The sequence below is a fragment of the Homarus americanus genome, unplaced genomic scaffold (genome assembly GCF_018991925.1).
Source record: "Homarus americanus isolate GMGI-L3 unplaced genomic scaffold, GMGI_Hamer_2.0 scaffold19117, whole genome shotgun sequence".
Taxonomy (NCBI): Eukaryota; Metazoa; Arthropoda; class Malacostraca; order Decapoda; family Nephropidae; genus Homarus; species Homarus americanus.
In genome coordinates this window covers 679,684-821,009 of record NW_024754704.1, presented here as the reverse complement: position 1 = coordinate 821,009, position 141,326 = coordinate 679,684, and the positions used below count along the sequence as shown (strand labels likewise).

Below are 141,326 nucleotides of genomic sequence, written 5' to 3'. Positions count from 1 at the left end.
CCATCCCACTTGGTCCTTCATCTATCAGTATTAAACAATTATATTTACTAAGAATAACAACTATTTTTTCTAAAACTAAATGAAATGATAAAATTTTTTCACAATCAGTATTCTTGGCGTGGGGCCTGGTGAAGGGGAGGGCAGTGTGGTGCCCTGGAGGCTCTGACACGAGGAGATCGTCTTACTGCACAAGTGGACATCCCAGATCTTGTGGTCCTCTAAGAGCAGCCCCGCTGGGCCGGAGCAGCGACCCACCGTCGTCAAGGTGCCCAACACAGTCAAGCATCCCGTCCGTGTGCTGGAGGAGATGGAGGTGGGAGGCGACGCACCCCTTGTACACGAGGAAGGTGACGCACCGCCCGTACACGAGGAAGGTGACGCACCCTCCGTACACGAGGAAGGTGACGCACCCTCCGTACACGAGGAAGGTGACGCACCCTCCGTACACGAGGAAGGTGACACCCCGTACACGAGGAAGGTGACGCACCCCCGTACACGAGGAAGGTGACGCACCCCCGTACACGAGGAAGGTGACGCACCTCGTACACGAGGAAGGTGACGCACCCTCCGACACGAGAAGGTGACGCACCCCCGTACACGAGGAAGGTGACGCACCCCTGTACACGAGGAAGGTGACGCACCCCTGTACACGAGGAAGGTGACGCACCCTCCGTCACACGAGGAAGGTGACGCACCTCTGTACACGAGGAAGGTGACGCACCTCCGTACACGAGAAGGTGACGCACCCCCGTACACGAGGGGTGACGCACCCCCGTACACGAGGAAGGTGACGCACCCCCGTACACGAGGAAGGTGACGCACCCCCGTACACGAGGAAGGTGACGCACCCCCGTACACGAGGAAGGTGACGCACCCCTGTACACGAGGAAGGTGACGCACCCCCGTACACGAGGAAGGTGACGCACCTCTGCACACGAGGAAGGTGACGCACCTCTACACGAGGAAGGTGACGCACCCCCTGTACAGAGGAAGGTGACGCACCCCCTGTACACGAGGAAGGTGACGCACCCCCACACGAGGAAGGTGACGCACCCCCGTACACGAGGAAGGTGACGCACCCCCGTACACGAGGAAGGTGACGCACCCCCGTACACGAGGAAGGTGACGCACCCCCGTACACGAGAAGTGACGCACCCCCGTACACGAGGAAGGTGACGCACCCCCTGCACGAGGAAGGTGACGCACCCCGTACACGAGGAAGGTGACCCCCCCCAACGAGGAAGGTGACGCACCCCCGTACAGCGAAGGTACGCACCCCGTACACGAGGAAGGTGACGCACCCCGTACACGAGGAAGGTGACGCACCCCCGTACACGAGGAAGGTGACGCACCCTGTACACGAGGAAGGTGACGCACCTCCGTACACGAGGAAGGTGACGCACCCCCGTACACGAGGAAGGTGACGCACTTCGTACACGAGGAAGGTGACGCACCCCGTACACGAGAAGGTGACGCACCTCCGTACACGAGGAAGGTGACGCACCCCCGTACACGAGGAAGGTGACGCACCCCCTGCACACGAGGAAGGTGACGCACCCCCGTACACGAGGAAGGTGACGCACCCCTGTCACACGAGGAAGGTGACGCACTCGTAACGAGGAAGGTGACCCGTACACAAGGACCACTCACGAGGAAGGTGACGCACCACACGAGGAAGGTGACGCACCCCCGTACACGAGGAAGGTGACGCACTCCGTACACGAGGAAGGTGACGCACTTCTGTACACGAGGAAGGTGACGCACCCCCTGTACACGAGGAAGGTGCCGGACGCACCCCCGACGAGGAAGGTGACGCACCCCCCGTACACGAGGAAGGTGACGCACCCCTCTGCACACGAGGAAGGTGACGCACCCCCGTACACGAGGAAGGTGACGCACCCCCGTACACGAGGAAGGTGACGCACCTCCCTGAACACGAGGAAGGTGACGCACCCCCCGTACACGAGGAAGGTGACGCACCCCTGCACACGAGAAGGTGACGCACCCCTGTACACGAGGAAGGTGACGCACCCCCTACACGAGGAAGGTGACGCACCCCTGTACACGAGGAAGGTGACGCACTCCCCGTACACGAGGAAGGTCGACGCACCCCCCTGTACACGAGGAAGGTGACGCACCCCCGTACACGGAGGAAGGTGACGCACCCCCGTACACGAGGAAGGTGACGCACCCCCGTACACGAGGAAGGTGACGCACCCCCGTACACGAGGAAGGTGACGCACCTCCGCACACGAGGAAGGTGACGCACCCCCGTACACGAGGAAGGTGACGCACTCCGTACACGAGGAAGGTGACGCACCCCCGTACACGAGGAAGGTGACGCACCCCCTGTACACGAGGAAGGTGACGCACCCCGTACACGAGGAAGGTGACGCACCCCCGTACACGAGGAAGGTGACGCACTTCTGTACACGAGGAAGGCGACGCACCTACCTCTTCACCTGCCTTGGAGGAAGGCGACCGCCCGCCTTATAGTAGGAAGGCGACTCGCCGCCTTATAGGAGGAAGGCGACTCGCCCGCCCTATAGGAGGAAGGCGGTCGCCGTAGAGGCAGGAGGACGCACCTACCTCTAGCACCCGCCTTCGAGGGTGGACGGCGGCGGTTCCGCCGTAGAGGCAGGAGGGATGCCCTCGCCGTAGAGGCGGCGGAGGCGAAGAACCAGTGGGGAAACCGCGCACCCGACCGTGGAGGCGGGGCCGGGCGCACCCACGCCGTGGAGGCGGAGCAACCCGCCGTGGAGAGGGAGCGACGCACCGCCGTGAGCCGGGAGCCGCACCTACCTCTGCACCCGCCTTCGAGGTGGACGGCGGCGGTTCCGCCGTAGAGGCAGGAGGGATGCCCTCGCCGTAGAGGCGGGAGCGAAGAACCAACAGAGGCAGAGCCCCGTGGAGCGGGGAGGCGACGCACCCGCCGTGGAGGCGGAACCGACGCACCCACCGTGGAGGCGAAGCGACGCACCTGGGCGCGCACTGGGCGGGAGCCGCACCGCCGTGGAGCTGGAGCCGACGCCTACCTCAGCACCCGCCCGAGGGTGGACGGCGGCGGTTCCGCCGTAGAGGCAGGGGGGATGCCCTCGCCGTAGAGGCGGGAGCAGGCTAACAAAGTGGAGGCGGGAGCCGACGCACCACTCGTGGAGGCGGGAGGCGACGCACCGCCGGGAGCGCGACGCACCGAGGGGAGCCGACCACCCGCCGTGGAGCGAGGTACGCACCCGTGGAGGCGGGAGCGACGCACCACCGTGGGGACGACGCCCGCCGTGGAGGCGGAGCCGACGCACCTACCTCGCACCCGCTCGGGTGGACGGCGGCGGTTCCGCCGTAGAAGGCAGGAGGATGCCCTCGCCGTGCCGCGTGGGCGGAGGCGAAGAACCAACAGTGGAGGCGGGAGCCGACGCACCCCACCGTGGAGGCGGAGCGACGCACCCGCCGTGGAGGCTGGAGCCGACGCACCCGCCGTGGAGGAGCGACCACACCCGCCGTGGGCGGAGCCAACGCCTACCTCTAGCACCCGCCTTCGAGGTGGACGGCGGCGGTTCGCCGTAGAGGCAGGAGGATGCCCTCGCCATGAAGGCAGGAGGCGAAGAACCAACAGTGGAGGAGCGGAGCCGACGCACCTGCCGTGGAGGCGGGAGGCGACGCACCCGCCGTGGAGGCGGGAGGACCGACGCACCCGCCGTGGAGGCGGGAGCCGCACCCGCCGTGGAGGGACGACGCACCGGAGGCGGGAGCCGACACCCGCCGTGGAGGCGGAGCCGACGCACTCTAGCACCCGCCTCCGAGGTGGACGGCGGCGGTTCCGCCGTAGAGGCAGGAGGGATGCGCTCGCCGGGCGGGAGGCGAAGAACCAACAGTGGAGGCGGGAGCCGACGCACCCGCCGTGGAGGCGGGAGCCGACGCACCTGCCACGGGAGCCACGCACCGCACCCGCTCAGGGGGACGGCAGTTCCGGCAGGAGGAGCGAGCCCCGTGGAGGCGGCCGACGCACCCGCCGTGGAGGCGGGAGGCGACGCACCCGCCGTGGAGGCGGGAGCCGACGCACCCGCGTGGAGGCGGAGCGACGCACCTGCCGTGGAGGCGGGACGACGCACCCCGCCGGGGCGGGCCCCACACAGCACCGCCTCGAGGGGACGGCGGCGGTTCCGCCGAGAGGCAGGAGGATGCCTCGCCGTGAGGCAGGCAGAACCAACAGTGGGCGGGAGCGACGCACCCCACCTGCCGAGGCGGGAGCCGACGCAGCCGTGGAGGCGGGCCACCGCCGTGGAGGCGGAGCGACGCACCCGCCGTGGAGGCGGGCCGACGCACCCGCCGTGGGCGGAGCCGACACCCAGCACCCGCCTTCGAGGTGGACGGCGGCGGTTCCGCCGTAGAGGCAGGAGGATGCTGCCGGGGCGGGCGAACCAACAGTGGGCGGAGCCGACGCACCTACGTGGAGGGGGCACGCCACACCTCGCTCCCGCCTTCGAGGTGGACGGCGGCGGTTCCGCCGTAGAGGCAGGAGGTGCCCTCGCCGTAGAGGCGGGGCGAAGAACCAACAGTGGAGGCGGGCCGACGCACCCACCGTGGAGGCGCGGAAGCCGACGCGCAGCGTGGAGGCGAGGCCGACGCGCACCGTGGAGGCGGAAGGCGCTAGCACCCGCCCGAGGTGGACGGCGGTTCCGCCGTAAGGCAGGAGGGATGCCCTCGCTGAGAGGCGGGAGGCGAAACCAACAGTGGGCGGGGCGCCGTGGAGGCGGGAGGCGACGCACCCGCCGTGGAGGGACGCGCCCGCAGTGCCGACGGGCCGTGGAAGCCGACGCTACCTCTAGCACCCGCCTTCGAGGGTGGACGGCGGCGGTTCCGCCGAGGCAGGAGGATGCCCTCGCCGTAGAGGCGGGAGGCGAAGACCAACAGTGGAGGCGGGAGCCGACGCACCCCTGCGTGGAGGCGGGGCCGACGCACCCGCGACAGGCGGCGAGCCCCTTCCGAGGTGGACGGCGGCAGTTTCGCCGTAGAGGCAGGAGGATGCCCTCGCCGTAGAGGCGGGGCGAAGAACCAACGGGCGGGAGCCGCGCACCGTGGGCGGAAGCGACGCACCCGCCGTGGAGGCGACCACCCGCCGTGGAGGAGCCACCTACCTAGCACCCGCCTTCGAGAGGTGGACGGCGGCGTCCGCCGTAGAGGCAGGAGGATGCCCTCGCCGTAGAGGCGGAGGGCGAAGAACCAACAGTGGGCGGGGCCGACGCAACCGCCGTGGAGGCGGGGCGACCACCCGCCTGGAGGCCGACGCACCGCCGTGGAGGCGGGAAGCCGACGCACCCCCGAGCCACGCACCGCCTGAGCTATCGACGACCGACGCGCCGCCAGCCCAGGGAGGACGGCGGCCTCGCCGTAGAGGCAGGAGGGGGCGAAGAACCAACAGTGGGCGGGCGACGCACCCGGGGGGGGCGGGCACCCAGCCGTGGAGCGGAGCCGACGCACCCGCCGTACCCCGCCGTGGAGGCGGGAGCCACGCACCCGCCGGAGGCGGGGAGCCGACGCACCACCTCAGCACCCGCCTCGAGGTGACGCGGTTCCGCCGTAGAGGCAGGAGGGATGCCTCGCCGTAGAGGCGGGAGGGCAAGAACCAACAGTGGAGGCGGAGCCGACGCACCCGCCGTGGAGGCGGGAGGCGACGCACCCGCCGTGGAGGCGGGAGCCGACGCACCAGCGTGAGGTGGGAGCGACGCACCCGCCGGGAGGCGGAGCCCCCGCCGAGGCCGACGCACTACCAGCACCGGCTGAGGTGTGGACGGCGGCGGTTCGCCGTAGAGGCAGGAGGGATTTCGTAGAGGCGGGAGGCGAAGAACCAACAGTGGAGGCGGGAGCCACGCACCTACCGTGGAGGCGGAGCGACGCACTTGCCGGGAGGCGGGAGGATGCTGGAGGCGGGAGGCGACGCACTGCCGTGGGAGGCGGGAGCCGACGCACCACTTCCCAGCAACCTGCCTCGAGGTGGACGGCAGGCGGTTCCCTCAGAGGCAGAGGAGGGATGCCTCGCCGTAGAGGCAGGGGAACGAGATCTCTAGCAGGTGAAAAGGTCATTGAAGATATAAACGACCTACTATTCTTGTTAATTTTGGCTGGCCAATGGATTTTGTCATGTGTTCACAAAAACTGACTTCAACAATTTTTAGTTTTTCTTATAAATTTACTACTGTATAATATTCATTTGAGAAACAGTGAATAATAATGCATTTGTTAATATAGTCTTCAACCATTAACTAGTGACTACAGCCACAACGTTATCCAAAAAGCCAAAAAACAGGGGTCAAATGATCATGGTACAAAATTAACCCACCATTTTGGATCAATAAACACAAGTTATATTTGCGGCAGGCCGACCCAACCCGACTCCCACAAGCGAATGGCACCAAATTCCCCACACACTCCCGCACCACACTCTTCCTTCACCTCCCCACCTCCCATCCCTTCCCTCCTCATATCTTCCTTCCCGACACCCCCCTCCCTCTCATATTCCTCCCCTTCCCACCCCCTCCTCTCATTCCTTCCCTCCCATTACCTCCCTCCTTCATATTCCTCCTCACTCCCTCCCTTTGCCCTCTCCCATCTCCCCACACCCCACTGCTGTCCAACAATGCCAGGATCTGCCTGGATACCCACAATGACAGTATCAAACACTTTATCGCTATCAAATTAGCAACGACGACGCTAAGATTATATCGTTACCCAACATAATATCGCTATCAAACCCGTCGTTAATCCTTGTTCGCCATTGTTTGATTGCTACTGACACCCATAACATCGCCACACAACCATTTACTACACCCAAATGTCATACCACACAAACTATCGCTACTTATACCCAAAAATGTCGCTACTTACACACAAATATCGCTACTTACACAAAATATCGCTACTTACACCCACAAAATATCGCTACTTACACCCACAAATATCGCTACTTACACCCACAAATATCGCTACTTACACCCACAAATATCGCTACTTACACACACAATATCGCAATTTACGATAAAACATAAAGCAAGAGATCGTTCCAGGGTTGAGTGACAGCGGCCCTCCATCCCACTGAAAACAACACCCGCTTGTTCATCTCACACCCACCTGGTCCCTGCACCGACCTATCAGTTAATTTTCTTCTCACAGGATAAACAAGGGTATCGTCGATCTCAATTTGTCGTGTGTACTGGAATTAAATTAAACTTCTGGTGTTGTGGCTGATATGGTGGTAGGTTGTCGGTGTGTGCCTTATTATTATTATTATTATTATGATGATGATAATCATCATTATCATTATTATTATGATGATGATGATGATGATGATAATCATCATTATCATTATTATTATTATTATTATGATGATGATGATGATCATCATTATCATTATTATTATTATTATCTTTATTATTATTATTATTATTATTATTATTATTATACTTATTATTATTATTATGATGATGATGATGATGATAATCATCACTATCATAATTATTATTATTATCATCATAATTATTATTATTATCATCATAATTATTATTATTATCATCACAATTATTATTATTATCATCACAATTATTATTATCATCATCATCATCATTATCATCATCATCATTATTATAATTATCATCATTATTATTATCATCATTATTATTATTATCCTCATTATTATTATCATCATCATTATTATCATCATCCTCATTATCATCATCCTCATTATTATTATCATCATCATCATTATTATCATCATCATCATCATCATCATTATTATCATCATCATTATTATTATTATCATTATTATCATCATCATCATTATCATCATTATTATTATCATCATTATTATTATCATTATTATTATCATCATCATCATTATCATCATCATTATTATTATTATTATTATCATCATTATTATAATTATTATTAATACTATTATTAACACTATTATTACTATTATTATTAATACTATTATTACTAATATTATTATTACTATATATTAATACTTATATTACTATTAATACTCATATTACTATTATTATTAATACTAATATTACTATTATTATTAATACTTATATTACTATTATTATTAATACTAATATTACTATTATTATTAATATTATTATTATTATTATTATTATTTATTATTATTATTACAGTGTTGTTATTATTACATTTTCGCCCCCCAGGCCCTGATGTGGGTCAGTAACCTGTTCCCGGGTGGAGTGATCCCTGTAAAAAATAAAAATAAGTAAATAAACAACAACAACAACAACAGGGAGGCAATAGTGACCAGAAGTAAACAAAACAAAAGAACATCAACACTGACGGACCACCCGAGTCGTGTTGGATCCTTCACGCTGTAAGAGACAGACAGACAGATATAAGTTAGCAACACGCACTAGGACTACACCCACACACAACACACTAGGTCACGGTTCACCTGTCACACCGTAAGAGACAGACAGACAGATATAAGTTAGCAACACGCACTAGGACTACACCCACACACAACACACTAGGTCACGGTTCACCTGTCACACCGTAAGAGACAGACAGACAGATACAAGTTAGCAACACGCACTAGGACTACACCCACACACAACACACTAGGTCACGGTTCACCTGTCACACCGTAAGAGACAGACAGACAGATATAAGTTAGCAACACGCACTAGGACTACACCCACACACAACACACTAGGTCACGGTTCACCTGTCACACCGTAAGAGACAGACAGACAGATATAAGTTAGCAACACGCACTAGGACTACACCCACACACAACACACTAGGTCACGGTTCACCTGTCACACCGTAAGAGACAGACAGACAGATATAAGTTAGCAACACGCACTAGGACTACACCCACACACAACACACTAGGTCACGGTTCACCTGTCACACCGTAAGAGACAGACAGACAGATATAAGTTAGCAACACGCACTAGGACTACACCCACACACAACACACTAGGTCACGGTTCACCTGTCACACCGTAAGAGACAGACAGACAGATATAAGTTAGCAACACGCACTAGGACTACACCCACACACAACACACTAGGTCACGGTTCACCTGTCACACCGTAGAGACAGACAGACTCATGCGCCATACAGGAGGAAGGACTCACCCGCCATACAGGAGGAAGGCGACTCATCCGCCATACAGGAAGGAAGGCGACTCATCCGCCAATACAGGAGAAGGCAGGTCATCCGCCATACAGGAGGAAGGCGACTCATCCGCCATACAGGGGAAGGCGACTCATCCGCCATACAGAGGAAGGCGACTCATCCGCCATACAGGAGGAAGGCGAGTCATCCATACAGGAGAAGGCGAGTCATCCGCCCCAATACAAGAGAAGGCGACTCATCCGCCATACAGGAGGAAGGCTCATCCGCCATGGAGGTGCGGGCGACTCATCCGCCATACAGGAGGGAAGGCGAGTCATCCGCCACCATACAGGAGAGGCGAGTCATCCGCCATACAGGAGGAAGGCGACTCATCGCTATACAGGAGGAAGGCGGCTCATCCGCCGTGGAGGTGCGAGGCGACTCATCCGCCATACAGGGAGGAAGGCGACTCATCCGCCATACAGGAGGAAGGCGACTCATCCGCCATATAGGAGGAAGGCGACTCATCCGCCATACGGGAAGGAGACTCACCCGCCCGCCACAGGAGGAGGCGACTCACCGCCATACAGGAGGAAGGCGACTCATCCGCCATACAGGAGGAAGGCGACTCATCCGCCATACAGAAGGCGACTCATCCCACATACAGAGGAAGGCGACTCATCCGCCATACAGGAAAGGCGACTCACCCACCCAGGAGGAAGGCGACTCACCCGCCATACAGGAGAAGGCGACTCACCCATACAGGAGGAGGCGACTCACCCGCCCTGGGAAGGCGACTCATCCGCCATACAGGAAGGCGACTCATCCGCCATACAGGAGAAGGCGCGACTCATCCGCCATACAGGAGGCGACTCATCCGCCATACAGGAGGAAGGCGACTCATCCGCCATACAGGAGGAAGGCGACTCACCCGCCATACAGGAGAAGGCGACTCACCCGCCATACAGGAGGAAGGCGACTCACCCGCCATACAGGAGGAAGGCGACTCACCCGCCATGCAGGAGGCGACTCACCCGACATACAAAGAAGGCAACCCACCCGCCATACAGGAGGAAGGCGACTCACCCGCCATACAGGAGGAAGGCGACTCATCCGCCATACAGGAGGAAGGCGACTCACCCGCCGTACATAAGAAAATAAGGAGTCTGCAATAGGCCGGTTGGCCTGTGCATGGCAGCTCCTGTATAGAGTTACTACCACTCTCTATCATCCATGAATCTATCTAGCCTCCTTTTGAAACTTTCCAGAGTTCCCGCACTTACTACAAAGTTGCTAAGCTTGTTTTACTCGTCCACCACCCTATTTGTGAACCAGTTTCTTCCTATCTCCTCCTAAACCTAAACTTATCCAACGAATCCGTTGCTCCGGGTCCTATCCTGCTCCGGATATTATAGAACTTTATCTATATCCTTTATTGATTCCTTTCACCCACTTAAATACTTCTATCATATCTCCCCGCACTCTTCGTCTTTCTAGGAATGCAAGTTAAGTTTCTTTAACCTATCCTGATATGGAAGGTTCTAAGTCCCGAATCATTTTTGTCATTCTTCGCTGCACCGACTCTGGTGAATTTATATCCATTCTATAATAGGGGCACCGAACTGAACCGCATAATCGAGGTGCGGCCTAACTAGCGCAAGATATAGTTGCAATAAGACCTCTGCACTCTTGTTACTTACACTTCTAGATATAAACCCAATACTCTGTTTGCCTTATTTCGAACATTAACGCACTGTTTTTCTGGGCCGTAGGTCGGGCTTACAAGTACCCCTAGGTCTCTTTCACAAGTCGACTTCTCTAGGTTGATGTTGTTCAAGCGTATACATTATAAGTATTTGTTCTTCCAATAATAAGTACGCTGCACTTGCTGGTGTTGAATTTCATTTGCCATTTTCAGACCACCTGCAGTTTATTTAGATCCTCCTGTAATGCATTTGCATCCTGCCTGAATTAATTTGCCGCCCTATTTTGGTGTCCCCCAAACTGTATGTCACTGCTGATCCCAGTATCTAATCATTTCTTGAATTATGAACAAAGTGGGCCTAGTACTGATCCTGGGAACCCCACTGGTTACCGGCCCACTCAGATTTAACACCATCTACGCTGACCCTCTGCGTTCTATCAGTGAAACCATGATTTTTATCCAATTTAAAACTTTTCCCTCGATACAACGGAACGTAATTTTTTTCTCAGAAACCTCTGATGCGGTACTCTGTCAAATGCTTTTTGCTAAAAGTCTGATAAATAACATCGTAATTTTCGTCATTATCTACTACCTCGAAGACTTTCCTAAAAACGTTAGCAGATTTGTTAGACAAGATTTTCCCTTTGTAAACCCATGTTGAGAGTCGTAGATTAATTTGCTTTTCTCTAGATGCGATCGGATTCTATCTGCTATAATTGATTCAAGAAATTTCCCCACTACTGACGTCAAACTGATCGGCCGGTAATTTGACGCTGATGCTCTGTCTCCCTTTTTGAATATGGGTACTACATTCGCCTGTTTCCACAACTCTGGCACAACTCCAGTGTCTAATGATTTTGTAAATAAGTTTACGAGGCGTCCGCTAATCTGTTCCCTACACTCTTTTAAGACTCGAGGAAAATTTTCATCCGGCCCTGAGGATTTTGTTTTCTTTAGTTTATTTATCTTCTTAAGAACATCCTCTTTTCTGATAGTGATATTCTTCAATTTCTCTTCTTCCTTTCCCTTAAATATCAGTTCCACCTCCGGAATTTCATCGCAAATTTCTTCTGTGAAAACTGATAAGAAGTAGCTGTTTAATGCTTTGCTCATGTCTTCACTGCCATTTATCAATTCTCCCCTCCCTGACTTTAAAGGCCCAACTTTGTCCTTGACCTTTGTCCCATATACCTGGAAAAATCCCTTGGGATTCGCCTTGGATTCTCTTGCTATTTTGATTTCATAGTCTCTCTTTGCTTTCCTTACATTTTTCTTAACATTCCTAGATAGTTCATTATACCTGTTTCTAAGCTGCTCCTCCCCTCCCTTTAATTTCTTATATATTCCTTTCTTTATTCTTATGTCATGTTTAAGTTTTCTGGTCATCCACCTTGGCTCATTCTTATTTAGAACATAAGAACATAAGAAAGTGGGATACTGCAGGAGGCCGACTGGCCCATACAGGGCAGATCCCTTTCACACCCATCCCAGCACTTCCATGTGCCTATCCAACTTCGTCTTGAAGCTCCCTAGCGTCCCCGATCCTACCATAGCACTCGGTAGCCTATTCCACATATCCACAATTCTATTACCAAACCAGTGCTTGCCTATATCCTTTCTGAATCGAAATTTATCTAATTTAAAGCCATTTGTTCTAGTTATTTCGTTATTACTGAGCTTCAGAACATCTTCCATTTTACCCTTGTTAATCCCACTTACCCACTTGTACACCTCTATCATATCTCCCCTAACTCTACGCCTCTCTAATGAATGTAAGCCTAAGCTTTTCAGTCTTTCTTCATATGGAAGGTTTCTAATATTATGGATCATTTTTGTCATTCTTCTTTGTACTCTCTCCAAAGAATCTATGTCCATTCTATAATAAGGACACCAGAACTGAACCACATAATCCATGTGTGGCCTCACTAATGCTAGGTAAAGTTTCAAGATAACGTCACACACACACACACACACACACACACACACACACACACACACACACACACACACACACACACACACACAACACACACACACACACACACACACACACACAATAGATAAACTAAATTGGAAAACACACATCAGTACAGTTGTCAAATCTTCCAGTTTCCGTCTCCACCTCCCCGCCGACTCAAGTCCCTCGGAGTTCCTGCGCCCGAGCTCCTCAGTATTTACTCAACATTCATACTTCCCAAGCTCACCTATGCCTCCCCTGCCTGGTCTTCCTCCCTAAATGCCACACAATATAAACACCTAGAAAAAGTGCAAAAGAGGGCAAGGAAGATTATTCTCTCCTCTTCCTACTCCACATATCAAGAAGCGCTCAACACACTGACCCTCTCGGCTCTCTCTGATCATCACCACGACCTCAACTGCAAATTTGGTAAGAAGCTTCTGCACCATCCTAGCACCGGCTCCTACTACCACCCGAGATCCCTCGTCCGCGAATTGCTGTTCGACACCACAACCGCATCCATCCCATACGAGCACGTACTGATCGCTATAAGAACAGCCCAGTCCCAACCATTGTAAAAAATATCAACAACTTATAATCAACCAGTGTATTCACTCCCAGTCAATCTTAACCTTTTGCACTGTCACCATGTTGAAATGCCCTGTAGTATGACCTTCTCCCCACCTAGTTATTATATATCATATTTGTATCACTTACATTACTTGTATGTCATTTGTCAATCAAGTGACCCATTTCCCAATTATTAACTGTATATTTTCAGCCTTCCGGCTACCATGCTCTTTCAATAAACCGTTAATTATTATTATCACACACACACACACACACACACACAACTCAAACTGTAAACAACCTTGTAAAAACAAATCAATTATACAGTGACAGAAAGCTATTATGGATGGAGAAAATGGTATGGCGCGGAAGGAGCATCACCACCACCATAACCACCATCACCGTCACCACCACTACCACCACCACCACCACCCTCGCTTTCTCACGTTGTCTCCCAGACCTCAGGAACCTCTAGTGCTATATTATGTTGTGAATGATCCTGACCTTAAAGTAATCGTTCACACACACACACACACACACACACACAGAAAATTATAGACGCCAAAATTCCGTAAAAAATGTCAAAATGTTTCACTTATTTTTTCCAGGTCCAAATGACTCGCTTGGGGGCATCATTCGTCACAAACACCACATTGTATATTTTTAGGTCGATCTCTGACCCCTGTACAATGGTGTGTGTGTGTGTGTTGGGAGGATATAAATAAATAATACTTGTATCCAAACTTTCAACATGACCTAATCGTGACCTAAACAAGACCTAAACAAGACCTAAACAACAACGACAAACATAACTCATAGGGTGGTTTGACCTTGACCCTATAAAATATTTAAATAAAAACATAAATAAAAGAAACTAAAACAAAAAAAGTAATTAAAGAAAACAAAAGTGAAACAAAAAATAAAAAATAAATAAGTCAAAAACATGAATAAAAGAAGCAAAAGAAGTCAAAAAATATCAGGAAACAAAAGTAAAAAAAATAGAAAACAAAAGTAAAAAACCAAAAATAAGTAAAAAATATAAATAAAAGAAACGTAAAAAAAGAAAAAAAAAGTAAAAAAAAAAAGAAAAAGTAAAAAAAACAATAAAACAAAAGTAAAAAACACAAAAGAAACAAGAGACGTCAGATGGTGCGTCAGTAAGTTACAAGGGAGTTAATATAGAAAAACCTTGACCCGGAATTAAAGTGATCGTTATATTATTGATTTGTTATGAGTAAATGTTATAGCTGAATTTAAATGCCTATATAGAGTGTAAAGTTGAGAGACATAGAGTGATTTAGCGAGGACTATATAATTTATACGAGAAAGTTATCTATTTATAATTTAACTTAACCTAACCTAACCTAACTTAACCTAACATAACCTAACCTAACCTAACATAACCTAACACAACCTAACCTAACCTAACCTAACCTAACCTAACCTAACCTAACCACACTTCGAGCATAGTATAGACTCCCCCAATGCCTTACTAACTCGGAAGTTTAGGTCTCACATCAGCTAATTAAGCCTTATGAATGTCAGACAGGTGTGGATATCAGGTGTTCAGGGTGAAGGGCTCAGGTGATAAAAAAAATTAATTAATTTCTATTTTAATTCCACTTGCATGGATTTTTTATAAGGACGTAGATTTGTTAATGATGAGTGTATATACAAACCCTGCCGGAACTGCCCTAGCTTAATTGCCTCTGCCGGAACTACCTCTGCCTGGTAATGATGGAGGTCAGGGTCATTATGTGGGAGTAAGTTTAGTTTTATGAGGTTTATTGATGTGGTCTTCAACTAGAACAAACAAGCGTGGTTATTATGTTTATCCCGGGTCCATATAATCTACTCATTAAATACTAAAATAACGTTGTCGTGGGGTTTTTTTCTTTATTTTAATTCGTGTTGGTAAAATTGTGTTTAAATTATAGGAAAAAAATGTGGGAGAGAAAAAAAAGTTTATCTCATTAGGAGGAACTAGCCTAGTTTACCTGACCTAATGCCATCCGTACCTAACCTAACCTATCCTTAAACATCCTAGCCTTACAAATGATGAAATAACAACCAAAATGTATTAAAAAAAATCCCGTAATATTATAAGAAAAAAAACATGGGGATACTAAGCTTGGTCTGGTAATAAGAATGACGAAAATGATTCCGGGACTTAGAAACCTTCCATATCAGGATAGGTTAAAGAAACTTAACTTGCATTCCCTAGAAAGACGAAGAGTGCGGGGAGATATGATAGAAGTATTTAAGTGGGTGAAAGGAATCAATAAAGGGGATATAGATAAAGTTCTTATAATATCGAGCAGGATAGGACTCGGAGCAACGGATTCAAGTTGGATAAGTTTAGGTTTAGGAGGGAGATAGGAAGGAACTGGTTCACAAATAGGGTGGTGGACGAGTGGAACAAGCTTAGCAACTTTGTAGTAAGTGCTGGAACGCTGGAAAGTCTTAAAAGGAGGCTAGATAGATTCATGGATGATAGAGAGTGGTAGTAACTCTCGACAGGAGCTGCCATGCACAGGCCAACCGGCCTATTGCAGACTCCTTATTTTCTGATGTTCTTATGTTCATACTCTCCCTCACGCATACTTTCTCTCTCTCTTGACGTCATTACCGGCCTAATAAACACAGGTTTTAGATATATTGGCAAACACTGCTCTACACACCTGGCCCCGTCAGACCAGGTGTGTCCCACAATTTTCATGCCGGTGTCAAGGTCACTATTGGGGTGGTGTGTGTGTGTGTGTGTGTGATGTTGTTAACAGATAATAATGATAATATTGATAATAATAATAAATATTACTGTACACTACATACACACGTGTACATGGAACCAAAATCTCACCAAACCTAACCCCACCCCCTCCCCCTTCTCTCTCCTTCCTTCCCCCTCTCTCTCTCCCTCCTTCACACTTTCTCTCTCTCTCTCTCTCTCTCTCTCCCTCCCTCCCTCCTCCTCCTCCTTTTTCTATCATTCCCTCTCTCCCCTAACCTCCTAATGCATCACCCCTCACCACCAACCCCTCCCTCCCCACAACCCACCACCAACCCTCCCCCCACACAACCCACCACCAACCCCTCCCCCCCTCCCCCACAACCCACCACCAACCCCCTCCCCCACAACCCCTCCCCCACAACCCACCACCCCCTCCCCCACCCCTCCCCACAACCCACCACCAGCCCCTCCCCACAGCCCACCACCAGCCCCTCCCCCCACCACCACCCCTCCCCACAACCCCCACCAACCCCCCACAAGCCCCACCAACCCTCCCCCACAACCCACCACCAACCCCTCCCCCACAACCCACCACCAACCCAGGAATGACCGGCCACACCAGAGTGACCCGGGTGTGTGTGTGTGTGTGTGTGTCATCTTGAATCCATCCCTCAAGCGTCATCCTCCAACCTGTCCCTCAAGCGTCACCCTCCAACCCATCCCACAAACGTTACTCTTTAGGCTGTCCCTCAAGCGTCACCTTCCAAGTTGTTCCTCAAGCGTTACCCTCCAAGCTGTCCCTCAAACATCACCTTCTAAGCTGTCCCTCAAGCGTCACCCTCCAAGCTGTCCCTCAAGCGTCACCCTCCAAGCTGTCCCTCAAGCGTCACCCTCCAAGCTGTCCGTCAAGCGATACCCTCACACTTATTCCCCAGCAGGTGGCCTCGACAAGGTCTTCGTGCGCTTCGTCATCACAGGCGGAAGAATGTTTGTATTTCCGAGTATTTTGGGTGAGCCTTGTGGGGTGACCTGTGAGGGGAGGGAGGGGGGAGGGAGGGGCGTGGAGGGAGGGAGGGAGTGGAGGGGAGGGAGGGAAGGAGGTGGGAGGGGGGGGGGGGGAGAGTGGAGAGGAGTAGAGGTGGGAGTGGGAGGAGTGGAAGGGAGGGCAGGTGGAGAGGATGTGGGGTGGGAGGGGAGAGGGTTGGGGAGGCAGGTTAAGAGGTAGGGAGGGGAGGTGAAGAGTGGAGATGGGAACGGAATAGTGGAGGAGAAGGAAGGAGGAGAGAAGTGGAGAAGGGGAGGAAAGGGAAAGTGGAGGGAAGGGGGGGGGGGCGAGGGTGTGAAGGTGAGGAAGGATGAGTAGGAGGAGGAAGGAAGGAACGAAGGAAGGAAAGGGAATTATAATTAAGGCAACAGACAAAAAAAATACTATTCATTAAATCACTTACGATTCTCAACAACAACAACAACAACGACAACAACAACAACAAAAGCTATAGCTCCTATTGGTCTATTATGTCCACTTTACCTACTCCCCATTTTCTCCCCCTTTCTTTATCTCTCATCCCACTATCTCCCCTCCCCCCTGAGTAGAGTAGTGGTTAGGTGAGGGGAGAAGAGGAAGGGGGGGAGGGTAGTGAAGGAGAAGTATTGAGCTAAATACCTTAACATTACAGGTGTCTTGTGTATGAGAGAGAGAGAGAGAGAGAGAGAGAGAGAGAGAGAGACCCCCCAAACATTCCTTGTCCGTAGTTGGTGTGGATGAAAAAGAGTCGATTGCCACATGGTTGAGAACTCAGCCCACCACACTGATGAGTAATGAATGATGCCAAATTGGGTAATGAGACCCACACACTCAACCACCCACACACTCACTCAATCACTCACTCAACCACCCGCACACTCACTCAATCAACCACCCACACACTCACTCAATCAGCCACCCACCCACACACTCACTCACTCACTCAGCCACCCACACACTCACTCACTCAGCCACCCACACACTCACTCACTTAAGCACTCACTCACTCAGTCAACCCCCCAGTCAACCACTCACTCACTAAACACCCACCTAGTCAGTCAACCAAACACTCACTCAGTCAACCCCCCAGTCAACCACTCACTCACTAAACCACCCACCTAGTCAGTCAACCAAACACTCACTCACTCACCAATACACTTACAGTATATTCTTCACTAACTAACTAACGTACAATAAACATCACATAGAATGAATATCTCTCAAGAAAATAAATGTAAAATAAACAAATGATATTCCCAGACGATAAATATTCAGTCACGGATGTTGTTACAGCTCTGAGGACCGGAAATTCGTGGGTAAATAGTCTCTGGCACGCTACTCAGGGGCTCCAGGTGATGTGTAAACAGTGTGTTGTATATATGACAGGAGAAACAAAAGCCTACGCGGTGCTCTGAAAACAAATGACAGTTGATATGTAATCACTAGACCCATTTTTTTAAGGTTTGTTTATTTCATATTAAATGTAGTTAAAATTATTTCCCCATCCTAGTTCAATGATACGTAGAGTAACACACACAGACACACACACCTCTCACCTGCCTGTATCAACCTGTATGGTGGGACTGACAATGCATGGGGCCTTGCTGTCAGCGGCTCATTTATAACAGGAGAGTGAGTTTATATTATTATTATTATTATTATTATTATTATTAGTAGTAGTAGTAGTAGTAGTAGTAGTAGTAGTGCGGCTCAACTAATTTAACACAGATAGGATAGCTACTTATGTATTAGGATATTTAATATTATGGTAATTAAATGGTGGCGAAGGTGTGGCTATTGGGGGAGGCTGGAGGCCATGTTTAAAAAAAAGTAGTAGTAGTAATAGTAGTAGTAGTAGTACAATAATAATAATAATAATAATAACAACAAAGTATTGCGGTAGTAGTAGCAGATTCAATTATGTGTATTTGAAAAGATTCGTTCATTTAATATAAACAGCAGGAGTAGTTAGGTGATGGGAGAAGAGAAAGGGAGGGCTGGGAGAGGGTTGAGAAGGAAAGGGGGGATGGTAGTAGAAGAGAGGTGTTGAATACCTCAATCATACAGGTGTCGTGTGTGTGTGTGTGTGTGTGTGTACACGCGTGTGCGTGTGAGCCTCTGCTTACCAGCCGTCTCCACTCTCTCCTGGAGAATATATGTGAAAAGGAGGAAATCCCCCAAGCTCTTAAAGACGCTTCCATTGTCAATATTCATAAGAACAAGGGAGACCAGTCAGACTGTGGCAACTACCGTGGGATCTCGCTGCTCTCCGTAGCTGGCAAGATTATCGCCCAAGTCTTCCTAAACAGACGGTTTTAGACCGTCACGGGGCACCACTGACATGATCTTTGCTGTCCGCCAAATACAGGAAAAGTGCAGAGAACAACGTCGTGACCTGATCATGGCTTTCATCGACCTAACCAAGGCCTTCGACTCGGTCAACAGGAAAGGCCGATGGTGGACCCTCAGCCGATTTGGCTGCCTACCAAAATTCATCGCTATTGTGAGGCAACTCCACGATGGTATGAACGGCAGTGTCCTGCACAACGACACCCAGTCTGAGTTCTTCCCCATCCAAACAGGGGTTAAACAAGGGTGTGTACTGGCATCAAGTCTCTTTTCCATTTTCTTGGCTGCCTTCCATACTCGTGCCAGTGCCAATTTATCCGGCGGAGTGGACATCGAGTACCAGGTGAAGGATCTTTTCAACACAAGACGACTCCAGACAAGAACTAAGGTGTCGGCAGCTTCCATTACTGAACTTCAGTATGTAGATGACCTAACCCTTGTTGCTCACACTGAACACGACCTACAGGAGATCCTGAACACCTACGCAGATCCACCCAGCTGAACGGTACTACCCTATCTAACGTTACCCACTTTCAGTATCTCGGCTCCCACCTGCCCACCACTGCAGACATTGATGAAGAGATTCAGCATCTGGTAAAATGTGCATCTCAAGCCTTTGCAGACTCCGAAACCGTGTCTTCAGCTGTAGGGAGTTGAAATTATCTACAAAGCTGCACGTATAGCGAGCAATGGTCCTCTCCTCCCTGCTATATGGCAGCGAGACATGGGTCACATACAGGAAGCACCTCAAGGCACTTGAAAACTTTCACCAACGTAGTCTACGTTCCATCCTCCGAGTTTGCTGGGAAGACAAGAGAACAAATGCCAGTATTCTTGCTGACACCAACTGTAGGAGCATCGAGGCTACCATTATCCATGAACAACTACGCTGGACTGGCCATGTTACCCGCATGGACGACAGTAGACTGCCAAAGCAGCTACTTTACAGTCACCTAACGAATAGTAAACGTAACGCCGGCGGGAATTGAAAAGGTAAAAGGATAGTTTTAAGCCAAACCTGAAAAAGTGCCAAATCGACCCCCTCACTTGGGAATCGATTACTCCACATCGTAACGCTTGGAGGAGCACCACACGGAAAGGTGTCAATACATGTTCAACGAATGTGGACGACCCTGCGGGTCCCGTATCGGCCTCTTTAGTCACCTCAAAACTCACCAACCTAGGTGATAAACCTAATAACTCATATCATTGTATCATAGCTGGATGATCGTCATACTCGATTCCGAGTGACAGCAAAGTAGTGGGTGTGTGTGTGTGTGTGTGTGTGTGTGTGTGTGTGTGTGTGTGTGCGAACTAAAGATAAATCGTGACAATAATTAAAGGAATATGCAGCGTCCGGTGCAAATAAACCGAGGAACGAGCAATTTAGGAAATGGCAAGCAGATACCATTGGTCGCCATTGTCAACAGGAGCGAGGGGGTGGCGGCCTGCTCTCATCAACAAGGGACCACGGGAACTAGATCACATTAACATCTCTTGGTCACACACACGTTCCCCTCACAAGTCCCTGATACGAGAACTTTATGGTTCTATACATTATACATGTGTACACTTATATAAAATTAAGATATTGTCACAGAGTTTGAAATATATGAAGAAAATTATATAAGAAGAGATGGGGTTGGGTTGGGGGGTTGGGTGGGGTTGGGTGGGGTTGGGTGGGTGGGTGGGGTTGGGTGGGGGCTGGGTTGGGTTGGGTGCGGTTGGGTTGGGTGGGGTGGGGTGGGGTGGGTGGGGTGGGGTGGGGTGGGGTTGGGTTGTACTGGAGTGCGTTGAATCAATCGAGGTAGCATTAGATCATCACAACAATACGTCTGGTTGTCTGTACAGCATATAGTACTACCTATAACTCGTTACTTACCAGCCAATCAGCCAACCAATCAACCAGCCAATCAACCAGCCAATCAACCAACCAATCAACCAGCCAGCCAGCCAATCAACCAACCAGCCAGTGTAGTCAAAAGATCACACCACACAAAGCCACCTGGCAACGGTAATCCACAACGACGGAACAGATTATATTGATTCTCTGTAATGTGTTTATGGTTGGACGGCTTTTTTTTCTCCCGTAGCTGATACATAACCGTTAAGTGACAGCTGCGGTCTATAGTTACACCCACATGAGGTTCTGCTCCTTCACTGATCACTGTTACAATCTGCTTCTTGTCCCAGTTCATGGTGATGGTAGATTTAATTAAGACTATTGTTAAGTTGTGGTGGTGATGAATGGTGATGGTGGTGTTAACAGGTAGTAGTAGTGGGGGGGGGGGGTTGTTGTGGTGATGGTGGTAGGTGGTGGAAATATTAGTAGTAGTGGTAGTAGTGGTAAAGATAGAAATAGTGGTGATGGTGGTGGTGGGACAATATTCTCAGAAGTTGAACATGAGAAATACTATGAAATGCTCCTCCTCCACCACCCCTCCGGTCCCTCTCCTCCCCTACCAGCAGTACCCACACACCTCCTCCTCCTCCTCCTTCCCAGAACTACGCACCAACATGGAAGGTTCTGAAAAAGCCCACATGATGAACAGAACAACAGATGTAATTATACCTTAACTACCACATGCGATGAACAGAACACGTTAGGTTAGGTTAAGTGAGTCACCAATGATATCCAACACAGCAGGTCAACACAGCAACATGTACAGTACCACAGCAGGTCAACACAGCAACGTGTACAGTACCACAGCAGGTACAGCACCACAGCAGGTCAACACAGCATCCAACAATTACAATTCATTACACAATACAACATTCCAGCCTCCACTAAGCCTTGCCACACCTCCACTAACCCTCAGGCTGACCCTCCTCCACCCCTCAACCTAGCGCCATACCTCTCTCTTGCAGGAGGAGGAGGAGGAGGAGGAGGAGGCAGCCTGGTCGTGTGTCGCAACAACCTCGCCAACAGGTGAATGCCGACCCCCTCAAGTATTTCCTCACTACTGATGCTCTCGACCTCTCTAGGGACACACCTCGCCCTGCCTGACCCTTGTAGCCTTCAACTGTTGAGATAGATAGATAGATAGATAGATAGATAGATAGATAGATAGACAGGGGAAGACAGACAGACAGACAGGGATAGATACTCTGTAAAACCGTCATCCAGTACATGTTTACAGTTGGATCAACGAGACAGCTACAGTACGGTACACATGTGGGTGGTACTCCCGTGAGGTCCACCCCCCCCCCACACCACCCAGCCATATACCTTCTTCTTCAGCACATTCCTGGTACCATATTACCTGGTAACATCGGCAGGTATATACTCCATTATTACACTAGTTTTTGTACACTAGTAGTCGGTAAGCCGCCATTCATTCAACACCGGGAGAGCGTATAGGTACTACTAGTCACCTGAAGATTAGACACCCCCAGCTTATTTCACCTGCTGAGTAACCACCTTTACCCTACCTGGTGATTGATGGTTTAGGTTAGGCTAGCTTTAGGGTGGTTAATCTTCAGGTCGGGTCAGGTTAGGTTAGGTTAGCATTATAGCGATTACTCTTCAGGTAAAACAAACAAAGAAAAATATATGAATAATCCTCAAATAATCCATCTCTACCTGTGTTAATTAGGCCAGGTATGATGACCGCTTGGAGGTCACACTAACCTCGCGCACACATCACCATTATCCTAAATAAGGAGCTCCACACCTAACCTAACCTCACCTAACCTAACCTAACCTAACCTCACCTCACCATTAACCTAAACAAGTATTCACAAGAGCTCTTCACCGTGACCCTCCCTCCCCCCTCCTCTACTGGGTGACGCTCTCAGAATACTGACACCAACAGATTGCATGGTAGTACTGTATATATTGGTGTGTTTATTCATGAAGCTACTTGCGACTTCTAGCACTGACGGTACACAAACATGTTGACGGTACACTGACACACTACAGTTTATTCATGAAGCTACTTGCGACTTCTAGCACTGACGGTACACAAACATGTTGACGGTACACTGACACACTACAGTAACACACTAATGGTACACTAACACTAATATAAAAATAAGTACTGTACAAGAGAGAGAGCTGTGTTAAGAACATAAGAACATCAGAAAATATGGAGTCTGCAATAGGCCGGTTGACCTGTGCATGGCAGCTCCTGTCGAGAGTTACTACCACTCTCTATCGTCCATGAATCTATTCAGCATTCTTTTAAGACTTTCCAGCGTTCCAGGACTTACTACAAAGTTGCTAAGCTTGTTCCACTCGTCCACCACCCTATTTGTGAACCAGTTCCTTCCTATCTCCCTCCTAAACCTAAACTTATCCAACTTGAATCCGTTGCTCCGAGTCCTATCCTGCTCGGATATTATAAGAACTTTATCTATATCTCCTTTATTGATTCCTTTCACCCACTTAAATACTTCTATCATATCTCCCCGCACTCTTTGTCTTTCTAGGGAATGCAAGTTAAGTTTCTTTAACCTATCTTGATATGGAAGGTTTCTAAGTCCCGGAATCATTTTCGTCATTCTTCGCTGCACCGACTCTAGTGAATTTATATCAATTCTATAATAGGGGCACCAGAACTGAACCGCATAATCGAGGTGTGGCCTGACTAGCGCAAGATATAGTTGCAATAAGACCTCTGCACTCTTGTTACTTACACTTCTAGATATAAAACCCAATACTCTGTTTGCCTTATTTCGAACATTAACGCACTGTTAAGGCTGTATCAGTGCTGTGTGAAAGCTGTGTTAAGGGTGTGTCAGTGCTGTGTTAAAGCTGTATTAAGGCTGTATCAGTGCTGTGTTAAAGCTGTGTTAAGGTTGTGTCAGTGCTGTGTTAAAGCTATGTTAAGGGTGTGTCAGTGCTGTGTTAAAGCTGTGTTAAGGCTGTGTTAAGGTTGCATCAGGGCTGTATCAGAATTCCAAGAATGGGTGACCTTCAGCTCTCAAGGCTGGGAAGAGAAGCGAGAAGCCTCAGAGCCTCACATTAGTGCATAATTTTACCTCACTGTACCATGGTGGCAGAGGAGGAGGGACGAAGGGAGGGAGGAGGAGAGGTGAGGGAGGGAGGGAGAATGAGGGAAGAAGAAGAAGAGGGAGGAAAAGAAAAAGGGAGGCTGGGAGGGAAGAAGGGCAGGAGGGAAGAAGAGGGGGAGAAGGAGGGGGTGAAGTATGCTGGGAGGAGAGAGAGAGAGAGAGAGAGAGAGGCGAATCGGCGAATCTTCAAGTGTGATCTAAAACTTGACGCACGTAAGAAGCCAATCAGTCAAGCAGCAAGAAACTCAACACCAGGATGAACACAGAGTAAACACACACACACACACACACACACACACACACACACACACACGGCTGACCTGACCATGTGACAAGGAGCAATAATGGTGACGTAGGGATAACCTCACACGGGTATGCCAGTGTACACGAGTATGCCAGTGTACACGAGTATGTCAGTGTACAAGTATGCCAGTGTACACGAGTATGCCAGTGTACACGAGTATGCCAGTGTACACGAGTATGCCAGTGTACACGAGTATGCCAGTGTACACGAGTATGTATCTCAACTGATTATTTCCATGGGGCGGGGTAGCATGGTAGTTATGGGATATACATGGGTGTAATACAGTGGTTAGACTTGCCAGGTATTACAGGTAGGGACAGGTAACATAATTAACCAGGTTGTGTACAGAAGCAGGTAATATTTAATCAGGTATAATACGTAGGAACAGGTAACATAATTAACCAGGTATATTACAGTTCAGGTAAGAATTGGCCAGGTATAATACGAAAGAGGTAGGCATCAGACCCAAAGACCAAATTATTATTACATGGACCAAAGAACTGAAGTCAGAGGTGCGGACCATCAACAGCAGACCACACACACACACACACACACACACTTTAATGGTTGGGAGAAACAGCACAAAAGCCCAGACTATCGTGGGAGACTCCGAGACAGAATTCAACAGAACGTAAAATTAACTAAAACATTTTTCTCCTTCAATATTAACTTCAAATACACCCGTGTTGTGTACCTGTGTGTGTCGTTGTGTACCTGTGTTGCTGTGTACTCGTGATGTGGTTGAGTACATCAAGAACACATCTTCACTGAGTACTAACAGAGAACGAACCAAATATATACTAGCAAGGTAATGAATCCGCGGATGGATGTTATCGTTCGCGTAAGATGTAAACATAAAGCTGTGTGTGTGTGTGGGGTTCGTGGTGGTGGTCCTCCTCAGTCTGGGTAATGACACGGCCAGGATCCCGCCGCTGGTTTGTCCGTAGATGAAAAGATGATTCATTCCACTGACAATAGGGCCACTTTTTTTAAAGACTATGAACCGTTCTAGCTATTGTCAGGAGAGCTTTTTCCCTGCTGGTGGTTACTCTTCATGGAATTCTACCTCCTGTGAGTGTATTCGGATTCCGTGTGAGAGAGAAGTTTTACATCACCAGGTTTCACGCTCCGGGCAACACGAAATGAAATGGCGGCATAAGGACCATTATTATCTGTAAAGTTAGCTGCTTATTCATCAACCCCGCCTTCTTTTCTTATATTGTAACCCTTTTAAGCTCAAATGTCTCGGTTGGAAGATTCGCTGCTCGCAATTTTGTATTATTCTACGTGGGAAAAAGTACTGTTAAAAACTACTGCCATAGTTTGTCTTTTACATTAATATCAACCTCTCTAGATTAATATTTTCAAATGAGGAAGTCACGAGCCAATCAGTGGCGAAGAGGATAAAATTAAAGCTTATATCAACAATAAAATATTGTGCGTCAGTTAACGCCGCCGCGTCTCAACCAGTCTGTCATGGTGCCAAGCTTCTCACACCTCCCCGGGTCCTCTACTCACATATATACATTACATAAAATTACACTAAATACATTACATTTAGATTATCTGGTTCAGGTAGGCATCAACTCCAATACATCTTATATAAACTTCTTTGCATATATTCATAGTTCAGCATACATCCACACTCAGCATTAACAAATGAACTGTATATCAAACAGATCAGATGAGGCTAGACGAGTGCCCCCCCGTGTGACAGTTGAGTTGGCGGGAGTTTATTCACCTCTATCATCACGTGAGGTGGAGGACTTAATCAAGTGGAAAATTATAATGGAATATATTTTGTTCAAGAGAATAAATAAATAATAATGGATGCCTCTCGTGTAACGAGAATGGCCGGCACTAGGGCCACCTAGGCGTGAATTTGTTTAGAGTGTAGAAGCTGTCGCCAACACAACAACCACACCCTAAGTTAACGAGCTGTATGACCCAGTGTCAAGGAATAGTCCGAGAAGACCGGACAACTCGCCAACTGCACTGGCTAACCATTACCCCGGAACACGATCCGCAAATCGATTAACATCCAGGCGATTAAGATCCAGGTTCCCAATTACTGCTGGGTAGACAGAGGCAAATGGCGTAAAGAAACTTGCCCATAGTTTCACCCTGCCCGGGGATCGAACCCGGGTGCATCCGCTTGCGAGGCGAGCATGCTGACCATTACAAGAATATCGTATAATGGGATGTGTCTTTACCCTGCCACCCCCACCTCACCTTCTAGACGCCGCACCACCCCACAAACCCCCGCTAACCCAACATCTAACCTAACTCAATATACGTAAACATTATCTTCAACATTGCTCAAGTTTAATGATTTTCTACAGCTAATTTAATCTCATAATTGGTCTTTAAAAACCAGCAACGCCAACAAGATAATGGCTACTTGTATATGAATTAGTTAATCTTCACTTGGGGAGGCAAATATTCAACCAGCACGCCCCTGTTAAGTGTGTCTGTGTGCCGGGGGAGACCACGACAAGCAGGTGGTTACTAATCTTCTGATCAAGACAGTAAGTCGAGCCTCAGAACGCGGGCAGATTCATTCGATTGCCAAACCGGAACGGACAAGAAACCATTCTCAAGTAAACTAAATTCTGCAGCACCGTCAGATTACTGCAGGCAATACTGATAACGTCAGGAACACAGAGGAGGAGGTGGTTAGGTTAAGTTAGGTTAGACTGAAGGATGACCTCGAAGGGACAAGAAAACTAATAATTATAATAAAACTACAAGAAATTACGACGAAAAACCTATTCTTCCAACATAAATTGTCACAAAGGATGAAGCCGACACACAACTGTCAACAGACCTCAAAGTTAACAGAGAAACGACTGCGAGAATAAAAACGACTCTGTAAATATTGATGGTGACGACAATAACAGTGAACTAGACGATGACGCGGTGACAAAACTCTCCGAAAGGAAATGACGAGGCGGATTTAAGAGGACAAGAAATAAAAGAAAACTCACTAAGAAAACAAAAGAATGTAAAAAAAAATAGTAAATACGAACTATCAAAAGAAAAAACCCGGAGAAGACAGACTAGTATGGATGAAAACCTGGACACGAGACAGGCTAGTATGGATGAAAACCTGGACACGAGACAGACTAGTATGGATGAAAACCTGGACAAGAGACAGACTAGTATGGATGAAAACCTGGAGACGAGACAGACTAGTATGGATGAAAACCTGGACACGAGACAGACTAGTATGGATGAAAACCTGGACACGAGACAGACTAGTATGGATGAAAACCTGGACACGAGACACGAGACAGACTATGGATGAAAACCTGGACCTGAGACAGACTAGTATGGATGAAAACCTGGACGAGACAGACTAGTATGGATGAAAACCTGGACAAGAGACAGACTAGTATGGATGAAAACCTGGACACAGAGGTTGAGCCCCAGAGTATGGATGAAACCACAGAGACAGGGCAACCCAACATGGATGAACCTGGACAAGAGACAGACTAGTATGGATGAGAAACCTGGACAAGAGACAGACTGGTATGGATGAAAACCTGGACAAAGAAGACAGACTAGTATGGATGAAAACCTGGACAAGAGACAGACTAGTATGGATGAAAACCTGGACAAGAGACAGACTAGTATGATGAAAACCTGGACGAGACAGACTAGTATGGATGAAGAAACCTGGACCATGAGACAGACTAGTATGGATGAAAACCTGGACAAGAGACAGACTAGTATGGATGAAAACCTGGACACGAGACAGACTAGTATGGATGAAAAACCTGGACAAGAGACAGACTAGTATGGATGAAAACCTGACAGAGACAGACTAGTATGGATGAAAACCTGGACAGAGACAGACTAGTATGGATTGGACTAAGAGACAGACTAGTATGGATGAAAACCTGGAGACGAGACAGACTAGTATGGATGAAAACCTGGACACGAGACAGACTAGTATGGATGAAAACCTGGACAAGAGACAGACTAGTATGGATGAAAACCTGGAGACGAGACAGACTAGTATGGATGAAAACCTGGACAAGAGACAGACTAGTATGGATGAAAACCTGGACATAAGACAGACTAGTATGGATGAAAACCTGGACACGAGACAGACTAGTATGGATGAAAACCTGGACACGAGACAGACTAGTATGGATGAAAACCTGGACACGAGACAGACTAGTATGGATGAAAACCTGGACACGAGACAGACTAGTATGGATGAAAACCTGGAGAAGATAAAATATTATGGAAAAGCGACGGAGTATTGGAATACTTAAGGGAGAGGTCAATAGCTGTAATATGCAGTCTTAAAACATACCTCTGGCTAGTTATTACGTTAACACCCTTGGCTAGCTAGTATTACGTCAACACAACTAGCTAATTATTACGTTAACCTCGGCAAGTCATTATGGCAATACCCTTAGCTAGTTATTATGGCAATACCCTTAGCTAGTTATTATGGCAATACCCTTAGCTAGTTATTATAGCAACACCCGTAGCTATTTATTATGTTAACCCCGGCTAGTTATTATGACGTCAATACCCCTAGCTAGTTATTATGTTAACCCCGGCTAGTTATTATGACGTCAATACCCCTAGCTAGTTATTACGTCAACACCCATGACTAGTTATAATTACGTCAACACCCTGGCTAGTTTTTATGACGTCAATACCCATGGCTAGTTATTATTACGTCAACACCCCTGGCTAGTTATGTCAATACCACCAGCTAGTTATTACGTCAACCTCTGGCTAGTTACTTTACGTCAACACCCCTGGCTAACTATAATTACGTCAACACCCCTCGGCCAGGTATTTTGACGTCAACACCTGTGACCTGGGTATCAATTTGCGGGTTTGGCGCCTCTCAGGTGAGCACATGTCCTGCTACACCTGATGACGCCCTTGGTATTTCCTGAGCTAGAGGCGACGGTGCTGGACTGTGTGACCTGCTGTTACTACTGCTTCTGTATAGTGGTGGTAGTAGGTGGCGGTGGTAGGTGGTGGTGGTGGTAGTGGTAGGTGGTGGTGGTAATAACGACGAGTGAGGACTTGTTTCTCTTGTTGTTGTTGTTGTTGTTGTAGAGAAGTTAATGCTATGTTAGATTAATCCAGGTTAGAATCAGGGTACAGTTTATGTCAGGTCAGGTTCGGTTAAGTTAGATTAAAATTTAGATAAGTTAGGTTGAATTAGATCAGAGCTAGGTTAGATTAGGATAGATTTTGTTGGATTAGGTTAGGTCGGATTACGATTAGGAAACGCCCAGGTTAGATAAAGTTAAGAAAGGCTACGTTCCGTTACATTAGGTTAAGATTAGGACACGCTACCGCTGCACTGAGAACTTTCGACAGACAGACAGGAGAAAATGAACCACCACAACGTCTATCAACCCCCAGGAGGACAATGGACGGGTAAGCTAGGGAAATCTGGCCCTGGGGTGAAGAGAGGTGGACTTGTGACGAGAGGATGGCCCTTGGGGATACACCACCACGCAAGCAAGGGAGGGAAATCTGGCCCTGGGCTGAACAAATGTGGTCCTAGGCTCAAGCCCCGAGGGACGCCGCGACTTTTGCTAAACTGTCCATGTCTCTTGTGGCCTTTCATTACGTTATCATGGAGTGCTGGAGGGCGGAGGTGTGAGGCAGTGTGTGTGGTCAGGTGGGGGAGGGAACGGTGGCCATATTGTGCCGGCTGTGGTGGCCAGGTTGTGGTTATTATTGTGGCCATATTAAGATGGCTATTATGATCATGTTGAGTTGGTTATTATAGCTAACGTGAGGTGATAAATGTAGCCATGTTTAAGTGATTAATGTGGCCATATTGTGGTGATTAGTGTGGATATCATGGCCATGTTAAGGTAGGGTGCGGTTCTGTTAAGGTAGTCAGTGTGGCCAAGTTCAGTTGGAATGTTTAGCCATATTAAAGTGAACGCTGTGGACATCTCATTACGGTGACTGTTGCGACACCAGTCTGATGTTTAAGCTACCATTACGACTGATTACAAGTGACCGAGGAATTAAGTAAAAGCCCGCTAGTGTTCCTAAGTTCCTCTAATTCGTGAGAAAATGGAGAAAACTGGGGGACATTACATCACAATACCAGAATAAACACTACTTAAGCTCCAGCCAGTCATTAAAGCTTCGAAAATCCATCAACCGCTTTGTAAACAACTAAATACAGAATATCAACAAATTTACTACTTTAGTCAATGGAGTCAACATACACGCACATAGATAAGAGCAATATTATAACAATAAATTCACGTGTAACTGAATAAGGTACCGATAGCGAGGCCATTAATAAAAATCGGTATCATAATTTTGTGTACACGTTTTCGACTTATTATTTATTGCAATGATATATTTATTTGTGTTTGTTCATGTTTTATAATATTTGTCTGCAGGAAACATCACAAAAAGTAAGTTTATCTATTAAAAAAAATAGCTAATTTGAAAGGAATGTGGTTGTTCATTATGTATATGCTCATATTATTACATTATAAATATACCATAGTATATCAACTTTTTCTGATATTCAAACATTTTAAAATCGATATTGAATCCGAGTTATTTTTTGCTAATATCATACAGAACCATATTCGATATTATTAGTTTTAAGAGGTATTTTCTGTAATATGCAAGTAAAGGTGATTTAGATGGTACAAAATAATGCAAGATTTGATTAAGAGCATGACGTGGGTTATGAGGGCAAGTAGTGAAGGCAAGATTATGACACTGACTTTGGCTACCCAACCTGTGGTTCACCAGTAAAACACTCACTCACTCGCCACTCATTCACCACTTACTCGCCACTCACTCATTCACCACTCACTCGCCACTCACTCATTCACCACTCACTCATTCACCACTCACTCATTCACCACTCACTCGCCACTCACTCATTCACCACTCACTCATTCACCACTCACTCGCCACTCTCTCATTCACCACTCACTCATTCACCACCCACTCACTCGCCACTCACTCACTCGCCACTCATTCACCAGTTATCAAGTGCGTTATGCGTTATGAACAATACACTTGGAAACAAAAACAACATGGCGTCTGACCTCTACCGTGACTGTAAACCTCTAGACTACATAATCAGAAACAGGTCAGCTTAGGTTAAGTTAGATTAGGCTTAGGTAAGATTAGGTTAAGTTAGGTTAAACTATACTACGTTAAGTTAGGTTAGGTTAGGTTAAGTTAGGTTAGGTTAAGTTAGGTAAGGGTGGGTAATCTTCAGGTGAAATAAGTTGGCGTGTCTATTATTCGTCGATTCGTAAATAGTATTATAATTTAAATGTACCCAAAATTCTTAATCATGTTTTCTTTCATCTGTGGTTCGTGTTTTATTAGGCAGATTTATTACCTTGGCTGCTCATTGCCAGGACGTATTAACCTAAGCTAACCTAATTTCTCGCTAACCTAACATCCCCTAACGCTAAGCTAAGCTAACTTAACCTAACTCAATATCCATATCCCAGAGGAAGGAGGAACTGGACCACACAGCCTGCATCTCTCCGTCACACACACACACACACACACACAGAACCTTCAAATTTATATATATAACATGAAATTTACACTCAGTAGCGATGAGAATCTCGGCAGAGTGAAATGTATAAGTGACGGAGTGAAATTGTAATCATTATCGGGCGGTTCCTCTTACTCACTCGGGTATAGATTTTTTTCAGTAATTTTATTTTTTTATTATTTTTTTTTTTTGTAAACCTTCAGAGATGTTCATTTGATACCTGGCTCCTGTACCTACCTGGGTCTTGTACCTACTTGGCCCCTTGTACCTACCTAGCCCATGTACTTACCTGACCCCTTGTATCTACCTGGGCCTCGCCTGGTACCTACCTGGCCTACCTGGCCCCTATACCTACCTGGCCTTGTACCTACCTGGGTCTTGTACCTACTTGGCCCCTTGTACCTACCTAGCCCATGTACTTACCTGACCCCTTGTATCTACCTGGGCCTCGTACCTACCTGGTTCATATACCTACCTGGCCCATATACCTACCTGGCCCCATATACCTACCTGGCCCCTTGTACCTACCTGGCCCTTCATCATTTTCTTCAACTGCTCCTTCACAGCGTACGACATCATGCAAGATTCCCGACAAAAAGAATAATGCGTATTCATTTAAACTCTGGGTATACATTTTTGGTGGCTATGTATATGTATATATTTATCATAATATTGTACACTTAAAGGAATGTTCTATGTATTGATAATTACTATTACTGTTTGGGATTACAGTTATATTACGTGTTTTAATTACATCACTATCACCACCACTATCACCACCACGACTATCACCACCACTACCACCATCACCACCACGACTATCACCACCACTGCCACCATCACCACTACCACCACCAGCAGAAAGAATTCGGTTTATTACCAAACACTGTTGCGTTGTTGTTGCTGGCCGCTCTACTAACTGCTGTGATGTAATTGCCTTATTAGGTGACACAATAGTCCTGTGGTCCGTCGAGGTGGACAGTGAGTGACATAACTAGTTATTGTGTGATATTGATGTTGACTTACACACGTTGACAACCATGACGTGTGTGTAATGGTCAGCATGCTCGCGTCCCAAGCGGATGCACCCGGGTTCGATCCCCGGGCAGGGTGAAACTATGGGCAAGTTTCTTTACGCCATTTGCCTCTGTCTACCCAGCAGTAATTGGGAACCTGGATGCTAATCGCCTGGATGTTAATCGATTTGCGGATCGTGTTCCGGGGTAATGGTTAGCCAGTGCAGTTGGCGAGTTGTCCGGTCTTCTCGGACTATTCCTTGACACTGGGTCATACAGCTCGTTAACTTAGGGTGTGGTTGTTGTGTTGGCGACAGCTTCTACACTTTAAACAAATTCACGCCTAGGTGGCCCTAGTGCCGGCCATTCTCGTTACACGAGGGGCATCCATTATTCTAAACACCACCCAGCGTGCCAGCAGGGCGATTGTTATATATAATTTCCACAATTACTACCACGTCATCACCACTCCACGACAATCACCTCATCACAGAAACCAGGAAGGACAGAGGTCATTATACCCCCCCACCCCCCTTCACCAGTAAAGGTTCCTGTGGTTAAGTTTTTATTGAAAGCTCCTGGCTGTTAAAGGTGACCGCAGCTCTCTGACAACGACCGCCATCTGTACTGCCTCTCTTCTCAATCCGGGTTTATTCCCCACAACGAATATTCCCGGGTCAGAGTGAGTGAGTGAGCGAGTGAGTGAGTGAACCATAAAGAGGTAGAAAGGTCGCTTACTTACTGTGAAGATTAAACCCCTTCTGTATACTGGGCCAGGAAAACACTCACTCACTGTCTAACTCACGCACTCACGCACACAAGAACGACGACGAATATTAACAATGAACTTCTTCGACCTTCTTAATGGCCTCATGATAGATATATTAGATACTTATTCGGTAAAATAGTTATACAAGTTTACATTCATTCACACGCATATACTGTAGAGAATGCAGGTATACAGTTCAGCATGTATATTGTTACGAGTTGGGGATTTAGAATATAGTTAAAAGTCTACCCAGATCCCAACAGGCAACAACAATAAAAAAACAAAGACAATCGGACTATAAAAGGGTAGACAAAGGATGAGAGTTTTTGTTGTGTAGAATAAAGTACCATAAATTCCTTAACAAAATATTCAGCTTTCTATAATTTACCCTTAACCATACTTAACCTAAACATTAACAGTATATACATATTTATACAACATACAATAATTTGAAGCAAGGTGGAGGTGGGGAGGCAATATAAGATTACAAATACTTAAGTGCGGAGCTGAGATGGCTGACGAGTAAGGCTGAGTATTGTAGAAGACGGTAGGTGGTCACTGTGCCGTAGGTTTCCAGGATAGGTGATCCTGTGATCACTTCCCAGAGTGAACTGAACTCTCATCGAACTGGAGCTGACGAAGAAGACTTGTAGGAGGTGACGCAACAACCAGGATATGGATAAGGGAAACCCCGGAGTGGTAACTAAGACAAGTCATACTCGGGTTTCGTCCCTAGATGGCGTTGCTCGTGGTGCTGGGTAGGTAGATCAGGACAATAGATGGCGTGGTTCGTAACACTATACACAATGCAGGTATACAGTTCATGTATATACACAATGCAGGTATACAGTTCAGCATGCATATACACAATGCAGGTACACAGTTCAGTATGTATATAGACACTGCAGGTATACAATGTACACTCACTGCAAAAAGAATCTAAAATTTTTGGCTAGACAATATGACACAACGAACGAAGAATTTTGACAGCCAATACAACAGTAGTCGTAGTGTTCATTTTGACATCTATTAGACGCAAATCACCGTCAAGGGGTAGAGGGGTATATGAGGGGGAGAGAGGGAGGTGTGAGGAGAGGGGTGTGAGGAGAGGGGTGTGAGGAGGGGTGTGAGGAGAGAGGTGTGAGGAGAGGGGTGTAATCAGGGAGATGTAGTGGGGTGAGAAGGGCGTGGGGGGTGAAAGGGGTGTTCACGGGAGAGGTAATGGGAGGAAAGGGGCATGGGGGGGAGAGGGGGAATAGGGGTGAAAGGGGGAAAAGAAGCAAAAGGGAAACCAGCTCTCACCTACAATACCTACCCCCCTCCCCCCGCCACCCTACCTTAAACAAGACCAAGTGAGGTGAAAAGGTTAATGATGTACTGACTCACCTGTTTACACAACTATTATACAGGTAAGATGGGGAAAATACATTGATTTACTAACCTAACCTAACCAAACCCCAGATAACGTTTTATACAATCATGGGGGGAATAACCCTGTGAGGGGGGGTGGGAGGTGGTAATCTTCAGGTGATCCATAATTACAGTTACCTGCCGTGTTTAAGCGTTCAGTAAGAGTCAAACACATGATTTATGTTGGAAAGCCTTTAATCCCTTGGTTGGTTAAAATAATAATATCAAACCCGTTATCAAACTAGTTCTAGCTCTCTGGGATTGATAGGAAGGGGAGGAACAGAGAGGATTAGTTATACCAAGTTCCAAGGAAATTTGTCAACACCTTCAAGAATTATTTACTTTCATAGGCTGGAAGGGCGACTGACAGACAAACACGGCGAGTTGTAATAAGACCATACTATCTCAGGAACACGTTCGCCTATATAATCATCTCCCAGGGCCAGTAAAGAGACGTGTTGTAATGGCCCGTAAATTCGTAAGTTCTTGTTTTTTTATTTAAAGACCAAGAAAACCACAGTGGCGATACTTGGCGAGTCTAATATAACAGTAGAAGTTAGTCTTTTGTTTGATGATACAATATTAAATTAAAGTTGATGCTTTTTTTATTTACTATGACATACAGTTAACTTAAATTGTCACTTGTTGATGAAGAAATTTATATCGAAATGTAAATATTGTGACACATTTACGAATATGCTGACTTAAGTGACATCTTGCGGTGGTGGCGGGAACTGAACACCAAAAACAACCACAATACGTCTTAATTTCTACAATAAAATACACTTTAAGGAACACAACCTCACTCATTATGTATACATACTAAAACAAAGATAAAATATACGCAATAATACACCCAGGAACGTCGCTCTCAACACCATAAATACAACACAATCACGCAGCTAGTCTGGTCAGGTCCCACAATCCACTACGACTTCACATAATGGCGGCAAGTGAGACATTATTAAAGGGAGGGTTAGGGGGGTTTGTAACTACCAGTGAATTGAGGTAAACGAGGTAGGAGACTCGGCAGATGGCAATAACCTAACCTAACCTAACCACATTTACCATTATTGTCCAGGGAAGCTCGTGCAGAGACCCGGTGCTGTTGGTCACTGTCAGGTCCCGCTGCTCACACACACACATTCTCATTCTCTCTCTCTCTCTCTCTCTCTCTCTCCTGTGTTATCCTAGACCGGCTTCTGACAATTATTTCAATACCAGGTAAAATGCCAGATATGCACACACACTAATTTGTCGGGACATATCTGGCTGGGAGTACCACATATCTGGTCTATGTCACATCTGGCTGGTGATCCACATATCTGGCCGCTGGCACGTAATTATAGACTCGGGGCCACTGCTTGGGGCTACTTATTTAAGGGCCTGGTTGGTTGTCGCAGTGATCAATTATTATCGTTTTATTTAATGTTATAAATCGCCGATACTTAACCAGGCGTAATTAAGGTCAAATTAAGTGTGGGGGGCTGGGGTGTGGGGGGTCTGTGGGGGGAGGCTGGGGTGTGGGGCTGTGGGGCTGGGGTGTGTGGCTGGGGGTTGGGGTGTGTGGGGGCTGGGGTGTGGGGTGTGGGGCTGGGGTGTGTGGGGGCTGGGGTGTGGGGCTGGGTGTGGGGGCTGGGGTGTGTGGGGTGTGGGGCTGGGGGGGTGTGTGGGGGCTGGGGTGTGGGGGGGGGGGTGTGGGGATGGGGGTGTGGGGGGCTGGGGTGTGGGGCTGGGGGACGGATAGGACTGAAGGCATCCGAGTCCTGGAGGTGATTGGAATGGTATTTTTAAAGGAAATTTGCAAGGATGATTGGAATTGAGATGATCTTGCAGCTAACCTAACCTGACCTAGCTTAACATAGCATAACATAGGACAAGGCATAGGGGTATAGTTCATATACCTGTACAGTATGGCGGAGTCTTCACCACCCCCAACTGACACTAAAGGAAGGGTGGGTAGCCGGAGGTCCTGAAGGGGTGCTGACGTCCTTACCACCACCAGCTGACAGTCGATATCCCTACAGGCCTAAGGGAAAGGGGTGATGGCAGCTGCTAGACGCACTGTTGTTACCACCTTAGTCTCTATTACACTCTTGTCCAAACTGTCACAGGTAAACAAACCGTCAGCTGATCTATGACGTCATGCCAGGTGATCTGTGACGTCACGCGCGCAACCTCTTCCTAATGTTATGTGTGGAGAATATACCAGGGGATTGTTACACACACACACACACACACATACACATACACACACACACACACACGGAAGTAACAAGGTTCGCCAGGCTGATATAGTGCTAATTTTCCTCTTGATGTTAATCGGTGACTCGAGTGTTTAATATGCTAAGTCAAAATTTGTCAATGTAAGTTTATTTCTATATTTATCGTAACACTCCTTCAGTAGAAAGCTTTTAAGCCAAATGAATATAAAAATATCTTTATTTCTCTTGACACTAAAATGTTGTTTAGCTTCTGTGGAATAATAAAAAGAGGAAGTTCTCTGACACGCCTTGAACTCAGTTACCGGGAACAGAGCCTTACAACTACTGGAACACCATCATCACGCGTCACTGTCCTCACCAGCGGCTGACCAACACACACATTACGTTGAACTGTTGTTGATAGAAGAAAAAATCAAATACCTCCTCTTCTTGTTCCTCTTCCTCTCCTCCTCCGCTCCTCTTCTTCCTTCTCACTGATAGAAAAATCGAGAATAAGACGGCTCAGATATTAATATGAACAAAATAAAAACAATATTCCCCCCAAAATACATTAAAATAACTAAAAAAATAATAGTAATATATGTATAAATTTTATTAGTCCATTGTATTATTATTATTATTATTAGCAAGATATCTTCGTTAACACACTATGTTTTCCATGAGGTGTGGTCAGGAAGAACTACACCCAGGTTAGTGTACAGTATATATAGCCCAGCAGGTGTAGTGAGTGTACTGTAGGTAGTTGCTCGTTCGGTGTCCTTATCGAAAACACTCCGCAGACTTTATATAAATAGCAAAACCAGCTTGGTGATAAATAATGTTTTAATGTGGTGATAAATAATGTTTTAATGTGGTGTTTGTGTGTACTGATGTAAAAGTTCCCATCGAGGGACTTGGTCACTACCCAGCCAAAGGATTCCAAGTGTTTAGTGCCAACCTGTGATGCGATGGTTCCTTTGGTTGTCCTTTAGAGTGGTAGGAGGAGGAGGAGGAGGAGTGGTAGTAGTAGTAGTAGCGGCAGTAGGAGTATTAATAGTAATAGAAGTAGCAGTGGTAGTGGTAGTAGTAGTAGTAGTAGAACTCATAGCTGTAAGGTACGGTTGACCAGTGGAAGGTATGCCCGCTCATTGCGTGTGTGGGACGTCCTCCGATGTCAACCAAGCCAAGGTGTGTAAGAAGGAAGGCTTCGTTTGCATGAGTCACGATAAAGTAAGGGACCTCACAGCAAATATGTTGAAGGAGATCTGCATCGACGCCACTGCGTAACCGACCCTCCTCCCAGTGGATGGAGAGCATTTCCTTTATTAGACTGCCAACTCAACTGATGAAGCCAGTATGGACGTCAGTGCTCAAGGATTCTGGACGAGGGGACAGCGAGCCGTCTTTGATATCAGGATATTCGATCCCATGGCCGCACGTCACCGTGACCTGACTCTCGAGGCTGCACACAGGAGAAACGAAAACGGAAAAAGACGAGAGTAAGAAAAGAGAATCCAGAGCGTGGACCAAGGCAGCTTAACTCCTCTGGTGTTCATGCCATCGGGCGGGATGGGACCTAGTGCAAAGTGCTTCTGTGCTATACTGGCTGAGGTGTTATCAGAACAGAAGCAGCAGCCCAGAAATTAAATCATCGTGGTCTGGTTGAGGTGTTACTCATCATTCTCTCTGTTGAGGTCTCAGGGGAATAAGATCTTCGGCCCTTAAGTCAACAACAGGCACAGACATGGACTATGAGGCAACAGTCACCGCACACACACACACACACACACACACACACACACACATCACATCTCCGCAAGAGGATGTGAACGGTTTGTGGTAGTGTCGTGGCCTGAGGGGCTGCCCAGGGCCGGATTCTGATAACTGAGGCAATAAGGCACAATACTCAGTACAGTAAGGGTGAAGCTTCCAGGAGAGAGAGAGAGAGAGAGAGAGAGAGCCTCTTTCTCACGACTGACACACGACTCCAGGTACTCTTGTGGATCACCTAAACACTCGTCCTCATGTTTATTTTATCAACCTAACCTAACCCAGCCTAACCTGACCTAATTTAACCAAACACTAATCAAACCTAATCCCCAGGTAGCGTTTAGTGGAGGGAGGAGGGGGTGGGGGGGAGGGTGAATGCAGGTGATTCAATTTCAATATGGAAATCTTGATACACATTCACCAGATATATAATGAAAAAAAAATGTTAATGGGAGCTATATCTTTATATCCCTTAATAAACTAATAAAACCTCCTGTTAATTAAGATTCACACACACACACACACACACACCTGGAGAAGCTGTGAACGTGAGTACAGAACACACAGCTTCAACACGTAATGATATGGTTCCTGCTGGCTGGTCCGTGAGAGGGTTGTGTTAGGGGGGGTAGTCGGGGCCTGAGGGTTGACAGTGATCATTACTCCAGGACACTTATCAAACCTTCAAGACACTACCAGTTGTTTTTCTTGGTCCTGTTGTGTGTGTTCTTCGGTTTGTGAATTCAATGATGTTTCCTTTCGTCGGTGTAGCAGTGAGACAGGTTATCGGGAAAAAAGTCGCAGTGAGACACGTTATCGGGAAAAAAGTAAAGATTTTGATTAGGTTTGATTAGGTTAGCTGAATTTTGTACGTGACTTTTTTTCCCAAGATTCGTGAGACAATATCGTATTTCTAAAAAAATTTCAAGGGATCACCTGAAGAATCTCCACCCTAGCTTATTTCACTTAAAGATTAACTACCCAAATGCTAACCTAACTTAACTTAACCTAACCTCCTCCCACAAGTAGTGTTAGGGTGGTTAATCTTCAGGTGAATTAATCTGGGGTGGAAAATTTCAGGTGATCCGATTCAAGCATTGACGTCCGTGAATTACCTAACAAAGTGAACTATACACGTGGCTGATCACTAACTCCCATAAGCGATAAAACAACACTACCCTGAGATAAACCACAGTAACCTACACTATGGTATTAGAGTTGAACATGTTCCTCCTGGTGACCCCTGAAGTTCCTGGTGCACAACTTCACCTCACCAGTCAACTCCAGGAGGGAAGTTATCCTCCCTGACGGAGCTGAGAACCTGACGGGGAGGCCACTGGGGTAAAGACCTCGATCGCACGCACCGTCAGAAGCGAGAACCCTTGGTGCCACAACCATCTGCCTACTACGAGATAAACTTCAACATTACCCACAACAGTGAACACAACACCAACACTGCCCAGAGAGTAACACGGGTATAGGGAAAAGGAGGGAGGAGGCGGCGGCGGCGGGCACCAGATGACGCCTCACACCGCACCTCACAACAACAAAGGAGCGACGCACACGAGGGAGGGAGCTGCCGTCTCGCCTCCAGCTACAGATCCAATTATATTCCAGCAGGCGATACTTTAATTGCCTCGTCTCATTTTTTTTCCCGCGGCCGAGGTGTCCAGCCTTTGTGTTGTGTGCCATACTATAGGTTCAGAAGGGTTAATTAACGGTATAAATGAAGGGAGTGTAGACCTTTCTCCCCCTTAAGAGCACCAGCTAATGCTCTGTGGGTAGGACAGTCTTTCCACTAATGGACATAATGACTTAGCATTTATATTCGTGTTTTTAATTATTGATAGCGAGTGAAGGTAAACTGTCCCTGCTGGCTCAGGTGTGTGTTGTGGTGGCCGCCAGGTGTTCTGCTCACTGATTATCAATAATTACCTGAGTACCAACACTGATCATAGGTACACAATTAAACATTAGATAAATCAAACAATCCATCATCATTTTGAACAATCTAATTACATTATTAGTGATTATAAATGAGGTATATTACTGGTTCTGAACACTATCACATTTTCAAAGATTCCTAAATCATTTTTTTAGTCATGGAAGCAAATTTGTAGCCAATTTGACCGTCTTATCGTCGTATAATAAGTAAGTGAATTTGATGCATTCTCACGCAACCTCCAGCAAAGGAAAGGAGGGGGGATATTAACGTTAGATGGCGTTTGTCAGCAGCTCACGACACACACACATCTGCTGACTATGTAGACAACGTTGCAGGAAAGAGCTGCTATATCAACACAGTGTGACAGGGGCGGGGTCTCGTCCCTCGGCTGCCAGTCCTAGGGGCTACCCAGGTTACAGGTCGTAGTGGGACAATAACTCACGCCCATCCGCCCCCCTTTGGATGATCTATCACGCCTACAGGTGAACCAGAGAGTGTTATTAACTAACATTATAGGACGCCCTTTTATCCTGCCTATCTCGTAGTGCCCAATAATCAGCCATATCTCTACCTGTCCTCGCAGCGGACGTCCCTACGACACAACTCCACCAGAGGCACCTGAGGGCTAGAGACTCACAGGTGTACCCCAATACTTACATTACTGCTGAGATACGTACTACGATATGGTAGATTCTCGACCTAATGGCTGGTGTGGGTTGTGATTGTGTTAGTGGGAGCGTGGCAGGAGACATAGGCCTAGGAGAGGAGGGTGTGTGTGGCAGGAGGCGACATCTATTGTTGGGGGTGAACGTCACGCTGATTACGGGGAGGGGACACTTCTTTATATTTTTCTTCTTTATCTTTTTCTTGTAAACATGACAACAAAAAGTTCCTGAGTTATGGCCACAATTTGTCTGGATCACTGTTGTCTCACCCGGATATAGAGAGACGTCGTTTAAATTGCCTAAATAAAGTTGGGTTAGGTTAGGTTAGGTTTGATTGGTGATAGGATAAGGTTGGTAAAGGCTAGGTTAAAATTAGGTAAGATGAAGGTTAGTTTAAGGGTCAGGTCAGGTTAGGTTAGGTTGGGCGCCGTCATTGAGGACGATCAAATTAAAATCAAATTAAAAAGAAAATGAAAAGCGGAAATCTTAATCGTTATAAATTCAATTAAACTTTAAACTCATGACGCTCTTCAGAAAGACCCGAATGGTGTGTGACAGGTAAGTGTACGTGACAGGTGAGTGTGTGACAGGTGAGTGTACGTGACAGCACCAGTTAATGTTGGCTTCAAATCAACGAATATGCTTTTATTATTATTATTATTATTATTATTATTATTATTATTATCATTATTATTATTATTATTATTATTATTATTATTATTATTATTATCATTATTATTATTATTATTATTATTATTATTATACCATTGACTTCCCTAAATTAAAATAATGACCGAAAGAAAATTGAAATAATATCTGGGAGTATTTGACCAAGAGAAGAACTTTATTATATCCAGGACGACCAAGAACCAGAAAAAAAGAAACAATTTAGTGGAGAAAAATAATCCATTATATAAAACTGAACCATTGTATGAGTAATTATTTTGGACCGCAAGTGAGTGTCTGTCATACCTCATAATGCGAGTAATAAATGCTCATAGGACCTTCACTCTCCTCCTCTTTGACGTTCTTCTCTCGCTAACACGGTTTTTTACGGTTCAATAAGCGCACAATTACCTTCCTTCACGACGATATACAGTATATATATATTAGTCGGGAGACCACAATTACGCCTGGAATGACTGCAAGAGGTAGTAAACGACTCCTTCAGGCTGGTCATTACTGCGTTAGGGCCATCACTGAGTTTTACCTCCTCCTACTCCCTCCCGCGGCTGGTATGACCGTAGGTGAGGTTGACTCGTGCATAATACTTCTTCACCCCGTCCCCCATCCCACCCTCACCTCCTCCCCCACCCCGCTACCCCTCCCCAGGCCTTTTGTTGCTATTGTTTGGTACGTTGGGGTATTTACAGTGCCTCTGGGTATGATCTGACTATTGTTTGGGAGTACTTAATTTATCTTTGTTATTATTGGTGTTACTTTTTTAATGCAGCTGTAGTGTTTGAGTCACTTGGTGTTGTTGTTACTTTAATGCAGCTGTAGTGTTTGAGTCACTTGGTGTTGTTGTTACTTTAATGCAGCTGTAGTGTTGGAGTCACTTGTCACTGATCGTACTGTAGTGTAGCTGTAGTACCTAGGTCACTTATTACAAGGACTCCTGTAGAGTGTTGTGTACAGGACAACACAACTACAGGCTATTGGTGTGAGGAAGAAAACATAGTGGTATTACATGTTAATTACTTTATATAGAGGGAAATGTGTGTGTGTGTGTGTGTGTGTGTGTGTGTGTGTGTGTGCGCGTGTGTGTGTGTGTGTGTGTGTGTGTGTCAGACCTCATCTCCGTTAAGTGCGTGATTCACTTTATCTTCACGACCGAGGGAGCAGAGAGTGACTCCTTTAACCACCGTGACATTAGTGGCGAGGCAGGTGTTGAAGGTGGGCTTTCTTCAGGTAGGAGACGGTGGGACTTATCACCTCTACTGATGTCAAAAAAGGATCATTGTCTCCGCGTCAAGAATCCTCAAGCACTGACGACCACACGGCTTTCGTTGGTCGATGTCGTAGGATGAGCCACACACGCATTGGGTGGGCAACTGGGCATGCCTTCTACTGGCCAAACATACCTTAGGCTAAGAGCAATGGCATCTGTACTTTCGTATTTGTTAAGGCTTTATCGGTAATGTTGTTAGCCAGTTTGAGGCGCCCACCGCCTGCTCTACAGCTACTTTTTTTTCCTGAAGGTCACTGACAGTTGTTGCATCAGTGGTTGAAGTTTATCACTTTGGGTGTGCTGCCGTTCTGTCGTAATGCACCGTCGAATCTTGTGAAAGTCGTTGGTATCTATCTCTCTTGCTGCATTCTGTGCTCAGTGAGGGCTGCCGTGAGCGTGACAGAGTTCTGATGTTCGGTGGCAGCAAGCTCCTCTGGGTTAGTCAATCCCCTTCCTCCCAGTCTCGGCGGTAGTTCAAGGAGTGACCTTTCTGATGGGGTTAGGTAGTGGCTTTCCATTAGTGTTGGAATAAAAGCGACACTGATGGCTTTCTTCCAGAGGGTGAAGGAGAGGTCCAATATCAGGGATAGTGCACATCAGGTAGTTCCAGCGATGCTTGTGTTTAGTTTTAGCGATATCAAATAAAGTTTGGATTTCATTGACCCATTTATTTACCTTTCATGTTACTACCACTACTACTACTACTGCTACTACTACTACTACTACTATCCACGTATTTAAAAACAAAAGAACCTCGTCAGCTGTGGTTCGTTCGCCAGAGTTTCTGATATATTAAATGGTGATAAAATGGCCGAACATTTAATTTCCGGCCTTGAAAGAGGACAAGTAATACACCCGAGCCAAGACCTATTTATATATTACATCCCAGCTTAAATCACTTCATATGTAACTTATAATTTATCTTGTAATATTTTGTAATTCATGTAGCCAAAAACTTAACCCTTTTTTCTGTAATTATTATTTAGCGGAGAGTTTAACCTTGACTTGTGGTGGTTTTATGTAACCTTTTATCAACATTAACGTAAATATTTACTTTATGGGCCTTACGCAGCCAAGTAATGTTTATCAATACACCGTGAGAGGGAGGGGGGCAACAAGTCATGTACTGCTGTGCCGGTAATGTGTGGTGTAACTCTGTACTGATAACTGTTTATAATGGAGAGAGAGGGAGAGAGAGAGAGAAATGACCCTGTTAAGACTTAGTGGTTCATGTTAAGACATACTTGGTGGTGCTGTACTAACACACTGGTGGTTGCCTCCGTGACGCCTCTGTACCGCTAGGCCAAACCTTCAACACTCACGTTGTATAACCAGGAATAAGGCAATAAACTTCCCTAAAACTCTCTCAACGTGACTTTCTCCACCACATTACTTTATGATGGTATAAAGACACATATAGAAAAGAATATAATCATTATATCCATCCTTAATTATCAGAGGGTTGTACTAGCTAGACTAACTAACCACCCAGTGAGCTAGTGAAGGAGTCAACGGGTGGCAGTAGACGAGGGTTGGGAACAGAGAGTGTCGAGAGATGCTGCACTAACTGAGACAGAGACCACTGCATACACCAACAGCTTCACCCAGGGAGGGCCGAGTAACCTTGCCGGAGACTGAACTGTGGGATCCCTGCGATGGGCGTAAGGAGACGTAGACTGAAGAGGAGGAGGAGGAACCCTTGATGGATGGAGGGAGAGGAAGGACCAACTAGAGACTCTTGAATAGGTAGGCGTAGGACGTGAGAGGGAGGGAGGGGGAGACGAGGGGGAAATTGAATTGAATTGAATTTGGATGGATTTGGAGTGTGGTGGAATAACTGCTTCCACGGTGTTCTTGTGGAATGAGGAGGAGGCGACCCATCTAATCCTGATATAGGGAACAAGGAGGATGGGATGTGAGTATCTGGGGAAGTAGAAGGATGAAGATGTCCCTAGTAGGTGGGGGGGGGGATGGGAGGGGGAGGGGGGAAGAGGTTCAAGGTGCCGCCGTGGGTTGTGATGGGAGGTGCATGGGTAGTGATGTGTGGGGGGGGTGGGTATAGTGGCATGGTAGTAGGGATGGTGGGTGGACCTATTAGCATGGTAGTTAGTGTGGGCAGGACCGGGGCGGGGTGAGTGTTGTGCTAATCAGGTCATTGGTAAGTACTGCTCGTGTTCATTAGACGATCACAAGGTAGAGGTAGAGGGCGGGTTGATTGTTGTCACCGCGAGTATCTGTCCTTGTTAGCGGCGGCGGTACACAAGTTATTGGCTGTCGGTGTAACTACTACTGCTGTTGTTGTTGTTGTTAACGATGCCGCTCCAGACACACCTGAGCGAGAAACTAAAAAAAAGTCAACAAACCCCACCGCAATATATCGTCTTCTCTTACCCTACAAAGTTCACACAGTCAACATCCTCTCCTGTAGCTTCCCTGTACCTTATTGAGAAAGTTTCAGAAGACATAAAGATTACCACCCCAGCTAATTTCACCCTAACGCTAACCTAACCTAACGCTAACCTAACCTAACGCTAACCTAACCTAATGCTAACCTAACGCTAACCTAACCTAACGCTAACCTAACCGAATGCTAACTTAACCTAACGCTAACCTAACCTAACGCTAACCTAACCTAACGCTAACCTAACCTAACCTAACCCCCCCAGGTAACGTCAAGGTATTTAATTATCAGGTGAAATAAAACTAATGTGTTAATCTTCAGGTGACCTCAATGTACCTTTAATAAAACATGTCTCAGTACCTTCTATCTCAACTCCGCTAATGAGTGATCAGAAGGTGTTAAAGAGTACACGATGTCAGTGTTGATTAGACTACACTCAGGTATACGATGTCAGTGTTGATCAGACTACACTCAGGTATACGATGTCAGTGTTGATCAGACTACACTCAGGTATACGATGTCAGTGTTGATCAGACTACACTCAGGTACACGATGTCAGTGTTGATCAGACTACACTCAGGTATACGATGTCAGTGTTGATTAGGCTACACTCAGGTACACGATGTGAGTGTTGATTAGACTACACTCAGGTACACGATGTCAGTGTTGATTAGACTACGTTCTAAGTCAGTTGCCATTTTCTCAACGTTTATAAACATTTAACATGAAGAAGAAAATGGTTTTGATACGCATAAAAACGCTTCAATTTTACGAACAAGAACCAATTAATTAAAGGTGGACGCGACTCTTCCACACCTGGCACCTGTATGAGGGAGGAAGAGGACAGGTGGGTCAGTCACACTAGGATATTCATTACCTGTTAATTAACCTGGGACCTCTCGCACTGCCTTCCCACGCTGGTGTGAGAGGAGTAGTTTCACGTCTTTCGCACATGGGCGTGGGCAGGCGTGGGTAGGTGTGGGTATTTATGCATAGGTAGACGTGAAAGGTTTGTACAGTACGTGGGTAGACGCGAGTGTTTGTACGTGGGCAGGCGTAGGTGTTTGTACGTGGGCAGAAGTGAGTGTTTGTACGTGGGCAGGAGTGAGTGTTTGTACGTGGGCAGGCGTAGGTGTTTGTACGTGGGCAGAAGTGAGTGTTTGTACGTGGGCAGAAGTGAGTGTTTGTACGTGGGCAGGAGTGAGTGTTTGTACGTGGGCAGGAGTGAGTGTTTGTACGTGACCAGGAGTGAGTGTTTGTACGTGGGCAGACAGCATCGTCAACACCCTCCGTGGGATAAATCTCACCGTCAGCGTCGCCGGCGGGAAGTGGAGGACGCCCCACTACACTATAATCACCTGATGACATTTTTAACGCCAATTTTTCTACCTTTTAACCTTACAACAATAATTATCTTGAGGCAATTTGTGAAGTATTTTTTCTATCTTTCTGTGTATGTATGTATGTATCTGTCTATCTCTGTGTGTATATGATGGTGAGAGTGAAGGTGATGGTGTGAAGGAGTGACAGAAGGTGATGATAATGGTAAGTTCCCCCTCCCCCCCCCTTCCTGCACGGCTCCCTGGAGTGACCTGGGAAAGTACAAGACACAGCGTGTGATTATGTCATGTTAAAGACAAATTGTTCAGGTGTGTGTGTGTGTGTGTATTATTGTGTGTAATTAGGCATTTCGTGAAATGCCTGATTACACGATTTGACTGTAACATATACAATACAATACAAGGCGGTGATTGGCTCTACCAGTGATGATGGACCAGTCACGTTACGTGCTCTATATCCTGATAAGGGCTGGTTCACGTTCCTGGCCCGCCTCACCTCACTTTCACAAAGGAAATGAGACTTTATGGTATGTCTTAAGAATATAAAATTTCGAATGTTTATGCGTGAGATTGAAACGTGGGCGTGAAGGCGTGACTTATGGGCGTGAAGGCGTGACTTAAAGACAAAAGGGGCGTCAGTGTCAGTGTGTTAGTGGATTACCTGCAGATTGGACACCCTAATTTATTTCACCTGAAGGTTTGGCATCCCAGTCTAATCTAGCCTAACCTAACCTACCCTAACCTAAGCTGGCCTAAGATAACCCCTCTAGGTGTCTAATCTTCAGGTAAATTCTGTTCACCATATTCAATTTACGTTTAGAATCAATTTATTTATTTATTTATTTATATTATTATTATTTTTTTTTTGGGGGGGGGGGGGTAGACTCGTCGTCATTATGAATTAGACGTGTCAAAGCGGCGGCAGTGAGTGTGAACTGTCGTGTGAGCTCTGGAGTAAATAACGGGGTAAGAGAGGATCGCCCGGGTCACCACTGCCTGTTATTTCACCAACTGGGTTACTCGGCCATCACACACCTTCAACCTCTGCTCGTGCTGCTGTGGAAATTTGATTACCGACGGTGTTGATGATGTGAGAATTACCTGTCTTCAAGCACCGTGAGTTAGAATGTACAGGTGTCTTAATCACACAGGTAATTAAAATAGGTGGACCATATAATTAAAGGTAGAATGATAAAAGAAACAAGTAATTAAGCTACAGGTAAGTAGGAAGAATGTGAAATGAAGTGTCTCCTAAATAATAATAACAACAACAATAACACAATGACAACACAAACAACAAAAATAATGAAAAGAACAAAAACAACAGCAACAATAAGAAAACAAAAGACAACAAAGTAACTATATCTTGCGCTAGTCAGGCCGCACCTCCATTATGTGGTTCAGTTCTGGTGCCCCTATTATAGAATGGATATAAATTCACTAGAGTCGGTGCAGCGAAGAATGACAAAAATGATTCCGGGACTTAGAAACCTTCCATATCAGGATAGGTTAAAGAAACTTAACTTGCATTCCCTAGAAAGACGAAGAGTGCGGGGAGATATGATAGAAGTATTTAAGTGGGTGAAAGGAATCAATAAAGGGGATATAGATAAAGTTCTTATAATATCCGAGCAGGATAGGACTCGTAGCAACGGATTTAAGTTGGATAAGTTTAGGTTTAGGAGGGAGATAGGAAGAAACTGGTTCACAAATAGGGTGGTGGACGAGTGGAACAAGCTTAGCAACTTTGTAGTAAGTGCTGGAACTCTGGAAAGTTTTAAAAGGAGGCTAGATAGATTCATGGACGATAGAGAGTGGTAGTAACTCTCGACAGGAGCTGCCATGCACAGGCCAACCGGCCTATTGCAGACTCCTTATTTTCTTATGTTCTAACAACAACAAAATCAACAATAAACAGCAACAAAATTAATAACAAAAACAACAACAAATGACACGACTTGTGACACCAGGATGAGAAGAACATTTATGACACTCGACCAACCTCAAGCTTAACTACTCCAGTGTTATCTGAAAGGGGGTTAGGTTAGGTTAGCGTTAGCGTTAAGCCAGCATAGGTTAGGTTAGGCTAATATACAGGTAAAATAATATGTGAATAAACTGTGAAGAAAGTGGTAATTGTGAAAAGTACCACGACCAAAAACAGACCAGACAGGGTTCAAAAGGTTAACATTGTGTAGGTGAAGGGAAGAACTGCTTTATAACCAAGACAAATGAATACTCTGCCACCACCCCATGAGAATTACTGTCAGTTAATATAATATAGTCGTGGGTAAATCACCATGTAGTAGGAAATTGTCGACTAACACAATAGAACAGTGAGGGGATACATACATACATACATACATACATACATACATACACAGCTACACAGACTTACATAGGAGTAGGTATGGCCCAGGGGTAGGTGTGGCCCAGGGGTAGGAGTAGCCCCAGGGGTAGGAGTAGCCCCAGGGGTAGGAGTAGCCCCAGGGGTAGGTGTGGCCCAGAGGTAGGAGTGGCCTAAGGGCAGACGTGGCCCCAGTGGTAAGTGTATATAAGTAGGTGTATAATAATAATGTACAGTATATATTAATAAATTTATATTATAACAACAACAACAATAACAACAAAAACAACAACTAAAACAACAACAACTAAAACAAAACAATATCAACAAAACAACAACAATAACAAAAACAACAACTAAACAAAAACAATAACAAAAACAACAACAACTTCTATCATGTCATTATAATAGATAACTACATCAGTAACAATTTTCAAGATAACAAGACGGAACAACACATAATACTTGAGTTTAGTTCTGTTCCTTCCTCGAGGGAGAGTTTTCACCCCCTTAGATCATCAAGTAACACCTCCATTATGTAATTTCGTTGTGAACTGTTGGTGTGTTCCTGCCAGCGACGACCACCAAGTAACACGGTGATGGGGGGGTTAGTATAATGACTCACGTGAAGAATAAACCACCTTAGTTTATACGAATTTCACCTTAAGATTAAATCATCCTAACGGTATCCTAACCATATCTAACATGACCTAACTTAACCTAACCTAACCATATCTAACATGACCTAACGTAACCTAACCTAACCAAACCATATCTGACCTAACTTAACCTAACCGAAACTGACCTGCTAAACCTAACGTGTGTGTGTGTGTGTGTGTGTGTGTGTGTATGTGTGTGTGTGTGTGTGTGTGTATTACAAGAGGTATGAAGAGGCATCACGTGTGGTCACATATTTCAACCCGGCCACTCAGGTGTTGCCACAGTAGGTAACCTGATTAACCTTCTCTCACTCCTCTACCATGGCTGACTGCTAATGGCTGTGTCTGTATTTGTAGAAGTGTCTAATGTCTTATTATGTCTATGACTGTGCTTACGTGTCTGTCGAAAAGAAGAAAAAGACGCAATTTGGTACCCTGAGTAGGTAGATGTTGAGGTTAGGTTAGGTTAAGAAGATGAAGGTTGGTTTAGTTTTGGTTTAGATTACATTACGTTAAGTTAGGTTAGGTTGTGCTAGGTTAGGTAACGTTAGGTTAGGTGAAAACACAAATAAAGTAATTACTGAGAAGGTGTAGGGTGGCAGCAGCATGAAGGTGGGTGTTAGAAGTCAAGACAACAGACTCAAAATACTAAATGAGGGAGAAACATTGCGAGGTCACGTGAAGAATGTTATACTAGAGGCTGCCATGGTGTGTGTGTGTGTGTATAAGCTCTAAAAACAGGATGTAAGGAGAGAATGAAGACATGAGAACACACGTAAGAAGAAAAATAAAGAGGACAATCTAGGAAGGAAGAAATATTAGTAAAGAGAAAATTAAAATCGTAAAAAAATATATAAAAAAAATGACTGAAGATGTAAATAAACGGGTTAACATTAACATCAGGTTGGTGTAGGTAAAACACAATCACTCCTCGGTGACAGATGAGGACCTAGAGCGTATGTGAACCACTGTCAGGGTCAACAATAAAACAAGTAATAGGAAGATGATGTGAAGTTAAAATCCCTAGAGAGTTATGATAGGTTGAGAGTTCTATTGGATGATGTGAATAGGTGAGGCGTGAGGTGAGGCGAGGTGTGAGTCTAGTTAAAGAAGATTTATGAAGGCTCTGGTTACAGGTTATGAGAATGAGATGGACGTATTATATATAGGTGAATTAGTAAGGGTTTAAAGATACCGTGTTTGATAACCTCTGAGGAACTAGTTTTTTCTGTCCACCTGAAGGATAACTACTACCTACCCCTTCCCCCCTCAGCTTATATCACCTGATGATTGAACACCCTAAAGCTACCTGGAAGAGTTACTTTAAATCAGGTGAAATAAGATAGGGTGTCTAATCTTCAGGTGAGTCGTATTTTGATCTGTGACAATAATTACGTCAACAAACCAGTATAGTGAAGTGCCATGAAAGGTTGTAAATCAATGCGGAATTAAATCGTGCACTAAATCCACTTTGTATAATGGAAGTGACTTGTGTGGATATTTCTACTTGCTGTCACTCTCTACGTCGATCTGACAGTATAGGGAAGACAGTTTACGGAAGACAGATAGTGTAGGGCAGTCGGCGTGGACGGTAAAAAGCTGTCAGGTGGGAGACAAATAGAGTGCCGGGAGGTTAAATTCTTGTCATACCCGAGTTGAGCGACACGAGGAAGAACAACAGGTCGACCGCTTCCTGTGTGATGATGGTGAGGGTGGTAGTGGTGGTGGTGGTGGTGATTGTTATGGTGGTGACGGTGGTGGTGAGGAGGGTGGTGGTACTGGTGGGGTTGGTGGTCATATTGTTGGTGATGATGGTGGTGGTGGTAATGATGGTGGGTGTTGGTCACGGTGGTGATGGTGGTCGCGGTGGTAGTGGTAATGATGGTGGTCGCGGTGGTAGTGGTAATGATGATGATGGTGGTGGTAGTGGTAATGGTGATGATGGTGATGGTGTACTACAGTATACTTGCTATCTTCCTCTGTTGTAAATACTTCCCTGTGTAAATTTTCGCTCCTCAAGTAACTACAAGTAACTCACATTTAGTCTCAGTTATTGGTTGTAAAGTCACTATTGTCTATTAATACAATATTTTTCCTATTCTAAATGTTTTTAAAATTTATCATCGTTTACGAGTGATTTTCTTGAAGTGAATAATCAAAACTATTGATTTTTTTTATATATAAAGAGTCACTTAACCTCGTAGGATAAGTGATAATCAGTACATCACACACAAGACGATGCCAACGTCCTCAAGAATCATCACATAATATTCCACCAGAAGGACACATCAAAAGGTATATACGTGCGTTAGGTTCCCACGTAATCTCTGGGTTTGTGTCACTGACCAGGAAGTGAGGCAGCTAGGAGCATAACATCCCTGGTGTAATGATCGGAGTTATGTGAGAACACCAAGTACTGACACATCCGGTTATGTGGGGAGAACACGGCCTCCACCACCACACTACCCTACTGTAGGAGGAGGAGTTGACCCCAGGATATTTTTAAACCTAACCTAACCTTACAGAACACAACATAACCTAACTTAGCCTTATTTATTCTCAACCTTACACAATATAACTAAACATAACATATTTTCAACCTAACCTAACGAGTCTTGCTCAGAGCTTGTTTTCCTCCGGGCGTGACGTCAGCTGTAATAATAATAATCGAGCAAGAGAAAGAAGAACCTCCTCCGAACCCCTCCCCCCCCCCTCTCAAGAAGCTGGAGAAGAGTTAGTTAGAGGTGACTGTGGGAAGATGTGAGGAAGTGAACTCAGGTGTACTTATTTCCTCGTGACGGAACAAACTTTCATTTTCTACGTTGAGAAAATTGTGAATGTGATGACCATTCTTCTCGGTGGAAATGTTGGTTGAAAGTCTACAGATACCAGAAAGACAATAGACCAATACTCCAGTTGTTAAGGGGAGAGAACGTGTGTGGGTAATAACAATTGCCCCAGAAGAATAAATCCCAACAGTGTAATAAACAAGTAAATTTGATAAATAATAAAAGCATTACATATCCGTGTTCCTCACAATGTTGCAAATGTTTCAATGCAAATAACACCTAAGGTTGGTTGGCTGCATTATGTATTATTCACATATTATTGATAATTTCACAACATTCTCGGGTGAATGAACGAATAGATTATATTATTTAACGTGTGGTGTAGTGTGTTATTCACGAGTGGCGGGTAATGAGGGGTCCTTGTGTGTGTACCTGCGGGCTGTGATCCACGGGACATTACCTTCATCAGTGTCGTCCACGAGTTGCAGAAAATGTTAGTAAATTGTTCTGTTATGTTCGCTGACGCTTGAGGGAAGAGGAAGAAGGAGTAAGAGGGAATATTTCTCTATAATCCAGCCTGTCAGGAGACGCCCACAGGAGCCTCAAGCACTAGCACTTCCTGGCTACACACCGCCAACTTTATTCTCCTGAAGACAAAACTACACCAGTAAACCTGTGAGGTGGAACTGTTGTATCTTCTGCTACCACGAAAAACTGACCTACTGTCTGCCTTCTACACCAGACCAAGAGAGTCAAACTTAAAGAGGATCTGTAGTGGTATAACGACCATACTGTAGGAGCTGACGGCGCAGTGAAGATATGCTTCATTATCTTTGAAGTTATTTTGACATGAGAAATGTAATAAAGGGTGAGAGGGTGCGGCTACCACCTAACACCGCCCATTACCACACTGGGAGGTACCAAGTAACTGTCCGGCTGTGTGATGAGAGACTTGAGCAAAAGGTCAGTAACTACAGACCGGTTCCCATCTGTCGATCACTGATAGTTTATGGAGACAACAGTGTACTACCGGATGATAAATGTTACTGATGACCTCAACGACCCACCAACGACCTCAACAATGACCATTTAAGAACTATTGCCATAAATAACAGAACTCGGCTCAAATGACACTGAAGTAGAAACGAATTGCCAACAGTCACACACAGAGCGAGGGTAACATTTTGGTGCTGCGGGGTAACACACACACAGCAGGAGAGGCAACACCGAGGAACAGGTACAGTAGTGTGAAGGACAGTTATACGGAGGAAGAAAAAGAGTGTGTTTTACTCTTAACTAATTAACAAGATTCTGCGTATAAAGAACTTGTTTAAAGAATCTAGGGAAGCTGAGGTGGAGTGGTCGCTACACCATTTATATAAAGTCCACCTCACACTACACCACATAGTGTGATGGTAACTTTATACAGTACCACCTACGGGAGGGAAGAGGGAGAGGCAGTGTAAGTAAGCGGGTGTTGTATACATTTGCGGATGTGTATGTGTTTTGTGTCGCCTTTTAGTGATATGGTGTGTGTGTGTGTGTGTGTGTGTTACGTTCATGTATGTTTGTATGAGTTTACCCATGTGTGTACGGGAATACACGTTAGTTATCAGACATAAGTTACCCCGTGAAGGTTATCTGTCTGGAGTAATTTACATAATGTTAAAATAAGTCAACCAGAATATTTACCGAGATATGTAGAATAAATCAGTAGTCTCTGACGTCATGATAAGCGATGCAGACCTTTCTTGTCCTGACGACGCCTCACTACCCACGACTACTGGAATTAATTTGTCGTGCCGAGTTTCACACTTTGTTAGCGTCAGCGGCCGGCAACCTTCCTGGCGGTACAGTGCTGTGGTGACGTCATCTTGCAACAGACATACTCCCAACAAACACATTCACTTAATTAGGCCAACTAATATGATCAACAGCCGAGATATGGACGAGTGATGGCAGTATCTCAACAGCAGACTACACTCTACCTTCCCTGGTTCTGCCACCAACCTCGTGACCAGTTTCTGCCGTACACTAGTGCAGCGCAACGTCCCAGTACTCACCAGAGACAATATTTTATCATTCTGGCGGAGAATTTTGCTGTAGTGAGAAGTTGGCGGTGAAATCATCTTTGGTTAGACCGTTAAATCCTGTTAGGAAGGATTTTATCCGTGTTAATCTTCACCCGCACACATGAGGCTCCCCATTGTCTCTACTCTTGTAACAAAACGGGGCGCTGACACACTCATTTACCCGCTGATTAATCTTGGTTCCTAAGGCTTAGGTATGAGTGTGGTGATGCTACACACACACACACACTCACACACACACTCACACACACACACACACACACACACACACACACTCACACACACACACACAAAAACACACACTCACTCACACACTCACACACACACACACACACACACTCATACTTCGCGTAACATGTGTACCTGCGTGAGACGATGCAGACAAGTCAAATACTCCTAAAAGAAAATAATAACGAATGAATATTTTCCATTGTTATAAAAGCTAATGACCGCTACACTCTCTCTAAAAATACGGGATCATGTATAACTAATCGACATGACTTCTGGGACGGCGGCGGCAAATAAATTAACATCCAATTCAGGTTTTCTCATCACACTATCATGGTCCTCAACACTGTAAGAACACACCTTAACACAATAGCATATAATTACGCATTTTGTAAGAACCTGGAAAGTTATACTACATATATGACAGTTCACTCTCTACCCTGCCATCCACCGACTCTTTTAAAATAAAAATCACACAGTCAGGTGGAGTGAGATAATGAGGGACCTGGGAGCGTGACGGAGGGAGGTAGGTAAAACCCCTTCTGGCCCCTTGTGTACCTCCTGCCTGGGTCATCTCACTGTATACACAACACTGCCACCTGATCTTTATATATAATTAAATCTACCAAACATGAGTGGAAATGTTGGTTCTATAACAGTATACTTTCTCTTCATGAACATTAAGCGCTGTTACTGCACAATAAAAGAGGCGAGGATACTCCCCCTCACAATCACCACGACGCCGCCACCATTCCCCGCCATTACTGATGATCGCCAACGCGTGACGATGTAAAACTTTCCTAATTACGGTTTGGCTGTAAAGTGGAAGCCAAGTCTCCAGTTACAAATGTGACTTAGTTATATTTGATAGTCCAGCCAACGTACCACAAATTACATATAACACCAAAGCCCCTGAAAATTTAAAGGACTCTATGACATATCTATTTTTCGGTTCTGTCACCTAAAATTTGAAGTAAAATATTCGTCCCTTGAGCTTGATATCTGGTGTTCCTGGTGGTGGCGTCGGTTCGGTTCGGTTCATTTAATTCCATTCTACTGGTTCGTCGCTTATCATATTATGTACACATCTTCATTAACTCCCCGAGTACAATGACACTTCCCAAGTATAATAGCAATTCCTTGAGTGCAATGGCAACCCTAGGAGTACAATGGCAACCCCAAGAGTACAATAGCAACCCCTTGGGTACAAAAGCAAGCCACTGAGTACAATTGCAACCCTGAGTAAAATGAATTAACTCACAACAGAATATATATTAATCCCTTCATTAACCCCTTGAGTACAATATATTCTCTTTAGTAAGATGTCATCGTACTAACACAGAGTCCATCATCACCGGGGAACAAGTGCAAGGAGATCCTCTTTGAGACAACCGTGTGACGTCATTTTCACTTTGTTTTGATACACAACCGACGAGCGAGTATAGGACCAAAATTACCATAATCCTAACCTAACCTAAACTAACCCAACCTAAAACTAACCCAACCTAAAACTAACTCAACCTAAAACTAACCTAAACGTGTTGGAATTTCGTGAATATAAATGACACCAGCAGATGAGGTTTGATATTTAAGGAGGAGTCAGAGGGTGTTGGGGTGTGTTAGGGGGTGTTGGGGTGTGTTAGGGGGATGTTGGAGTGTGTCATGGTGTGTTGAAGTATATTAGGGGTGTTGGAGTGTGTCAGGGGGTGTCGGAGTGCGTTACGGGGTGTTGGAGTGTGTTAAGATGAGCATTGGAGTGTGTTAGAAGGTGTTGGAGTGTGTTAGGGGGTGTTGGAGTGAGTTAGAGGGATGACTACTGAATCTCTCCCCATTTCTAATTAATCTCCCTCTGACAAATTAATCACTACATAACTTTTTCCTTACGGTTCACTAATTTCCCCTAAATCACATACCTAAATTTTCTAAGCTCACCAATAATTATCCCCAAATCCCCCTAGAATTCAGCAAAATTTTCCTAAAACCGTTAAAAAAAATCCCTTTACCCTACAAAAATCCCCTTAAAAAATTGCAAATGTTTATAAATATTAAAATCTATGAAATACTTTAAACTCAACTTCCTCTTCCGTCAAGACCAGTGAATTCATTGGTGTTGCCCAGTTGTGTCGCCTCCCCTCCATACCCGACCTCACCGTCCTAAGCAGCTGCTGTCGTGTCCCCCCCCTAGCCTATCCCAGCCGTTATACCTTTCCTTAGCCAGACTGTTACTCCATACACCGATAAGTCTCCCATAATACCTTCCTTAATGAGTTACACCTTTATTTTTATTACCTGTTAGACCACCTCACTGTCTCCTCTCTACCCCCGACCAACAGTTCATGCATCAAAACAAAGCCTACGTCTTATAGGTGACGTTATTATTGTTGTTAAGCGAGACACAACACAAGACCAGACGGGTTCTTAGGGAGAAAGGACACGGGGCCGCCTCTGTGCTACGGTCTTTATGATTAGGTGGTTCTTAAGGTGGGGGGGTGGAGGTCGAGGGAGGGAGGGGGTGGTGGAGGGAGGGAGGAGGAGAGAGGGAGGATGGTGGTGGAGGAGGAGAGAGGGAGGGAGGGAGGATGGTGGTGGAAGGAGAGAAATTGATGGGGGTAATGGTGTGGACGGAGGGAGGATGATGGGGGAGGAAAGGGGGGATGATGTTGGAGGGAAGGAAAGAGGATGATGGGGGGGAGGGGGAGAGAATGAGGGAGGGGCAGAGGTTGTCAACAGCTTCACCACCAGCGGCTCCTTCACCTGCCAGCTCCGGTGATGTAGGGTCCAGGTACAGTGTTACGTCCTCAGTCCACGCGACACATTACAACACAAATAGTAGTAATCCACCCTCCAGGATACGCTTCACATGTTAACAGCTTGAGATATTTATATAGAGAAAATATAATACTCTCGTAATTCAATAACTTGTAGAAATAGTACAGTAATAATATATTTAATTAAGTAAATAAATTCATGAAACTAAGGGAAGGGTTATAATGCCGTAGCCTAAAACAAAAATATTTAGGATAATCCAAACTCAGAAATAGACTCACAGGGAATGTTTTATTTTACAAAATCACAAAAGTCAAAAATATAAAAAAAGGAAGACTAGAACCAAATGGAGTAAAATAAAGGATAAGTGTGTAGAAGAAAATGTAAAACGGTGTGTGTACTGTGTGTGTGTGTGTGTGTGTGTGTGTGTGTGTGTGTGTGTGTGTGTGTACTGTGTGTGTGTGTGTGTGTGTGTGTACTGTGTGTGTGTGTACTGTGTGTGTGTGTGTGTGTGTGTGTGTGTGTGTGTGTACTGTGTGTGTGTGTGTGTGTACTGTGTGTGTGTGTACTGTGTGTACTGTGTACTGTGTGTGTGTGTGTGTACTGTGTGTACGGTATGTGTGTGTGTACGGTATGTGTGTGTGTGTGTGTGTGTGTGCTAAGACTTACACACTAGTTAAGTAGCACTATATTGTACTGATATCAGCAGCTTCCATATAAAACAAAATGTACAAAATGTATTTATTTTAGTGATGAATTAATCTTACAGAGACTTGTAAACGATCGTTTATACACACTGTAAGACTAACACGAAATATCCACCATAAGTCCATTAAATAATAGTTTATATATTTCTAAAATAAAATTGGTGAAAACAAATTAGGTTTTCTTTGAATAGTTGAGGCAGCCCATCTACCGCACACTCCACGCTGGTAGGGTGTACAGTACAGGTAACCCCCACTACACGGCTGGCTGCCTCCTGGGCCATAATAAAATATCTTGGCTTCAATATTTACATTTCTACAACACATCCACAAGCAGACACTTCGGGGAATACACTGTAAAGCCATTTATTATAAAAAATCCTTTATGTCCATCTAGAAATCCACGCAAATAAATTTCCAAGATGAAACTACTTCTTGTCAAATTAAAGTTGTCTACTGAGGTGTTCATCAGATTATTAAGTCAGCGAAACATTCGTTAAATACTTGACATAACAAGACTCACTCCAGTTCATCAACACTCCACTGTGAGGACAACAAAAAGTAAATAGTCAATTATCTATCTTGTGTCCAATGTATTTACTAAAACATAAAAAAAACCTCAGAAGTTCACATCGAGAACCAAGTTTTACAACAGTTTTCTCTTTCTGTTTCGAAAAGTTTTCTACCTGCAGGAGGACCACCATAGCGTCGAGGTGTTTTCTATTAGAGGCGGTCACAGGATGCTGGGCCACTTACACGGCACAGACAAACATCACTGGCTCTCTCTCGCTCTACCACAGACAAACGCCAACACAGTCTATACGTTTCACCCAGCAGCGGACATCCCTTCTAAAACACACAGTCCTCCTCCTATTGTTACTCCCGCTGCTTGTGTCTCCAACAACTTCAGCCTGTAGGTCACATCAAGGACACCTTCTATACCTCGTAGACTACTGTATATTTTTCTTGGTCGTATAGCGTTACATCAGGGTGGGTGAGGCCTCAGGTGCCAACACCCTCGGGATGACCACCACATGAGGAGGCAGAGGTCAGTGTGTCTTGTTTTATTCCATCTTGTCCAACTCATCACAGGATTTTGACTTGGAAGATCTGAAAGTACACACAACATACTGGCTAATAAGTACATCAACAACTTGTAACTCCAGCTACTGGACTGACTCGACAACAGTTACCAGGAAACAGCAGGCACTAACTCACTCCACAGCCCCTCTCGTCGCTCCGGATACTACTGTTGCAATATACAGAATATATTCACGTCATTACTTGTTCGAACATTATACTAATCTGAAACTATTTTTTTCTATATTTTCATGAGTTTCAAACAATCTTACCATCACTTACCATTAAAATGAAGAACGTCTTTAGTACATCTTAATACTGTACTTTTATAAGTTCAAAATATATAAATAAAATATGTCAAGCGTGTACCAGTATATTTAAAAATATTCAAATTACTTTCAAAATAATCAAAATATTTATAAGATGATAAGTTTACAACCAAGAATGATTATATACAATAATGGAGAGAGTCAAAGGTGTGCAGAGGTTACCTGTAGTGACTCCTGGTGACCTACAACAACTGACGAGATCAAAGTGTTCCTAAGTTAAATACATAACACCTAACGTGATTTAAGTGTTCCTAAGTTAAACGTAGTGTTCATAAGTTAACTACAGTTTTACAGGTGACCAAAATTTCGTAAAATAGATCAATATTGTTATTTCAGGGTCAGCTTCAAGAGACTATCAAGACCTTAGCTTCATCAGGACCCACCTTGTGTTAGAGGACGTCCTGCGCCCCACATGCATGATGACCTTGCCGGCGCGGATAGACTTGAAGACGGCGATGGCCTCTGCGTGACTCAGACCCGAGAGGGACTTGCCGTTCACCGCCAGAATCTCGTCACCTACCGGAACAACAAGAATGAGAGTCAGGGAGGATTCGGTAACGGGAGAGGAGAGAGTTGGAGATACTGGTGGTGGTGGTGATACTGGTGGTGGTGGTGGTGATACTGGTGGTGATGGAGCTGGTGTCTGCCGTGATAAACCGAGGCATCAACGCTACCTCAAATCCTCACTGACTAATGTGTGAGGTGTCTATATGGTTGAGGGAAGGGGTGGGAGAATGAGGATGGGGAACATGGGGGGAGGTTGGGGCGTGTAAGGGGGAAACATGTGGGAAGATGGGGGGGAGGGAGGGATGGCAGGGAGAGACAAGGCCAAATATATAAAAAAACAAACTCGGCAATGGAACCAAAAAGGGAAATTCTGAAATTACCAAATGCAACAAAAAAAAAAATAGTTAAGTCTTCAGTGGTTAGTTATTTCAGCACACCAATAGTTATTTTTGACCTCTTTTGGTACGAGCGACTGTTTAGATCTTAAAATGTGAAGGTTAAGCCAGTGAGCACATGGACAGAATGAACCCGAGGATCCACCGGGTGTACCAATGTCCTCCCAGGGTCACCAAGATGAGAGCAAAATTCACCCCCAAACACACTACCACCACCAATAACATCAGCTTCAGAAACACTACAGTACACGACGACATACAGACCACATCACTATAATAAAATAATAAGCAGTTAATACCATATTGTTGAGGCCATAGTCACTATCAAGTCACCACACCACTATACTGTAGTAAGACTGCATCATTACCTTAACTGGCACGGTCCTTTAAAACAGGTTTGGCTGCCGGTTATCTTGTGGGTGTGGCTCAAGTTAGTTTTTTTTTCTTATTGAGATTTACTATTTTATTCATGCGTAAAACTCTTATACACACATTCACATAGTAACACACACATAGTAACACACACACATACTAATACACACACCGCTCCATCACCCCACGAAATAAATGAGGGGGAAAAATGTTGGTGTGTAAACAAAGAATCGGTCCACCCCATGGGAAGACCTCCCTCCCTCCCTCCCTCCCTGCGGCTCCTGTTCTGTTGCCCCTCCTCCTCCTCCTTTCACTAACCCTTCCCACCTCCCTTGGCAATAATGCAGAGGGGGTGACGAGGAAGGGGTTGAGAGGGGGGGGTGTTCATGGGGATGACGGGGGGGCGGGGGAAGGTTCATGTGGATGAGGTTCTGAGAAAGAATTAAGGGAAGAGGGAATGAGTATTGGTATTAAGAATTAGGAATATTAGGAATTTCAGGAAGAGGACGAAGACAGAAAGAAGGAAGGAAGAGGAGGAAGACAGTAAGAAGGAAGGAAGAGGAGGAAGACAGTAAGAAGGAAGAGGAGGAAGACAGAAAGCAGGAAAACAAGGAAAAATAGATGGAAGAAAAATGGATGGGGGTGGAAACACTTCACCGGGACCAGGGAACAAAAGCTACGTCACAAGTGAGTGAACCACTTAATTGTGTAAGACGCGACGGGACGGGACAGGGGCGTCGCAAACTTTAAGGTTCACTCCTCCACCTTCACCCTACAAGAGTCTCCACCTTCCCACCCACCGTCGTTTAGCACCTTCATTACCCGAGTGCCCACCCCATAGGAAAGCGACTTTTCAGTTTTTGTTTTTTCCACTATCGAAAAAAACCCCCACGAAGTCCTTACATTTTCAGACCGTTAAGAGACGATAAAATATCTTAATGATTTTTCACCCCAATGTTCGTCGGGGGAGTACCTGAGGGAGAGGGGGGGAAGGTGTCTACCCCCCCTCAGGTACTCTTGCTGGGGGAACCTGCGCGCACCTGGACGAAGGAAGTAATTAGGGGGGACCTGTACTGGGATCACCTACCGTGGCAGGACGTCGCCTCACCTACGTGTTTACACCTTAAATGTCTTGCTACAAGACATGCTTGATCCTTTGTGCTACTGGGACAAGCAAGGCCCTGTGTGGACCACAGGGCCTTGAGTGAACCACAGGGCCTTGAGTGAACCACAGGGCCCCGGGTGAACCACAGCGCCCCGGGTGAACCACAGCGCCCCGGGTGAACCAATAGCAATGAGCTGTTTGACGTCACAAGCTCTGGCAAAGACTGGTTGTTTGGTTCCCCGAGGCACTACTCTTATTGCCCTCACTACACACCCTGACCTGCTCTCCCTCCCTCATTACACACCCTGACCTGCTCTCCCTCCCTCATTACACACCCTGACCTGCTCTCCCTCCCTCACTACACACCCTGACCTGCTCTCCTTCCCTCTCATCCTCACCACACCCTGACCTGCTCTCCCTCCCTCACTACACACCCCTGACCTGCTCTCCCTCCCCATTACACACCTGACCTGCTCTCCCTCCCTCATTACACACACCTGCTCTCTCCTCCCTCCACACACACACACCCCTGACCTGCTCTCCTCCCTCACACACACACACCCCTGACCTGCTCTCCTTCCTAACCCCTTGCCCAAAATAGGACTAAAGGAGAACACACACACACAGTCTTTCCTCCGTCTCTCCCACGTTCCTACCCTTACCTTTCCTCTCTCCCAATCACCCTTCCCTTCCTCTACCCCACCCCACAATCTTAGCCTCCCCGCCCGAGGACAGCAGCAACAGCAGCAGATGTGTGGCGCTGGTGAAGGTGTACCAGAGTTAGTGTTCGTAGCAATACCCAAAGACGCGGATGATGATGATGATGATGGTGGCGGGAAACTGCAGTTCTGTTCTCGAGGAAGACATTATTGACTGTGGTACACTTGCAATAATGATTTTTTTTAAACTATTTACCTTGTTCTACCGACACAAAATATTAGAAGAGTTAAGTGGCAAAAAGTTCATGAATTCCATTTTTAATATTTAGTGTAAGTAGCCCAAGGTGAATTACTCTATAACATTGACATGGAACAACTACCTGTACCTGTTATTTAAAAAACATCAAACGAAAAATAGTGACAGACATTTAAATAAGGTTACTGTGGTCCTTTACGTAAGATAAGCTCAGCTCGCCTGGCCTCGATTACCTTAGTTTAGTGTGGGTCTTTATACAAGTTCTCCAATGCAAAATACTTGAGTAAGTACAGCGTCCTGCCCCGCCAGGTACAGTGTTGATGTATTCTGTTAAGAAATTCTAAAGTTTCAAGTGAGAATTCTTGAAGATATACAATTACTCAATTGTTGTCGAAACTGAGAGTTGTGTTGGGGAATCACAGTGAGTGAGTGAGTGAGTGTGTGTGTGTGTGTGTGTGTGTGTAAGGAGGGGGGTGACCTCCCACACTCGGGCCAGGGTCCCTCTCACCCTCTCCCTGCAGACTGGCACGACCCCTCCCATGCTCCCCTTACCTCCCCAGTTCCCTGCACTCATTACCTCCCGCACGCCCATCCCCCATGCAACTCTTCTCCCAGGATATGACCAAACTTTATCCTACGACGCAAACTTTTCATCTTAAAGGGGTTAACGGTGATCAGACTTGGTGTACTGTAGGTGACTTAAGAGAGTGAGGGAGTCTCTTTAATAAGCTGGGTGTTGGGGGACTTCCGGGTGGACCTCAAGAAGAGTTCACCGTCAGGGTTCAGGACACACACACACACAATTCTTTCTATGTGGCGGCCAGGCTGGATGGACTTCCTCCCAACCCCAGCACGCGCCACCCACACACAAGCACACACCCACGTATACATGCACCCACACACCTCAGTCCCTCATACACCAAAGCAACGTTTGACGGCTCCGGATGGTGATGAGGACCCAGCGTGAGATAGATGAGGGAGGAGAGAAATGAGAGAGAAAGAACACAAGAGTCACCTGAAGAAGATCTCCCCGTGGCCGTATCTGACTTGATAACAAAGGGCCGTAGTAACTCTGGCAAAGACCATTGGAGCGGAACCATTTCTCGGCACGCACGCGCACACACACACACATACACGCACGCACACACACACATACACGCACGCACACACACACACACATACGCACACGCACGCACGCACAAGCACACACACACACGAAGGCAGGTAACAGGGATTTGAATGACAGTCAATTAAAATCCGACGACGAGGGAGAGTGTAAAGAAAACACAATGATTTCCTACTGACAGACGATGAGGCAAAAGAGATGCAAGAGACACGAGAAGAGGAAGAGGGACAAGAGGAAGGGAATAACAGAGCGAGTGACACTAAAACAATAACACGACGTAGGAGGAGGAGGAAGGAACTGGCAGAAGGAATAGAGGAAATGGAGAGGGTGAAGGTGTCAGGAGAGGGTGAGGGTGTCAGGAGAGGGTGAGGGTGTCAGGAGAGGGTGAGGGTGTCAGGAGAGGGTGAAGGTATCAGGAGAGGGTGAAGGTGTCAGGAGAGGGTGAGGGTGTCAGGAGAGGGTGAGGGTGTCAGGAGAGGGTGAGGGTGTCAGGAGAGGGTGAAGGTATCAGGAGAGGGTGAGGGTGTCAGGAGAGGGTGAGGGTGCCAGTAGAGGATAAGAGTGTCAGGAGAAGGGATGAATGAGTGAGGGGTGTTAGTAGAGGGTGTCAGGGGAGGCAGGAAGTGACAGGTCACAGCCAAGGACAATAACGCCAGACAGGTGAACTACAGGACCTCCCCCCCCTGCCCTCTGCCCCGGTCTCAACCCCATCCTGTCTTGCCTCTCCCGCACCATCTTGGAAGAGAAACTAAAGGGAAGTCACAAAAGAAGGGAGGGGAAGAAGGAGGAGGAAATACAGGAAGAGGAGAAGGAAAAAGAGATGAAGGGAAGTCACAAGAGGACTTGTGAAAGAGATCTAGAAAACAGTGCGTTAATGTTCGAGATAAGGGAAACAGAGTATTGGGTTTTATATCTAGAAGTGTAAGTAATAAGAGTGCGGAGGTCATATTGCAATTATATCTTTCGCTAGTCAGGCCGCACCTCCATTATACGGTTCAGTTCTGGTGCCCCTATTATAGAATGGATATCAATTCACTAGAGTCGGTGCAGCGAAGAATGACGAAAATGATTCCGGGACTTGGAAACCTTCCACATCAAGATAGATTACAGAAACTAAACTTGCATTCCCTAGAAAGACGAAGAGTCCGGGGAGATATGATAGAAGTATTTAAGTGGGTGAAAGGAATCAATAAAGGGGATATAGATAAAGTTCTTGTAATATCCGAGCAGGATAGGACTCGGAGCAACGGATTTAAGTTGGATAAGTTTAGGTTTAGGAGGGAGATAGGAAGGAACTGGTTCACAAATAGAGTGGTGGACGAGTGGAACAAGCTTACCAACTTTGTAGTAAGTGCTGGAACGCTGGAAAGTTTTAAAAGGAGGCTAGATAGATTCATGGATGATAGAGAGTGGTTGTAACTCTCGACAGGAGCTGCCATGCACAGATCAACCGGCCTATTGCAGACTCCTTATGTTCTTATTTTCTTATATTCTTATGAAAGGGAAAAGGAGAAGGAAGAGGAGGGGGTGTAGTGGTACATGTATTTCTCACCTGACACACACACACACACACACAGTAGACGGAAGACAACAAGCAAGTCTCACCTGGCCTCAGAATTTTAGCTTCCTCTCCTGCCTTCACTCTCCCCTCCTCTGCTTTCACCCTCCCCTGCCCTGCCTTCACCCTCCCCTGCCCTGTCTTCACCCTCCCCTCCTCTGACTTACAAGAGGTTTACCGAGCCGTGACCTGACCTGCTCAGGGGTGGGATAAAGGTCTGTACAGCCAATTAAAACATTGCCAACACAAACGTCAACCTTCTCAATTAAAATATAAAGATAGAGCCACTGGACCACCTCCTTGTGAACCAAAGTAGCAAGTTGGATCCTACACCACTTCCTTGTAAAAAAAACTTCTTCTATTACAAACGCTTCAATTTCAAAAGAAAAAAGAGTGACTAACGGACACTATTCTTGCCCTCTCCAGCCCCTCCCTACTGCTTTTCCTCCCACCTTTAGCAGGGCAAAAGATACGATGCTCAGCCAGCTCCATAAAGAACCTGGCCAGAGGTCGTTTAGCTACTGCAATGACGAGACATGAACGAGAGAAAAGCCTGAGAGCTAGAACTAAAATTACTAGTACAAAAGATCAACAAAGGATTTTAAAATACAGCATATCTGGTTCAGCCCGGATACTTTTACTCTTCTACTTTCCTTCAAATTTCTCCCTTATTTACCTTCTCCTAACCCCCCCCCCACCAAGCACTAGCCCTTCACCCTTATCTACAGGCACCAAGTCAAGGAAAGAGATGAGAGAGGTCTGTATAGAAGTGTGACGGGGGATGGCAAGCTTAAGTAATTGGATGAAAGGACGGGCAGAAGAACCCCAGGAAGAGAGAGGAGAGGAAGAGAAGACCTGGGCCAAGAGAAACTTAGGAGACATAACGGGGAGAAAACCGCAGAGGAAGATGAAGAGAAATTAGCAACAAGGGATAAGATGAAGCAGGAGGTGGTAGTTAAGGGAGGGAGGGCGAGGAAGGCAGAGTCGTGAGTGGGAATTACAGCGTGATGAGTGTGGGAGAGTCATGAAGAGCAGCAGGAGGAGGAGGAGGAGGAGGAGAGGAGGCACTACCACCAGGCCGGGAACATACTCAGCTGATGAGTGATGTTTGTAAGCCTGTGTTAATAATGGCTAAATGAGGACACACACACACACACACACACATGCTTGGGGGGGGGAGGCGGCGGCAGGAAATTGCTGGTAATATGGTTAAGTGAGATGTCATGATGGCCATCCACACCACCCCTGGACACCTGTTGCCTCATCCACACTACCTGGGATCCAAACAAAAGCCCCCTAGGACAAACCCCCGCCAGTAAAAGTGCAAAGTAGGACAAGTCCCTCAGTTAAAAGTGGAAAGGAGGAAAAAGTTCCTCAGTTAAAAGTGCAAGTTAGGTTAGGTTAGGAGGAGAAAGGGGAAGGAAAGAGGGAGGGACGAACGGACGAAGGGAGAGGAGGGGGGGTTGAACGTGAGCAGCGGTGTGAGTGAATTATAGGCGAGAGGGACGGCGGCCAGTGGTGTACATTACAGGGCCGCCACAGCAGTTAATGGATGGCGACCAATATGAGACGTGTGTTTACTGCAGGAGCTTGATACTGACCCGCGTGTCGCCTCATATCTGACTCTACCATGTATTTTCATCACCTACACCAGAGACGTCACCGATAGTCACCAAGTGGCCTAGGGAGTCACCAAGTGGCCTAGGGAGTCACCAAGGGGCCTGGGGAGTCACCAAGGGGCCTGGGGAGTCACCAAGGGGCCTGTGGAGTCACCAAGGGGCCTGGGGAGTCACCAAGGGGCCTGGGGAGTCACCAAGGGGCCTAGGGAGTCACCAATGGTCCCAGAGAGTCACCAAGAGGCCCAGAGAATCACCAAACGTCCGGGAGTCACCAAAACGCCCCGAGTCATAGACAATCAACCACAAGATTTCACCAGCGGTCAAACCATTAAAAATACTCATCGTTATCCGGAATTTAGCCGCAGAAAGACCGAGTCAGCAGGTCTGGATTCCTGAGTGTGACGCTGCGGTAAAAACTGTGCACCACTGAACCACCGGTACCAGGTGTGGTCATCACCATGACAACGGTGACAGGTGTGGTTATTATTACAGCTGTGATCACCATAGCAGCGAGTGGGTGGGAAGGTGTGGTGACTCAAGAGGTACGTGAGTGTGTATGTTTGTGTGTGGGCGGCGAGAAAGGGATGTGGGTGGTAGGTGAACTTGGTGTGGCCCCCAACTACCACAACACCCACGCCGGAAGTCTCAACCCACGCCCATCTCTCTCACACACACAATTACCCTCCTCCCCCAACCACCTCCTCACCCCTACTCCACCACGGACGTAACGACCACTAACACGGACATTACCTGGATGAAACGGTCGCCAGGAACACACAGCTGACCAACACGATCCACAAAGTTCAAAAAGAAATCCGCCAACGACCAACGCGGTTCTTCACACTACAAACGGGACGATGAATACCTTACTCAACAACGTAAACCACACGACCACGTCCCCCCCCCCCCTCTCCCGTGGTCGTATAGATGTCTTTCCCACTATAAGTTCCATACAAGCGCCCTGGTCACACTAATACCTACAACTACCTCCACAATCACACTACCACCTCTCACACTATGACAACCACCTACTCCCTGCACCTACCTCACCCATACACACCTGAGCAGGCAGCGGGGACTGTAAGGTAGACCCCCACCCCGTCACAGGAGGGAGAGGGTGTGGTGGAAGTTTTTTGTGGTAGAGGGGCGAGAGAGAGAGGGGGGTGTTGTGGAAGGGGTGAGAAAGGGAGGGGGAAGTGTTGGAGGAAGTAGGTTTGTTGATGGGAGGGAGTGGTTTTGGATTGAGGGTGAGGGATTGTGTGTGTGTGTGTTGAAGGAATGGGGTGTAGTGGAGGGGTGAGTGAGGGAAGGGGTATGATGAAGGGGTGAGGGAGAGAGAGGGGGAATAGAGGTGAAGTGTAACAGCGTCTCTCGTGGGTAATACTGAGAGCCAGACAGAGTAGGGCAGAAAGAGAGAGACAGACAGACATGAAAATTACGCAACCTGCCGAAAACCTTTATATAATTATGCCCAGGACTGACCTACCGTGTAAGCCCTTACCCACGACCCACCTGCCTCACAACCCCCCCCCCCCTCACCACCTAGAGTACAGACACCCATCGTAACTCACTCCCCCCTCCCCCCCTTCTCATTTGCTGTATCACAAAGGATATACAACTTGGGGAGGGGGTGGTACAGGTAGGGGGAGGGGAAGGGGTGATACAGGTAGGGAGTGGGGAATGATAGGGGGAGGGGGTGGAGAGGTGTAGAGTAGTAGTAGTAACAGGTACACCACACCGTGACCTGACCTCTCACCCTAGTCTCGACCTCACTTCCGGTCCAGTCACATTACCCCTCCCAAGGTCACCACCACACGGGTCAGCTCCGCCACCCTCCTCAGCATACACTAAATTATCCCTTTGTTCACTCTCTCTCTCTCTCTCTCTAAGCATTTCCATATACCAGTTCCTCAATTTTCTTTATTCTTTTCCTTCTGTTATTATAATGTTCATCGTTATTTCCAACTCACTTTCTCTTCGTTCTTCCCCTATTTATTTCACCGATTCTATTCCTCCCGTTTCATTTTCTTGTTCACCTTAATATTAACACTAAATAATATCAAGGTACCTATTAATTTCATGAATCCATTTATTTTTTTACTCCTTCACAAACCTGCACAACACCTTTCTTTCACCTACAACACTGTGAACCGGGTATATCTTGTGTCAAAAATATTATTACCCCAGTTTTAGTTACTTTCCAAGTCAGACACGTCACCCACGACGCGAGATACGTTTTATTGACATCCGTGGTTGCTGGGAGTCGGAGGCGTGACAATATTCCCCAGCACCAATCAGAATTACCATCCAATTTGCGTCTGGTACTCCCCCCCTCTACTTTCCCTACTTAAAAAAATCCAAATTACTTTTCCCCATATTTTTCATAATATTTTTTTAAAGAATTATAAATTATTACATTATTAGATACCTTTTATAATAGTGTGGAGTACTTTAAGGTGACCCCATGAATACGTTTTACTCCGTCGGTTCAGAACAGTTTATAAGCTACCATACACAGTTCTCTCATCATCATAACAAAAGCTGCCTCTGTCCACCTGATACTAAACTGATACACCTGATACTAGATTGACTGGTCCACCTGATACTAGATTGACTGGTCCACCTGATACTAGATTGACTGGTCCACCTGATACTAGATTGACTGGTCCACCTGATACTAGGACAGCCATTAAAGCCGCCAGTACAGTTCTTTTAAAAGTGTAATTTCAACAACCTATCAAAACATTTATTACCTTCTTCGTGTAATTGATGTGTAAAGCAGATTAAAAACAATTTCTATTCTCTACTATTAAATCTTAAGAAAAGATAATCTAAATGGTGTCAAGACGTACCAATCCGTGCCACCACAACCGCAGGTAGGGAGGAGAAAAGTGTGTGTGTGTGTGTGGTGTGTGTGGGTGTGTGTGGTGTGTGTGTGTGTGTGTGTGTCGCCCATCACCACCCAACACACAGGAGGGAAACTTGACAAGGTTACCGTGATAACTGCCTCCTGATACCGCCTCACTCACACGCCTAAGCTGACACTGCCTGATACTACACTGGCTGACATCTCCTGACACAACACTGGCTGACATCTCCTGACACAACACTGGCTGACACTCCTTTATAATCAGCCTATATTCGCTTCACAACACCACATGTTTGATTTATTACCATAACAATGAACCTCCGTCAGCATTCCTCTGCTTGGCTCGAACACACACACACACACACACACACACACACACACACTTCTCATTTTTTCGGAATATAACATCAAATTATTCCTCCTCATTCCCCTTTCTCTCACCACCACCCTTCCCTATCCTAACCTAACCATCCCCCTAACCTAACCTAACCAACACCCCCTCCCTAACCTAACACTATCAGAGAGGTCGCGACAACTACCACAACAACAACCCTTAATCTACAACCATCAACAGGTGAGAAAAACAACAAAACAGAGAAAAAAGAGGAAAAGTAGGAAAAAAAAAGAATAAAACACACAAACAGCTTTCACACCACACCCCTAGCCACACCATACACCCCCTCAGTCACATCTTAGCACACCCCCACCACACTTGTAGTACACACACACACACATCCCCTACCACGACCCCCTACCACAACACAGCACAGCCTACCCTACACCACAGTCACACAATATCTAGTCACCCCTCCACCACACCATACTCCACACCCTCCCTAGTCACCGGAAACCTAGTGGGAAAATAGTAGGACTTTCCCTGTGTGTGTGTCCGGGCGGCTTAACCGTGGGCTGAGTTTTTGTTCCTCAAGGGGGCGACACACCCACCCACCCAGCCAACCACACACTTACGCAACCGCACACATATAATCACTTACCCACACCATCCACCCACACACACCCTTCTACCCATTAATCCACACACACACACCCCCTTCTAAATCCACACCCACATATCCACATCCACACGAATGCAGAAGTTTGAGCCAATGAGGGTCGTGTAAGGTATTCGTATATGCGGCGACGGCTCAGGTAACAAATATTATCAACTCCCAAACTTAACTTACAGACACAGAGTATATCCCTAGCTGTCAAGATAAGATAACGTAACCTAGCTATCAAGATAAGATAACCTTACCTAACACCACCTTAACACCTCCCTAAATACCAAGATAAGATAACCTAACACTACCTTAACACCTCCCTAACTACCAAAATTAGATAAGATAACCTAACCTAACCTCACCTCCAGGCAGTGTTTATGCGTTTTACCATCAGGTGAAATAAGATGGGGGGGGGGGGCTGGGGGCTATTAATCAGATGGTCGGCATAGACAGCAACATAAGTAAATTTGCTGATGACACTAAAATAGGACGAGTTATTAAATCTGACGAGGACTCAGCAAAACTACAGGAAGATCTAAACAAATTTTTCGAATGGTCTGAAAAATGGCAGATGAAATTCAACGTGGACAAATGTAAAGTACTCAGTATAGGAGATGTAAACAGGGAAACCAGATACCAGATGAACAACGATGCCATAGAGAAATCCGACTGCGAGAGAGATTTAGGAGTAATGATAAGTAGGAACCTTAAGCCAAGTAAACAATGTGTTTTTGCTCGTAACAAGGCTAATAAAGTACTTGGGTTCATACAAAGGAGTGTTAGTTACAAGACTAGCGAGGTCATCCTAAAACTGTATCTTGCTCTTGTGAGACCACACCTGGATTACGCAGTTCAGTTCTGGTCACCGTATTACAGAATGGATATAGAATCCTTGGAAAGAACTCAGAGGAGAATGACCAAGACTATTCCCGGGCATTAGGAACCTTGAGTAGAGACAGGTTAAAGATCTTAATTTGCACTCCTCGAGAAACGTAGAGCGAGGGGCGACCTGATAGAGGTGTGGAAGTGGAAGTCAGGGCTAAACAAAGGACATTACAAAGGTACTCAAACTATCCAACCAGGAGCGAACTCGTAACAATGGTTTTAAATTAGACAAATTTAGATTTAGGCGTGAAATAGGTAAACACTGGTTTGGAAACAGAGTAGTGGATGAATGGAACAAGTTACCAAATATCATCATTAACTCGAATACGCTGAATAGCTTCAAACATAGGTTGGATGCTTATATGAGCGATAGGGGTTGGGTGTAAACGGGACTGACCAGTATGGGCCAACAGGCCCGCTGCAGTTTCCTCCATTCTTATGTTCTTAAGGATGTTGGGTGGGGCTGGGTGAGGTTGGGTGGGACTGGGTGGGGCTGGATGAGGTTGGGTGTGGCTGAGCGTGCGTCATCAACTGCAGTTTAGAGGTAACAATGTAATCACCCCATTAGCGTGACCCTCGTGGCCCTGGGCTGCACTAACACCCCTCCATTACCCACACTTGTATCTAATTCCCAGTGACCTCCACCACACCCAAGAGGCCAACTAATGTATGATAAAAAAAAGGACGTTTAATCTACCTCTACCTCCAACCCCCTTTCATATCCACCAACACCCCCTCTACCTCCTAGTAACAGAACGTAAGAGTCAGTGTACAGGGGGGGGTCCTAGTAGCATAACCTACAGTAGGGGCAGGTCCTAGTGATGAGGATATCCCATGAGGCAGGATTCCTGAGCGAGAAGTGAAGAGCAGGGTGGCAGGTGGGGGCTAGTGAGAGAAGGATGGCAGGGTGACATGCGAGGGCTAGTGAGGGCAGGCGAGGGCTAGTGAGGGCAGGATGGCAGGTTGACATGCGAGGGCTAGTGAGGGCAGGATGGCAGGCGAGGGCTAGTGAGGGCAGGATGGCAGGCGAGGGCTAGTGAGGGCAGGGTGGCAGGCGAGGGCTAGTGAGGGCAGTGGACCACAACACGGTAGGGAGGAGAACAATGAAGGGAGGACCTCTTGCCCTCTCCTACTGGTCTCCCATGAGGCGGTACGGAGACCATCCCTTCCTCCTTGAGTCTCCTCTTCACCCGTTATGTGCGAGAGAGAGAGAGAGAGAGAGAGAGAGAGAGAGAGAGAGTGTGTGTGTAAGGTAAAGGCATAAACACGTGCTAATAACCGGGTATAAATAACAGAATATGATAATTAAGAAACAGAGGAATAAGGCATAAGATACACCTGTAATTGGCAAGGAAATAGTTCGTAATAATTGGGAAAGGAACAAAAATATCCAATAAATAGATGAAACAAGAAATAGTGAGAAAGCAAATGATAAGTAGAAACCGGATAAGAAACGGACAAAAACACGTATCTGGTAATTAGGAATAAGGAATAAATATAATTGGAAAGATATAACAATTGACAATAGAGAATAGACAGTAACTGGGAACACGCAGAAGACATAATAATTAAAACATAAGAACAGACAAAGTATAAAATCAGATAATTAGGCATAACAAAGGAACGACAACAAACAGAAGGAAAAGAAATGGGAAAGACGTGATAATTATTGACCCCGAAAAACTACACGTGTACACAAACAATCACCCATAAAAATAAATACTCACTCACACGCAGGTAAACACTCACAGTCAAGACACTTACCGTTCTTAAGTTTGTTCTCCTCGGCCGCCTGCCCGTTGGGGAAGATGGTCTTGACGAAGATCCCCATACTGCCCTTTGGTGAGTCCCGTCCTCCCACGATAGAGAACCCGAGGGACTTCCTACCTCGCCCCTTCTCGAACGCCACCGTCTGTACGGACATGGAGAGGCTCTTGGGGCGACGTGGCAGTGTCGAACTCAGTCCCCGGGGTTCTGTTCTGGAGGGGGAGGGAAGTTTGATGGACCCCGGCGGGCAGGATAATCTTTGGAAGACAGGCGGGTACTGTCTGCTGCTACTGCTGCTGCTGCTACTCCGGGGGGACTTCCTGACGGGCGTGGTGGGCGTCGACTGCGTCTCTATCAACACCTGTTTCTGGGGCGTCGCCTGAAGCCTCGGGATCAAGCTAAGGTGTTTGGCTTCCCGCTCGTGAGAATCTTCAGGTTCTACATGTATGAGTTTCGACTTGTAGATGTCACTGAGGAAGGCTTTATCGCCACACAGTCTCACGTCACTCGCTGAGGAATATCTCACATCGTTCGAGTTTCTAACATCATGGGAGGAGGAATATCTGGCTTCGCCGTTCACGTAGCGAGGCAGGTTACACTTTCTGGACATGTACACGTCGTAGTAGTCAGCGCGGGGGTGACGTGAGGAGGTGACGGGTGTGGCGGTGGTGGCAGGCGTCGACGGTAAGGACGTTGGGAGGTTGGATGGTAGAGATGCCGGGCTCTCAGGCATGGGGACGGTGACGGACACAGAGCCAGATACAGACACCGTGGCTCGTGAGGGATCATAACCCGGCAGGTAAGACTCCAGGGGCGCCAGGGTGGTGTAGTCCGCATAATCATCATAATCGGAGTAAGAACCTCTCCGGCGGGGGAGGCTTCGGTCTGTGTATCCGTCTAGGTGTTCTCGCCTCACTCCAAGAACCTCTTCGGCGGTCAGGAGCTCACTCCTGAAGGCTCTGCCGGAGGCGTAGAGCTCACCACACGCTTCACTCAGCCTCTGGGCAGCCTCCACCTCGGCAGTCTTTTCATCCTGGGTGGGGTAGGAGGCGTTGTATTCCTGGTGGTGGTGCACATCCACCTCCCTGGCGATGACAATGTCCACCTCCTTGGGTGTACTGCGCAGGATGTGTCGCGCCTCGTCCAGCGTCACCCCGCGGAGCCGCCGACCGTTCACGTTGATAATCTCGTCACCCACACGGAAGCGGCCGTCTCTGTCGGGGACACAAAACACTATTATTACCACCACATACAGCACATTACAGTATCTGTCTAACCAATAATCATCCTTTACTATATATTCATCACAACACAACTGACTGCCAACACGTATGTATTGAAATCCACCCAGAAAGTCTAAGACGAAATTGTGTAAACGTTTGGCTTTAAATATCTTGACACAGCTATTGGCGAATGTGGTGTACTGGAGAACTACCTGGAAGGGGACGGAGGGTGGAGGGTGGGGTGAACTGTGTAAGATACCCTAATCTTATGGTGAAATAAGCAAGAGGTCACCAGTACACACGTCATTTCCGGCAACTGTTTCTATGGGCAGGTGATGCCATCAACGCGGTGACCAGCTGTGTATACAAGGTGGGCGTGATGGCTACCGCTCACACCGAGACCACTAGTCCACCGCTACCATATGTAACTTACCCAAGCTATTAACTTATGACTGATACTCGAGATAATAGTTGTTTCAGAGTCCTTCACTTCCCAAACCTCCAGTACTGAATAACTTCCTTGTTGTCGAAATCTAAGTCATTGTTAACAATAAACATGATTATCATTTGATTAGGGCAGGTTAGGTTAGCATTACAGTGGTTAATCTTTAGGTGAAATAAGCTGGGGTGCCTAACGTTCATGTGACTCAGCCATCTTCACTATTAAACCCCCTTATAAATAAATAATAATAATGTATAACCCGTTTAGATAACTTCAGTCACCCAAGAAGGCAGACGGTGGGTTCTGTCTGCGGGCGACACGATCTGAATGCCAAAACTCTAGGTGAGAGACACCCCGAAGGCCTCGTATTAATGAAGGCGTCCCTCCCTCAGGCGCCGCGGCCACCTCCTCACCCACCCACCACCCGGTCAACACCACCCATCCACCCACCACCTGGCCAACACCACCACCACCCACCCACCACCACTCACACCGCGCTCAATGGTGTCAGTTCCCTCGTTACTAAAACACTATACAAAGGTAAAAGATTTGTTGGGCTCTAAGATATTGAGCTGCCTTCTTGTTTATCACTGTTTGTATACTGTACCTGCACCGTCTAGGTATGTTGTTTACCTATACTATGCACACTGTGTACCTGCATTTTCTATGTAAATAATGAACTCGCTTGAAGATTTTAATGAATAAATATCCATCAATCTAACTGAATAAGGAGTATCCAGATATGTAAATACCGCTTAGTTAAAAAGATAAGTGCGTCTTGTAGTTGTTTACATACAAGGCTAACTAACTTACAGGTACAGCTAAACTGAACCACGTGTGTGTGTGTGTGTGTGTGTGTGTGTGTGTGTGTGTGTGTGTGCAGTACGTGACCAATCCAACCAAACCCAACCTAAGCCAACCAAATCTAAACCAACCACACGTAACCTAACCCAACCCCGAGATGCATCAACCAACTATCTCGCAAGGCTCAGCAGAAGTTTCCACGCCAGGAGACGCCCGTAGGCTACAGTGGCACACGTACATGTGTGTGTGTGTGTACAGTCAACCACCTCTCAAGGCCGGCCTGTGGTTGGTCTGCCCAGCTGCCTTGCCCCGTGGTGCCCCTTTATCGACACGCCAAGGTGGGCGGGCATACAGGGGGGGAGAAAGGTGAGGCCAGGGGAAGGATGGTGAGGGCCAGGAGGGGAAGGATGGTGAGGGCCAGGAGGGAAGGATGGGGAGGGCCAGGGGGGTAAGGAAGGTGAGGGCCAGGGGAAGACGGTGATGGCCAGGAGGGGAAGGATGGTGAGGGCCAGGGGGGTAGGATGGTGAGGGCCAGGGGGAAGGATGGTGAGGGCCAGGGGAGGTGGTGAGGGACGGGGAAGGATGGTGAGGGGCCAGGAAAAGGAGAGGGCCAGGGGCATGCGCAGATGGGGGGCCAGGGCAGGCGCAGATGAGGCCAGGGGGGCAGGCACAGGTGAGGGGCCAGGGGCAGGCACAGGTGGGGCCAGGGCAGGCATGTGAGGGGGCCAGGGGGAGGAAAGTGAGGGCCAGGGGGTAGGACGCATGAGGGCCAAGGAGTAGGATATGTGAGGGCCAGGGGCGGGACAGGTGAGGGCCAGGGGGTAGGGTCCAGGTGATCGGTCTCAAGGCCGCTGCTCGCGCCATCCTGGAGCCTGGCCGACCCCACCTCCGCTACTGTTGCTGCTACTTTTGTTATTGTTGCTGCTGCTGTTGTTGTTGCTATTACCTGTTACTGTTTTTGTTATTGTTGTTGCTGCTACTGTTATTGTAGCTGTTACTTTTCTTATTCTTGTCGCTGCTGTTGTCATTACGGCCTCACATACTACTGGCACTGTTACTCTACAGCTGCCGTTACTGGTGTCAACTGTTACCTGCCTACACCAACTGTTGTCACTTTTCTGTCAGGTCACACATGGAGACTCAGCAGGTATTTTCGGCATCATTTGTCTTGCTGGTTCAGTTAACAGCACCGCCGCCTCAGCTGATGACGTCGACGCTGCAGGTGTTCAGACCCCCGCCGCCACGATGATACTCCAAGCAGGTAATAACCCATACCCACCTCCCCCTCCCCATGACGCCTGCTGCTGAACCTACGGCCTTCCTCCCTCACTCCTCTCCTTATTACGCCTGCTTCTGCTGAACTTACTTCTACTTCCCTCACGTCCCTGCTGTGTAAAAGCTGCTGAATCTCCCCCTGCTTGCTGTTGCTGGGGGCGAGGATACATTAGCAGGTGCGGCCACCACCACTACTGCTGCTGCTGCTGTCCCGTCGTGTGCTGCAGCTGTGACCAATACCTAGATTCCTCCCGCTCGCCAGGTGAACTCATTACCTGCCGGGTGAACTCATTACCGGCCGGGTGAACTCATTACTGGCCGGGTGAACTCATTACTGGCCGGGTGAACTCATTACCGGCCGGGTGAACTCATTACCGGCCAGGTAGACATTACCGGCCAGGTGAACTCATTACCGGGCACAGGTGAACTCATTACTGGCCGGGTGAACTCATTACCGGGTGAACTCATTACTACCGGCCGGGTGAACTCATTACCGGCCGGGTGAGAACTACCGGCCGGGTGAACTCATTACCGGGCACAGGTGAACTCATTACTGGCCGGGTGACTGTTACTTCATTACCGGCCGGGTGAACTCATTACCGGCCGGGTGAACTCATTACCGGCCGGGTGAACTCATTACCGGCCGGTGAACTCATTACCGGCCGGGTGAACTCATTACCGGCCGGGTGAACTCCGGGTGAACTTACTGGCCACTCATTACTGGTAAACTCGGCACTGGCCGGGTGAACTGAACTTGGCACTGGCCGGGTGAGCTCAGCACTGGCCGCTGAGCTCAGCACTGGCTGGGTGACTCAGCACTGGCCGGGTGAGCTCAGCACTGGCCGGGTGAGCTCAGCACTGGCCGGGTGAGCTCAGCATTGGCCGGGTGAGCTCAGCATTGGCCGGGTGAGCTCAGCACTGGCCGGGTGAACTCAGCAATAATTACTCCCATCACCAGTTATTTCTAAGTCGTTATAACTTACGGAGCCCCTGCAGGCAGGGAGCACACACTGTCAGCAGCACCAGAGGCAGTGTGTGTGTGTGTAGGTATGTATGTATGCATGTATGTATGTGTGTGTGTGTGTGTGTGTGTGTGTGTGTGTGTGTGTGTGTATGTATGTGTGTGTGTATGTGTGTGTGTGTATCTATGTGTGTGTGTATCTGTGTGTGTGTGTGTATCTGTGTGTGTGTGTGTATCTGTGTGTGTGTGTATCTGTGTGTGTATTTGCGTGTATTGTGTATGTGTGGGCGTGTTTTTCAGCAGCTAACTCTGCCCCTCCTTACAGTATGAGTCGTCCTCTTAAGACTCTCACTTGACGTAACTCATAAACATGAGCCACTACCGCTCATTCACTCCAACATAAACAATAAGACCATAACGCAACAACCTGCCGCCCTCCACAATTAAGACAACCTGCAAACAATGGCTCAGTAACCTGGCCCGCCCCCTGTACAGGCGGCCCCATAACGCCTGCTGTAGGGACGAGGGGACCATGATGTACCACCCTGCCCCGTACTCACTAACAAGTATTAATTCACCACACAAGAGAAAGTTCAGGTCACGACTTGTCAAGGAGTCTCGTTAACGACACACATTACCCTAAACTGTAAGGTAGGAGAGCACTGTACTGTACCACAAGGGAGACACCACAAATAATGATGGTGATAATGAAGAAACAAAACCTAAACGATGTTATGTACTGTACCATGGCAAGCTTACCTGTCTGTGAGGCCGTTCTTCTCGATGTGGGCGATGACGTAGCCGGTGGTGGCGCCGCGGGAGTTCCTGCGGGCGGTGATATAGATGCCCAGTTCCCCAGTGTGGTCTTTCACCAGCCGCATCAACCTGAAGGTGCGAGGGGTGGGGGAGTGAGCCAAGGATACCGGCAGGGAGAGTGGTGCTGACGAGTACGTCTCCGGCAGTGGTCGGGTGAGTGAGGCAACCCTCAAGTGTCCCCTCAGGGGCGTGCTGCCCTCCCACCAGGGGCAGCGACTCTCACCGTCCTCCCCCGCCTCCCGGAACACGCTGAGGGCGCCTCGTAGTGGACTTAAAGGTGAGGTGCGCCGCTCCAGTTGTGATGCGAGGAACCTCTGACGGCGGCTGATTAGATCCTGGGGGTCAGACAGTCGCCGCGGGCCCCGGGGCCTCCCTGGCACCAGCTTCTCCTCGTCCGTCAGGTTGTAGACAAGCGGGGAGGACTGAGGTACATTCTGCTGGCGGCTATACCGGGACGCCCTGCACCCGTCGGTGTAGTCCTCGCTGTAGCTGGGCGTCGCTGTGCTCGCCTGACCATAGTCACACGTCTTGCTCCTCGACTCCGCTTTTGGCAAGTCACCCAGCTTGGCGTATTCGGGTTTGACGTAATTATCGAGTTTAGGATAATTATCAGGTTTAGAATAATGATCGAGATTAGGATAATTATCAGGTTTGGTGTAGTTATGAACATTAGGATAATTATCAGGTTTAACATATTTCTCTAATCTGGCATAATTATCCAGTTTAGCGTAGTGGTCATAGGCGGGATGGTCGGCGCCTGTGAGGGAGCCGGAGTCAGAGTTGGTCTCTGAGTGACTCTCAGTACTCACGCCGGAGTCAGCGTCACTCTCGGTCTTCTTCGCCCGAGCTTTTGGGGACTCGTGTCGTGCCCCGCCTCCGTCACTCTCGTAGCCGCTCTCGTTACTACTGAGGTATACGGCCGCCGACCTGTGCTCGCTGCGGCTCCTGTATCTGTGGGGGCGCTGCGGGAGACACGACCGCTTTTCCTCTTTCTGCACGGGGGAAAAGAGGATGTCGGGTTCCGTGATGGCCGTGGCGGAGAATGAGCGAGTTCGAGGCTGTAGTGGTGCTGGGATCGGGTGGAGGCGCAGCTTGAGGCCACTCATCCCTCGGTGGGCAGGGTTAATGGCGCAGTTTTCTTCAGATACCGCTCGTAATTTTTGTCGTATCAATTCTTTCGTGTCTTCGTCACACACAGAATCCCGTAACGTTGTCATCCGTCGGTTGGGTGGACGAATCGGGGTGTCGGCGGGGGTCTGGGTGGTGGGGGGCTCCTGGGGCTGGTTCTGGGGGGTGGCTGGAGGGCGAGAGCGTAAAAAGGCGTGAGGGAAGGAGGCTCTGGCGCCCCCCAATGAGGAGATGTTTTCACAGCTGACGGTCTTGGTGGGGAGGTAGGTGGTGGTGGGGGTGGTGGTAGTGGTGGTGTGGGTGGGCGTGGTGCGGGTCAGGTCCACACCAGCTGCGGGGTCCTCAGCCGCCAGGTACGTGCCCAGCTGTGACGCAGAACACGAGCGGTACAGGTGGCGGCCCTCAGCGCTCCGACTCTCTGGTGAAGGTGTCCCTGGCACCGACCTTCCGCCCCATGATAACCCCGGCAGCGGTGTTGACGGCGACGTGGTCGTTGAGGTCACAGATCTTCACAAAGAAAAATTATTATTATTGTAACACTTATGATTATAACACCCACGCTTAAACCTACATCATTACTCTGCCTCCAACATCTGGTGTTATGATAGCTGATGAAACACACACACACAAACAATGAAGGATATTTAGTGCTTACTCACAACATACTGAACTAATGCACTTTGTTCATACGTTAGTTATCATCCCAAGTTGCGTCATTCAGTTCTCTTTACAGTGTTAATAATTGACACTCACACCACAACAGTTACTGGAGGCTCTAGAAATACTCCACGAAACAACTAACATAAATAAAACAAATAATGGCGTCTTTGAGGCTCGTGGCCTTGATAATGGTTTGTCTATTATGAATTTTCACTGAATCTGTTTTAATAAAGACTTAATGTGGTGTGTGATGAAGGAAAACCCGACTTGTGGGACTTCCTCGCCTCAGAGAACCAATAAAATACCACAAAACTCTATTCAATTTCAGCAGAAGCAAACTACTGTTCTTACAGACGCTCAAGTAGGACGGCAGCTGTAAGCAGTTCGTTCCTGCTAATCCTTCAATGATGGTGGTGTTATTTGGCCTCAATGTCGGGTTTACCTTCATGAATTCAAACAAACCAATGTCAAGGGAACAAGTGTAAGACACCTTCATCCCCAGTGGAGGGGGACATACTAAACCTGGTGGAGAGGGGTCTTACCTGGTGGAGGGGGGTCTTACCTGGTGGAGGGTCTTACCTGGTGGTGGGGGTCTTACCTGGTGGTGAAGTCTTTACCTGCCGTGAGGTAGGAGGCTGGAGGGTGGGGTAGGGGGTCTTGCTTACCTGAGGTGGGAGAGAGGGGTCACCCCACCTGAGGTGAGGTGGGGGTCTCCCACCTGGGGTGGAGGGTCTTACCTGGTGGTAGGGGGTCTTCACCTGGTAGGTGGGGGGTCTTACCTGAGTGGTGGGGGTCTTACACCTGGGGTGGGAGGGTCTTACCTGGTGGAGAAGTCTTACCTGGTGGAGGGGTCCTTACCTGGTGGAGGGGTCTTACCTGGTGGAGGGGGTCTTACAATTGGAGGGGTCTTACCTGGTGGAGCTGGAGGGTGGTGGTGGGGGTCTTACCTGGTAGAGCTGGACCTGGAGGGTGGGGTGGTGGTGGGGGGTCTTACCTGGTAGAGCTGGACCTGGAGGGTGGTGGTGGGGGTCTTACCTGGTAGAGCTCGACCTGGAGAACCTGCCGGAGTTGACCTTCTCTTTGCTGGAGGAGCGAGTCAACTGCTCCAGCTTCTTGCCTACACGCCGCCCCCACGTGGCCAGACCTGACATACAGAGACACGAGGTGAAATGAACATCTTTTCACCTGGACGGTGATAATGATGGCACTGATGGTGGTGAATGTGATGAAGACAATGGAATATGATGATGATGATGATGATGATGATGACGACGACGACGACGATGGTGGTGGTGATGATGATGGTGATTATAACAAGAACCAATAATTTCCCTGTTTACAATTAACTAAAATAAACAAACATTAACCAATACATAATTGACCTAACAATCACTGCCATTAAGTGTGACCATTATCTACCTGGTGCTTAATGACTGCTGTAGACGATTGAACTACCACAACACACAGGTATACTACGTGTTGACCTTAATTGTTGGTTTACTTGTGGTGTATCAGAGGAATATAACCCTAACATAATGTACACACAATTAGCAGCGTGGGAAAGGTGTATAATAGTCAGTCTGGCGCGCGCACACACACACGTATTCGAGTTATGTATAAATCAAATGGTAGTCTGTATATTTTCAGCCACCGGCTGCAACTCTATTAATAAACCGTTTATTATTATTATTATTATTATTATTATTTACACACACACACACACACACACACACACACACACACACACACAAAGGGTTCCGAGGTTGAATAACGATGAAAATTCCCAGACAACAACAGGTGAGCACAGGTGTATCCGGAGCTAGAAGGTGACAGGTGTACAGGAAGGGGGTTGGTCAGGTAAGGGAGGGGGAGGCCAGGTGAGGGAGGGGGAGGCCAGGTGAGGGAGGGGGAGGCCAGGTGAGGGAGGGGGAGGCCAGGTGAGGGGGAGGGAAGGGGGTTAATGAAGGACACACATGTTCTTATGTGTACATCTCTGACCTCACTCAATGACCTCATCGCAAGGACATCATCATCAGGTTGACCTCTGAACACAACTACGCATCCTCTCTCTCTACAGAACATAAGAATGGAGGAAACTGCAGCGGGCCTATTGGCCCATACTGGGCAGTCCCGTTTACACCCAACCCCTATTGCTCATATAAGTATCCAACCTATGTTTGAAGCTATCCAGCGTATTCGAGTTAATGATTATATTTGGTAACTTGTTCCATTCATCCACTTCTCTATTTCCAAACCAATGTTTACCTATTTCACGCCTAAATCTATTTGTTTCTAATTTAAAACCATTTCCACTAGTTCGCTCGTTTAGCCCTGACTTCCATTTACACACCTCAATCATATCGCCCCTCACTTTACATTACAAAGGTACTCAAACTATCCAACCAGGAGTGAACTCGTAACAATGGTTTTAAATTAGACAAATTTAGATTTAGGCGCGAAATAGGTAAACACTGGTTTGGAAACAGAGTAGTGAACGAGTGGAACAAGTTACCAAATATAATCATTAACTCGAATACGCTGAATAGCTTCAAACATAGGTTGGATGCTTATATGAGCAATAGGGGTTGGGTGTAAACGGGACTGCCCAGTATGGGCCAATAGGCCCGCTGCAGTTTCCTCCATTCTTATGTTATCTCTCGAGGGAGTGCAAATTAAGATGCTTTAACCTGTCTCTGTACTCACGGTTCCTAATGCCCGGGATTAGTCTTGTCATCCTCCCCTGAATGCAAATTCTAGGGATTCTATAACCATTCTGTAATACGGTGACCAGAACTGAACCGCGTAATCCAAGTGAGGTCTCACAAGGATATAGTTTATTACACACTGTCATTCTATTAAATATTACATGCACGTTACTTTGTTTCATATCTCTTTAAAAACAAGCCTAATTTAAACTAACCTAACCCAATAAAACCTCATGCTGATGTTACCCAATATAACCTAACCTAACCAAACTTAGGGAAAACAACCAAATTTAACCTAACCAAAAGATAACATAACCTAACCATACTTAACAATAACTTAACCCAGATAATGTCCGTGTGTTCAACCATGTAAAAACAATCTCTAGTGTGACCCGACACACACAAGAGTCGTCAAAGGTAATACAGTATGAACAGTCACAGCGCAGGGAGTCACATTCTTTACTCCGTTGGGTTGGGTTGGGTTGGGTTGGGTCAGGTCACGTCAGGTCACGTCAGGTCAGGCTAGGTTTATTACTGATGTTAGTTAGGTTTTACTTATTACTGTCGTTAGTGGTAGGGTGTGGTATATTTTGTGGCAGTCTATCAGAGGGGAGTTAGGCCTATGTAATTTCCGTCAGGGGGAGAGTGAGGCGTGGCGAGAGAGAGAGAGAGAGAGTGAGCTGTGGCGAGGAGAAAGGAGAACATTACACCCCTGCAAAATTACCTCCACTGGATACATTAGGCTATGACCACACACACACCACCTGTTTGGTGGCTCTTGCTTACAAACTGGTTCATGTTTTCGCAATAATCAATTAAACAAATAAAATTAATTACCTGCTGACCTCCCCAGCTTATTTCACTACTCTCTATATCCTCACTGGGCTGTTGTTGACAATTCAGTAGAGCATTTTGCTTTACTTTAGTTTATTCTCTTCGATACTGATGGACACAGCTAAAGCCATAGACGGTCGACCATGTCTGTTTCGCTACTGTGGTGAGTACTGGACAGTGTCCAACTCTCACTTGATCAACACAATAACCACAAGCTCTTACAATACCTTTCTTGGCCATCTTTGGGGTGGTAGTGGTGGAGTCGCTGGTGATAGATGGCGTGTTACTGGTGGTGGTAGATGGCGTGTTACTGGTGGTGGTAGATGGCGTGTTACTGGTGGTAGATGGCGGCAGGTCTAGCACCCTGGCAGGCACGGCCGTCACCGTCTGGTAGTGGGGAGGTGCGCCGCCCTCCTTTCCCTTGGTCACCTTACCCATGGCCGCTACTGGTGTAGACAACACCTTCCTGGCGGAGGTTTTGTTCTCCAGGGGCGTGGCGGGCGGGGTGGCAGGCCCGCCCTTCTGACTCCCTCCACCACCACCATCCTTGGATGGGGTGGTCACCAGACGTGGGTCACAGTGGCGGCGCCGGAACAACCGCATCCTTCCTCTCTTCCTTCCTAAAGCTTCCTTCCTTCCTTCCTTCCGTCCGTCCTCTCTAGGGCTTCCTCTACACACCTGCTGGGCGCCTCACTCTGACGCGACGCAACGTCACCATGACGGCTACAAACTGTTGGGGGGAAAGAACACTTGTTACTAGGAAAGTTAATTAGTTACATGTGCAACAACTTTCTTCACCACTACAGTGAGCCACAACCCCTCCCCCTCCCTCAGGCAGCGGAGCTCCTCCACCAACACACTTATTTTGTCCCAGGTGCACCTGTACTCTTGCTCTCTCTCTTGTTTACTTTAAGAAAGTGCCACCCTAATCATAGGATGGTCAACAACAACAATAATAATAATAGCAACAATAATATCCACAACGACAAAACAAGAACTACAGCAGTAGGGTAACAACAACAACGAAACAGTTAAATACAATATTACATACCCACACCTGTCCGCCTCACCCACCCAGCGTCCTCCCACAAGGTCGACGTATAAAAACAACACACACGCTGAGGTACAGTTGTTACCCTTAACGAAGTTCCATAATAATTCCTCAAACTTTTAATCAAATCGAAAATTTTTCAATGGAGCACAACTGCCATTTGCCTCTCCCATCCACTGCCCTTCATCCCATCCCCCCATCACCCACCCCCTTCAGCATCATGTGTCTGGCAGCTGCTCCTTCCACACACACACACACATACACACACCTCTGTACCCCATACCTGAGGGCATCGTGTAAGGCGGAGTGTAGGGTTCACTTTTAGATGGGGGGGGCGTTGACCACAAACAAAGAGAGGTGTTAATGATGCACTTTACATGTCAGGTACCAAGATACAACTTCTCTGTGGGTTAAGAGTGTGTGGACGTGACTGAGTGTGCAGCAATGTGAGTGAATGTCAGCAGTGTCCCGACGTACCCACAGATGTCCCCAGGTGCCCACGGGTATCCCCAGGTGCTCACAGGTATCCCCAGGTGCCCGCCACAGGTATCCTGAGGTGTGACCGCAGGCAGTTCTCCTTACGACACTTAAGCCAGGTAATGTCTCACTTAGTGGTGACCAGAGACCAAGTTTGTCCACCCAACATAATCCCTCGCCTTTGTTTACCGGTCCAGGTAAACACTCCTTTTACCCCTTTCTCTCTCCTCCTCCTCCTCTACCTCCCTTACATTATAATCCTCCTCCTCCCCTTTCTTCTTCTCTTCCATGTCATCACCCTTCTTAGACCTGTGTTTCTCTTCCTTGTCATCATCCTTCCTCGACCTGTCTGTCTGTCTCCCCCCTTCTCTACCTTGCCACCATCCTTCCCTGTACCTTGGTAATATAGTCCTCAAATGCGAACAAAATACTAAATTCCTCGGAGTTATTGTTGATGAGAAACTTAACTGGAGAAACCACATACAAGCCATTCACAGTAAAGGCAATAAACAGTGCGGTATCATGTATCACGCTGGACATTCACTCACTCACTCTCACACCAATGAAAGAAATCTATCATGATCTTGTTTACCAACACCTGATACACTGTCACGCACTATGGGGGCCTCTGGCTCTTCGAAAACACAATCTCTGGTTGCTGCATAAAAGAGAGTTGTACGGACAATGACCTACTTGTAAAAAACAGATCACACAAACAAAAAATTTGCTCAATTGGAAATGTTAAAATTCGAAGATATTAACACCTACTGCTGTGCCCTCTTTGTTTAAAAATCTATCAATCACTTGCTTGACAATAATTATTTCCAGTTCCGGAATAATCAGAGATACAACTTAAGGCACCCAGAGTTACTAAGACCACCCCCCATGCGCTCCTCTCAGCCCCAGACCTCCATAAAATATCACGGTGTGAAGGTGTGGAACAACTTACCCCCACACATCCCAGCAAAGACTACGCTCCCTTCCTTTAAATCACCTCTTAAAAAATATCAATTGTCTAACTATTAATATTTCTTGTAACACCTACTATATTTACAGTACCTGCTTTTATTGTACCATCAAAACTGTTTTATCGGAAATTATCATGTAAATAGAAAAGTAATTACCATTGCAATAAACATAATTGCCAACTAGACATAATCCTGACAGCTCTGTCCTCTTGTTCAACCTTATTACTGTACAACCAATGTTGTACTGCTCCCCCATTATACTTACAGTATGTTTTTCAATTCCATTATAACTAATGTATAAAAATAATAATAAATAAATAAAATTAATAAATATTGAAGTGATAACCGTAGTAACATTCTGAGATGTTCTTATTACCACCAGGCTATTGTACTACTACAGATGATACTAAATGTTACATAATACTTCCTTGAGATAAATGTACAGTATATGTCAGGTGCCTACAAGAGAGCTCAGGATCTCAACTGGCTCAGCCATGTTAATATTATGAGCTTTAGTCGACTCTCTATCTGTGTTCTTCTGGCTAAATTAAATGTTTCAAATCAATTCAATTCCTAGACCCGTGTTTCTATCTTTGCATCCTCCACCACCTTTTTTCATCCCTCCGTCACCTCTATCTACATCATCTTATTTGGATCTTTCGTAAACCAAGAGAAGGACCAACACAAAGTAAATCGCCTGCAGTCAAGTTAGCAAAGAGGTCAGATGGGGTCAAGTTTGACTACGTTGGAGTGGATTGGGTTAGATTTGGTTGGACTAGATTGGCTTGACGTGGGTTGGGTTGGGTTGGATTAGATTGGTTGAGTTGGGGTGGCTTGAATTAGTGTGGATTGGGTTGAGTTAGATCGGGTTAACGTGGATTTGGTTGGGTTTAATTGGGTTGATTTGGACTGAGCTACACCGAGTTGGGTCCGGATGGGTAGGGTGTGATCGGGTCTGGTTGGATTTGATCGGGTCTAGTTGGGTTTGATCGGGTCGGGATGAGTTAGGTTTGATCGGGTCGGGATGGGTTGGGTTTGGTCGGATCAGGTCTCTCGCTATGCAGTCAGCCATCACAACGATTACAACATTTGGCACTTAACTCAGGTTGTAGAGTCATGGAGGGAGGGAGACGGCGAGGCGATGGGGAGAGAAGAGTGGGGAGTGGGATGAGGGGAGTTGAGAGAGGCAGTGGGGTGAAGGGATAGGTAGTGGGGAGGGAATGGGTAGTAGGGAGAAGGAAGAAGGGGTGGGTGTGGAGAGAGAGATGGGTGATGGGAAGGAGAAGAGAGAGAGGGACAAGGTAAGAAACGATGGATGGTGGGATGGAGAGAGACGAGAGTGAGGGAAGAGAATAGAGAGGGAGAGAGAGAGGAGGGAGGATCGGCACTGAGTGATGGAAGGATCCTATTCCACTTAGGGTATAATCCTCCTGCCCCTCCCTCCTGACGCTCTTTGTTCCATGCCAGAATCGGATCAGACAGACAGGGGCGGATCTGGGGTTGATGGAGCGGTGGGAGGGGAAGGTGGGGGGGGTGAAGGTGGGGGAAGGTGGGAGGATGGGGTGGAATGATGGCGGGGAGATGAATAGTGAGGAGATGGAGCAGTGGGGAGGGTGAAGGTGGGTGGGGTGAAGGTGGGGTGGGGGTGAAGGTGGGTGGGGGTGAAGGTGGGGAGGGGGTGAAGGTGGGGTGGGGGTGATGGAATGATGGGGTGATAGAATGGTGGGGAGAGGAGAGCTTGTGGTTGATAGGGGAGGGAGTGATGAAGTGAAGGGTGATGGGAAGGTTAGGTGATGGGATAGATGGGAGTGGGGGGGGAGGGGTGTTGATGGAAGGTAGGGGTGAATCCGTGGCGATAAGAGTGGTGAAAAGGGAAGGAATTGAAGCGATGGAAAGGTGTGGAAGGGAAGGTAGAGGGAGAGGCTTAAGAGAGGGAAGGAACCGAATAAGGGAGGAGGCAGTAAATGGAGCGAGAATGACGAAGAAATTGACAAGGAAGTGAGGGAGAGAAAAAATATAGAAAAATAAAATAAAACAGAGAAAGAAAGAAAGAGGAAAGAAGTAGCGAAGGGTGAAAGAAGTAGCGAAGGGTGAAAGAAGTAGCGAAGGGTAAAGGAAGGAGGCGGGGGCCGCAAAAAGTGATACAAAAATATGTGAAAGGTGTACAGAGAGGAAGGGGTGGAGAATAGGAGGAAGTGGAGGAAGAAAGGAGGAGGAACAGAAGGAAAGGAGGAGAAACAGAAGGAAAGGAGGAAGAGAAGGAACTGAGGAGGAAGAGGAGACACACCTACGGACCAGTGTTTACCCTCCCTCTGTGGTTATCTTGCACCATTACCACAACCATCAGCAGTACCTCCTGTCCAGCGCCCAACCCAACACCACCCCTCAGCAACTAGCATCCCTCCCAGTCCCCAGCATCCCTCCCAGTACCCAGCATCTCTCCCAGTCCCCAGCATCCCTCCCAGTACCCAGCATCCCTCCCAGTACCCAGCATCCCTCCCAGTACCCAGCATCCTCCCAGCCAGCATCCCTCCCAGTACCCAGCATCCCTCCCAGCACCCAGCATCCCTCCCAGTACCCAGCATCCTCCCAGTACCCAGCATCCCTCAGTACCCAGCCCTCCCAGCCCTCCCAGTACCCAGCATCTCCCAGTGCCAGCATCTCTCCCAGTACCCAGCATCCCTCCCAGTACCCCAGCATGTGTGCCCCGCCCTCATCCCCAGTTTAAGGCCGTGATGAAGCCATCCTCTAGTAGGCTCCTTGATCACCACACTCACTATTTCCTGCCCCCACACCAGGCCAGTGCCAGAGACCAGGGTAGTGCCAGAGACCAGGGCAGTGCCAGAGACCAGGGTAGTGCCAGAGACCAGGGTAGTGCCAGAGACCAGGCCAGTCCCAGAGACCAGGCCAGTCCCAGAGACCAGTGTAGTGCCAGAGACCAGGGCAGTACCAGAGACCAGGGTAGTACCAGAGACTTAAGGTAGTACCACCATGGCAGGACGTTGTGGCAGGGCACTGTAGGGGGACGAGGTGGTAGGTCATGGTACTGGACAGGCAGGGTACTGGCTTGACCTGCACCGGCTGCACGTCTGAAATGTATAAAACAGCCGGAGTGTCGGGCCGCCACAGTCCTCACGCCCACAAAACCCATGACCCGGAATGGTGACGGTCGTGTGGGAATGTGGCGCCTCATCCTCCACGCCCACCCGCACCATCATCCCTCCCAACCACACACGTCCCCGTCCAATATACCCCCCCCCCTCAACCACGACCCTTTCCAGCTTTTCCCCAGTCAACCACGCCCTCACCTAAATACACACGCTTTCCCTTCTCAACCACGCCCTCGTCCAATCTATCCCATCCTCAACTACGTCCACCACACACGCTTCATCCACCACCTACAAAATCCCGTACAGACTAAACATAACTATAATCTATTAATGTGGAGGAAGGAAACCATTCACTATAAAGGGGTGGTAGTCCTACACGACACCGCCACACTACCATCTCTCACCACCCACCTCGTCTCTCGTGTCACCAGGAGCACCAGGGAGTGATCACCAAGCGCTGACCACCACCATTATCTACACTGGATCACCACACTGCTAAGCTCCACCGATCACTCACTGGGTCGGGAAGGGGTAGGAGAGGGGAAGGAAGGGGTGAGAGAGAGGGGATCATATTTCCGAGAAACCTTAGCCTAAGACTCCGACTCGGATGACAGGACAAGCAAGGTGGTGGTAGTTGTGGTGATAGTGGTAGCGGTGGTGGTTGTGGTAAGGGTGGTAACAGTGAGGGTAGTAGTAGTGATGGTGGTGGTGGTGGTGGTGACGACAATAACATCAGTGGTTAAGGCGCATCAAGACAATGTTGAAACATTATAAAAACAGAACCGTCTTATGTCAGGTAATATCACCAAGTCTAGGCGCCACTAACTGTACACACAACCCTCCTCGTCCAGGTGTAGTGGAGGGAGGAGGAGGCCGGGGGGGGATCTTCTCTGCTCCACTGGGCATCAATGCATAACTGGGTGCATTTTACCTCACGTCCGTATACACATTTGATGGGTAAGTATATTCATGCCCGGTGGGTTAACACACTGTGCATACATACATGTGGTTGGTGTTGTGTGTACGTGTGATACATGAGGATGGGAGTGTGTGTATTAGGCTGATTGTGTGTCACTCTGCTAAACGTGTGTGTTGATGAGGCTCCTACGGCTCTCCTTACAGGCTTCACTACCACCACTGCGAGTCTCAGAGCTGCACCTCCTTCCCACCCGGAGTTAAGGAAGGGAGAGACTTACACCTCCAAACATCAGTAGCTGGGACACAGAACACCTCTCCAGCTGCCAGGACAAACACGAGTAATAATTTCATTTAAAACACACAAAGTAAACAACATTATAACAGACATAGCCACCCCCCCCCCCTCCCAAATCATCGTGACCCTTAGACCCATCTACCCACCCTCTCTGTCTCCTCTCGTACGACGGGTGAGGCGTCCCACTGTCAGCAGCCCATACACACACACACACACACACACACACACACACCCACACACACCCCCCACACACACACACACACAATGATACAGCTGGGAACACAATATTTTTCTTCTTGGCGGGTGACAAAAAGTGCACTAGACCACGACCCTCACACCACCACCATGAGAAGCACTACCATAAAAATACCATGATGTAACCACTGAGCCAGGAGCCACTGTAATAACTGAGCCCTCCCTCCCCCTCCCACTGAGCCACTGTAAGCCCCCACCCCCTTGTTGTACCTGTGACCTACACCTGTACAGCACCAGTGACCTAGAACAACACACCTGGTCTCCCACAGTCAAACATTTTCACAGGGGTTTGTTGATGTTGAACACTTACGTAAACAATGAAACCTCTATTTAACGGACTATATGGCGAGGAAAATCCGTTATAATCAGGGCCTGTTATATGTAAAACCTCCATCTAATGAACTATAGAGATGAGAGTCCGTTATAGCCAGGGCCCGTTATAGTAAAACCTCCATCTAATGAACTATAGAGATGAGAGTCCGTTATAGCCAGGGCCCATTATAGTAAAACCTCCATCTAATGAACTATAGAGATGAGAGTCCGTTATAATCAGGGCCCGTTATATGTAAAACCTCCATCTAATGAACTATAGAGATGAAAGTCCGTTATATCGAGGATCCGGTATATGTGGAGAAGAATAATCCGGTATACAGAGGTTTCACTTCATTATATTTCCAACACCCCCCAATGCTTATTCACCTTCAGATTAAACAGAGTTGGTTAGGTTAAGTTCTGTCAGTATTAGGTCAGGTCAGGTTAGATTAGGTCAGGTTGTGTCAGCATTAGGTTAGATCACCGCTAAGGTCAAATAAGGTGAGGGGGCTAATCCTCAGGTGATTCGATATATTTGGTACCAACACTAAAGGGCGGGGTGAGGTGGAGAGGGGGGAGGGTCGTGAAGGTGCCTGGCGTTAACACATTATTGTGGTGTTGACGGACTTCCTGTTGCCTCCAGCTGCCGCGCGTGACTAAAGCATCCGTCTACTCGCTAACACGTCTAAGACAACCGATTGACAGAGGTGTTAACAAAATTGAGTTCATAACGGTTATGTCAAGGATCACCTGAAGATTAGACACCTCACGTTTTTCAGCCACAATTATTATCACAACTACCACCCCAGTTATCATCGCACCACCAGAACAAGAATGGAGGAAACTGCAGCGGGCCTATTGGCCCATACTAGGCAGTCCCATTTACACCCAACCCCTATTGCTCATATACCCATCCAACCTGTTTGAAACTATCCAGCGTATTCGAGTTAATGATGATGTTCGGTAACTTGTTCCATTCGTCCACTACTCTATTTCCAAACAAATGTTTATCTATTTTGCGCCTAAATCTAAATTTGTCTAATTTAAAACCATTGTTACGAGTTCGTTCCTGGTTGGATAGTTTGAATACCTTTGTTTAGCCCTGACTTCCATTTATACGCCTCAATCATATCGCCCCACACTTTACGTCTCTCGAGGGAGTACAAATTAAGATGCTTTAACCTGTCTTTATACTCAAGGTTCCTACTGCTTTGTAGGGATTCTATATCTATTCTGTATTACGGTGACCAGAACTGAACTGCGTAATCCAAGATATAGTTTTAGGATGACCTCGCTAGTCTTGCATTTAACACTCCTTTGTATGACCCAAGTACTTTATTAGCCTTGTTTCGAGAAAAGACACATTGTTGACTCGGTTTAAGATTACTACTTATCATTACTCCTACATCTTCCTCACAGTCGGATTTCTCTATAACATCGTTGTGCATCTGGTATCCGGTTTCTCTGTTTACTTATGTTGCTGTCTACGCCAAACACATCAGGTTGAGATGGAAGTGGAGGGTGAGGGTTATGAAGTAGGGGTGCAGGGGGAGGGAAACGTCTTGATGTGAAAAAATTAACCTTTCCCGGGGGAGGAGTGTTACTATAGGGAGGAGAATGGCGGAGGGGGGAAGAGTAGGAAGGAGGAAGGAGAGTAGGGGAGGAAGGGGGGGGGAGAAGGTGTGCTTTGTTGTGGTCATCTGATATGTACACAAAGATACGGACAGAAGGAAACCCTATTATTATTATTATTATTATTATCATTATTACACTGGTACCCGGGTATGCACAACTTGACAACAGGCACAACATTTACACCATAACATCAACAACTCGAAGAAAACCGACCAACACCTCCCACCTGGCCTCGGCGTTCCAGTGTGTGACGTCACTTCCGAGGGGATTTAGGAGGGGGGGGGAGAGATGGAGAGAGAGGGAGGGGAGGGGGGTAAGTTCCGGCCATCTGGTGGTGCCTGCGGTCACTTACGGCGGGAAAACCTCACCAACCGCCCTAGAATTTGGTTCAAGCCCGCCCCCTACCCCACCCATCCCGCCCCACTACCCCTCTCCATCACCCCCACTCCACCACCACATTTCTGCGCAGTCATAATTATCCTCTTAACTCCTGGATAAGCCGGACCTGCTGCCATACTCAACCTAGCACTGGATTCCTTAGCTATATTCTCTAACATCAATAAGTGAACAGGTTTAGGTACTGATTACAGGTAGTACGTTAATTTCTACAGGCATAGGGGAACTTTATCCACACACACACACTAACAAATAGCAAAATCCAGTAGAATTAATTGACTAAAGTATATTAAATTCCCTGTGTGTGTGTGTGTCGGAGAGAGGAAGGAACACAGTCATCTCCCTCTGCCTCACGCCTCCACAATAAACTTGACCTACTGTACAAGCCGCCGAGGCCACTGAAAAGGCCTAGGCGAGTACAAGAAATGACAAGACGACAAAAAAAATCAATTGTCTACACATTGGTTCTCTAACTAGAGGGACGCCAGGCCAGGTGAATAACATATACACGAGAACAAGGTGTAAAATTAATTAAAAATGGGGGAGAGGGGGGCGAGAAGGGGGGGTCATGTGAAGAAGTTTAGGAACCACAGCCTGAGTCTACAAGATATTATTCAGACTATGGAAATAACTGTGATATGACTCGAAGCAATTAGAAGATACTTAGTTGCAGGAGAGATGATCGCCAGATACAGCAGAAGAAGAAGGTGGTGGTGAAGGTCGGAGCGGAGTGGTTAGTTCCAGCAGGAGGAAGGCTCCACGCTCCACCACCCACCTCACAATTACGTGTTTCTTGTCTAGTCTATGTTAATTTTACCCGCACACCGTGAAACTGAATGTGTCATGTGGGCAATTTCCTTCCTCTCCACACACACACACACACCTGACTCGAATACGCTGAGTAGCTTCAAACATAGGTTGGATGCTTATATGAGCAATAGGGGTTGGGTGTAAACGGGACTGCCCAGTATAGCCCAATAGGCCCGCTGCAGTTTCCTCCATTCTTATGTTCTTCTTATATTATACTGTACAGAATATATGGAAGATCATGGAGATAATATTTATAATGTACATGTTCAGATTCACTACTAATCTATTCGAACTTCATCTAACGTAATTTAATTTCCATTTAGTACAATAATCAGAAGAAAAAATTATCTCCATCTGTGAAATACGTCAGTGGCGTTTAAGTTTTAACTGGACAATTAACCCTCAGAGAGTCTCTCCTTCGTGTGTATAACTGTGTAAGAGAAAACAAGTGGAAAGAGTTTAAATATACAGTACAGACCAACAGGCTGTCAGTGTTATCAAGGCTTCACTGTATTTGTTTACAGTTGAATATAATTTGCATTTACAGACTACACCAGCCCCGTCAGCTGACGCACCAGAAGCCTTCACAGTTAACATATAAACAATAACAGGTGTTGGAGGGAAGCGAGTGTGTCCGTGTAGGGAAGCCACCTGTAGTCACGTCCCCGCACTCAACACACTCTTTACTCAATGTGTCAGCGCTACCAGATCTTATTAACTTTTCTTCACATCTGTCAACACATTTTGTCCAAGGTGGTGCCACCCGTGACTGGCGGGTGGTGGCGGCATCCCTCGGGGAGACAGGTGGCTCCTCAACACCAACACCCGCCGTGTTGTGTTACTACTTCAGTTCCCTTGTGTTCTAGTTCCTTGTGAATGAACCACTTGTCTCGGTAGAAAACGAGAGCAGCGCTGGTCCACCTACGCCACCACAGGTAACACTTCCCATGAAAGTTGTATAAAGCGTCGCCACACGCACCCAACCTCCACAACGCGACAAAACGCTGTACCACTACACGGACCACACTTGTTTATATTATGACAAAGCAGCAGCGGCCTGGGAGAACAGAGGCGAGACACAACACTACATTTAAATACCGTACAGTACATACAAGACTGCACTGTACAACGATTCCCACAGCCAAGTCCTCGTCATAGGTTACATCTCTACAGCAATGAGTGTTGTTCCAGCACCACGACCCCTACCGTCACCTTCCCTGTGTCTACATTACCACTGCCTCTCTCACCATCCCCACATGTAAGAGTAAATTCCCTTCCATAATGGTGGGTCGTGAGCGAGTCACTGTGCCAGGAACCACCACACAAGCGGCACCAGCGCAGTATCCTTTCCACTCACTCAGTGATCCCCGCTTGACCCCAGACCTTTCTTGCCTCCGTTACGTTACCTTCATCCCCCTAATTAGTTTACCCTTCCTATGTAACACGGGTCAAACCACCACAAGAGCAGTTGTAATTTCCTTAAACGTTAACAGTTAAAAATTACTCTAATATAAAAAGTGACATGATATTTTTGTTTATTGTTTACGCCCGAGTCAAAGCCAGACAAAATTACAATGTCACCTGGAGTGAGGAGTATTGAGTAACCAGGTAGTCTGCCAGTGTGTGTTGGCGGCGGCGGTGTGGCCCGGGTCTGGCGCCTCGCCCACCTCACCACCCCGCGACCTTCACTAACCTTCACAATTTCTGCCACGTCCGGTGAAGAAGTTTCCAGTCATAAACTCCACACCATCCATCAAGACGAGCGCGCGCACACACACACACTAGGCCTGCTCTGTACACTACCTAAACATAGCCCGGGAGGAAACTCGACACCACAAACCATAAACAGATCTAAACAATAAATAAACCTGTCGTGGTCAGTCAGCATAAGAATGAAGACTAGAGCGAGGAAGGCATCGTCCTGACAACACACGAGAAAGAGTGCTGTTTCTACTACCTAGACGACTGAGTGACACTGAGCAAAGCAGGACCTGGCTGGCGGAGGAGGAGGCAGAGGAGCGTCGCCAGGGTGCGTGACGATAGATGATGGAGGAAGGGCAGGAGCCACGGAACACTGCTCACCCCGCCCCCCAGGACAAACACTTCTCACGGGAACTTAGTTCATGACTCACTCCCGCCGTCACCACAAACACTCCCTCGTCAAGATAACTGATTAGAACAATAACCACCAGTCACCACACTACCTAGCACCACACATTGTCACTAACCACCATTACCAGTCACCACACCACCTACCACCACACACTGTCACTAACCACCATCACCACACTACCTACTACCACACAACATCACCACCATTACCTACCACCACACAGTCACCATCACTACTACTATGTATCACCACACAACGTCACCACCATTACCTACCACCCAATGAGCGTCGTCACCACCATCTACCACCACACAGCGTCACCCTCTACCACGTTGATCAGCATGGAGCACCTTGTTAGGGAGGAACCAGCCCTCCCTCAGCCAGCTCTTTCACCAGGGAGAACACACACTTGGGACGACCTATTTCACCTGAAGATTAATCACCCTAACGTTACCTGGGGAGTTGGGTTAGCATTCATGTTATCCAGTATGGCATAGGAGTGGTGACGATTCTTCAGGTGGGACAACCTTGGGTGACGATTCTTCAGGTGAACTCATCAATAATATTTATGGCTGGTTGATATGTTTTCCAAATACACATAACTAATACATCAACGATTAGTCTACTAGCTTATATCACCTTGAGATTAGCCACCTTAACGCTAACCTAACCTAACCTCTCCCCCAAGTAGCGTTAGCGTGTTTAATCATCAGATGAAATAAGCGGAGGAAATCTTCAAGTGATGCCAACCTGAACGGATGTAGAGTGGGGGAAGTGGGAGGAGGAGGAGGGCCGGATGTTGGGGGGGGTTAGGGAGTTGAGAAGAGGTGAGGGGAGGAGGGGGTCGTCAAGGGGCCCACACAACCACTACCAAAGAACGTCCTGCTGAAGGTGGTGACTGACGGAGGGTAGTGTCACAGCCACCCTAATCACCAGTTCCTCATGGCAGTATCCCAAGGACTCACCCCCCCCCCAACCCCAATAGTGAGGAGAGATGGCCATGTTTACTCTTGTATTAGTCATGCTCAGGTTGGTTTAAATAAATATGAATAAGACAATCATGGAAGGTGATCATGTCTTCTGCCCCGTCAGCATTACTTGTGGTCATTACTGCAGGAAGCTGATGATCCTCACACCTAGATTAGATAACTGACGAATAGGTGATCCAATTTTTAGTTCAACCGGCAGATGAACGGACTGACATACGAACCGGAGTAACACCCCCGTCCTCTTGGAAAATGGCGGGGGGGGGGTTGGGTGGGGGGGGGGAAATATAAGATAACTGAAAACGAGGGAATTTGTTCATAAAAAACGTGATCTTTAAGACGTCTGGGCCACAAGAAGAACACACACCAGGGCGGAAAACCTGCCAAGCCACCTGGACAAACACGGGTGAGTCTGGTGCACTAGCTCGTGACTCACCACCATCACTATCCTGCCTTCCTCCTCCACCATCGCTATCCTGCCTTCCTTCTCCATCACCACCCTCACTATCCTGCCTTCCCCCTCTATCATCACCATTCTGCCCTCCTCCTCCTCCATCACCACCACCACTATCCTGCCTTCCTCCTCCATCATCTCCATCCTGCCCTCCTACACCATCCTGCCCTCTCCCTAGTGGTAGAACTGAGTCAACCCGGGTGTAAAGAGTCACCTCACCAGGACGTTGTTGTGGTCCAGGTGAGGGGAGGCAGGACTACAGTTACGGGTACAGGGTATACTGTACCTCGGGGTAATGACGTCACACATCACACCCTCGAAAACACACATAAATTCACATACATAAATACATACGAAACTGTTCACCCGCAGAGGTCCAAGGTCCGATTCCCAACTAGTGAGGTATTGTTTGTATATGGAAGTCCGCGTGCTATATGGGCTGATGACACACATACATACATACATACATACATACAGGCATACATACATATACACACACTTGAGGCAGCCACTCACAGCCTAGTTTGTTGTGTACGTGTGTGTATATTTTACATTACGCAACGCCCCGAGTGACCACACCATTGAACACTTCTTTAAAGCGTAAAGGGAAATAAAATATCTTTGATGTTTCTGATAAATGTACAGTAATAACTCACTAGAATCCACGTTTTAAGACCTTAATTGTAGACGTGTAGTAATCTTGTATACCGTGCCAACCCCTCTCGCCCCATACTTCATCAGGTCACGCCCAGTTTATGCCCAGGTCACGCCCAGGTCATGTCCAGGTGACGGTCTCGCCCTAGACGCCAAGCCCATCACGTCTTGCCCTTATAGACATGGAGGCGGGGAGGGGCACGAGGGAGGAGGTCTCACCCTACATGACCTAACCCCTGCTGCCCGCCAACACACCCTACCATACAAGTACTGCTTCCCCCCCCCCTCCACACACACACACCAGGTCCTACACCACCACCAGGTCCTACACCACCACCAGGTCCTCCACTACCACTAGGTCCTCCACTACCACCAGGTCCTACACCACCACCAGGTCCCGGGTCAAGCGGCAGGACACAGGCCGTCACGTAAGCTGACCAAGAAGAACAAGGCGTCATGGGAAGAGGAAACTGAAGAAGTAATTGTGAGAACCAAATTGGTGGTCACTCACTCCTCCCCACACTACTTTTTGCTTGAGGGGAAGGAGGGATGGGTTGGCCACAAAAGGGGGAGGAATAGGCGGCCACAGGAGGAGGAAGGGAGGGGTGGCCACAAGAGGAGGAAGGGAGGGTGTGCCACAAGAGGAAGGATGGTGGCCACAAGAGGAGGAAGGGATGGGTGGCCACAAGAGGAGGAGAGAGATGGTGGCCACAAGAGGAGGAAGGAGGGGTGGCCACAGAGGAAGGAGGGTGGAGAGGGAAGAGGAAAGGGATGGGTAGAAGGGGAGGAAGGAGGATGGCCACAAGAGGAAGGGAGGGATGGCCACAAGAAGAAGGGAGGGGTGGCCACAGCAGGGGGAGAGGAGGATGAGTAGAAAACAGAAGGAGGGATGAGGTCGGGGAGTGTTGGGTAGAAGAGCTAGGAATGAACAGAGAAGAGGAGGGGAGGGAAGAGGAGGGGAGGAAGGGAATAAGTCGGGGACGGGGGAAAATAAAGAGGAAATACGTAGAAAAGGAACGAAAAGAACAAGAGGGTAGTGGTGATGATGCCCCGTTAAAAGAACACATTCTCCAAGGCGATTTTGTCATCATAAAAACCTATATATAAGGGCCAACTAACCACCCCCCCCCCGGCCTTTAACCACCCCACACTGGCGTCACATCAACTACCATCAACTCTGTTTACGGTAAATGTGTATAGATGTGTAACCCAACCCAGAGGATTATGAGGGTGGCCAGTGACAATCTCCCTATTAACCTGTCAATAATGTTACGTCACGGGTGTATTAGTGTGACGGATTTATTACGTCATTGGAATGTGTCGTCAGCCAGGCGGTGGTGGGTGGGCTACACGTTCAGTAGAACTAGTACAGAAATATATAATTCGGGTAGAGGTTTAGCCCCTAAAATACAGGCGCCCGGTACAGTAATCTTAGATCCAGAGTTGATGTTTATGTTACTACAGTTACTACAGTTACTACACAGCCGAATTCTGATTCATATACGTACAGTCATATCCAGCTGGGTAAGTATCGTAAAGGTGATGTCTTAACTTAGATATGACAAGAGATATAACCCACCACTACCTTCTGGAACACAACTGAACTCACGAACAGTAAGCAGTCAAGTTATACAATGAAGTCTTGAATGTTTTTTCATTATAAACTAAGCACGAGGAGGTGTTATTTAAACTGTTTAATACTGCCTGTACACCGGGTGGTCCTCTATCTTGGCGCGCTACACGAGTTCAAGGTGGCCACACACTCCAGGGAGGTGTCACCGCCCAACACCTACGGTTACATGAACGACGAGGGCCACACCACGGCCATCACCAACACAACTGTGGCCAGAAGGTAACAATAGGGCGAATTCAAAGACACCTGCTGGTGCTACAGGTGTGACAATAGGGTGGTTATCAACAGGTGTTACCCACAACACCCGTCCTTGTCCTCCACCTGTCATCATCTATTAGGTCACCTGCCAGCGCTACCTTTATTGTATATTATTAACCAAACCATAATAACTACAGGACAATATTCGTAAATCAGTAAGAATAAATCCCCACAGGAAGGTCAAGTCACATCCAAACACGAACACCGAGACAGACTCACTGGTACACCGTGACCAACACCAGGCAGCAGTGTACTTGATCCACCTCTGTCACGGCGCAGCGAACACCACCACTATCACTCGACCACACACGTACCGCCCCACTGTTATAAATTTGAGCAAAACTACACACCTGTCGGGGAGTTCCCAAGCGAGTGACTGTCATAAAAAAACACTTGAGAAAATAGATGAACTCTCTCTTGTCACGTCTGGAAGTAGTAAATCAAGTATCTGATGCTATTAACTTACAAGTGCAAAGTTACGACTCATCCATCCTGAGAGAGAGAGAGAGAGAGAGAGAGAGACAACACCTGCAGATGTTTCCAGGCGCTGATTCATCTGTAACAGCCCCCAGTCGTCCCTCACACCTGTACCGGACACCTGTGATGATGATCTATCGATGAAAGGGGGTCAGGGTGAGGACTACTGGGTCTGATGGTACTACTTGTAGGTGGAGGTGTGTTGGTGGGGGCTTGTACTACTTGTAAGTGGTGGTAGTAGTTGGAGGTGGTGGTGGTAGAGCGTGGTGAGGGGTCGTCAAAGTTGCGACATAAATTACTTTGGTGTTAAGAAATCAATGTAAATAATAAATAGCAAAATGAAGAGAGAAAAATGGCGTGAGTATTTTATTGCACACACAGAGCTACAAGTTTGTTATAGCTTTTGGCCGACATTTAAAATAAACTCCTTGATAATTGACAGATAACCATGTCCAACGATCTTATTTTACTGCCTACAAGTTTTTTCTTTACATTAGAAAACTGTTTTGGTACACGTTCAGTATATACTCACAGGCTCAGCCACTCACAAATCAATATTTGATGTAGGAACACAAGACCTCCGCCGCCCCTCCCCACCGACACATTGTGAGACCCGACCAAGATGTAAACAGTGACCCAAACCTGTGGTCAGCCTGTCCTCGGTCTTCTCATGTTCCCAAATCTTTACCACCCCTTCCCTCCCTCCCTCTCTCCTCCCCCGAGACCCGACCAAGATGTAAACAGTGACCCAAACCTGTGGTCAGCCTGTCCTCGGTCTTCTCATGTTCCCAAATCTTTACCACCCCTTCCCTCCCTCCCTCTCTCCTCCCCCGCCAATATACATCCCGTCAGCTCACGTCTTACACATCAGGCTAAGTCGCCCCAACACCACCTTCTCAAGTTTCAGTGAGTCGCCACCTGCAGGAGCGTCAGGTGACCCGGCCACCTGTACACGAACACACCACACATAGGCCCTTCCAATATACTAGGTGCCCCTCCACCTCCCTCCAGCCTCCAAGTGAACGCACCAAGGTTCACCTCGCCCTTCCTCTCCACTGTGCACCCTGGAGGGCAAGGTCAGCACCCGGTGGCGACCCTCACCTCACACCTCCACCATTAACATACTGGATAACACTACAAACCACTTAACGCTCACCTCCAGGTCTGGGTACGCTCACCCGCGCTACCCACTTGATGTAATTTATCTATTAACTTCACATGCAGCCAATTTCCTGCTCGTTCAGGAACATTTACAACGGGCCGAGACAGAGGAGCTATAGAGCAACATTTCCAGGACTACTCACAGTAATCTCCGTTAACTCGCCCTCGCTTACAACATTAAGCTGTTCACACAAGACAAGGACCAACACCACCAGCAGGTGCTCCACGTACCTGAAGAAAAAATAACAAGAAAACATGAGGAGGGTTGGACCGAGGAGGTGGTGTGAGCACACAGCTTCGTGATGCGCCTCACCACCTCGGCTTTCTCCGGCTCCCTGACGCTAGAAAGCCTCGCCACCAAGCTCATAACACAGCTTGTAAAACACTAATAAGAATGACCCCTGTGGGCGGTGGAGGAGATGTAGTGTGTGGGGAGGAGGGTGTGTGGGGAGGAGGGTGTGTGGGGAGGAGGGTGTGTGGGGAGGAGGGTGTGTGGGGAGGGAGGGTGTGGGAGGAGGGGTGTGTGGGGAAGAGGGGTGGGGGGAAGGGGTGGGGAAGAGGGGGTGTGGGGAAGAGGGGTGTGGGGAAGAGGGGGTGTGGGGAAGAGGGGGTGTGGGGAAGAGGGGGTGTGGGGAAGAGGGGGTGTGTGCATGTGGGGAAGAGGGGGTGTGTGCATGTGGGGAGGAGGGCGTGTGGGTGGGACCACCACCTATTGAATTGAAACAGTATATTTAGCCAGAAGAACACAGATAGAGAGTCGACTAAAGCTCATAATATTAACATGACTGGGCCAGTTGAGAACCTGAGCTCTCTTGTAGGCACCTGACATATACTGTACATTTATCTCAAGGAAGTATTATGTAACATTTAGTATCATCTGTAGTAGTACAATAGCCTGGTGGTAATAAGAACATCTCAGAATGTTACCTCGGTTATCACTTCGATATTTATTTATTTTATTCATTTATTATTATTATTATTTCTATATACATAAATTACAGTGGAATTGAAAAACATAAGTATAATGGGGTACCAGTACAACCTGGGCTGTGCAGTAATAAGGTTGAACAAGACGACAGAGCTGTCAGGATTATGTCTAGTTGGCAATTATGTTTAGTGCAATGGTAATTACTTATCTATTTACATGATAATTTCCGATAAAACGGTTTTGATGGTACCTACTGTAGTGCCCACGAGTCGAGGCACACACACTACTTCTACCCGCATATGTTTATAATATGACCATAATTTAATAAGTAAATACATATAAGTAATTTATTAAGTGTTGAGGTATGACCAGGTGAGGAGTGCAATATAATTAACCTGACCACACTACTACTACTACTACTTTTGTTTTAAGCGTGGCCTCCAGCCTCCCCCAATGGCTACACCTTCGCCGCCATTTTATTACCTTAAAAGTAAATAACCTAATACAAAAGTAGGTACCCAAGCTGTGTTGAGTTAGTCGAGCCGCAGACCTTAGCAGTATTCAGTGACTACTACTACTACTACTACTCCCCGCCGTCAGCAGCACGTTCCTATCAAGAGAGGTTTTGGTCGAAAGCAACAGAGCGTATAGGACTAGGATCACTACCAACACCACCACAACACGGCATTACCAACACTACCACAACAAGGCTCTACCACTACCACAAGGCTCTACCACCACAACAAGACTCTACCACCACAAGACATTACCAACACTACCACAACAAAGATCTACCAGCACAACCACAACAAGACTACCACCACCACAACAAGGTTCTACCAACACTACAACCAACCCTCCCCCACCCCGACCACTCACAGCTCACGCTCCTCTGAGTCAACAGCCCATAACAGACGATAGTTAAAAACATTCTCACTAGGGACTGACTTGCGCTTTCCTAAGGACTGTTTCACCAGCTATCACCACTCTCTATACCGGTCTGAACGGCTTAGACTTAAATAGTTAGCTTCAATACACATAGTTAACTTTGACAGACACACAGTTAACTTCAATATACATACAGTTCTGAACCCAACCCAAGCCAACCTAACTCAACCTAAACCAACCCATCAGTAAAATGTCTCTTCACCACCGCCCCAAGCTCTCTCTATTGTTGATATTTATAATGGCCTCTTGTGTGTTCACGATCCGCCTCTCACCCGACAGAAGAGACAGACAGACAGACAGACAGTCCCAGAGAGAGAGAGAGACAGACGCCAATTTCTTCTCCAGCCAGGTGTACTTTCTCCCCAGCATAAAGTAAAAGAGGGAGAGTTGTCGTGATGTGTGGTGTAAACAATGGCTATGTTCTTATGTGAGTATTGTGGAGCGGCGGCCCAGGGGAGTGTGGGGGGGAGAGGGAGTGTATGGGGGAGGGGAGTGTATGGGGGGAGGAGGTATGGGGGAGGGGAGTGATGGGGGGAGGGAAGTGTATGGGGGAGAGGTGGGGGGGGAGGGGGGAGTGGGGGGGGGGAGTGGGGGGGGGGGAGGTGGGGGGAGGGGGTGTGGGGGAGGAGAAGTGTGGGGAGGGGAGTGGGGAGGGTGGGGGAGGTGGTGTGTGACGTGTGTGGTGTGGTGTGTACGAGGGAAATGTGAAGGGTAGGGGTAGGGGGTGTGTGTAGGGTAGGGGGTGTGTGGAGGGGGAGGGGTGTGTGGGGGAAACTTATCGGTGTGTGGAGAGAACGTGTGGATGTGTGGGGAGAACGTGTGGGGAGAACGTGTCGCGGTGCGCGGGGAGAACGCGGCGGTGCGCGGGGAGAACGCGGCGGTGCGTGGGGAGAACGCGTCAGTGTGTGTGTGTGTGTGTGTGTGTGTGTGTGTGTGTGTCAAGGTCAACCTCCCTAACTCACCAGTATGCCAAGGTCAACCTCCCTAACTCACCAGTATGCCAAGGTAATGCCCTCGTAACATACCTACACTGCCCGACACCAAACATTATTCTCAAGTTATTACCCCGAGACATACAATCAGACGGACTACGGAACAGATGACCCACACACACACACACACAGTTATGGGTCAAGATGCGTTAAAGGTGCAAGACGAAACTGTGACCGAATCAAAAGTAAACATTAGCTAAAAAGTAAACAGTGAATATAACAAACTCTTCCCTCTACTTTACGAGAGATGAAGACAAAAGTGTGACGTAATTATACCTTGATGGTGTTATAGTAATACCTCTGCTGGCTGTCTCAACAAGCGCTTTTTTGTTGTTGTATTAATTCGTAAATGAAGACCCACTATTAACAGTTAAGTGAGTGCACCGACCAGCCCAGCCCAGCAGTGACCTTAAGCCAGCCCTCCAACCCCTGTAATGCTCTACCCTGCCCTGCCTGGCCTGCAGTCTCCAACCCCTGTCATGCCTTAACACTGACCGTACCTCCACTCCCTGCCATGCCCTACTCTGCCCCCTGTCATGCTATAAGTTGCCTACACCTCCGCCCCCCTACCCTGCCCGTCCCTTCACCCCGCCATTACGACAACAGATGCGCTGATTCGGCACGGCGGCCCCGGCAGATGATAATTACACACGTCCCACACATTATCTGAGGACCACCCTGAAGACGACCTGGCGGCGAGGCCCACCAGCCCGCTAAACCTCGCTCATTGTCAGGGCAACACCAGCGTGGAGAACAACAACAACCAACGTGAAGAACAACAACAACCAGCGTGAAGAACAACAACCACCAGCGTGGAGAAGAACAACAACGAGCGTGGAGAACAACAACCAACGTGAAGAACAACAACAACGAGCGTGAAGAACAACAACAACCAACGTGAAGAACAACAACAACCAACGTGAGAGAACAACAACCACCAGCGTGGAGAACAACAACCAACGTGAAGAACAACAACAACCAACGTGAGAGAACAACAACAACCAGCGTCTCTCTGCAACACCTGGTAAGCGGAATTACCTTCACAGCGCGCGCACACACACACACTACTAAGAGTATGCAAGAGGATGAACACCACTAATAAATTCAAATACTCCGAACACATGAATCGTGCACCTTTTTTTGTTTTTTGTTTAGAAGAACCCGACCCACGGCCCCTTCTCCCTGTAGGGTTTACGGCGCAAAGACACATTAGTAGGGCATCACAAACACAAACAAACAAACACGATAACACACACACACACACGTACAACACACACGATAAAGAGAGGAGGGGAGAGTTGACCCAATTATACCGACATACCATTACTGCCTCCTCCTCTTCCTCCTCCCCTACTACTACTATTCCTTAAGACACAGAATAACAACTGATAAATAAATGATTGAAGAAAGATGTGGTTAGGTTAATTTGAGAGTGGTGTTAAGGTAGGTAGAGAAGGGGGGAAGGGGGAAAGAGGGGGGAAAGGAGGAAAGATGGAAAGGGGAAGAGTAATTGACGTTGGAAAAAAGAGAAAGAGAAAGAGAGAGAGAGAGAGTAGTCAAATCAAACTCCTCATTTACACACAGCCTCACATTTCATCACTGTCCCAAGACCTAAAGCCACACACACACACACACACACACACACACACACACCCTTCAAAGCCTTTCACAAACACTGGGAAAACACTCGTTCCCTTCCCTTCCCTTTTAACCCTAGTCTATACCCTAGTCATTGCCCTAGTACACGTACACTGGTACAATAAAAGTTACTAGTACCTTTTATGGACGACCCTCACCTATGGCTTCTGTTTTGGTCTCGCCTCCCCCCACTATCTCTACCTAGTGATAGCCATACAGCCATACACACTCACCATAAGACTATTGACGCCTCTTATCGGTGTGGCATCAGACCTCTCCACCCACACCTGAGCCCATCCCATTACACCCCAACACGTCTACACCCTTAGCCCATCCCAGCACACCTACACCCCTTAGGACACTTAAGTGAACCCACCCTATTACACCACCAGCACACCTCAGCCCATCCCCACCTACCCTAGGACACTTCAGTGAACCCACCTATTACACCACCAGCACACCTCAGCCCATCCTAGCACACCTCAGCCCATCCTAGCACACCCACAGCACACCTTACCTTACACCATCCCAGCACACCTCAGCCCATCAACATACCTCAGGACCACAGCACACCTCAGCCCATCCCAGCACACCTCAGCCCATCCTAGCACACCTCAGCCCATCCTAGCACACCTCAGCCCATCCCAGCACACCTCAGCCCATCCTAGCACACCTTTCTGATTACATTAATAGAGTAAAACCAATCTTGCCCCTAAATAATGTTCACATCTTACACACAAAGGGAACATTCATTAGCGATCTTCCTCACCAATACCATTTGTTCTCGCATTAATCTTCCCCCGGTAACCATAACTCATTCTTTATTATAATACTTCTCAACTTGGTAAAACAAAGAGGGGGGGAAATATTATAATCATACGGATCAATCTTCCTCCCGCCTACTTACCTTTTATAGTGTAAGTGACTGTACACACACACACACACACATGGTAAAGGGCGTTGCAATCCTAGTGAACTCTCCTCTGATAGCATCATATCTACAGCGCACACACACATTACCAACAACCCCTAACCTAACCTAACCCAAACGAAACCTAACCTTCCTATCATATTCACATCCCTAGTCCTGACCTAAGTAGACCCACTGTCATAAAACATATATATAGTTCACCAATAAACAATAACACGTGTATATACCTCATTATTCACGAGCCATTAACCTACTGGGACACGCATGGCAACAAGTGCCTGCGTGACGTGTATTGGGTCACAGCGGTGCTTCTCTTGTCATTATGAAGAGTGAGTCACCAATGATATAATCTCTCTCTCTCTCTCTCTCAACAGCCACCAAAGCGAGACACACAATCATCATTAACTCGAATACGCTGAATAGCTTCGAACATAGGTTGGATGCTTATATGAGCAATAGGGGTTGGGTGTAAACGGGACTGCCCAGTATGGGTCAATAGGCCAGCTGCAGTTTCCTCCATTCTCATGTTCTTAACAGGTATAGACGCCACACCTGTAACAACTAAGTGTGCGACGACACCTGTGTCTGGCCAGGGTCATCACACACACTGGCGCCCCATATAACAACAATAGCACTCCGAGGTCATGGGTCAATGAGTCATGACACGAGGAAGACTATTAATAGAACCACAATACTGAATACCTGAGTTAGCGACAGGTATGTATTCACGGCACACCTACACAAGTACGCCCTGGGTAGATTATAGGAGTAGATGGATAGATTATAGTAGATGATGGGCAGATAAATTAAGTAGTAGTTGGTGGGTAGATTATATCACACTAGTTACAGTAGTCAATTACGATAGATGAGTAGCCGGCGTGTAGATGCTCAATGAAGGTCAGTAGACTGTAGGTGAGGCTAAACACGGAGTGGATGGTTGAGCACGGGATAAATTATAAGAGTAGACGGGGGGTAGATATAGGACGGTTAGGTTAGCGATGGACAGAAGCACAGACGGTGTTAAGAGGATTAACTGAACCCGGCCAGGGAGACAGGACCGTACACGACAGACAGAAACGTAGTGTAGACAGGACAGATAACACCAAGGATCCAACGGGGAGGGAGGAAAGGGGGAAAAGGGTGTGTGAAGAGGGGGAAAGGGTGTGGGAAGGAGTCAGGGTGTTAGGCCAATCCTCAGGTACTCTCCACCACTGCACTCTCTGCCTCACAGGGTAAGGGGTGCCTAATAAATCAGTCTCATAAAGAATTTAATATAAATTCCAGCAGGGGGGGAAGGGAGGGGGGACAGGGAGGGAAGGAGGGGGGGGGACAGGGAGGGTGGGGGGGGGAGAGGGGAGGGGGGGAGTTGGGGGGACAGGGAGGAGGGAGGGGGGGGACAGGGAGGGAGTTGGGGGGGGACAGGGAGGGTGGGGAGTTGGGGGGGGGGACAGGGAGGAAGGGAGTTGGGGGGGACAGGGAGGAAGGGAGTTGGGGGGGGACAGGGAGGGTGGGGAGTTGGGGGGACAGGGAGGTGGGGAGTGGGGGGGACATGGGGGGGACAGGAGGGAAGGGAGTTGGGGGGGACAGGGAAGGGGAGTTGGGGGGGACAGGGGAGGGTGGGGAGTTAGGGGGGGGGGACAGGGAGGAAGGAGTTGGGGGGGGGACAGGGAGGGAAGGGAGTTGGGGGGGACAGGAGGTGGGTGGGAGTTGGGGGGGACAGGAGGAAGGAGTTGGGGGGACAGGGGAAGGGTTGGGGGGGACAGGGAGGGAAGGGAGTTGGACAGGGGGGTGGGACGGGTAGGCAATGGGATCTAAATAATCCTCGATTTCCAGGTGTTGCCATTTCCTCCAGAGAGAGAGAGAGAGAGAGAGAGATAAAGAGGTGGTGCTAAGTAGAGATTCCACCACTCACCGTAATCAGGACGTGTAAATTTCTGGCTTTCTTCATAACAGTGACAACCCCAGCAAATAATAAGTAATTCACACCGAGATACAAACGCTCACCTTCTCAAACTCTGTCTTCCTCACACAGTCGTCAGGGAACATAAATGAACGGAGGCTTTGTTATCATTCTGGACGGAGAGGATTGGTAAGAGGAGAATATGAAGCCAGAAGTGGGAGGAATGTTTTTTTCTCTTACAGCTAGCAAGATTCACCCACAACACACACACATACCTATACACCCACAACATTACAACATACGAGCACACCAAGAACTACTACTACTACTTTACTGTCACCCGGTTTCAAGTAACACACACACACACACACACAGGTGAGGTGCAGTGGTCCGTCCAACTTATTCACCCGTGGTGTCGTCAGCTCAGCGTCAGGGCCCGCATTCCTTTCCCCTAATTATTAGCCACAGTAGGCCTACAGGAATGTGGATTTTCCTCCACTAATAGGCCTACCAACCCGCCATCTCTGCCACCCCTGCCCTCACATGATTCTACTTGTCATGAGGACAATTAAGAGTCGTCTATCGATGTAAATTCTGATTAACTTATATAAATACAAGACAAGAGGTGGGAAGACTCGCTTCTTGATGACCGAGCACACCATCTGTCAACACCGCCCTAGGTACAGCGAGCGATCCTTATTACTCACACAATGATTTTTCTCAGGGAATCTATCGACCAGCCATGTCCACGGGCCACGGCCCTCGCCTAAACCTACCGTCACCATTAATCATTTACAGTAACTAGCTCTTTACAGTTACGTTGTTAACCCTCATGACGACCCTTCAATAACCTGGCAAGTTCTTCCGATGACGGATGAAAGTGCTTCCAGTTACAGCAGGATGTGCTTCCGGTTAACAGTCGCTCGTGCTTCTAGTGCCAGCAGCACGCACTTCTGCTTCCATTAACAGTTGTAGGTTTTCCCACAAGATAAAACACGAGTTTCCAGTTTAGAGCAGCTCGTCCTCCGGGATAAAGTATAAAGTATTTTCACAAAGTGCAACACGGGCTTCCATTAAACAGCAGCACGTGTTTCAGGTCAGTGTTATAACCAGGAAAAATGCAGCACCCTTGTGTTCTATAAACCGCCGGCCGCGCCCAGGACAATAATACGCGGTGTGGGTTTGGGGTGAAGGCAGCGGTCCCACCATAAACCACCATCAAGGTTCTCAAAAGCCTTATGGGCGTTATTACTTTTTAAACCCTAAGATTGCATTACAAATTATTGCTTAATAAATGTCAGTGCATGTATAACGAACACCTACAACAAGGTTTCCGATGACCTACAATTCTGGGTAGTTCGGGACCCTGGGTTAACATACCCAACACCATGTGTTCTATTTGAAGACGGCTAATATTGTTACACGCAGTGAGATGGTCGAGGGGATAAAGCACTCGCCTCCTGTCCTAAGACCCTTAGGACATAAGGTTCCATCCCAGCGCACTTCCAGTCCCCCAAAGTTGTCACTCAATACCTAATATTAATGGTGAGAAAGTGAAAGCAGTTGAGTACAGTGCCGTCCACGCTCCCTCCTTGAGTATCGGAGTCTCTCCATACTGGGTAGTCATGCCTGTGGGACTCATTTTCATAATACTATACAGTGACAACATTACTTAACTGTAAAACATTAAGTGCTTACAATCATTGACGATTAAAATAAAAATGTCATCCTTAGCGTGTGGTCCAGTAGTCACCGTGTCTGGGATGATGCAACAGCAGCAGATGTTCCCACACAGTTCAGGCGGCGACAAGCGGTGATGGACTGTTTGGTCGACAGCTTCAGTGACCAGCCCGGCTGCACCAGACCTGTCCACGTGTCTTGCTCAACTATAGAGGATTTACCACCAGTAATCTCAGTTCAAAAACATGCGTCAGACTTCAAACCCAGACTTTATGAAGCCCTGTACATACAATTATGGATATCTAGTTTAAATAATAAACAAGCTAAGACTTCCTCGCAACTTGAGTCCGTGATTACCACCATGGTGTAAAAGTAAGTAACTGTTTATCGATATATCACGTAATCGACTTTTTTAATGAATATGTTTGGCGGAGACGACGAGACCTTCCCGGTAACTGTGAGGCGAGAGGAGCGCGTGCTGGTGGCGGCCTCCACCACGATGGCTCAGGAACGTGTCCAGACGCCAGCTGGAGGGGAGACTGGGGGGGTGGGGAGTGGGGGGCATTAACGGCTGGGTATTGTCCGTCCTGTGTAAAGGTGAGGAGCACGTGGAGAGCGGGAGAGAGGGAGGAAACTGATGGGAAATAGGTGAGAGGACTGGAAAGGAGGGAAGGTAAACGGGGAGAGAAGTGAAGGTCAGCAAGGGAGGGGAAGAAGGGGGAGGCTGACGCAACCCTCCAGTCCCACCTCACAGTAGTGAAGGAAGCGTCACACACGCCAACCCTCCATCTATTAACGGGAGGGGAGGGGAATCAGGGTGTCAACACATCGGTGCTGACAACCGGCCCCAAGGACAGTCATAACTCTGTTGACTGATGGCAATATTACAAAAACACTGAAGAAACTGTAAATAACGTACTTCAAAATAGTGCATATTACCTCTACTCTTCCTGGTGTTTATGGCATAACAATACGTGTTTATGTGGACCTGTATCCTTTACAAGCCACAAACTATAGAGGTGTGGTATCTGAGGGCCGCGACAACACAGTGAAGGCGAGACTAGTTTACAACGTCCAGGTGAATACATAAACTAACCTAATACACTTTGTCCCTCCACACATAACTTACCTTGTCCCCCCCCCCCACGCCTCGCCAAATACACACAACCTACCCTGCCCTTCCCAAACACAACCTATAACCTGCACCTCCCCGCACAACCTACCCTGCCCCTCCCTACACACAACCCAACATACCCCTCCCCACCCACACCTCAATCTGTCACACAAACATGTTTAAGGTAACAGAACATTCAGTGAGCCAAGACAAATAGCTAAGGATTTGTATGCAGCACCAGAGAGTGATCCTGCTTGCTAGTCCCTGGTCGTAGTGCAGGCTGTGACTCAATATTTATTTACAGGCATCAGCAGACGTACAGCATTATGTACAAGGTAGAGGTATAATAACTCCGAGATGTAAACGGCTTAACCAAAATATGACAGAAATGTTCCCGACAAACACAGTCGTACATTATGATATATATGCAGTTTTATTAATGATCTCCAACTAAGGAATACAAGGCATGATTAACGTCTTCAAAGCATATCTTGGACGACACAAGCTGGTGATACGCTCACTAGTATACAGAAGTGTGCACCACAAACAGCACACTTCTACCATGCGTCACCCATAGATTGAGTCCAACTACGCCTACAGTTGACCAACCACATAACACAAACAAAACAACCTGAATAATCCTAAGATCAATTTTATTACGACCTGAAAGACACACAAGTACACCCGGTGACGTTAGAAATCTCGTCAACAACAGATCCAATCACCGCCTGAAGTAAACATCATCCACAAGAAACATCATTAGTGTGCCCCACGACTAACGATCAGCCGGCTAGTGAAGACGGGGGAGAGAAATTGAGATTTTTATCCTGAGGTGAACACAATTGAAAGGCCTGAGGACATCGTACCCCACGCCCTCGACGGCGATTATGCTTGACAACACGACACAACAACAATAAAAACTTGTCTGGTGATGACAGAAGATAAACCGCGTTGTTCATGGCCTCGATCACAAACTTGCACTCCTATAACAATATCGTATGTGCATTAATTACTTACTGTAAACCGTCAGGGAGAATAACAGTGGCGAGAGAGAGAGAGATTCAGGTTACGAGATTAAACACACAAGCTTATTTCACCTAAAGATTAACTCAATTGTTTTTCTTTTTTCACGGCGCCTTTGAAAATGATGAAAGCTTCGAGATAATTTGTTTCTTGCCTCGAGACAGTGACTAATACTACTACAGGTGTGGCTGACCCCGGGGCCACTCCTAACTGCACCTGTGAGGCTACAGTCACGAGCTGCAAGAGCCTTTAAGACATTACGGCACACAATCAATGAGTCTGTGTCAATGACTAATAAGATGAAAACCCAGACTAAATAAATAATACAAAACGCTAATATGACTAAAAAAGATTCTCATCTTCCCTAAATAATGTGGACGGTAACATCAGCAAGGTGTGGACAGGTAACTAGAATTTGAAAAAAAGAAAAGAACTTATCAGAGAAGAACGACCTAACGCCTAGTAACATATACTATGAACTATAAACCTAAATGTGATGTTTCGGGAGCCATTACGGAACTGTAGACCGGCACCACGAACGGCAGCTCCTGTGTTTGTGAGTGTGTGTGTGTGTTACTGAATACGTTCACGCACTTGAAATGGATGCTTGGTTAAAAACAGGGATGTTGCCGAGGAAGAAAAATCGCGATGAGCAGTCCACAGCTTCGTCATCCACCATCGACGCAAAGCAACGGAGGCCAAGTAAAGGAACAGATACAGTATATGGAGGGGCAGTGTGAGGTGGGAGAACGAAGTGAATTGGGGGGACTGGGAGGAATGGAGGGAAAGACTGAAGATGAGCAACTTAAGGAGACTTGTCGTGTAAAAGGGGCAGAGTTGAGGAAAGTGAGAAGAAAGGTAAAAAGCGCAAGTATGAGGAGAGTTACATTGGTTTGGGTTTTACATGGATTGCCGACGCTGAAGGCCAAGGTCCACAGTGTGCAGTATAAGAACATATGGAAATAAGTAGTCTGCTAAAGTCCCGTTGGCCTGTGCATGGCAGCTCCTGTTTAGAGTTACGACCACTCTTTATCATCCATTAATCTATCCAGCCTCCTTTTAAAACTTCCAGCGTTCCACCACCCCATTTGTGAGCCAGTTCCTTCCTATCTCCCTCCTAAACCTAAACTTATCCAACTTAAATCCGTTGCCACGAGTCCTATCCTGCTCGGATATTATAAGAACTTTATCTATATCCCCTTTATTGATTCCTTTCACCCACTTAAATACTTCTATCATATCTCCCCGCACTCTTCGTCTTTCTAGGGAATGCAAGTTTAGTTTCTTTAATCTATCTTGATATGGAAGGTGTCGCATTAAAGACAGTATAGTGAATATGTTGTGTATAGTGTTATAGTGAATATGTTGTGTATAGTGTCTTAGTGAGTATGTTGTGGACCTGTATAGTGTCTTATAGTGAATATGTGCAACATCTGTGAACGACCCTGCCGGTCCCGTATCGGCATTTTAGCCACCTTAAAACTCACCAACTAAGGTGACAGCCTTAGTTACTCATATCATGATCGTCATAGCTGATTGCGAGTGACAAAAGTAGTGTGTGTGTGTGGACCGTAAGCCAAAGCCTCTTAAACGCACATCACTACGTCACAGCTGCTCCTTGTTACATGTATATAATGTAAATACACTAAGTCACACATTATACACAAGCGTGAAATACAAGTAGGGTTAGTTTCGCTCGTTAGCTTAACCTTTTGTGGCGCAACACTTTTAATTTGTTTTTATATAAGCAACGCAACAAGATGCATCATCACGGCGGCATTTAAACCTTACTCAACACCAAGCCACAAGTGTCCAATCACGGCCATTCCTCCCACAGGCTGCCTCAACTTGGTAAACAGAGCGGCGGGCAAATACAGCTGGCAGCAAGTCTCCTCCCTCACCGAGAATAATAAACACCGCCACACCACCGCTCATTATCTAGATATTAATTAGCAGGAGTGCGTGGCTTACATCATCACCACCACCACCAGCGGATGAGGTGTTACGTCACGTGACGCTCCTGGCTCACACGTAACACAGTCTAATCACTATCATCACGCTCGTTTAGGCGGTACGACCCTTGCGTCATGCCCCCCTCCCTTCCCATCGTTGTTCACCATTAAGCCAAAGTCTTGTTACTTGATGCTTCCCAAAGTCTGTGGTTGATGAGCTACAATGTTAATTATTGTCACCGTTTACACATCACACCAGTCACAAGGAATGCTTAGTGGAAATACTATCGTCTATTAGAGGGAAACTCCAGGATATATTTTCTTAAACAACACTTATCCATTACGAGTAATATTAATCACATAATTTCACAAAAAATCATAAAAATGCGTAACAAAAACTTCAATAAAATATTTACTTTTTAATTTTGGCATTATCGCTCTTCAGTACAGTATATCCCAAACTGTAACGACCAGGGGACTCGGGCTGCCGGTAGCTAAGGTTCGAGACCCTTGATTGTATTTATTCCAGAAATTTACTTATTTACTTAATTATAATAAATTTACTTAAATCGCTTATGGCCATATTATACATAATGTCAATAAATCATAGTGCAGTAACTTATTCATTATCCTTTATAAAAGCAAAATTCTGACGTGACTGTAGTGAGTTGTGAACTGCACCAGGGTTTCTCTTGTGCGGGTTTAACGTCAAGACTCGGCGACAACTGTCACAAATGTTTACCTCTAAGAAGAATGCCAATAACATCACAGTAAACACACAGGCTGAAGTAGAGACCTGTAAATGACTTCATGATATACATTTAAACACTATCACACGCTCCACTTAATCGTCATCACACACTGCACTGGCGGGTCCTGGAGTGTTTAATTACAGTAATTACTCTGTGGTCATACCCTGCATCATAACATTAGTCATCACAAGCTACACCACAACAAATATTACACCGAGATGTTTTCCTCCGACTCACTCAGCAACAACACCGCTGCAGTAATCACTAGCATACACAGATACAAACTTGAAGGTGATACAATTAATCTTTAAAGTTATACGGTTCATTATTTATCTTACTCAAATATCAGTCATTACTAATTAAACAAAGAAAAATAATAAGAAAAAAGTCACAACGATTGCAAAGTGAAAAATGTACATATGCGTGACGGAATACACTCAGGCATTTGAGTACCTCCCCTACACACTGCTCAACTCCGCCATTCACTTTCATTTTCTCTTGAACCTGTAACATCGTCATTACTGTTGACACAATTGAGTAAAGTGGGGGTTTATCCTTATCCAATGATGATGTGGTCTGTAAGAGGAAAGGATGTGGGGTATGAGGGTGTACAGTGTATCGTGTTTTTTTTAGAAAGGTGGTGGTGGCGGGGTATTACAGGATGGATATAGAATCATTGGAAAGAATTCAGAGGAGAATGACAAGACTAATCCCGGGCATTAGGAACCTTGAGTATAGACAGGTTAAAGCATCTTAATTTGCACTCCCTCGAGAGACGTAGAGCGAGGGGCGACCTGATAGAGGTGTATAAGTGGAAGTCAGGGCTAAACAAAGGGGACATTACAAAGGTACTCAAACTATCCAACCAGGAGCGAACTCGTAACAATGGTTTTAAATTAGACAAATTTAGATTTAGGCGTGAAATAGGTAAACACTGGTTTGGAAACAGAGTAGTGGATGAATGGAACAAGTTACCAAATATCATCATTAACTCGAATATGCTGAATGGCTTCAAACATAGGTTGGATGCTTATATGAGCAATAGGGGTTGGGTGTAAACGGGACTGCCCAGTATGGGCCAATAGGCCCGCTGCAGTTTCCTCCATTCTTATGTTCTTATATAAAATCCCAGGAATAATTTTGAAGGCCCGGCGGGATGCGTGGTCCAATCGGTGAGAACCCTTGGTAACCCACACATAAATGACTGGATCTCCCGCGCCCACACACCCGCCGGCAGGTCATTGAATATTTCACCGTGATGATCACATTTTCCGCGGCTGCTTGATGTAGGGAAGGCCTCGTCACCGACCATAACAGAGGTCCTGAGAAGGGAAGCGGGGAGGTAGGTGGAAGTGAGGGAGGTAGACATCCTGAGGGGGGAGGGAGGTAGGCCAAGACAACAAAAGATGTAGGGCGGCCGTACCTACAGTACCTCACCGTTAATACAATGCGCACCACTATCAGGACGTGGACCTTGTGATGCTGAGGACGACAACAATAGCTCGCTTGGCTACGAATTTCCACTCACAACCTTTCCCACTACTTATGCTATTCAGGTTATTTTCCTTTAATTCCGCATTATACACTTGGGGTAGTATTAACATGTATATTTAAAAATCAATTCACATTAATGCAACAAAATGAAACAAATATACGAGTTTCTTACACAGGCCCAGACACATCCCCCCATTGTTTCCTTCACAACAGATGGTCCCTGATCTACAGACGTTGATTGTCGACCACGGTTTAGCCTCTCTTAGGGATGAAGCTGCAGTAAGAGGCAGAGATGAAGACACGTGTGCCAATAAAAGTGGGATAAGTGTATGATGCGCCCCTTAAACCAAATAGGAAGAGCGAAAATTTGAACTGGAAATTATACAGTACCGGCAGACACTAATGCGAGAGGCGGAAGCAGTGTTTATGATGGAACCTTAACTGTATTACTCTTAAAGAACGTTGTCACTTGATCTCCCCATTTATACATGTAAACTTATAAGCGTTTTAAGATTTTTCAAAACACTACAGCCAACTCGAAACATGTGGAGAACTAAAATCATATACTGTATTATTACCTCAATGCCATACTTTAACTTCGCTATTGACTGGGAACTGTAGAACAAACACGATAGTAGCAGAGGACGAAGGGCAGGGAGGGGAGAATATGGCAGACACCCGCACATAATACAAGCGGGAGGCAATAACTCAGAAAATTGGTGGTGCACTAAGGAAGTTGCTCTCTCTCACCAGCCGTAACTTCCCCACACGGTTTCGCGGAAGCAATACCTATACAAATCTGTTACGTCTCGCCAAACTCCAAAGACCACAGCTAAGGCTCACGCCAGATAATAGGGAATCTCTCTGGCCAGCTCCTGCATCATGCCTACACCTTAAACAATGTAGCTTGTTCATCGTCCTCTCTCTTCGGACGCTCTTCTGCCTAACCCCATTCGCATCATCGCGCTAAAAGGGGTCCGGACAAAGCCCCCTTTAGTGTAAAAAAAATAGGACAAAAGCCCCATTTTTTGTATTTTCAGACTTAGTCCATTTTAATAATTTTAGGTTAGGTTGGGTTAGGGGCTTTTGTCCTATTTTGTTTACTCTAAATAATGGGTTTTTTTTGCCCTACTTTGTACTTTACTTGAAGGGGGGTTTGTCCTACACTGGCGCTAAACACCGCCACCACCATCTTCATTCCAAGAACCTCTCCCTTAAATTCCTGACCTAATAATAAATCAATAAGGATTGTAGTCTCGTTCAAGATTCTTTGAACACTGCTGGAGACAGCTGGCAACTCAAGTCCCTGACCTAATAATAAATCAATAAGGATTGTAGTCTCGTTCAAGATTCTTTGAACACTGCTGGCAACTCAAGTCCGATTGTTTACTATATTAAGTAGTAAAAATTATGAATGGATGTAAAAGGTTATCGGTGATTGGTTACTTAGTTCCCCGTTGCTTAATTAATGGTTGGGCTTTGTTTTTTCGTATTATATTATACTACGTACTATAGTAAACAAACGGCCTTGAGTTGCCAGCTGTCTCCAGCAGGTTCAAAGAATCTTGAACGAGACTGTACAATCCGTGCGCGACTAGTATTCTTGGACACACTTGGTTTATCTAAACTAGATTTCTCTTTTTTAAGTTAACTCCTCTATTTCCATAACACGGGTTTTTAATGACTATTCTTGACACCGGATTCTCCTAGCCTTTGTCCGTTTTTTTATGGGGATTAGCCCACCGGGGCACAGGTCACTGACCCACATCGGGGAGGGGCATGTAATAATAATAATAATAATAATAATAATAATAATAATAATAATAATAATAATAATAATAATAATAATAATAATAATAAAAAATTCAAAAATGAGAAAAAAGATCAATAGTGAGAAACAATATACCTATATTGTGTTGTCAATAGTAAGATAAATAATTGAGTCCCTGCAATAGTGTGTAAATGAGACAAAGTCAGATCATCAACCTGGGACTTGGTCACATATGGCAGCAGGGTCTACCATTAGACAACACATTATGCTGCCAATATCTTCCCAGGCGGTAGTACCTCCCTGTTTGGTAGCTGCCTACTGCCCACGACGGTACCGTAAAGTCTTCTTGGTCTGTTATCTATTGATGGTACCCCTACCCAGATGGTATACTGTACAGAGCCACACTCCGCTCATACTCCATCTGTCTGTTCCTTTAGTAAAAGCGGGTCCCATAGGCATGACTGCCCGTTAGATACAATACACGGTATATTAAACCTTCGGTACACAAGGAGGCAGCATGGCCGGTACTGCACTCGACCGCCTTCACTTCCCCAAGTTGTAAACTTGGGTACCCATTTACAGCTGGGTGAACTGGGGGTACCCAGGAATCGAACCACCGACAGAGGCCAAAGCCCTGCACCCACTCGACTTAGTAAATCATGGTTAATACAACAGGTCTTCTTACAGTATACAAGTTCCAGGGTTACCTAAAACACACTATAGACCTATCAGTCTCCCTCACGAACACAACATTTGTTAGTAATCAGGAAAGGGTTACCAAGGTCCATCCATATTACCTTACAGCCTAATAAACACCGAGCTTCATTTTTTTGGTAACCAATTCACATTCACATGACCAATGGATCCGGAATACTCTCACAACCACAGTGTAAGCCGGTACACGTAATATTGTAATAAATAGAAATGCAAAAGAAAGAAACCCAATGTTCCCGCCCTCACACCGGGGCCCCCATGGAGGTGAATCCTGGGCCCACATACTGTACTGGTGGCCGGTGGCGGTGAGGGAGTGTGATGCGGTAATCACTATCTTGGGGTGACTTGTGGGAGCAGTGTGGAACAATGGAGCCCCTTCCCCCTCCCCCAGCTACCGGGCTTGTACACTTGTCCCTTGGCCACTTATACCTCGTGATAAGGGCGCCACCCGTGCTTTCTAGTCGTTGGATACAGCTTAGCTTAATTTCTCTCATCCCGGTTGTCAGTTGATGCGCTAACCTGTCCCGCAAGTTTTCATGTTCAGTGGCGTCTCCCTGTGTGGTGACGTTAACTAGCTCACCCAAGCACTGGCCACCACTCCCATCATCAGATAAGTGTAGTCAAATACATTATTCGTCTTGATGTGGAAGGTCCATTTAGAACAAATCCTCATGTGGCTGTTTTCTTCATTATAACGTTGGGGACGCCTTGATTATTATTAAGTACAATCCACAACCTGTATATAGCTTCAAAGTTGATGGTCAAAGCCCTTCATGAATGTAAGTGTCTATGTGGCGTTAATATAAGTTTAACAGATAAATTGTTTTTAATTAGTCCGTGGTACAAATATAAAATAAATGTTGGTCACATGTGAGCTGTGGTCGTGGCTGCACGCACTTTATTCCCGCAAACTGTATCAAAGTACCACAAACATATACGGCAGGTGGGGTCTGCAATAGTCTACACAGTACCGGTAACTTTCTCAACGGTAACATCGTTCTCAACCTGGGACCTCGCCCAAAGAAACTACACTACTATAGATTATCCACTTATTGCCTTATAATTATAAATGAAGACCAAAGGTCATCTATCTTGTTATACACCTTAATGTGACACAAATATGTACACTGGAGTTACCGCACCTAGTGGGTGCTACTATAGTACGCGGTCTACCTAGCTGGACTTGTGTCTACCGGGATGTTTGCGCTGTAGCATTCATTAACCTAACCTAGGTTAGGTTAGATAAAGTTAGGTTAAGATAAATTAGATTAGTTAGGTTTGGTTGGGTTAATAGACGCCAGTGTAAATATCCTTGTCGACACAACTCCAGCTCGGTAGACCGCATACTGTAGTAGCACCACTGGCTTTACTGTACTGCGTCGGGTCTTTGGCTAGTGTTCTACGGCCCCGATAAGAGGGATCCCCTCCCAATGGAGTATCTGTGAGGGAAGGAGCAGCTCCCGGTCCATTTTTAGCTTTATGTATATATCGTTACTTGGTGCTATTCTGTATCAGATATCGTTATTAACCAAACATACCCTGTATATCAAAACCATTGAAATCAGACAATAATATTGAAGCAAAGATATTACAGTCTTGTAATACAATACTTTCCTCGTGATGGTAATGCCTGGGGAGCTGCTGCCGTTATGCAACACAGCATCAAAATACAACATCGATAATTACCCGTTATGTGTGCTGCCATGGCTGCTGTGTGCCGCATGGTAATAATCCTGTTGGCAACATAAGACACGACAGTTTAATATATTTTGATCAATCCATATCGATTGAGAGTGTCGCTGCAGCTGGCGCGTCCAACAACTCCTCTATCCTCAAATCACACAAGACACTTCTTGCCGATGACTGCTTATGGTTCAAATAAAAATATATTTTCCTACTTTAAGGAACAGAAACTGGTGAACAACAGTTTAATTTAATATTACTACATTAGAGTAAAGTCAAACACGGCTAATCCCCCAACCTTCACCAAAAGGACAGACGTGGAAGGTCTGGCAGCAACGTGGCATAAGAACGTTTCTTATTTTGCAGTAACTATTGTCTACACTACCATGGCTATGTTTACATATGAAACTTTTCGTTATGAGGGATAAAAAAAAATGTAATGTGACCGTAGATGAGAATACGAACAAAATCAACCGGTACGTAAGACTATGTTCAAATTAACGTGGCTTAGTGAGCAACTGGCTCGCTCTAGGGTTCACAAAGGAGTACCTACTTTAGTACCTTCCCTCAGTTCACTACACCTAATAGGATAATCGTGCTCCGAATACGGAGACTAAAAATACCCACACACAACGCTTCCGTGACGCCTGCTGGACCACCACTCCACGACCCCCTGACGGAGACACGATGATCCTCCCCATACTGGCCAGATATTATGTAAATAACATTGATTATGTGTTAAAGGAATATACTTCCTTCCTTAGGCTTTAGTAAGCCCCTTTATAATATTTATACTGTATATACTTGTCACACTTGCCAGATGCTTCTGGTGTCATTGTACAGGGGTACCTAGTGACAGCACTAGGACCCCGCTTCCTCTATCAAGGAATAAACAATTGAAATTGAAAAAAAAAATGACTAAAAATAAAAGGCACAAAGGGGCTCCGTAAACAACAGCCAAACAAGAGAATGTTTTCACTAGCCATCCCTGATAACCTTCGGTGGTGAGACGCAAGATCCTGTCGTAATGTGACTGGTAGACCGTGACCATGATACTAGCTACAGCAGACGAGTTACTCCACACTAGCAGGTTTAAACCATCAGTTTTAATTACAAAACAATTTCGTGGTCGTGGTGACAACAGACACCCATGTGTCCTCACCACTGTGTTTCACCGGGACATGGCGACCAACACGGGTCTGCTGAAGCAATAAAGGGGATATAGATAAAGTTCTTATAATATCCGAGCAGGATAGGACTCGGAGCAACGGATTCAAGTTGGATAAGTTTAGGTTTAGGAGGGAGATAGGAAGGAACTGGTTCACAAATAGGGTGGTGGACGAGTGGAACAAGCTTAGCAACTTTGTAGTAAGTGCTGGAACGCTGGTAAGGTTCAAAAGGAGGCTGGATAGATTCATGGATGATAGAGAGTGGTAGTAACTCTCGACAGGAGCTGCCATGCACAGGCCAACCGGCCTATTGCAGACTCCTTATTTTTTTATGTTCTTATGTAATGCTATTACAGAAGATGTTGGGCGCAATACTAAGTAACCACCAACCTAACCCTCGCGCTCAACATAAGTGTGTCAAACAAACCACATAGCCAGCAGCACTTCCCACATGTCCTCATAGTTGACAATTTAATCAAGAGCTCCACAACTGCACTGTTTAGCCATTCACACTTATAAGCGTTGACATGTCCCTTATATGAATATATACTTTGTTGTATAAATCTTCGCTTTTCTTACGTGCGATCAACGATTTGGCAGTTTGTTGGCGCGTGTTTCTTACTGTATGTTGAGGGCCTTCCAACAGAGCAGCCAACGGCGATGGGTAACCTGGCTGTGATCCAGCCTTTCTAACTCCTTCCAAGGTGGTATAGCAGCTGGCCGCGAATCATAATGACTACAAACTTATCGCCATGAAATAAACCATGTTTTGCGTTTTTGTAATAATTTATTTAAGAGCGCCAGGAGTAATTCAACCATTCACAGCAAGGCACCCGACGAAACCTCCTGAGTAAACTGGTTCCTGGTATAGTGTAGACTGGCGAATGACGGCTATAGTTGGCTGATTTCATTGCACCTTGAGGAACGTGATGAGGTCACTAAAATGTAAAGAGCCGCGATAAATTATAGTTTCTACTATCTCCATGAAGACCCAGTATGGCGCAAAGAATATGTTTGTAAGCGAGTAATTTAATACCGCATATCACGTGTCTATGCGTTTCGCTGTCTGTCACACAGATAATTCATTATCCTGTCTTAAGTTTACTAAAATAAAACAATTGCCTGCACGATACCTTCCCCGGGTCTCTGTGGTAAGGGAATCCGTCAAACAAACGTCATCTCCCTGCCTCTCTATACCTGACCTGCTGTTGTTTACCCATAAAAGAATCAGTTCACTTCCAAGGGTCCACATTTCACCTGGTGCATCGACTGAGGGAGAGACTGGCTTCACCACCTCTAGGTGCTTGGTCAAGGAAAACAAGAGGAACAGACCCCAACTTCAGCTTGCCATGAAGCCCGGGCCCCAGTCCTGATGGGCCCCAGCAACGGAGTGAAAGTTGCCGTGAAGGAGAGTGGGCCGACAATACCCATGATATTGTTTATAGTGCCTTTCAACACCGAGAGCAGCACGGCCCAGTTCTGGTGTGTTTGTGTGTTCATGAACCTAAAACTCATTGTATGCACAAAAATTCAGGAAGGTTAGGGAGATAAGGGTAGTCACTCGTCACACTCAAATTTGTGTAAATATTCAAGTTCAGGGACTCAAATGCAGCATTACAATGAGTTTTACGTCAATAGACGTACTTTCGACACCTTGACACACACACACATTCCAAAACACAACATCGTGCTACTCTGAACCAGTTCAGTTACCACCCATTGTCTACGGTACTATCTCCACTAGCCACTCCCATAATTATCTATCCCAACCACTATATATCGCCCAACCTCCTCCACCCATCATCCACTCCCAAAACAAACTCCCCATTCACACCTCAACCCCCCCGCAATACCATCCACCCATCACCACAGCTGGAGGTACAGGATTGGTCACTTCTGACTTTTATAAATTTTGGAAGGTAATTTTCCTAACGTACAACGATGATGCTAAATTTGGGCAAATTTATTCCTGTCCCTGCCTTAGACCAAGCAGTGGTCGTCATGACAACTGCCCTCTCCTCTGAAGCTCGTTTTAACAGCTGACTTTCTCCAAGCTTCCGACGAGGCCGTTGGACATGTGAAGGCTGGGAGGATATGTGATAACATTAAAAATATGATGCGTTCTGATGAAGCTTTAATTTTTACTAAAACGCCTGGCACCGCTAGACACAAGAAAACGTTTAGTATTCTTAAAGGAAAAAATACACTATGACGCGCGTTCAATAAACATCGCAAGATTCAGTTTACATAAATAAGTACGTGTGTGTGTGTGTGTGTGTGTGTTACTATTCAAACTCTCAATTCGCAAAGACGTACAACTGTAATTTCTTTCCTGGGGGGAGGAAGACAATGCCTCAGTGGCGGGCCACAACCTAGATGACAAGTATTTCCGTAGTTCACCACAATCAACTTTTGACTATGTACCCACACAAAAGTCATGATTTACTAGCATCGGTTAAAATCAAATTCACGTGGCGACACATAAATTTACGTCTGTGACAGTCAAGGTAAAAATCATTTCTTGTTAAAAAAAAAAGAGTTGCAACGGGGTTAAAAGAAATCAAGACAAACACCGACCAAAGTTCTTAAGAATTCTATAAACAACAAGAAAAATAGAAAATTGGTAAGAAGCGGACTGCAGGAGCAGCAGCCTGACGAGGACCCGGCCACTGCAGCAGCTCTCAGGATCCCAAATTACCCCCGGCGGTGGTCCCTGCAGCCACCAGACCGGACGTGTGTCGCTCACCACAGCCCCTGGCCCATCGCTACTGCCACACACCCACCTCAACCCACATTTCTAGCTTCCTCAACCAAAGCATTTACGCAGCACTGGCAGTTGAGAAGCAAAAACATGCATAATCCAGAACTTACTACATACACCCCTATTAATGCCCTCAGTAACACTGGTTAGAGTATGTACAGTATTCACCTAAGGACGGTTGACACATATTGCAACACCACAGAATCGCTGTAGCAAAAGTATAGTTGTGGAAACTACTATGCATGAAATTATGTTCCGTCTACTGGTTATACTTGTAATTCCATGACTGCATGTAGGACGCGGGAAGTGTTCGACAACATCAGCTACAGGTGGCAGTTTAACAACCCATCAAAGATCTTGATACATGTAGCGTAAACCCATTTCCCTTTTGTCTGGTCCGCCCCTGTCCACCAGTGAGGTGCTCAGTTTGTGAGAAGCTAGACACATCTGAGGAGATAATATGAGATACGTGTTTTAATAGCCTATGGTTCTTGTTTGATATATTTTCCAGCGTTTACCTTCTTTGTGACGTAAGGGTGGGAATACAAAGTAGGTAGTAGGCAGCTACCAAACAGGGAGGTACTACCTCCTGGGAAGATATTGGAAGCATAATGTGTTGTCTAATGGTAGACCCTGCTGCCATATGGCATCACGAAAATTGTGACCAAGTCCTAGGTTCCTGATCTGACTTCTGCCTCATTTACACACAATTGCAGGGTCTCACTAGTTTCTCTTACTATTGACAACACAACATACAAATATTGTGTCTCACTCTCGACCTTTTTTTTTAATTTTTGTATTTCTTTATGGTTCTTTATTTTTATTATTACCTTTTCACCCCGGTCAGTGACCTGTGCCCGGGTGGGCTAATCCCCGTAAAAAAAAGAAAGAAAAAAATGTAAGCCTCTAGTCGTATGCAGCACGTCTTCCTTGACCGTGTCTCTCAAGTTACATGATTAACAACAGTGAACAGCTTTCAACACAGGAGAGCATTGACTGCTATTAAAGTGACAAAATATTTCCATTTTAACACCAAATAGTTCCTGGTCATATTATCGCCTAGCAGCACTATTAAGAATAAAAAAACTGACCGGAAGTGCTTCTGCCGTTAACGCCTCGCCTAGCATCTGTAGCGCAGTCGACCCTGACCAGGTGAACTCCTCACTGTTTAATTATAACTGCACTACGAGAAGTGTTTGTGACGGTCAACACATTTCCTTGGTGACTAATGTTGAGCTGATTATCAGACTACCAAGAATCACGTGCATTTACTAGCCTATTCCAAGTTATAGCTCCAATGTCAATCGGAATTTAACATAGCTACAACTTCAGCGTAATAATACTTGGATACTGGTCACTTCGCACCCAAGTCATTTTGTATTAATGAATGACCTAATGAGTGAATACAGGATTTACCTGAATTACAATGACGGCAAATTTAAATCTGTACAGGAATAGTTACTCTTTTAACCTGATATGACACCGACTTGTATGTTAACTTGTCAGTCTCATGTGGGAACAGTGTGACCGCATGAAGTATATATTGCAACACGTTATACTATTAACATTACCATGAACTTTTATAGAAGGTTCCGAATGAAGTTATAAACCCAGAAAAAAATAAAAACTACCTTATGATCAACACTGCCTGTGGTCTCCATTAGCCTAGCCGAGGATAGTACCCGGATATCGCCATCGCCTGACACCCCGTTATAGCATCCTGGCTAGAGGGGACTGTTATAAAGACTTAAAACAACCACATACAGCCAGTTGCTTTATTTCAAAATCAGCCGAAACAACTCAGTCTGCTACACTATAACTGGACGTGTAATTTACTGAAGAAAATGCCAACTGAATGGTACATTTATTAAGTTACCTGGTTATAATCTAGAGTAGTTGGTCTGTGTTTTGACATCTCCAAATAGTACAAAGGATCCAGTGAATATGGGATTACTAAGATTCTCCGATATAAAATAAATATTCATTAAGGAATGTGTGGTTGGGTGTAAACAAGAACTGATGCATGGGACAACAGGTCCACTGGAGTTTCATTTCTTCTTATGAATGACTTAAATAATACTAAATTAACATACGGTACAATCTAACCCCCCCCCCCTCCAACACACACACACACACACACACACAAATCAATGACTTCCTTTGTTATTACCCGGTATATAATGTTAAGAGAACCCTGGCATAACAGCGCCATTAAAATTCCACACAATATTCACTTATTCTGCAAATAGCTGTGAGACTATGAAACCATGCACCGGGGTGAGGGAGTGTTGACCGTGACAATGTTTTCACGTTCACCTGCCAGTCACTTAACATAAGAACATAAGAATGGAGGAAACTGCAGCGGGCCTATTGGCCCATACTGGGCAGTCCCGTTTACACCCAACCCCTATCGCTCATATAAGCATCCAACCTATGTTTGAAGCTATTCAGCGTATTCGAGTTAATGATGATATTTGGTAACTTGTTCCACTCGTCCACTACTCTGTTTCCAAACCAGTGTTTACCTATTTCACGCCTAAATCTAAATTTGTCTAATTTAAAACCATTGTTACGAGTTCGCTCCTGGTTGGATAGTTTGAGTGCCTTTGTAATGTCCCCTTTGTTTAGCCCTGACTTCCACTTATACACCTCTATCAGGTCGCCCCTCGCTCTACGTCTCTCGAGGGAGTGCAAATTAAGATGCTTTAACCTGTCTCTATACTCAAGGTTCCTAATGCCCGGGATTAGTCTTGTCATTCTCCTCTGAATTCTTTCCAATGATTCTATATCCATCCTGTAATACGGTGACCAGAACTGAACTGCGTAATCCAGGTGTGGTCTCACAAGAGCAAGATACAGTTTTAGGATGACCTCGCTAGTTTTGTAACTAACACTCCTTTGTATGAACCCACAATTCCCTCCCCACACACACGACACGCCATTTAAGGATAACATAAGAATGGAGGAAACTGCAGCGAACCTATTGGCCCATACTAGGCAGTCCCGTTTACACCCAACCCCTATCGCTCATATACCCATCCAACCTATGTTTGAAGCTACCCAGCGTATTCGAGTTAATGATGATGTTTGGTAACTTGTTCCACTCGTCCACTACTCTATTTCCAAACCAGTGACTACCTATCTCGCGCCTAAATTTAAATGTCTAATTTAAAGCCATTACTACGAATTCGCTCCAGGTCGGATAATTTAAGTACCTTTGTTTAACCCTGACTTCCATTTATACACCTCAATCATATCGAAAATCACTCTTACGTCTCTGGAGGGAGTGCAAATTCAGAAGTTTTAACCTGTCTCTGTACTCAAGGTTCCTAATGCCCGGGATTGACAGGTTAAAGCATCTTAATTTGCACTCCCTCGAGTGACGTAGAGTGAGGGGCGATATGATAGAGGTGTATAAATGGAAGTCAGGGATAAACAAAGGGGACATTACAAAGGTACTCAACTATCCAACCAGGAGCGAACTCCTAACAATGGCTTTAAATTAGACAAATTTAGATTTAGGCGTGAAATAGATAAACATTGATTTGGAAATAGATTAGTGGATGAATGTAACAAGTTACCAAACTTCATCATTAACTCGAATACGCTGGATAGCTTCAAACATAGGTTGGATGGGTATATGAGCAATAGGGGTTGAGTGTAAATGGGACTGCCTGGTATGGACCAATAGGCCCGCTGCAGTTTCCTCCATTCTTATGTTTTTAGGATTAGTCTTGGCATTCTCCTCTGAATGCTACTCTCACGTAAGGTTAAGTATCCTTGAATATGTTAAGAACAGGACACCACGAAAATAAAGGTTAGGAGTGATTTAATTTGCAGTAAATTCATTAACTGAATACAATTTTGTACAGGACAGCTCTGGTATCGTAACTGCGAAAAGTAAGCCTTGGATACTTCGGTCAAGTAAAATATGCAGTACATTGCTATTTACAGCTAGTTACTGAACCAATGTCACATGTAGTTACTTAGCTTATTCGTTATATGTCCACCAGTCATAGACTACGGAGCACTTTTCTTAAACCTTTGATAACTGTTTAGTCAATGTCCTACCACGACCAGTTACTTCACTGACAAGGAATTAGACATTTTCGTCACACACTGGTGATTATTATAACACGTAAGTTCTCAATAACATTAGATTCAGCAACGAGGGAGTTTACCTTCTTTACGGATTCATTTATCTACACACTAACTTGTGCCTGTGTCAGTGTGTGGTGAAGGCGTGGGTGTTTCTAATCATTCCAGCCCATTCTCTGACTTTATATAAAAAATACCCCCCCAACATATACTACAGGACTGTCACTGTCGACCCCACCACACAGCTGAGGAACAAGACAATAACAGACCCACCTTGATCTCTGACAAAACCTGACATAAGGAACTACCTGCTCTAACAACCAACTAAAAATGGTTCTTGATACGGTTTAACAAGATCTTTAATAACGTATTCTGCTGCAAATCCGATGGATGACCAGAAAAAGCACTCGTCTGTAACCCATTAATGACACAGCACACAAACCAATCCAAACTACCACAGGATAGTGTAGTCATGGAGCGGGTCAGGCCTAACCCAAAATAGACCAACATCTTGTATAAAAAAACATATTTTAATGTTTTAGGATATTCGTCGTGTTAAGATCAGATTTAGTGTTGCTCTAGAGTCTAGGGGACTATATTCACCTTTAGGCTGAAAGCGCTGAAAACAGTCTCACAATTGCTCACCTGAGATGCCGGTAGTCTGCCAATGCTCCAAGATCTTCAACACAACGTAAGCAAGGTATCCAAAGAAGTCAATGTTTTGCAGTTTTTAAGTTTTCATAGCAGTAACTCATGTATATCCTCGCGATTCAGATGTCAATCTTTAACAGCATTTCTCTAGCTCACGATATATGATTACCAAGTATTCACAAACTACCAAATCGATAAACTATCAACCTCACTTCAGGCTTCGTGGTCTACTACTGAGAAAACTATGTTCAGCATTGTGTGCCGACTGCCGAGTACATTTACCTGAGAAACATGTTGTACATGATTAAAATATCTATATTAAAATTTTATACACAAAATTTTACAACAAAATTATTTACACACTTATTTGAAGTTATATTTATATCCAATATAAATTGGAATGTGAGAATCAAACTGATCATATGAGTAATGGACGAGGATAAGGTGGGGCTCATACGTCTGACAACAATATTTGGCAGCGTGGACCAACCACGTGACAAGGAGCGTAGAGGTTAGTTAATTTTGTATAGTTATCACCTTAAAACTACTACATGTACTGAAGGCAATAGTAGTGTATTTATCAGATAATAAGGGTACCTCAGAATTAAATTTTTTATTTGCAATTTTCGTTCTTGTTCGCACTGATTAGTGGGGAACCTCAAGTACAGTGAATCACCTTGTTTACACACTAGCAAAATGCAGGGATGCGTACGCAAATGTAAACACACGCAAGACACACTGATGCATTGCCCGAGTAACACATTCCGTGAGTAAGAAGAGTCACTTTCAGTAACAATGTCCAGAATATGTGATAAACATAGCCTGGTGCTGGTGTGATGCCTCGCCTGGTGCTGGTGTGATGCCTCGCCTGGTGCTGGCATGATGCCTTGCCTGGTGCTGGTGTGATGCCTCGCCTGGTGCTGGCATGATGCCTTGCCTGGTGCTGGTGTGAAGCCTCGCCTGGTGCTGGTGTGAAGCCTCGCCTGGTGCTGGTGTGAAGCCTCGCCTGGTGCTGGTATGATGCCTCGCCTGGTGCTGGCATGATGCCTTGCCTGGTGCTGGTGTGAAGCCTCGCCTGGTGCTGGTGTGAAGCCTCGCCTGGTGCTGGTATGATGCCTCGCCTGGTGGTGGTGTGATGACCGCACTAGTACTCTCCCTGGTACTAATCTGGCGTGTACCAGTGCTGCAGGCAGATATTTTATATCAATCTTGTACCATTATAACGAACATACGATTATTCTGAAACTATAATTGGTTGAGGTTGATTGTACAGGGGCAGCAGAGTAATGTTTGTGACTTACGAAACAAGTGAGGGAAAAGTTAATTTATGAGAAAAAAATGCCTTGTTACCGTTTGAAAATGTCAATAAAGGAAATTATCAGCACTAAGCGGAAGTTAGCCAGGAAGTAATGAGGGAAAAGTGTAATGTGCCTGCGTGATATGCCTTACTCTAGACTCTACGAGACTGAGTCTATGCTCTCTTGTATACACCATTATTTCGTCTCCCCGGTATCACAGCCGTCACGTGTGGAATTCAAATAACAATTAGTGAATGGTAGCTACACTTCAAATACATTCACTGGATTAGGCCACGTTGCGGATATTGACATATTTTCTCAGGTAATCAAGTCAACAATGTTAGGAAATTACTGAATATGACTCCGAAATAAAGTGTTGTGACCCGAATGACAGTGAAACTCTCAGGTCCATTCATTGGTCAAGGCAGTGTCATGATAGTTATACAGTATATTTACCAGGGTCTGGGTACTCAAAAACATTTAAGACGTCCCATCTCTCAGAGTTGGTCATAACTTGGGCCACGACGTCTTTCTTCGCTGTGACTCAATAGAATAATCAAAACAAAATTGGCCCATGGGCACGGCCATGTTTGATAAGAACATAAGAAAATAAGGAGTCTGCAATAGGCCGGTTGGCCTGTGCATGGCAGCTACTGTCGAGAGTTACTACCACTCTCTATCATCCATGAATCTATCCAGTCTCCTTTTAAAACTTTCCAGAGTTCCCGCACTTACTACAAAGTTGCTAAGCTTGTTCCACTCGTCCACCACCCTATTTGTGAACCAGTTTCTTCCTATCTCCCTCCTAAACCTAAACTTATCCAACTTGAATCCGTTGCTCCGAGTCCTATCCTGCTCGGATATTATAAGAACTTTATCTATATCCCCTTTATTGATTCCTTTCACCCACTTAAATACTTCTATCATATCTCCCCGCACTCTTCGTCTTTCTAGGGAATGCAAGTTAAGTTTTTTAACCTATCCTGATATGAAGGTTTCTAAGTCCCGGAATCATTTTTGTCATTCTTCGCTGCACCGACTCTAGTGAATTTATATCCATTCTATAATAGGGGCACCAGAACTGAACCGCATAATCGAGGTGTGGCCTGACTAGCGCAAGATATAGTTGCAATAAGACCTCTGCACTCTTGTTACACTTCTAGATATAAAACCCAATACTCTGTTTGCCTTATTTCGAACATTAACGCACTGTTTTCTAGGCCGTAGGTCCGGGCTTACAAGTACCCCTAGGTCTCTTTCACAAGTCGACTTCTCTAGGTTGATGTTGTTAAGGCTGTATACATTATAAGTATTTGTTCTTCCAATATTAAGTACGCTGCACTTGCTGGTGTTGAATTTCATTTGCCATTTTTCAGACCACCCCTGCAGTTTATTTAGATCCTCCTGTAATGCATTTGCATCCTGCCCTGAATTAATCTGCCGCCCTATTTTGGTGTCATCCGCAAACTTGCTTATGTCACTGCTGATCCCAGTATCTAGATCGTTTATGTAGATTATGAACAAGAGTGGGCCTAGTACTGACCCCTGGGGAACCCCACTGGTTACACGGCCCCACTCAGATTTAACACCATCTACGCTGACCCTCTGCGTTCTATCGGTGAGCCATGATTTTTCCAATTTAAAACTTTCCCCTCGATACCATGAGCCTTAATTTTTCTCAGAAGCCTCTGATGCGGTACTCTGTCAAATGCTTTGCTAAAGTCTAAGTAAATAACATCGTAATTTTCGTCATTATCTACTACCTCGAAGACTTTCCTAAAAAACGTTAGCAGATTTGTTAGACAAGATTTTCCCTTTGTAAACCCATGTTGAGAGTCGTAGATTAATTTGCTTTTCTCTAGATGCGATCGGATGCTATCTGCTATAATTGATTCAAGAAATTTCCCCACTACTGACGTCAAACTGATCGGCCGGTAATTTGACGCTGATGCTGTCTCCCTTTTTGAATATGGGTACTACATTTGCCTGTTTCCACAAGTCTGGCACAACTCCAGTGTCTAATGATTTTGTAAATAAGTTTACGAGGGGTCCGCTAATCTGTTCCCTACACTCTTTCAAGACTCGAGGGAAAATTTCATCCGGCCCTGGGGATTTTGTTTTCTTTAGTTTATTTATCTTCTTAAGAACATCCTTTTTCTGATAGTGATATTCTTTACTTTCTCTTCTTCCTTTCCCTTAAATATCAGTTCCACCTCTGGAATTTCATCGCAAATTTCTTCTGTGAAAACTGATAAGAAGTAGCTGTTCAATGCTTTGCTTATTTCTTCACTGCCATTTATCACTTCTCCCCTCCCTGACTTTAAAGGCCCAACTTTGTCCTTGACCTTTGTCCTATATAACTGGAAAAATCCCTTGGGATTCGCCTTGGATTCTCTTGCTATTTTGATTTCATAGTCTCTCTTTGCTTTCCTTAAATTTTTCTTAACATTCCTAGATCGTTCATTATACCTATTTCTGAGCTGCTCCTCCCCTCCCTTTAATTTGTTAAAGACGCCTCCATCGTCAATATTTATAAGAAAACGGGAGACTGGTCAGACTGTGGCAACTACTGCAGGATCTTGCTGCTGTCTGTAGCTGGCAAGATTATCGCCCGAACCCTCCTAAACAGACTCCTTCCTGAGGCGGAAAACTTCCACCCAGAATCTCAGTGTGACTTTAGACCATCAAGTGGCACCACTGACATGATCTTTGCTGCTCGCCAGATACAGGAAAAATGCAGAGAACAGTGTCGTGACCTGTACATGCCCTCATCGACCTAATCAAGGCCTTTGACTTGGTCAACAGGGAAGCCCTCTGCCCACCAAAATTCATCGCCATTGTAAAGCATCTCCATGATGGCATGAACGGCAAAGTTCTGCACAATGGCACCCAGTCTGAGTTCTTCCCTATCCAAACGGGGGTAAAACAAGAGTGTGTACTGGCAACAACTCTCTTTTCCATTTTCTTGGCTGCCTTCCTTACCCGTGCCAGTGCCAATTTAGCCGGCAGGGTGGACATCCAGTACCGGATGAAGGGGCTTTTCAACATAAGACGACTCCAAGCAGGAACAAAGGTGACGATAGCTTCCACTACTGATCTTTAGTATGCAGACAACCTCACCCTTGTTGCTTACACAGAACATGACTTACAGGAGATCCTGAACACCTATGGAGATGTGTATGCACACTTCGGCCTTGAGGTGAATGTATGCAAGACTCGGATTCTCTTTCCGTCACACCTCCACCATCCATCCAGCTTAACGGTACTACCCTCTCTAATGTTACCCACTGTCAGTATCTCAGATCCCACCTGTCCACCACAGCAGACATCGATGAAGAGATTCAACATCAGATCAGCTGTGCATCTCGAGCCTTTGGCAGACTCCTTGCCAGTGTCTTCAGCTGTAGGGAGATGAAATTATCTACAAAGTTGCATGTATTTTGACTAATGGTTCTCTTCACCCTGCTATATGGCAGCGAGATGGGTCACATACAGGAGGCACATCAAGGCACTTGAAAACTTTCACCAACGTAGTCTACATTCCATACTTCAAGTTCGCTGGGAGACAAGAGAACAAATGCCAGTACAGTATTCTCACTGACACCAACAGTTGGAGCATCGAGGCTACCATTATCCATGAACAACTACTGTACGTTGGACAGGCCATGCTACCCACATGGACGACAGTAGACTGCCAAAGCAGCTACTTTACAGTCACTTAACGAATAGTAAATGTAACGCTGGCGGGCAACTGAAAAGGTATATGGATAGTCTTAAGATAAAGTGGCAAACCGGCCCCCTCACCTGGGAGACGATTACTCCAAACCATAACGCTAGGAGGAGCACCACACAAGACGGTGTCAATACTCTCGAGTTAGCCCGACTGCGCACTGAGGCAGACACGTGCGGAAGCCGGTAAGATGCTGCCACCGCCCCTCCCGCACTAGATGAAGCCCACCACATGTGCAACAACTGTGGATGACCCTGCCGGTCCCATATCGGCCTCTCTAGTCACCTCAGAGCTCATCAATGAAGGTGACACCCTTAATAACTCATATCATTGAATCATAGCTGGATGATCATCATACTCGATTCCCAGTGCCAGCAAAGTAGTAGTAATAGTGTGTGTGTGTCCACTGCGCTGTATGTGACATCACGGGATGTGGCTGGAATGGTGAGTCAGCCACTCCACACACACACACACACACCCATGCTCTTCATATGTCTTGGTTTATAGATTTATATTATTATCTGTATTATCTTTATTTCTAACACACATTAGAGTATTAAAATGATTTTTCCACAACTTTTATAGAATTACTGTTGACTTTTAGCAGTTGTGGTACATATCTTAATTTTCCCCTAAAAGGTTAAGTATTCACTATATGAAGATTCCCATTATGCTGTGTTTTCGCAGAATGCAACCACAGCATAAAGTGAGTGTCAGGTGTACACTAATACTAACACGTTCCTTGACAAGAGAGCGGAGTTTGAAACACTGCTGAGGGTATATTAACCCGATATAGTAGTTGTTGTAGAACTGTTGTACAAAAGCAGAAGAATTGAACCTGAGGAATGGGAGTTCAATATACTGTAGATGGATATGACTCATTTATGAACTTTTCCCAAGAAACTTGCAAGAGGAGTGAGGTTATGTATGCTAGGCAAGACCTTAGAGCCTGAAAGGTGAGGGTGCGGGGTGTGGATGTTTTCGAAGAATCAAAGTGGTGTAAAATTAAACTGAAGGGGAGAGACGTACTCACTGTTGGATGTATCTACAGATCCCCAAACTGTAGCTTATTAAACCAGAGGAACTTAAGAGCCTTAATTGACAATGTAATGGTGCTGAACTCTAGCCACCTCCTTGTCAAGGGGGACTTTAATTATAGCGACATTGACTGGAGAAAGGAATCCACGCCAAATGACATAAATAATACAGCTACTCTTTTCGTAGAAACTCTGAGAACAATTTTCTTTCTATTCCAACATGTTAAAGATCAGACTCACTACAGAGAGGAGCAAACACCCAAACCGCTGGACCTCATCATGACTAACGAGGAGAGGTATGGTGGCAAATGTGGAGCGCCTAGCCCCAGTTGGCACTAATCACCATGTAATGTTGTCCTCCAGATTTAACTGTTACTTGGCTCACGACAAAACCAGGTAAAGGTTCAAATATTACAAAGGAAATTACAACTGGATGAGATAGGGGATGAGGTATACTGTACACTGGCCTGACTTACTAAGGAATAAGAACACAGATGCTACGCTGAATATTGTAGCCAGTAAAGTTAATCATTCTATCGATAAATATAAGTAAGACCAAACCCAGTGCCTCCAGGAATACAAGGTGACGGCTACAAGTGAACCATGCGGCAGTTGGCAAAGTTAGGAAGAAAACTCAGGATTTTGAGACGTGGGTTAGGACAAATGATGAGCAGGACAGGAGGATGTATGTCAGAGCCAGGAACCAAGCAGAGTCAGAGTGTAAAAGGGCTGAAAAAGAGTTCCAGAGGCAGATTGCAAGCGAAGTCAATTCAAACCCAAAGGTGTTTTACCACTCCGCAAAGTCAAAATAAAAAATGTGAGTAGGAGTATCAGACCGGAGGCTTGAAGCTGAAGAAGCCATGAGTCCATAAAACTGCAAGGGCAAATTTTTTCGGAGTGAGAATTGAAAACTCTTGGAACAATCTGCCAGAGAGCGTTGTGACGGCACTGAGTGTGAACTCATTCAAGGCCAGACTTGACCAACACTGGAGCAGGTTTCGATATATTCAGAAGCCAGTGCATGCCCAGTATTTGCCAACAGGATCCGAAAGGTCACATAAAAATATTGTCATACAGTGACAGTACATTCAGAAATGTCACAAAAAACAGTAAATAATGTCAATTAACAACTTGAGGCATCTCACTTGTGTTGTTGAGAGTAACAAAGAGGAAGGTAAGTGTTAATAATAATCTTTACTTTTATCATTGATGCAGCAACAAGATGTATTACTCCTGGAAGTGTTCTGGAGTGAACATATCTTTAGTACTGTATCGATATAAAGAGTGTTAGTAGGAGTGTGACAAGCAATGTGTATTAACTAAAAGAACACACTAAGTTCTTCATACCCTCCATGGTGTTGGTTCATGACAAAATTAATGATCACAATTTATGTTCTTCACTCGTCATCACTATGCTAAACGATACAGGTGACTTATAGTGAGTGTCTGTATCTGCTGAGGCGTTGTAGTGACTGACTCTCCCTACAATGCTCTGCCTACTTGCGCCATCCTGACCCGCTGATTGGCTAGCTACCGTCCTCGCCATCAGCCAATCAGCGGCGCTGCTCATACCGCGGCCTGCGTTCTTGAGTAGGCAGGAATAGATAAATACCCCCCTGCCTCGCTGAGAGGAGTCAGTCAACTCTGCATTGTCCACCTGACAACACCAACTCTCCTGAAGCTCCTTAACCACACAGCAACTCTCCAGCAACATACAGCATAGTATATACAACATACATTAAGTTAAGGCAATTTTGAGTTTCCTTTCTCACCCCCATCCTGAGTGTGAGATCTCCCTTTAGTTGTGTGTGTATGTGGACCTAAAATAGAGAATATACTGTAGACTAAACTGCACCACACACACACGCTACAGTGTTAGTCAGTGGAGTCTTATTCTCAGAGAGAGCTCAGGTTCTCAACTGGCTCAGCCATGTTTATATTGTTATTATTATCCACTCTGTATCTGTATTTTTCTGGCTAAATAAGCTGTTACAATTCAATTCAATTCAATTCACCACTGGTTGACTCACTAACCATTGCCCTGGGGCACAGTCATTTTCCCACGTGATTTACAAGTTTGGAGAAGGTTCAGATACATTCAGGAGCCAGTGCATGCCCAGTACTTGCCAACAATACATAACAGGCACATTTCAGTGAAATACTCTGCTTCAGAGTTGCTTATACTGTATCAAAGCTGGTGAGGGTCATGCATTCTACTCTTCTTCAATAGAACTGTGTTGGGATATACTGTGCAGTACAGAGGTTAAAAAGCAGTCACATATAAACTTGAACTTTACCGTCAATTTTTCCATGTTTCACCATTGATGGTAAGTGGGTCACCATTCCATGGCTTCCTTAATGCAACACAAGTGCGGAATATGGCTTTGATGATGATATAAAGACAAATGTTTTACCAATAATCATAAAGAAAAAATCACTGACCTATTTCCAAAACATGTTAAGTCGGTTCTGTCATGAAGGTTAACAAGATTTTTAAATCACAAGCCATATTCAGTGCCTCATGCTCACAAATGAATGTTGAATGAAGTAGAAGGTAATCCCTCTGCTTCTCCTAAAGTTGTACAGTACAGTACTGTACTTAGGTAAATGAGATCAACCAGTGTACCACCCTAATACACTAAATTGTATTGTTTAATAAAAATAACAGTATTAAAAGCACTTATTTATAAGTACTGTACAATATGTGTCAATCTGACAATTGGAAAGGGTCAACTTGTCTACTGTACAGGCACTCTCGAGTTACGACCATCTGGCTTATGATCATCCACACTTACAATCGTCTTCCTATTATGTTCTTAAAAAAAAAAATACCGACAACCATTTGTAATATACTTACAAACCACAAAGCATGGAGCGCACTACTTTGTATGGAGTGCCGCACTAGCTCTTGGCGGTTGTCACAACCAAACAGTTCGTTGGTCAGCACATGTGTGTGCATGTGTTTGATCCCTCACTATTTAATACTTTTTTACCTCTTCCAATTTCCAAGCTGCCTGGGAAATGTAAGATAGTGAAAGGTATGCTCTAGTGCCTAAGAAACATAGGAGCTTATCTATGTAAGTGAAATATGACAATAAAACGTAATGTGAAATTGGGCGTTCGCTTCAGATAGTGTATTAATATTTTTTTTTTTATTACAGTAACATATTTTTCTAATTAATGAATAACAAATAAACAATATTTTATCATAAATGACAGTCGTTTGATGAATGAGTGTGAGACGCAGTGCGTAGGTGGGTGGGAGGCAGGAAGCTGTGGATATTGTATGGCTCTACTCTGGTTGACACTAATCCATCACTGAAATTATGATTTAGGTGATGAT

The 141,326-nt window shown here is 46.4% G+C and overlaps 1 protein-coding gene across 1 annotated transcript; it reads right to left on the bottom strand.

The window, feature by feature from the left end:
* Nucleotides 1-59,261: 59,261 nt before the first annotated feature.
* On the bottom strand, nucleotides 59,262-132,140 carry LOC121856001. Its single transcript, XM_042351237.1, has 7 exons — nucleotides 131,913-132,140; nucleotides 85,984-86,486; nucleotides 83,253-83,361; nucleotides 80,373-82,064; nucleotides 74,906-76,122; nucleotides 61,173-61,305; nucleotides 59,262-60,490 (listed from the first exon to the last, which is right to left on the bottom strand). The coding sequence occupies exons 2-7, from the start codon at nucleotides 86,357-86,359 to the stop codon at nucleotides 60,445-60,447; spliced, it is 3,573 nt and encodes a 1,190-aa protein (XP_042207171.1). The 5' UTR covers nucleotides 86,360-86,486; nucleotides 131,913-132,140; the 3' UTR covers nucleotides 59,262-60,444.
* Between the last annotated feature and the right edge of the window lie 9,186 nt (nucleotides 132,141-141,326).

Coding starts and splice junctions, on each gene's coding strand:
- LOC121856001 (XM_042351237.1), bottom strand. CDS start 86,359: ATGCGGTTGTTCCGGCGCCGCCACTGTGACCCACGTCTGGTGACCACC. Junction 83,362..85,983: donor CCCAAAGATGGCCAAGAAAG/GTATTGTAAGAG, acceptor TCTGTATGTCAG/GTCTGGCCACGTGGGGGCGG. Junction 61,306..74,905: donor GGAGAACAAACTTAAGAACG/GTAAGTGTCTTG, acceptor TTGTTCCGGTAG/GTGACGAGATTCTGGCGGTG.